Source organism: Pelecanus crispus, chromosome 2 (assembly GCF_030463565.1).
Source record: "Pelecanus crispus isolate bPelCri1 chromosome 2, bPelCri1.pri, whole genome shotgun sequence".
In the NCBI taxonomy this organism is placed as follows: Eukaryota; Metazoa; Chordata; class Aves; order Pelecaniformes; family Pelecanidae; genus Pelecanus; species Pelecanus crispus.
In genome coordinates this window covers 155,456,683-155,600,861 of record NC_134644.1, presented here as the reverse complement: position 1 = coordinate 155,600,861, position 144,179 = coordinate 155,456,683, and the positions used below count along the sequence as shown (strand labels likewise).

Sequence of the window (144,179 nt, the reverse complement as noted above, 5' to 3'; positions counted from 1 at the left end):
TAGTGAAACAAGCACTTGCCATTTTAGTCTGCCATAAGGTATTCAAGACTTCTTCACAAAATGGGAGAAATTAATAGCTTTTCACCAGGTTTCAGAGCCAAGGTTGTGCATATCAGGTGACTGACTGTAAACAGTTGTAGTCCAAACACTTTTTTTTTTTTTTAAATTCTGCTAACATTCATGTACTTACTAGTTAGAAATTTTGATGTTTTCCCTTTTTTCTTCAGATGACACTGGCTGTCCTAGTAGCCAGTCAGTATCTCCAGTTAAGACTCCTTCTGATGCTGGAAACAGTCCAATCAGTTTTTGCACTGGTAGTGATGGAGACTTCTCCAGGAAAAAATTCAGTCCAGGGACAATGAGCGAAGGGAACTCGCAGCTGGCTCGATATAAGAAGGAGACAAAGACAAGCCTTGTAAAGCCCGGTGAGTACAGTATAGTTCCTTTCATTTCTTTAATTACACTCTTTAATTGACTAGTACATGTACAGGTGTCTAGATACATTGTGTTGTGCTGCCTGTGATACTGCTAATGCTAACAGTAAATAAAGAGTTGGGTTCTTTCTATATAGCCACCTGCAAGATTTGAAAACACTATTGGTATTAGCTTTTTCATGCAAATATAATTAATTGACATCTTCACTTTCTTTTATGAGGTTGGATGGTGATGTCAAATAACAACTGAAATGGATTTTATCCTATTTCATGGTAATTGCACACATATTTCACTGGCCAAAAATAAATAACTCTTACTATTGAAGCAAAGAATTACAGTCTTCTAATGTTGTTAGATTTATTGTTGGATCCTGCCTAAAGTTTATGCTGCCAGGCTGTGATAGCTCTGGGGATACCACATGTCAAACCAAGGCTAGATAATGGGCAGCCCACGTGTGGGAGTTAGGCAGCTGTAGATCCATACTGCATTGGCTGAATCAAGAACGTGTCTCCCATTACCTCAGGCTAATGGGCCTCCTCAGACCACCAACTAAATCAGCACCTGCTTGTCGCACATCCAAGACTAAATATCCTGGTGCGTCCTTAGCTGCTGTAATTTTAATGAGTAGATATAAAATATTTTTGTGATTCATATACAGGCAGCTCTTGATTGCAAATGGTCAGGATATCTGTGCTGTTATTTAATTAATCATGGTGACAGAGAGGGTGTTTCGACCCTGTGCAGAGCAGCTGCAGAACTGACATGGTTTACAAGCTCAGGTGCCTCCTGGCTATAGTGGTTCCAGAATCGTTTTACATCTGGAAGCAATTTAGATAATTTCATGAGGCGTTAGCTCAGATTTACCAGCACCATGTTTAATCCAGAAACAATAAGAGAATTTCTTGCAAAAACTCTTCACTGGCTTGGTCATTGGAAGGGCTGATTAAATCTGATGTACCACTATCCCTGCAAAGTTCTTCAACTCATTTCATAGCGCCCATGTTACTTGAGGGTTCCCAGTCTCCCATTGCTCTGCAGAGTGGGAGATAATATTTTTTTCAGTGTTTGTTTTCTGTTTCATTAAAATCAAGGAATCTAACGCAGGTAGAAGGCAGTGAATATAGTATATGACAGTCAAATCTGCAGCCATGGCTATCGCAACCATTTTGTATGTGAACATGGATGTAGGTTAGTGTGCTTGTTTTGGCTAGGGTAGAGTTAATTTTCTTCACAGTAGCTAGCACGGGGCTATGTCTTGGATTTGTGCTGGAAACAGTGTTGATAATACAGGGATGTTCTTGTTACTGCTGAGCAGTGCTTACACAGAGTCAAGGCCCTTTCTGCTTCTCACACCACCCCACCAGCGGGCAGGCTGGGGGTGCATGAGAAGTTGGGAGGGGGACACAGCTGGGACAGCTGACACCCACTGACCAAAGGGGTATTCCACACCATATGATGTCATGCTCAGCCTATAAAGCAGGGGGAAGAAGAAGGAAGCGGGGGGATCATTTGGTGTTACGGTGTTTGTCTTCCAAAGTAACCATTATGCGTGATGGTGCCCTGCTTCCTGGAGATGGCTGAACACCTGCCTGCTAATGGGAAGTAATGAATTAATTCCTTGCTTTGCTTTGCTTGTGCGTGCAGCTTTTGCTTTACCTATTACACTGTCTTTATCTCAACCCACGAGTGTTCTCACTTTTCACCTTCTGATTCTCTCCCCCATCCCACTGTGAGGGGAGTGAGTGAGCAGCTGTGTGGTGCTTAGTTGCTGGCTGGGTTTAAACCATGACACTTAGCAAAATGTGGATAAAGAATTTTGAAAGACTTTTCTATGCTGAAGAGTCCTATACACATGGGAAAAGAGTTATGCGCTTTTTTTTTTCAATAAATTACTTCATTTGGTTTTGACCTGTAATACCAAGCTATTAGCCTTTTGCAGTAGTAGTCAGAAGGAATCTTCATTTGGTTGATGGTATTATTTCAAATCTTTGAACAGACTTAGTTTACGTATTTAAAAACTGTAATTTTTAAACTATATTTCTTTCAAATATTAGGCTTAAGTAATCATTTGACCTTTGTTTGCCTGTGTCACCTTTCTTATCTCCGACACCGCTAAATTCTTTTGAATTTCCTGAGCAATTTCAGCAAAATTTTAAAAAGAGTACAAGAATCAGTAAGGTTGCAGGAACGTAAGTTGAAAGGCGGGGGGGTGGGGAAGGCAATCTGAGTAGAATTTTAATATGCTTCAGGTGGGAAAAAAGTCAACACAGAGGAGTCAGAAGCAACCTGCTTTATTAGTTCACTGCTTATGGAGCTGCCTTTAATGCTATTCTTTGGGCAGACAGATGTACTGACTTCCTCGTCCATTCTTTTGAGGCTCTCATTTGTCATCTTTGCAGCTTCCTCTTAACATGGCTTTATTCTTGTAGGTGGGACATTTTCTGTAGCCGTTGGTACTTCTGCATTGTTTGATCTCCAAGGTTGGAAAAATTGTCTCTAGAGTTCAAGCATATTGCTCCTGGGATCCATCAAAACTCTCTGAGCAGGAACTGGTTCTGATTTACAGAGTACTTCTAAGTTCCTCCTGCCAAATATCTCACACCTTTTAGTGGAAAGTAGTCCAAAACCACATTGTGGTCAGTGTGAGAGCTGACACAGGTGAGGGACGTTCCTGAAATGGAGAGCATGCCAGGGGACAGCTCGGGTTCATTTTCCTGACTGTTGGCCCACAGGGGTTAATGTAATTCTTTCCCATTGCTGTCTCTTCTCTGCAGGTGGATCCAGTTCCTTCCCCATGACCTATTTGCTCCTGAATTTCTGGTGACTCAGGTGGGAAGATCTAGCCCTTGTGCAAAAAGGGGACATTGTTGTGTAGCAAAACACACAGGGAGTAACAGGAGCAGTAGAGGGGAAGTAGGACCTGGGAGGGGAGTAACAGCACTGAGTTCTTGTTGTACATAACCTAGTTCTGCGTACAGCTGGATACATCAAACTACAGCACAGAAAGGGTTGTGCATAGTGTCTTTCTCTCTACCAAAAGCCCTTACTGATTTATGGAGATAATATCTACTTTTTATTTATCTGAAAATTCTTGGGATAATGACTACATAGCAGGAGCCAGACACGGGAGACAAAAATCCAGCCTACCCCTATCCTTTACAGACTCTGTCCTGCACTACGTTTTTGTAGGCGAGTACATCAATCAGTGTGCACCTTCAAAATGCCTGTCATTTTGCCGAAAATTTATCTGTTTCCAGGATTGTTTTCTAGGAACATGCTGAATCTCAGAAGTAACACTCACACAAATATTTAGATAATTCAGGAAATGTCAGAGTGAGATCACACTGAGAATGAACCCTGGGACTTTTTTTGAGGCTGTTTCCAAGCTCCAATGCTTTTCTCCTACTCTAGCAACATCACTTCATCTTTCTTTTCTATACTTCAAAATATGAAATATGACATAGGGTTTTTTTTTTTCTCTAGCAGCCTAAGGCGTTGTTATGTGGATCTAAGTCATCTTCAGCTCCTGAAGTATTAACAAACTAGATTTGGATATCATTCATAATTTATGTTGTTTGCATAGTGAGCCATACTTAATGCTACAATGCATTATCACTGCATCTTGCTAAACCTCTGAAAGATTTACAATCATGAAGATGTTACTCATTTGAGATAGTTAGTAATGGTTTTTATTGTGCATAAAACCTGAATCACAGCAGCGTTATAGGTGAATTTGGCTTAAAATCAGTGACTGCATTCCCAGGAAAGGATGGAGAGGACAGGTACATTAAGGAAGATATAAAACATCCACACCAGGAGGAAGTTATGAGCCTTTTAATTCCAGGATTTTAGAAGTTTTTCCCTCTTTTGGATGCGATTCATTCATGCAATATTAAAAGAATAGAAAATGTATTGCAGAAAATGGCCTCACAAAAAGGCACAAAAAGCTTAATTAACACTAGTTGTAGTTTTGTATCAGGATGTTGTGCTGAATCCTACAGTTTCAGTAACAGAATAAACAGGAGCATAAGCACATCTACATACTCACATTCTTGGTGTACTCCTCTTGCAAAGACCCATCCTGAATTCCTGCAGCTCATGTCCACATCTTGTTAAGAATAGTGGAAACTGTTTTGCTTTTTTTGACAGTCTTTCTCATCTTGTTTTTTGGCTTGCATATGAATGCTTAGTGCAAGGATTCAAAATCTGGATCTACAAGCTGCAAAGTACTGATAAACTCACAAAGGCATGAATAAAGAAAGGAATCTTGGACAAGAGTTGTGTCAATAACTTTTAAAAGGATTGCATGTTGGAAATAACAAAAAGCTGTACTTTGATTTAAATGTCTGTGAGCATCATAATTCAAGAAGGGTACCTGATCAGCTGACTGTGTCAGCATTTCTGGCAAAAGATCTGGTCTTTACTTTCTTGCTTTAGGTGTCATGGGAATGCTTAGGGCAGTTTACTGAATGAGCTGAGGTTACTGTTGGAGCTGTCTCTTAGGGCCCATGGAATTGCTGAAGTTTCACATGAAATTATTAAGACTTAAGATAAAACATTGAGACATTAAGCACCGCTGCATGAAAGGACACCTAGGTGAGCCCCAGTTAGGGTCAGCTACCAGAACTTGTAAAGACTGGCTGTCTGTCCGTCACAGCTCAGTTCAGTATTAATCATTCCTGGTAGCAGCAAAATATACAAAAAAAATTACTCTTTTTTACTGCTGATAAAACATTTGGTCATCTATTACTGCATCTGGGTAAAATAGTAACATTTTGGATTATATGGCAGTTGAACTGCAACGGATTGTATTTCAAGAAGGGTGGTCATTGAGAACTCAGGCATTAAAACTTCAGTCTGTTCAAATTAATGGGCAAATCTCAGAGGCTTTCACCATACAGAGCACCTATGTTTGTTGGACAATAGGCAATGAGCAGAAATTAAGAGACATAATTCCATATGAACACATGAAAACCCTTTTGTTTTACTGTGACAGTGGTCAGACACTGGCACAGGTTGCCTAGAGAAGTTGTGGGTGGAGTCTCCATCCATAGAGGCGCTCAAAACTCAACTAGACACAGTCCTGGTCAGCTTGCTTCAGCTGGTCTTGCTTGAGCAGGGAGTTGGACTAGGTGGTCGCAAGAGGTCCCTTCCACCCCCAGCGATTCTGTGGTTCTGTATTGCCCGAACTTTTTTTTCCTTCAAAGAGTGCATCACCCAGATCTGTAGTTAAGTAGTTGCAAGGCACAATTTATGCGTTTCCTGCCTGATCTTTCATGTCTGTGTACCGCCATTTCACTTACAATGAGTTCATAGAAATGAAAGAAGAAAAAAAGGTAACTTTTAACGATCACTATTCAATTAAAAATGTCACTTAACTGAGCTGTAGTAAGTAATGTTGTCCTTGGCATGTGTTGCCGGATCTTCTCTACTTCTTGGTGGTGAATTTGTCAAGTTAGCAGATAAGTTTATCCATATTGCTACTCTTGTATGTGTCCGTATTCTGAAGTCAGTCACTTTGGTTATATTAAAAACAAAACATAAAAGCTCTGATTTAGGTTATATTATTAACGTCTGGCTGTATGATTTTACAGATGTTTTGTCAGCTCGCTCCCTCTCTTCAGTATGACAGTGTGGGAACAATAGTGTCTGACTGATATGTATGTATCTATGTGCTTCACTTGACAAACAGATGAGTTGGTGTGTAAATTCTGCAAGAGGATTGTCTTAGAGGTAATTTTGGAAATATACTTCACGCTCAAGAACTTCACATTTCTGATTGCAGAAGGATGCAATGATAGGACTTTGTTTTATCTTGGGAAGGCTGATAAAATATCAGAAATACACGTTTTATTGATGCATTTATCCAAGAACATTGTATCTTGTATTTGCATGGCTTTTGTTCTTTCTCTGTACCAAATTTCTGCAAGCAGGGGGAAAAATAATAGAACTGTTGTCCCCGTTGTTCAGGAACAATGGTACAGAATACAAAAGCCAAGTTACAGAATGTGCTAACTTGAATAGATCCTATGGCACGCAAATAGATTCATTGTTCTTTTTAACTACTAGTTGGTACTTCTACCTCTTATGTTGAAATACTTTTTGAAATGCTGCTGGTGTACTGCGTATTCTAATGCAAAGTCACACTGGTTGTTTAAAAAAAAACCCAGACAACAGAAAACCTGCGTTTGGAGATAGCAATCTGCCTTGACTGATGCCTAAAATAAATTGGTGTGCTTCATTTTAAAAGCAGAATCATGCAAAGGTGAGAGCAATGAGAAGACTGGTGGCCTCAATGTAATGTGTGTCTTTCTGCTGTGAGTTACTTAGCAGTACTTTATAACCCAAATTCCAAGCCTGCACCTTTTCTGAGGGAGGGATAATTAAGAACAAAGGTATGTCAAAGGACATTTAACGTGGTTACAAATGAGGGATTTAATCAGAGTACACCATGCTCCCATCCTGCAATCAGTCATAACCTTACTTGTGCAGTGAAGATGGGAAGATTCATGCTTCCATTCCTGGGAATATTCATATAGTTAAGTATGTGGCTGGTGTCAAGTGCATAAGAATGCTGAAATTTGGAAATGCGCTACACCTGATTCAGTGTAGTTTAAATAATTGGTTGTAGAAGAGAAAAGTATTCTGAAGATGGATTGAGTGAAGTAAGTTGATAACAAATAACAGAGCATCTTGCCTATGACTGTAAGTTGTCCATATATTTGTTTCTTTTGTACCTCCTTAAAGTATTTGAATTAATAATCAATCTCTTGATGTGGCTGTATTTATTGATAAGCGTAAAGCATAAATTCTCTGAGAGGTGCAGAGAAACTTGCAAGTGAAAAGCCCAGGTTCCCTGAGTAACTTAAACCGGATGAGGATGGCTTTAGCCTGAGCATTAGATTTTTAAGCAGCTCGGTATTTGGCAAAGAGCAGATACACAGTGGTCAATTACATGTGCTTCTGGAAGGCTTTCCATCTGCTTTTTAAAACATCACCTTGGCAATAAAAAAGGAGGAGGCACTTGAGCATGTGCCATCTTTCTCAGATGTAAGCACATGGTTCGAATGCTTCACTGTTGTCCCGCGCTGGATAGCAGCCAACATAACCATCCTGACGTTCAAATCCAACAGTATGCAACATTCATTTCCTGTACAGTTTTAATCTCACTCTTCTCCCTTTATTATCTGTGCACTTCATAATTTTATTTGGGACAATAAAGTTTCTGAGATCTTTTCTAACACAGACTCTAACAAATACAGTTGTGGCAGTTTTTGACCCTATTCCTTTTTCTCATTTACTTTTGCTCTTCTTCCTTCTCTTCACCATTCATTTTGGGCCCCTACAAAATAGCTACTGCTGACTTTTTTAAATAAAAGTGTTTCCAGATAGTAATTTTGCATGCACTGAGCCCTGCTGTATATTTTACTGATGGGATCCGCTTAAATTTTACGTCTGTTGCTATGGAGCTGTGTAGATTTGCTTACTTGACCTGCCAGCGCAGGGAGTTATTAAAGACTCGGTCGCCATGGGTACTGTCGGGCCAGGGTGTGCTTCACGGGGAGATGAACGTACACCTCTCGCCCTCCGGGAGCGAGGATGCCGCGCCCACGTTCGAGCCCGTGCTATCCTCAGGACTTGCGCCCTAGAGTTGAGCACGGAGGGGCATCACCCTGTGAAGGTTTGGTGTGTTGTAGCAGTCGGCGCTGTGAGGTTTGGAAGGCGACCGGCACTGTGAAGTCTGGTGGGCGGTGGTGGGATGGAAGTGGCTGTTGGGAGGTCCGCCATTTGCATCGCCCAGCCCCCCCAGCATGCTTCAGAGTGTCCGGGCCCCCATGGCGGTTTTGGAATGTTCCCTCCCAGTTGGGTCGACTGACCCAGCGCAGTCAGTAGATCCTGTTGGAGCTCCTCTGCTGACATAAATCCGTCGGTGTCTGCGGTCCAGAAGAGGTGAAGTTTGAATCTACAGGTCTCCTTAGACGATCTTCAGGAGCTGTGGGCTGCAGGCAGGGACTGGCTTGCTTGCTCTGGTCCAGTGACTGGTCTCATTGCTTACAGGAATTAGAACAGATTTAACACGTAAATCTGCCATTCCTCTCCTTCTGGGGGTTACAGGAGCTGTTTTGGAGGTGAGGGAGGTGTGACTTCATGGTCTTGAGCCAGGGTGGACAGAGCAGAGATGGCCTGTAATTTATCTGACCTCAGTTCCGTATCTGTAATGTAGCTGTAATCATCTCTGCCTGCACAAGCGCACTGAGGTCCTATTTTGTTTTAAAGGAGATATAACAAATAAAATCAGTGAATCTAGTGTGCAGTCTTTCTGACCAAATATGTAAACATTTACTTTAGGATAAGATAAATAGTACCTTGAACTCACTGGTTATACTGACTAACTCTCCAGTAACTAAAAATGGGACCAAAGTTGGCTTGGACATGGGTGTCTACATTAGAGACATCCAGGTTTAGTCAGACGAATGCCACCCCTGTCTCCGGTGTTCCTCATCAGGTCTCTGACTACTCTGCTGTTCGCCATTATTGAAGCCAAGTACAGTCTCTGTCTCCTTTATTTATCTTTTTTTTTTTTTTTAACAGAAAGAAAAGTCAGTCTTAGACATTCAGTTGCAGAAGAAAGTTTGTGTTTGAAGATCACACATGGATCTTCAAGTAGGTCTAATTAGATGCCTTTTCCTCTTCTATTCATCCCTGATAAGCTTAGGCACTCTCTGTCCTGTTTCTGAGGACCACTGCCCAAGGTGCCTAGCATTGCACAGGGAGATTCTGTATCTCATTTCGCACTATGAATTTGCAGGAATGAAGTATTTTTAGGGCATAAGCTAACTAAATTGCACTGAAATGAAAAAAGTGCTCTGTAACTTCTGAGAGCTAATACGGGAATATAATCTGAATATAAACATTCTGAGCAAAAGATGCTTAGGTAAAAATTATTAGCATAGCATGTTTGGATTTATATATAGTTTAGATTTAAACTTTGAATTTAAACAGATTTGCTTGAATTGATATGGAAAACATGTTCAAATAGCCAAGTATTTCTTTCAGACGAGAATAAGCAAAATAGCAGCTACAAAGAGTGTTTCAGCTTTAAAGTGTTTCATATTTTTGAACGCAAATCTACAAGTTCCAGTTAAATTAAAGTGGCCTAGAAAAACAATCTTTTAATTCTGTGTCACAAATTTTACGATCCACTCCCTTCTAAAAATTGTTTTAGATCTTGCTTAGTAGAGACGTAGGCAATTAGTGCGTGGGCTGTGGCCTCTCAAGACATGTATCTCTCTTTGTTCAGAAGACTCTCAGGCTGCAGCAAGTGCCCAGATGTCACGGCGAAAATGAAGGATCCAAAAAGAAGTCAGCGAGTTGCAAAAGAGGAATGGGCAAGTAAAAGGTGAAAGCTTGAGTCCCACCTGTCCTAGATAATGACCTGCCCAGCTGTGGGCTGGTGGCACAGGCCACCTGCAGTTCAGGGTCTTGGGCACAAATCTTCTGCAGTTAGGTTCTTATCTCCTTTCTCACAAAGAAAAAAAAAAAAAAAAAGGAGCTCCCTGTTACGTAGTTCAGTAAAGGGAAAAGAAACTTTTATTTAGATCTGTTTGTGCCTCTTTTGGAGGACGGACGTAAGCACAAAGGAGAAGAGTGCCCTAATAGCAGGCTGCTGGGCAGGCTGAGGGGATGCAGGGAGTCTGCTCCCAGGGAAGCTGTTCCACTTCGTATAATTTAGTAACTGTTCTGTTGGGGGTTTGAAGCCGTGTTCCCAGCAGGCACACCATAACTCCTTTCTCTCTCTCTCTCTGGCCCGTTAATTGTCCCGATACCGCTCCAGATGTACAGAAAGTGGGACACCCACCGTTAAAGGGAGATTCTCGCCTGAGGATGCCTGCAGCCTCGAGCTTAGCGTTGCGCTCGGTCCATGAGAGAGCCATGGCTCAAACTGCGAATCGGAGTGAGTAGGGGATGCGGATATGGGACTTTTGCAGGGAGCGCCTGGGCTACTGGACAGGGTGAGACCTGTGCCAGCCAGTTCGCCTTTTGGCTCCAGATGCCTTTTGATAGAGATGCAGGTCTCCTGGGGATTGTGGGGACGTGCTCCTGCACCTGGAAAAGATAGCTGAGTGCCTGGCATAAGAAGGCACTGGGGTTTAGAGGTCGGAGTTGAGGCAGGTATGGAAGATGGCAATAACTGTGATCTTTAGTCAAAAAAATGTCTTTTTGTATATTCAGGCAGCTTTTTTTTCTCTCCTCTGCTAATCCAGAGTGGAATATGAGCCAAAAAAGAGAAACCGATGCTGTACACACTGCATACTCTTAAGTATTTGTTTTAAAATGTGTATGAGGTCAAGCTAGAACATGCTTTGCAATTTGTGTATTTACTGCAGCGAATTTTCTGCTCCTTCTGGCTATTTTCTGTGGTTTTCAGCCTGTTTCACCTCCACAGAAAGAAATACTGTGCGTACGAAAGAGGCCATTATGAATCTTCCCTTAGGAGATTTTTTTTTTGTGCTCTGCTTTTAAATTACAATCTGTATTATTTATGCCAATGTTTAAAATCGCTTTCTGATTCCCTGCTTAAAGTATTCTGAACCTACTCCAGCTACATTTTACTATGCACAACTCCCACCAACCATCAGTTTTTATTTCAAGTCATGTTTCATGAAATAACATGCATAGCAGCCAGAATCCTGTGTTGCTGTTACATGGTTTTCTTTACAGTTTTCCAGCTGCATTCCTTCTCCCCATGATAAACAGTGTTGCCAGTATTTCTTTTTATCTTAGAGTACACAAATTGCATTCTCTTAATCTCCCTTCATAAATAGTGCCCTGTAATCATGTTATCATTATTGTTGACCTTTTTTGGAATTCCTCCAGGTTATTAATGCCTTTTTAATGAGAATCCTGGGATTTAAACTGTTTTCTGAGCAATGTTTACTCAAGAATTGATAGATTATTTCCTCTTCTATTTTCCTTTACATCCCCTATTTCTTTTTTGTCTGACATCTTACTATGTTCAAAGTGGAGCTATGCAAATAACTGATTTCGGGGTTTGCTGCCAAATCAAAACATTAAAGAAAACCTTTGTTTCAGACTGAACAAAGACAATATTCAATCTAAAATATTTAGAATGTTTGGGAAGATTTTTTGATGTTTTTACCCCCTTTTTAAAAGAAGAAAGAAATTTGTCAGTTTTCAAAATTAAAGCATCATTTAAAACAAAGTAGAAAAGTCTGGTTTTCCATTTTCTGGCCATGTTTGACTTCAAATCATAAACAGTTTCAGTGTTCTCTGAACTTTGTTTTTTGGTGACCAAATTACTACCTAAAAGTTTTTGTTTCCCTCAGCGTGATTACTTTAAATACTTTTTGAGCAGTATTGAGTGTGTATGTCTGTGTATTCCTTGTGTTTATATATCTGTATTTATACGTAGGCATGGAAAGGTAAAGGAATGTATTTTAGTCATGCAAATCTCACTTATTTGATTTCACTGTGGTTTTAAAGACATAGGGTAAGTTGGTGGTTACTGGGCTCAGAAGTGAAAGCTCAAGCATAAACAACTAAGAAGGTCTTTGCAGATAGTGGTGGCATTCTGTTTAAGCAGTGGTATGTTACTTGCTTTTATGTACCTAGGTACCTAAATCTTGGTGAAGCTGTTTTAGATACCTTCACTCTGTTTTGGTTCTCATTTGAAGTTGTGTTTCTGAGCTCCGGAAGAGCCTAGGAGAAAGGAGAAATTCACATGCAACCCCTGTTCCAATAAAGAAACCACAACTGAAACTCATAAAATAAAACCCAGCAGCCGGAAGATCAACTAGATAGAGGTTGCCCAACTTTGCCCAAAACTTTAGATTGTAGAGCTTAGTTTTCTCAGGTGCGTTGGGTGCAGGGGTTGGATAGGGTCTCCTGGTGGAGGTGGGAGCTGTGGGAAATTCAGGCCTGTTTGGATTTCACCCATGTAGCAGGGGAATGAAGACAGGCATCCCAAATAGGGTGGATTTACAGAGGAGCTGGCGAGGGGCATGATAAGCTGAGAGGACGGGAACCCTGTCTCCTCACCCAGTTCCTACTGCTGGATGCAGCGCGTGTTCCTGGTGATGTGATGGGGAGATGCTGTGCAGCCTCCTCCCAGTTCAAAGCTAAATCTGGCCCTGCAAATCCCAGGTGGATCCTTTCCCCAGTAAAGCAGACAGCAGAAGAGAGCTTTCCTTGGGCCGCTTTTGTGTGGACCCTGTGGTGTAGTGTGAAACACTTACCCCGGTCTTCAGACAGAAGCCAGGCACCGAGCTGTTCAGTGCTTTTAACGCCGACCTGCTTCTAGCCTGCCCAGAAACAAGAGTTTCGCACAGCTGAGAAGCTTTTCTTACCGAGACGGGCGGGAGGTATTTTCCGAGTGAGGTGGCGGATGGGGAGAGCGCCACTTCCAGAATTCCCCCTGGGAGCTGGGGACCTGGCATCGTTTCATAAATCCAGCCTCTGGCCACTGCAAGGTGGACATCGCTTCCCCAAGCGGCTTGAAATATATTGTCTTTAATGTGACATAACAAAATAGTAAACCTACTGTATAATAACGTATCTTATATATACTGTTATATAAAATGTATTTAAAGGAAATCAAAATTCTGCAGGGTTTGTTTCATATTTTATTAGTTTTGCGAGCCTTGTCCTGCTTCCACTCTGAGGCACTTCATTACAGGTCTCTCTTCCTCCTTTCTGAAGTACTGTAAGTAATAGGAAGCCATTCGCTTTCAAAATCCAGGCAGGCTGTGACTGTTTGCTAGAGTTGGCAGAATACAGTGTGACCACAAACCTGCAAGGATTAATAAGCTGAAAAAGCACAGGCTTCATGTCTGTCATTTGTGCTTCTTAACGATAAGAGTGCTATTAGGGAAGAAAAGATCAGCAAATGACAGCAGTCATAACTTGAAATATGTTGCCCTTGGACCTACCTTGGCTTTATTACTGTAAAAAATATAGTTTAGGCAGCCAATCCATATACTGGGTGGGGTTTTACTGTTCTTTTCAGTAGGCGACACTTGAGCTCTGTTAGTTTTTTTGTAGTCATTTCAACACGTGTGTTACAGTAAATATTTGATTAGCTTATGACAAATTTTGCTTTTCATCCTGGGACTACAGGGTTGTTTAGTTAGTTACCTCCCAGATATGTTTTTCCTTCCAGTGTTTTTCTCTTGCCTGTTGAAAACATGTCAAACTGATTTAAAATGTTTTATGCACGTTATAATGAAAACCATATGTCTTGTAGTAAGGGTGACTGTGCAAAAGCTTTCAGCTGAATCAGGTTTAGTATGTGATTTCATGCATTTGCATATATGCTGTGAACGCGTGCCTGCGCAGTTAATTGCTGTGCAGCAGCCAGCCTCTCTCCCCCTTGCGCATGGGAACCAGATTTGGGAGATGTGTTGAAGGGGCCTCTGAAAGCCCTTTGTTAAACTTCTGCCACCAACATGACAGGAGGGCTGGGATGTTTTCCCAGTCTGTGATGGAGTTCACTCCCTTTCTGTGTGCTGCTAAGTCATCCCTGCCAAAGACGACATTTTCCAGCTCCTAAAAATACTTCTGACCAGCCTATCCATTTCCCTTCAAACAGACCAAATAGCACTGCCAGGTACATAAAAAAATCTCCTGAGGTGACACTACATGCTTACTTATAAAAGATACTTGTCTGTAGGTGGATTTACACATACATCTTATAAAACTGTCAAACGCAAATTGAGTATCATGTTATACAACTCTCAGTGTAATTTTTGAACCTCCAGTCTCAATGTTTCTATTGAGGTTGGTATAGCAAAGCAGCATCCTTCCATCTCTGATCCAAAGAGTCTTAGTCTTTTTGTTTGAACACGAAGATAAGTTCCCCGGACTGTTCCCTTCTGCTCCGTGAACATATGTTCCCCCTGACAAAGGTCATTTCAGGCTGACAAGAGAAAATTTATGGGAGCCATTTTTAAGGTGGTGTTAGAACAGCTCAAACTGTGTATAGAAGCATGAAAAATAATTAGGTCAGGCTGATTTCTGTGTGAAGAATCTCCTTAAGATATATAAAGCAGAAAAAAACCCCGACTTGTAATACACTTTGTCTGTTCCAGCATCTGCTTGTGGCTGCTCTACAAATCCGTGAATTAAAAACAATTAAGAAAAACACAAGCCCAGATCATAGTGATATGCAGAATATACATGATGGCTCTCAGCCGATATCAGTAATTAGTTTGTAGTGACTGTGTTTTTAGAGAAGAGCTTGATTGATTGTGGTTTCACAGCATGCACAAGTCACATTCTGTATTCATGCTGAGGTCTGCAGTGCTTATAATTTGCATTAATGTAGTTCAGATTACTACCAAAACTATAGTACTTAGATGAGATCAGAAAACTGCTGAAGGAGATACATTTTAATTATTTGATAACAACGCTTCTTCCAAAATAAGAAGAGTAAGCAAGAAAAATGAGCAAAACTCGAGATAAATAATTAGTTTAGATCACACAACCAGCAGTCTGAATTGAGGGGATCATTTGTAAAATCAAGTTTAGATCCAAATGTAAGGAAGCAGGATCTGTGGTGCAGTTCTTCCCCAAAGCCTTCTCTCTGGTTCTGAGCTGGAAGCCTCCTCACCCAGCAGGTTTGCAATTTATGGAGAGTCACACTGGAAGTTTTGTGCTACATCCTGTCTGACTCATCTTTGCCAGCTGCCCAAGTTACCAGCTGTTACTGGGCCGTGCAACCAGCTGAAACGCAATTAACAGATCTGTCTGATGAGGGAGCACTGGCAAGCAGTCGGGTGGACGTCCACCAAAGAGCGGGGAGTGATGGCTTCACTGGCCAGCACAGCGGGATAGGGGAGGGGGTGCCTGTTGGTACCCTTAGGATTGACAATGCCAGGCATTGCTGTGCCCAGCTTCTTGCCATCGTTCTGGGAGCACAGTTCACAAATCTGAGCTCAATGACTAAACTGCATATAAAATCAGAGGGGATGGTTAGGTACTAAAATCCAGGATTCGCTGCAGAGAGCAGGAACACACCTCCACCAGTCCACAGGAGATGCCAGAGAGGACTTAGCCACCTACTTGTAGTCCTGAGTGTGCCCATATGTGTGCCTCTGATTCACTCTGAACCTCTGTACTGGAGCTAGACCATTTCTCTGCAGGCAACCAGCACATTTCATTCCTTTCAAATACAGCCAGCGCTAGTGCTACCGCCCTGGTTTGTGTCACGGCTGAGCAGTTAGAGCTTGAGGAAAAGATCAGAGTTCAGTGTCCTCCTTAGACCGAAGGAGTTCAGATCCACACCTCTCCTAAGAGCTCCTGAACCACTGCGACCTACAGGTCGTCCTCAGCTTCCTCCACTGACTGTAGACCTCACGGTAGTGGAGAGTGTGAGACGCGGGCAGAGGCAGAGAATGTGGGAGCAGCTTGTGTCAACCAAAGACTAGAGTAGTCCATGTGGAGGAGAGTCCTGCGTCCTGTTCCTTGCTCCCAGGATTATATCTGCATTTAACCAGTTACTGTTTGGTGTGAAACGTAATAGGAAGTCCAAGATAAGAGTCTCACATACAGTAATAGCAAGTCAAATAAGTAGTAAGTCAAAAGCCAGGGACTGGAACCAAAACCCACTGTGAGCTATGGGCTTGACACTGTGAATTGAGTACACTTCCCACTAGGAGACTTTGCCCTTGACATGGGTCATTTTTAAGACTGTTACCTGAAGAAAAGCCTGAAATGCTAAAGCAAGACTTTATCAGTTCTTTGCAGCTTCTTTTTCTTACATTTGTCAGTGCATGTGAGCAGTGTGGTTTTCTTCCCTAGATTGCTTGTGGTGTACAAAAACAATCTTGCAGGAACAACCCCATATTAAATGGAAAAGAAGCAGCCTTAGTTTTTCCTGGAAATAACACTGCTTATGCTGTTTAAGATTGGAACTAGGCATGTAGCTTTGAGTTAGTTTCAAGATAAATGAAAACAAATATCTTAAAAATACAGGTCCTTTCAATAGTGAGTATTACAAATTAATTCTCTCTAGTTTTCCAGCTGCTTCTCTCTGCTTTTCCAGCTTTGCTGGAGTTTTTTATGCAACCAGGCCCTGGCTCTTCCCCTGGGGTCTCTAAATAAAGCTATCTACAGAGACAGTGTGCCACTCCTCTAGTTGCTGCATGGGGCTGGTGAACATGTATGCATATTTTGGTGTCTTTGCCATATAACAGGATGCTTTTGAAGGCAAGAAAGCTCAGCAAATTTAAGGGCTTTACATTTTGAGGACAAGCTGTCTCTGTCAGCACTTTTATTTACAGCTCTTGTTTCACTGGGTAAATATGCAAAACCTAGCATCAAGGGTGATATGTATATAAAGAGATCATGTTTATGGAGTCAGAAGATAGGTAGGGTCTGTGGTTTATATACTTTGGCAGCTATGAAACGGTGGTGATGTTGCAAATAAGAAAGACTTATACAAAAAGACTAAATTTTAATAAGCTCATACCCATCCTGAGTTTTGGGAATCCAGTTCTGCTGCTCAGCTGTCAATGTTCCTGTCACAGATATTACCTAAATTTTTTCCTTTTTTCCATATTTTAATCTTACTGTTTAGATAGCAAATGAACAATAAAATGCACATAATAAAGTTTGAACTTTATTGTTATAGAAGGAAAAAGATTAAACGCTAAAGTGCAAGCAAGATTTTAATATCGAGGCCAGAAGACCATACAACAAGGTATCCAACCATCTGTAACAACTAGAAATAGAAGACTGGGATGCCATACTCCAGGCATGCACGTGGGGTTGTTGTGTGACAGTGTGTAAGAAATGTATATTTTGGTTCTATATACATATATACATATATGACATGGTGTTTCTGTGCTTGCATACTGTCCCGGTAGGCCTAATACACCTAATCTGTTCTACATAAAAGCTGTGAATGCAATCATAGAATCATAGAATCTTTTAGGTTGGAAAAGACCTTTAAGATCATCCAGTCCAACCATTAACCTAACATTACCAAACCATTAACCTAACATTACCAAGTCCACCACTAAACCAATTAAGGGTAGAGTAGCAATTTCAGTTGCTGTGTGACATGGTCATTGTGCCGTACCATTATCCTTGCACAGCGGCTGAGGCAGTGAAGAGAGCAGAGTTCAAGGTGGGGCTTTTCTATACCCAAAATGCGGGCGTGACAGCTGCACTGCACGAGTGGGATAAGCATGCACCCAGTGCCAGCTGGAGGCATACCTGCCCTTGCACAGGCAGGTCTTTCTGCTTCTCCCCAGTCCCACCCCAAAGTTTGTACTTGCATCACATACAGGATGGAAATTTTGCCCTTGAGTAATTAGTAGGAGGTTTCCCAGGCGATTGCAGTGCTGCAGTAGGATGGTGTTAGCCCCCTGAGCTGTGGTCCCCGACCCACGGCGCAGATGAGCACGCACGTTTGCTGGACCGTCACTGCCCTCTCTGCCTCTGCGTGGGTTGTGCCTGCCTGCACGCCTCATCACAGGCAGTGCAGCACGCAGTCGCGGGATTGCAGGCTCCTTTCTCCTCCCCTCCATGTCAGCTGGCGCTAGGTGACTGTCACGGTGCCATCGGGGCAGTAAGAAAGCTAGAAGGCAGCACAAAGCGTGATGCTGTCTGCAGCGTGCTCTTAGCTCAGTGCCATTGCCCATCGAGCGGTAAAGAAAGTGCAGGGACAGCGCTAGACACTGCACGATTCCACTCTTACTTCTCAGATACCCATTCCAGGCAAGGAGCAATCCTGGAAAGTGTTACAGTACTTTGTTGGCCATCTTTGTGCTGTTCTTCCCACTGCACAGGGCAGTGCGCAGCTCCACTGCTGTGGCGTGGGTGTGCTGCTGCTCGGAGCCCGCTGCAAGGCTGGAGCAATGGGCTTCCCAGCATCGGATGCCGTACGTGTGGCATGAGCATTTCCATCAGAGCATATTCCTGAGTTGGCTCACCTGCTGGCAGGCTGTTGGTGCCATGACACTGAGTGGCTGGAGCATAGAATAATACATATGAATGAATTTCAAATGAGATACCGCTGAAGCTGGTGGATCAACGTGTAGCCTTTTTTGCAGAAAAGGGCGGGTAAGACAGTCCTCTCAACAGGAAAGTCTCAGATCAGAGCTAAACAAGTGTTATGGCCAGTTAGGACAAAAGAATATGTTTTTGAGAAATGTCAACCTCTTTCATGGTTAACGCTGAATTGCTGGGCTGTTCTGGATCTTAACATGTGTGAGCTTTTGCAATCACATTGTCACAGCAACAAAAATAGTCAACAGGCGTCCTTAAGGAGCTGTCAGCCTGGAGAATGGCGTTAGGAGAGATGAGAGGCCGTGTTCGGCTCCTGCAGGCGTTGCTGCTAGACAAGGAGTTTCACCTCTTTGTTAAGACGTTTGTAAGATAGAAGTCACACTTACCCAGGAGAATATGTTGTAATTGATATTTTATGGATAGATGCCATGTTATTTTGCTTAGAGTTGTCTACCAAATGGGAGAAAATATTTTTTAAAGTCTGCTAGTAACATTGGTGTTGAGCTCTGCTACATGCAAAGCTGTCTTGAACATCATTAACACACTTGGAACCATTGCTAGCAGTGACCCCTTTAATTTATAAAATGTTCTCGAAGATCCTATAAATAGCCGCATGCCTAATTTTAAACATTAGTCTCTTGTGCTCAGTGTTAAGCTTGTGTGTAGCTGTTACCAGAATTGGGGCCAGAAAGTTTTAATTTGTGTTTCACAGACACAGTTCCTGATCTCAGATGCAGTTCAGTCTTTCAGAAAGCTCAACCTTTGAGGTGGTTGCATTTTCAGGCTCTGCTGACTCTTAGCAGCAGTGGCTAGCTTGGCTGCCCTTCCCAGCGCTGCGCTCCAAGCCAAGCAGGTCAGGGAGAGGTGATTGTTAAGCCTTGCTTCCTTGAAATGCTTTTGATAGCGAGATCCGATTATGATGTGGTCTACTTAACCAGAGATGAGCCTCAGCTAGGGCTCCTGCTCGCTGTGCCGCAGCCAGGACTTGGCTTGGGAAAGCTGCTGGCATCTTGCAAGGGCAGAAATGTTTTGGGGGCCCAGACACCAGAGGTATGACATCTGCGCGACGTGTTTCCCTGTTCGGGACTTGTTTGGAAAAGTAGATTTGGGAGTAGCGTGGTACCAAGACAGTATTCGGAGTGTACTTCAGTGTTGTAGATGGGAATGTTTTGTTTATTAGGAAAACTCTGTTGCAGCTTTGGACATCATGTCCCACGGTCATTTTGCTTCCCCAAGGAGAGGGTCACTGACATCTGCATCTGTAGACATGATATAAATACTCTGTGAAACGAAGTGGCTTTGCTGCTCTCCCTCTCTGCCCTTGCAAACTTGCATGTGGTTCTGATCTGGTTACAGCTGTGGTGACTTGGACCTGGTTGTGAGGGGTGTTGTACTGCGTATGGAGTTGGTTAGAGGTGATAAAGCTGGGTCCCTGGGATACCCTTTTGAAGAGCTAAGCTTTGCATTTGAGCACTTTGAAATTGGGCTGAAGGATATTCTGGGCTGGGCTGAACGAGAGGCACAGAGAAATGGGGGCTGGTCTCAGACCTGGTGAGGTTGGGAAAGTATTGAGTTAAATCCGAACACATCTGATCCTAAGACCAGTTGCTAAGAGTTGCTGGATGGTAAGGATGGTTGCTGGATCCTCTTTAAGGCTGTGAAGACAGGCTCTGACAAGGCCTTTTCCCAGTCCCAGATATTCAGGGGTGCAAGATGTGCCCATCACCATCAGCTCTGTGACCGATTTAAGAGAGATTGTGTACTTGAAGGTTTATCTGCTGCAGCGGGGATGATGGTAGCTGCAGCTGCATCTCCCCCTCGTGGAAAAGATAGCAAAAATGGGATTTGTGGTAAGTCTGCAGCTGCTGGCTGGGGGTGTCTGTGCATGGGACGGCACCCAGAAGTTCTCAGGTGAGAGCTGCTCCCCCTGACCAGCTGCTTAGAGGTTGTTGAAAGTTATTTCCATCCCCTCAGATAAAGTCACCATCCATTGCTGTGGCTCTGCATCATGAGACCTGGATATGGCTTGGGACATTTGCCATTTATTTGAGTGACAGACTGAAAAAAATCCTAACTTCAGGGTGGGGTTTTTTCCAGATGATAAGACTTTATTTTGACATCTACCTACTGCTGACCTTAGCAAAATGAAAGCAGTTTTCCTTGTATATGCCAGAGCTTGGGAAATAAAAGCTGTGCTACGTAGGAGGTCAGTAATCGGATAGATGACTTAGCACCCGAGAAGCACTTGAGAGCCACACGTGATTATTGGATTATTTTAAGGCTATTAGAACTGCCTTACTATGCTTCTGTGCCACATGAAGACCTGCATACATGTGTACATATATGTATGCATATACCCTGTTAGCCTATACACATTTATACATATATACATGCATGTGTACATCATCTCAGAAACCAAAATAGAAGCAGCTTTCCTCCCCGCAAGTAGTATTTTAGTATGGTTTAGAGCAAGAGAAATCTCCAGTTACAACTGTGTGCTCCTAATCACTGTTGTCCTGAAGGAGCCACTGAGCAGCCTCATTCATGTATTGATGGCTGTGAGAAAGCAAACAGGTTGTCACAACAAATGTTCCTAGCGAGTCCTAAAATGGCTTCTGTAGCCTGAGGGTTTTGTGTCCAAATGTTTTTCTTCTGCTCTTGTTGAAGTGCCAGTTCTGAAGAAATGTTGAAAATCTGGAACAAATCCAGCGCTTTTCCTCAGGGATATTTGAAAATTCATGTGACTTCTAAAATTCACACAGGACAGACAAAGGAAGGATGCTTGTGATTCATTGTTATTCTGAAAACAGTCTTTGAGTTATAATTTCCATCATGTTTTCACTCTTCCCTTTTCCTTTCCAGGGAGCGAAGCTGATTTTAGCTCTTCAAGCAGCACGGGCAGTATTTCAGCGCCTGAAGTCCATATGTCTGCTGCTGGAAGCAAAAGATCTTCTTTTTCTCGCAAGTAAGCAAAGCAGTTTTTCTTGAATATTGCAAGTGTTGCTCGTGCAAAGATAGGCTACTGTGTAAGGTCTTGCAGCTAACACCTATAATACCAGTATTGTGAGTTTTAAAACATTTTGGGTAACACTGTGCTCTTGGGCAGCACTTACACTGATGAGAACTGTGATATGAGAAAGAAAAAAAAAATTGCTGTATTTGGAGGACAGAAATTGTCAATGTGCCAGATCAGCTGACTGGTATTTTTTTGTTGTTTATTCATAACAAGTATGGGAGATACAATCAGGTAAGGCAGAAAAGGCAGCAGCTGGAGTGGAGGAGGAAACAACTGGGTGTATGTTAGTTAAAAGCAGTACTTCTAACCAGTTAACTATAACCTTTTGGTCTTATCACTTTGTTTTCTGTCTGTAATAAATTGTCAGCTCAGCATGTACCTTTCCTGATCATGACCTTATTTTTTGTAGGAAGAAGTAGACAATATTGCCTTTGACACTTTTTTTCTTAAAGACCCTTGCCCAACCTTTATATAACTAACACTATATGCAAATAAAACAAATTACCATAGGCATCTATCTAAATGAACCTTTCATGAAAGATTTCTGTAAGTTTTCTCTCTATCATGTGTGAAGTGCTAATCCAGACAGCTTGTGAATATGGGGGCGTGTGGATGGAGCAGCTCACGTTGTGCTCTGCCCACGCAATCCCTGCTGGTTACATTTTTTGGAGTAGGAGGAAGGAATTCAAATTGACAGGACTGGTTTCCTGCTCTTTGTGGAAGAGCTGGCAGGCAGGCTGGGACCGGCAGCGGGATACCCGTATGCTTAAGTCACACAGACGTCTCCAAGGTCGCAGTGCGCCCCAGCGTACAGAGATTGGCAGAATGATGCGTACTGAGCAGTTTCCTATCTGTATCGTGCAACTGTTAGAAAAATAAACATTACTTAAGCACTCTCTAGATTAAATCTGACAAGTAAAGGTACTGGCTGTGGGAAAAAGTAGTACTAAGTATAATATGAAGCCCTAAAATCACCTTACTTTCAGTAAGATTATGTATCATTTCATATATTACTGTGAACTTTAAATTAGAGCATACTGACCTACTGCATTAGACAGAAGTCCTTTATAGTAGTGCTCCTTCAAATGCATTGCTGTGTTATGCACGGTCTGTGCAAGTTCTGCCTCACACCAGAGTTGATGCTGTACTGCAAAGTGGAAGGAGATGTCTCCTTTGCAATATGTTCTTTTTTAACTGTTTCACTTAACTCACTATGAAACATTTCAGTGTTGTCACAAACCACAGTCCTGCACTTCTTTGTAAAATAGTTATAAAATCACCCAAACCGCAGCAGTGTGATGAAGGTTTGCAGCAGCCGCTCAACCATCTGTTCCTTATAAACTGTTCCATTTTCAGAGAAGGGAGGAAACCAAATCAGACAATTTTAAGAAAAGATTTTGCTTCATAATTCTGTAGTACTTAAATTTTTATGTTCAAGCTTTCTCTTTTGCTGGCTGGATTTGCCTTTTTCTGTATTTTTTGAAACCTGCCCTTTCATCACAGTGTAGAAGAGCAACTCCCATGGGAGAATGTAAGTAGCAGTGTAGTAGTGCAGGAAGGCAAACCAACTGAGCAGGCGAGGAGCGCACCTCGAGAAGCTGACCTCAGGGCTCCCCAGCCCTTTGGCGGCTGTCGGGCAGCGCGAATACCAACTGCTTTCAAGCACACACAACTGACAGGCGGATGATTTAATGAAGAGTGGGAAAAGAAAGGTAGATATGTATGAGGGAAACTGGAAGGAAGAAAGAAGAGGCAGTGCTTTCTTCTGTCTATTTTAATACCATTTCAGCCTGCTCTCAGTGGGGTTCAAACTGTATCTAAGCAAATGAATAGCTGACAGTGACAGCTGAAGCACCCAGTATGCCAAAGGCAGAAAAGAACAGTGGCTCAAACAAAATCTGTTTTCACTGCACGCTGTGATCCCTCGGGCTGCTTGCTGAGGAGCATGAAAGCAGTCTTACAGCAGACCTCCAGGGTTGGGCATCTCTCCACAGGCCTGGCCAGGGAAAGCCGAAATGTGGTTCTTTTGGCACTAGTCCAGGCTCCAATCCTCTCATTACTTAATGGAGTCAGAGGTTCAGGGAACATGGATGATCTGATGGAGTCATTGCGAACTGCACTGTCCACAGAGAAATGTGAAACTGGCCAAGGTTTCCCTAGATCATGTAATTCAGACTGAGCGCCCCACAGTCAGTGAAAGAATGTGCAGTGGCTGATGACTTCAGGATGTTCTTTCTTCCCAGCTACTCCCAGTTATCTGTCTAGTTTAGAGTTGAGACAACTTTGTGTGTAGAATAAGACACATAATGGGTTGCATGACGAGGGTAATCCAATATGCTTTAACCATTTTGGTTCCCCTCCAGTCGTGGCCCTTATGGTCGGAATAATGGATCTTTATCCTGCAAGTCTGGAGCCAGCCCACCTGCTTCACGTGAGAAGGATCCTTTGTCAACACTGGGCAAAAACCAGCTGAGTCCTGCTAACATCCATCAGAGTTACAGGGTTTCTTCAGCCAGCAGCAGCAACTCAGGCTCATACAAAGGAAGCGACAGCAGCCCAGTGATGAGGCAAGTCTTTATTTCAGCATCCCGGTGTTCAGCGCACTGACTGACCTTCTCTGCACCGTAACCTGCAATCGGCTGTCTGGGTTGCCGAGCAGGTCATCTCGCTCCTCAGGATAGGTGTGACTCCTCATGTTGGTGGCTCAACAGTCAACAGGGTGCTCCATCCCATGTAAAAGCTTTATTGTTTCAGCACTGTAAAGTTCAAGGTTACTTTTAGTCAAAGCCCTTTGTAGTTGGTTTTCACTCCGAGGCAGGCTCTTTCACGTGGTTTCATGCCACCAGTTCTCAGGGGGATTTACTGGTTCTTTTGTATAAAGGTCCTTTCGCTTTGGAAAGAGTTGGGTGGGGTAGTATAGAAAACGTTATACACTCAGGCGAAAATTCACCCTACCCAGCCTTAGGCACCTTCCTGTGCAGTTTCCTGCACAGCGAAGAAAACAGATACCCGCCAGAACATGGGAGATATTGCAGAGAAGAAATTGCCACCATGCTGCTGCTGCTTCCCTCTCTCTCTCTCTCAGGCAACTCAACAGCCGAGCATGTCAGATACACACCTAAAGCTAGATGGGATGAATCTAGATTTCAGCGTGCTCACCTTCGTAACTCAAATGTGGAGCTGAACTCAGTCTGTACAGTACCTCACCTGGCTGTGCCCTTGCCAGTGGCCCAGCTGCCTGCTCTGGGGCACACCACCCATTTCGGGTGAGGGGATGGCTAGGTATTTTAAAGTTAAATGTCTCATTTGATGTAATGGCACTGAAACCAAGTACAATAAGTAGTAAATTTTGCACTATAGCCACAAACCAGCCATTTCCTCAAGTACTTTGATTTGCCAGAGGGAGTCACTTGTGCGGACACTGAGGAGCCACAAACGAGTCAAGCTTTGTATCAGTCAATAGGATGTTTTTCTTTTTGCCAGGACTGAAGAACTGTAGCAGTGATGTTATGTGACCGTTTGGGTTTTTTTTTTCTTATTTTCAGGCGATCAGGGAGATACAATTCTTGTGGTGACAATCACAGCAGTAAGCCACAAAATCCAGAGCAGTATTTAACTCCTCTGCAGCAGAAAGAAGTTACGGTGCGGCATTTGAAAACAAAGCTGAAGGAATCGGAGAGCAAACTTAAAGAAAGGTATATTTCACTTCAGAAATCGAGAGTTAAAAAGATTTATTCAGGAGCATTTAGGGGTGGGAATCCTGAACTTTTCTACTCATTTCTTGACCACAGAAATTGTTCAGTAAGAAATCTGAAATATGATTAGTCTGATTAGGTTGTTTTCAGGTATTTCAGATTTCATAGCATGCTCAGTGAATACGTACCATGCAGTTTATTTATGAATATGGCTGTCTCTTTTCCCTTTTTTCAACTTTCCCAAAAGAATATTTTTAAAAGATAATTTTTTACCAGTCTGATTTAGCATTGAGACCTTTTATATATAAAACAGTTTCTACCTGCCAGCATGTATTACCGTAGTCTCCTGTTCTACCACACTCAGTGAAATACAACTATAAATGTCCCCCTTCTCCCCTAATGAAAAAGCTCTTACACAAACCAGTGTGCCCCCTTGTGTTTTTGTCAGTTAGATATTGAATTTTTCACAATAGCCCTTTTTGTGGACGCTGAGCAAAGTGACAGTGTGCATTACACAGCAACAGATGTCATTTTTTTTACTAAAAACTGCCCTGAGAGCTGGCTCTCCACACACACAGCCCAAGCGGGCACAAAGGGCTGTTCGAATGGCGCCCCAAGGCAGAGTCCCAGGGACCCCTTGGTCTGGCTCGGGATAGCCTGACCTCTGCATCTGCAAGGGCTGGATCTCACGTAGGGGCCCCCTCGCCCCACTTGCTTGCAAGTCAAGGCAGCGGCCTCTGGCCCCACGCTGGGCAAAGCAAGCCAGGTGCCTGCAGCCCCGAGCCGTCCTGCTGTCTGGGGCCAGCGTTGGCTCTGGCTGTACGTGAGGAGCTGCTGGCAGGCATGGGGGACGCAGCCAGGCACCCGCTTCTCATTTCCTCCAGGGCAAGGCAGTAGGTGAGGTATTAAGTGCTGTGCTGGTTGGACCTAATCTAGAGGTCACCACTTGCGCCTTAAAATGTTTGGGATCGTGGCGTAGCCCAGGAGGCTGCTGGCTGTGTGGCAGGGTCAGTGACTCCAGTAGCAGTCAGCCAGCGTGTCTTGGCAGCCGGCTTACACCTCTGCCAGCTCTCTCAGAGGCGGCAGCAAATGGAGCATGGAGGAGTTTGCTTCCTTCTTGGAGCATCTCTGCAGCATAGCCATCCCGGTGCGGTGGAGCCTCACGTTGACTCTTAAACTGACCAGTCAGCAGAATTGTTACAACATGTGTATTTTGCTACAGGGAAACAGAAATAGAAGAGCTCAAAGCTCAGCTGGGACGGATGAGGGAAGACTGGATTGAAGAAGAATGTAATCGTGTGGAGGCAGAGCTGGCCTTAAAGGAAGCAAGAAGCAAAATTAAACAACTCAAGCAGGTTATTGAAACCATGAAAAACAGCTTGGCTGAGAAAGACAAAAAAATACAAAAATACTTCATAGACATAAACATTCAAAACAAGAAACTGGAGTCGTTGCTGCAGAGCATGGAGATGGCTCAGAATGGCTCTGGGAGGGATGAGCAGTGCCTGGAGTACACATGTGACTCAGAGGGGAAGCCATTAGCATTGCGTGCCACGATGCCAGATGGCCCCGTCGCAGAGGACCAAGCTCTGGAGGAGGTGGCAGATAGTGGGCTGCTTCTTAATGAGGACACAGCTAATGGGACTGATGCATCTGAAGAGAGTTTGACCACCACAGCCTCAGAGTTGAGTGATCCAGCTCCCTCCAGCTCTGCCGTGAATAAAGAGATACTTGAAAATGTTCCGGATGAAAAACTAACTTCTTCCCAGGAGGAGCAGAAAAGCAGCAACGTGATGGTGGAACAGGCCATCCAGACTGACGTGGTGCCATATAGTCTAGATGTGGAGCAGCTGATTCAAAACATCTTCAGAGCTCAAGATGCCTCTCCTCAAAGCCCACCTTCTTCACTGAAGGAACTGGGTGAATTTTCTCTTGGAAGCATCAGTGATTCGGGTATCATAGTGGACTTAACTCCAAGTGACCCAAATTCTGCCATACTTTTGTCTCCTGTGGAGTCTCCATGCAGGAAGGTGGAGCACGGAGTTAATGAAAAACATTTCATGAAAGAACTTGATTTTACAGAGCCTTATGATGATGAAGCCTTTGGATATGTTAATACTTTCTCTCCGACAGGAATAAAGAGGAGATACTGGAGCAGCAGTCTCCTCAGAGATGTTCTGGCTGTAGCAGCCCCAGTAGTACCAACTATCATGTGGGCTTTCAGTACTCAGAGAGGAGGAACAGATCCAATTTACAATATCGGAGCATTGCTTCGTGGTTGCTGCCTGGTGGCCCTGCACTCTTTACGCCGTACACCCTTCAATATAAAAACCTAAAGTCCACTCTGTCCCTGGGCACCAACTGGCTGAGGCAGAGAGGAAGAGGGATGAGATAGATCATAAAAAGTTATTGTATATTCTGGCAGAGTCGATCATTTTGCTTTTGACTATTTGATTTGCACTATAAATTGGTTCAAAGACATGTTCCTTGTTTCAAAATGAAAAAGCTTAACCCTGTAGTTCTACAAGGTGTTTTTAAAAATAGTGCTGCCTACAGAAATAGTCCTCCTGCTCCCAGGCACTGTGTCCCTCCCCTGTGCTGGTCTCTTTCTGGTGCCACCACATCTGCACAGTGAACATGACCAGGGAAATAAATGAGAATTACAGTTAGCACTCTTTCATGTTTGCTTGCTGAGTTAGCGTTAAGCTTAGTTTCCCTGCCCAGTTCACTGAGCAAATGTACAAGAGCTTTGCACTGGCTCAAGGGTAGCGCGAGATGTGCATGGGAGCAAATGGCCAGAGAAAGGTGGGGTATTATTTCTTTAGGCAGCACTAACCTAAAACATTTGTGGAACTACAGTGTTTAGTGACATGGAGAGTTGTTCCCACATGTACTCCAGAAAGCATGCTAGCGCTTTCCATTTGTTGTCTGAAGTGTCAGTTCAATTTAAAGGTAAAACCCATATTCCCCAGGCAGCTTCCAGCACATTGTTCATGCCTGTCTCGTGTAGTGCTCTTCTCAGTTGTACAATTGCTCGAGCATTTCACTGGTCTTGTGCGTATATGGGGACCGTAACCAAAAATGTACGTTGTTGGGAGTCTTGAAACATGCTACAATGATAAGTATAGGTGTGGATACACTTAGAATATTAATGTTGTTGAATATTAATGTTGTTTTAAAATCTTAATGACCCTGATAGTCATTCGAGCCCTTTGAAATACTATGTATAAATGTATTGTGTTTTAACTTATTGTTTATTTAATTGCTTTATTGTAAATTACCTTTATAATCACAAGTTTAGTAAAGCATGTTAGAAATGTTAAACATGTGCAAGTGTTTTATTGTAGCAAAGCAATAAAAACCACCCCGTCTCAGCTGGGCAGGATGAGGCACTGTATCAAGGCATAAGGAACCATCAGGACCCACAGAACAGAGTTAGACTGAGAAAACCTTAAGTACAGCTCCAAGCATAAGCACTCGGCCAGAGGAAAAGGCTCCAGTTGGTCTGCGGATGCGCATGCCACCCGCTCTGCTGCACCCATGCTGCATTAACAGATGCAAGCAACCTAATCTTTAACCCAATGCAATCTTCTAGAAGCTTGTAACTTCTCATTTCTGCACTGCCAGGAGAGTATCAGTCTTCCTGGCATTTAACAGAAGTCCAGAAGACTTTGTTTAACCCAGCCGAGAGTCATGCAGTCTCGGTGTGCACACTGAGATGCCACTGTGACCATCAAACCATGAATTCTCCATGTCCAAAACTTGAGATCGGTGTGTAGCTCAGAGGAGGGCAACACTACCCAACAGATGGAACAGTGGGGTTTGTCTGGCTCCACCCAACCTTTCAACACCACCTCTGGCCATTTAAACCTCACTGGCCTCCTGTTTTCCCCTCCAGCAAAGCAAATGTAGTATTTCCCTGTGCGACCCAGAGCAGAAGAGGTCTAGTGAAGCCAGACAATGCCATGCATTGCTCTGCAGCTTTTGGGAAGAAGGGAGTTACTAGTAAGCCACAAGGGAGGAGGAACAATTGGCCGGCATGCAGGGAGCATTTGCAACACTCAGCGATACACACCGATGCTTACAGATGCAACTCGGAGACCTTTCACATCCCTGTGATGCCTGGATTATGAATTACTTCTGTTTGCAATAAAGATTCAAGAGAGTTAATTAAGCATTATATTAAGGAAGAGAAATCTAACAGACAAGTTGATGTAACATAATCCCCAAGAGTTCACAAAGATGGCCACGAGACCATCTTGCTTTCTCTGCCGGTAACTTCCTCTTCCATGCTCTTCCTGCCTTCTTGGGTTCCTGCAGGCCAGCAGGTTTGCCTTGTGACACTACTGCGATACTTATAGCCCAAAGGTCACTTTCAAAAGCTTTTTCTTTTAATTACATGGACACAAGGGCCAAAATTAATAGTTTGGGATGGGTACTAATCTAAATTTTACACAACCATGGAATTTCATCATTCCTAGATATATCCTCTCGGGACTGGAACACATTACAGAAAATGCCTTACTCCTACTTAAAAGCATGTTTGTTCAAGGCCAAGAGAGCGATATTTTATACCTGATGTTACCAACTTTACAACAATTTTGGATTTCTCTTTTACACCCGCTGTTGTTTAAGCGATCCTCATTTTGAGTGGTGGTGAAATGCAGCATAATTGAGAGGAAAAAGTGATCTTCAGTTCTAAGAGAGACATTCACCTGCGACTACATGGGTTTCTTTTGCAGCAAGCAGGCAACAAAGCAGCACAAACCTACACTTAATCTTTAAAATTTCAATAGGGTGAATTAATTTCAAACCATGTTTTGGGCAGGCTCTGTTTAGCAGCAGTGTTTTTAAATGGTCTGTTTAAGATCATAGAATCATAGAATTGTTTAGGTTGGAAAAGACCTTTCAGATCATCCAGTCCAACCATTAACCTACATTACCAAGTCCACACTAAACCAATCAAGGGTAGACTAGACTAAACCATGTCCCAGAGTGCCACGTCTACCCGTTTTTTGAACGCTTCCAGGAATGGTGACTCCACCACCTCTCTGGGCAGCCTGTTCCAATGCTTGACTACTCTTTCCGTGAAGAAATTTTTCCTAACATCCAACCTAAACCTCCCCTGGCGCAGCTTGAGCCCATTTCCTCTCGTCCTATCGCTAACTACATGGGAGAAGAGACCAACACCCACCTCGCTACAACCTCCTTTCAGGTAGTTGTAGAGAGAGATAAGGTCTCCCCTCAGCCTCCTCTTCTCCACACTAAACAATCCCAGTTCCCTCAGCTGCTCCTCATAAGGCCTGTGCTCCAGACCCTTCACCAGCTTTGTTGCCCTTCTCTGGACACGCTCCAGCACCTCAATGTCTTTCTTGTATTGAGGGGCCCAAAACTGGATACAGTATTCCAGGTGCGGCCCCACCAGCACTGAGTACAGGGGCACAATCACCTCCCTGCTCCTGCTGGACACACTATTCCTGATACAAGCCAGGATGCTGTTGGCCTTCTTGGCCACCTGGGCACACTGCTGGCTCATGTTCAGCCGGCTGTCTACCAACACCCCCAGGTCCTTTTCCGCCAGGCAGCTTTCCAGCCACTCTTCCCCAAGCCTGTAGCGTTGCATGGGGTTGTTGTGACACAAGTGTAGGACCCGACACTTGGCCTTGTTAAACCTCATACAGTTGGCCTCGGCCCATCGATCCAGCCTGTCCAGGTCCCTCTGCAGGGCCATCCTACCTTCCAGCAGATCGACACTCCCACTCATCTTGGTGTCATCTGCAAACTTACTGAGGGTGCACTCAATCCCCTCATCCAGATCATTGATAAAGATATTAAACAAGACTGGCCCCAAAACTGAGCCCTGGGGAATACCGCTCATGACCAGCCGCCAACTGGACTTAACTCCATTCACCACTACTCTCTGGGCTTGGCCACCCAACCAGTGTTTTAACCAGCGAAGACTACACCTGTCCAAGCCATGAGCTGCCAGCTTCCCATGGAGAATATTATGGGAGACAGTGTCAAAGGCTTTGCTAAAGTCCAGGTGAATGATGTCCACAGCCTTTCCTCCATCCACCAGGCGGGTCACTAGGTCATAGAAGCAGATCAGGTTGGTCAAGCAGGACCTGCCTTTCATGAACCCATGCTGGCTGGGCCTGATCCCCTGGTTGACCTGCACTTGCCTGTTGAGTTCACTCAAGATGAACCTCTCCATAATCTTTCCCGGCACTGAGGTCAGGCTGACAGGCCTGTAGTTCCCCGGGTCCTCCTTCCAGCTCTTCTTGTAGATGGGCGTCACATTGGCAAGCCTGCAGTCATCAGGGACCTCCCCTGTTAACTAGGACTGCTGATAGATGATGGCAAGTGGCTTGGAAAGCTCCTCTGCCAGCTCCCACAATACTCTCAGGTGGATCCCATCTGGCCCCATAGACTTGTGAGCATCCAGGTGGCATAACAGGTCGTTAACTGCTTCCTCCTGGACAATGAGGGCTCCATTCTGCTCCCCTTCCCTGTCTTGCAGCTCAGGGGCCTGCGTACCCTGGGGATGACTGGTCTGGCTGTTAAACACAGAGGCAAAAAAGGCATTAAGTACCTCAGCCTTTTCCTTGTCCTCGGTGACAATGTTCCGCCCGCTACATCCAGCAAAGGATGCAGATCCTCCTTGGCTCTCCTTTTATTGCTGATGTACTTATAAAAACATTTTTTATTATCTTTTACAACAGTGGCCAGATTGAGTTCTAGCTGGGCTTTTGCTTTTCTAATTTCCTCCCTGCATGACCTAACAAGATCCCTGTACTCCTCCTGAGTTGCCCGCCCCAAAGGCAGCAGACTCTCCTTTTTTGCCCTGAGTCCCCGCAAAAGCTCCCTATTCAGCCAGGCCGGTTGTTTTCCCCGCTGGTTGGTCTTACGGCACATGGGGACAGCCCTCTCCTGCGCCCTTAGGACTTCCTTCTTGAAGAAGGCCCAGCCTTCCTGGACCCCTTTGCCTTTCAGGACTGCCTCCCAAGGGACTTTCCCAACCAGGGTCCTGAAGAGGCCAAAGTCTGCCCTCCGGAAGTCCATGGTAACAGTTTTGCTGCCCCTCCGCTTGGCATCACCCAGAATCGAGAACTTTATCATATCGTGGTCGCTAAGCCCAAGATGGCCTCCGACCACGACATCTCCCACAAGCCCTTCTCTATTAGTAAACAGCAGGTCAAGCGAGGCACCTCCCCTGGTAGGCTCACTTACCAGCTGCGTCAGAAAGTTATCCTCCACACACTCTAGGAACTTTTGAGACTGTTGCCTCTCTGCTGTGTTGTATTTCCAGCAGATGTCCAGCAAGTTGAAGTCCCCCACAAGAACAAGGGCTGGCGATTGTGAGACTTCTACCAGCCGCTTGTAGAACACTTCATCTACCTCTACATCCTGGTTGGGTGGTCTATAGCAGACTCCCAACAGGACATCCACCTTGCTGGCTTTCCCCCTCATCCTTACCCATAAGCACTCTACCTTGTCATCACCACTGTCGAGCTCTATACAGTCAAAACACTCCCTAACATACAGAGACACCCCACCACCTCTCCTTCCCTGCCTATCCCTTCTGAAGAGCTTATAGCCCTCCAGTGCAGCACTCCAGTCATGAGAGTCGTCCCACCACGTTTCTGTGATGGCGACTATGTCATAGCCATCCTGCTGCACAAGGGCTTCCAGCTCCTCCTGTTTGTTGCCCATGCTACATACATTGGTGTAGATGCACTTGAGCCGGGCTATTGATTTCACCCCCAACATTGCCATGCCACCTCTGGGCTCCTTACTAGCGGGCCTGTTTATATCCCCTTCCCCTTCAAACCTAGTTTAAAGCCCTCTCAATGAGTCCCGCCAACTCATGGGCGAGAATCCTTTTCCCCTTTGCAGACAGCTGATCTCCATCAGCCGCCAGCAGGCCCGGTGCCGTGTAAACCTCCCCATGATCGAAAAACCCAAAGTTCCACCGATGGCACCAGCCTCTGAGCCACCTGTTAGTCAGGTGAGTTTTCCCATTCCTTTCAGCACTCTTAGCTACAACTGACAGGATTGAGGAAAACACTACCTGCGCTCCGATCCTGCGACCAATCGCCCCAGTGCCCTGAAGTCCCTCTGCATTGCTTTAGGACTTCTCTCTGTAATCTCATCACTGCCCACCTGTACAGCCAGCAACAGGTAATAATTGGAGGGCCTCATGAGATCAGGGAGTTTCTTAGTAACGTCGCTAACCCAGGTCCCAGGGAGGCAGCAGACTTCCCTGTGGGATGGCTCCAGGCAGCAGATCGGGCCCTCAGTTCACCGGAGGAGGGAATCACCCACCACAATTACCCTCCTTTTCTTCTTAACAGGGGCAGTCATAATGCGTGGGGCTGACTGACTGGCCCTCGGCAACCCCCTGGCTGGACCTTCACCTGCATCCCCACTTGCCTGGCCCTCAGCTCCCAGAGCCCCATATCTGTTGTGTGAGGGCAGCTGGGAAGGTGAGGGAGGCTGGAAGGGGATTCGCCTGCCTCCCCGGGCAGGGACCTGTTTCCATCCCCCCAGTCTCTTGGATCCCCTCCTTCTGCTTGCCGGCAAGAGGGCAGGGGATCCTCCGCTCCTTGTGGGGCCTCCGCCTGCTGCCCTGGCCCCAGGGAGGGCAGGGTGCGGCTCCACCAGTCTATTCCCTCTCGCACTCCCTGATACTCCTCAGCCTTTCCACCTCCTCCTTCAGCTCTGCCCCCGGGCTGAGCAGATCATCTCCCTGCTCACTGCGAAGACATTTGCCGTCTCCGCTGCCCTGCGGCACAAGCGACAGGCTCAGGCACTCCCTGCAGCCGGCAACCTGGACGGCCGCATGTTTGTGCGGGAGCTCCAGCTGGGTCCCTGCATTCCTTCTGGCAGCGGCTTTCGGGCAGGTGGTGACCATCGCTGCCAGGTGTTCTCCTGGGAGGGCGATGGCCACTGCCTGAGTGTCCCTCTTGATCTAGGAGGGGCACTCGGCCTTCCCCGCATGCCCTGACCACGTCAACTGACCGCACAAACTGACACCCCACGCCCTCCTGACGCCCCACGCTCTGCTTGCCCGGCCTGGTCGCCGCCCTCCCTGGGGGCTGCTTTTATAGGTGGGGAGGTTTGGCCGCCGTCACTCCTGTCCCCCCCACGCTGCGTCAGAGCTGCCGCACGTCAGCAGCTCGCCCTTTCCCGCCCTTCCCCGCTCAAGGTGGGGGGCTGGGCTGCCCGCTCTCGCCCTGCGCTTTTGACGCCTCAGCAAGGGTGCCTGGCACGAGCGGCCGCTCCACAGCCCCTCGCCTCGGGGACTGCGCCCAAGTGGCAGTCACACTGGGTTTTGAACTGCCGCCGTCGCTCCTGTCCCCGCCCACGCTGCGTCAGAGCGCTAACAGCAGAATAACGTCAAAGTTGTTGCCTGCCCTTCAAAAACCTTTCTGTCCACTCAGCTGTCGTAAGGCATTTAACCATGCTTAGTGAGAGGTGACAGAGTTCCCATCACATTCACAGTAAAAGCCCTTGCTCTGATCTCGACCCAAAATTCAGCTTGCTTCCAAGTCTCCGCCTTTCCTCCTTGTGCTGGTTTTCGCTGGGGTAGAGTTAATTTTCTTCACAGTAGTTAGCGTGGGGCTGTGTTTTGGATTTGCGCTGCAAACAGTGTTGGTAATTCAGGGATGTTTTAATTACTGCTGAGCAGCACTTACACAGAGTCAAGGCCTTTTCTGCTTCTCACCCCACCCCACCAGCGAGCAGGCTGGGGGTGCACAGGAAGTTGGGAGGGGACACAGCTGGGACAGCTGATCCCACTGACCAAAGGGATATTCCGTCATACCCTATGACATCACGCTCAGCTTATAAAGCTAGGGGAAGAAGAAGGAATGGTGGTGACGTTCAGAGCGATGGCGCTTGTCTTCCCAAGCAACCATTACGCGTGACGGAGCCCTGCTGTCCTGGAGATGGCTGAACCCCCGCCTGCCGATGGGAAGTAGTGAATGAATTCCTTGTTTTGCTTTGCTTGCGTGCACGGCTTTTGCTTTACCTTTTAAACTGTCTTTATCTCAACCCACGAGTTTTCTGATTTTTACTCCTCTGATTCTCTCTCCCATCCCACCAGGGGGGAGCGAGCGAGTGGCTGTGTGGTGCTTAGTTGCCAGCTGGGGTTAAACCACACCAGTCCTCCATCCTGCAAGGGTGCAGGTAGATCAAGGTGCCCTTTGGAAGAGGCCTGCAGTGCCACGATAAATGCTCCAGTCCCAGACTTTGGGGGACTGGCCTTTGTTCCCCGATCCACAGAGGATATGCCGGCTGTCGCTGCAAACGTACCATCTTAATTTTTTTCCCCTCTAATATTTGGCTTTAGTCTTAGTCATGTCTCACCTGGATCCCACTGGTGCTGTACGGAGTAGCTAGGGGAGGACCATCAGCTTCCAAACAGTTCAGTAAAAATTCCTATCCTTTTTTTCTGAGTTTATAAAATGTTCATACCCACACACGTACCACACTGGAAAGTCTTGTCTCAAAGCATGCAGGTGAGGACACGCAGCTCATAGGCTAAGGGTGAAATAGCAGATGTCTGCTCGAGTTCAGGCTTACAGGATAACACAGGAACCAGGTCAGCTCCTCCCTAGGCTGAAGAAACACCTGTTGATAATCCTCTAAGCATTTTCCTTTCTAACCCAGGAACAAAAAAGCCTTTCTTTAATATTCAGCTGAAGACGTACCCAACATGTCCCTAAGGTGCTCAAAACGTTGAGGCACAGCCACTGGCCACCAGAGATTCATCTGCACCCTCACTTATGTCCACCCTCTCACAAGGCTGTTCTTACCTTCCGATTACTTACTCATTTCTCCTTCCTTTCCTCCCAAATCAAGTACCTCTCCTAAATCCCAACCTCTAGAAACATACTAATATGAAAGCACTGTTTTATATAAGCCCTACACGAGAAGAACAAATGACCACTTTGCTCCAAAACCCTTCAGACAAATGAACACAGGACATTGCAAATATGAACAACTATAGTGCAGTCAAGGAAAGGATGATTTGTCAGTCCTCCTGGCAGGTCAATCCTCCATAGCCAAGAATAACAGCAAAGGCAATCACTAGCTTTCAGTAAAGGAAAAAGGAAAAAGAGGGGGGGGGAAAAAAAAAAAAAAAAAAAAGGAACATGGCCAACAGGCAGTGTATGGAGAGGGAAAAGGAGGCGCCTATGGCAGCAGGAGGGAAACAAGCAAACCCAGTGGGTGTACAAGATCCCTCAGGGAACTCAAACTGATGGAAAAGATAATGACAGAGCAGCAGCTAAACAAAAGGTTTAGGAAGAATGTTTTCACATTTGTTGAGGATAAGAATCAAGATATAGGAAGGAGAAAAGAAGATATAGCAGAGGAAGAAGATGAAACTCATATCAATGCATGGGTTTTTAGCATGCAAGATACTACATACAAGAGCACCGTATCCTTACTGGCATTATGTCAGCACATGGTAGAGGAGATGGGAGTGATTCCTAGAGCTGTTGTGCTCAAGTTCAGGCAGGCAGATGGAGGGAAGCACAGCAAAACAGCATGAGTACACAGCAGGAGAGGGAAAAGCAATGCAGGTGAAGAACCAAGACTCCCCTCCTCCCACCCACCTTGCCTTCCAGCAGACATTAACTTTTCTTCTTCATTAAAACACTGTTGTCCTCTACTGTGTATTTACCTTGCACACTTTTCCCACAGGAATTCCACTGTAAACAGATACAGTAAGTGTGCTGTTAACTGAACTGAGAATTTTCACACTAGCTTTATTAACAGGACACAATCTTTTTTCCAATTATACTGCCTATGCAACAAGTATAAGGTGTGAGGATTTTTTTTCCCTAACTGTAGAGAGCAGAAGAATTTCTGCTAGAAATACAAATTCACCAATACAAGTGATTAAATCACTCCCCTACGTTCGCAGCATCAGCCTTCATAAGAAAGGAGCAGCATACACCACTGTTGTGTCGTGATGCCACTGCTGGTAGCCATTGCAGAGTTGCAAATGGACACAGTAGCACAAGAAGCTGCAAGTGACAAAGCAACAAGAAATCCACTTTAGTGTTCAGCTGTAATTTGTGCTCTACCACAGCGTACTCTACCAGGAGTACATTTAGAGTTGCAGGTCATCTGTAACAAGTCATTTTCTTCTGCACAGGTCAGTATGATCTCCCATGGAAAACTGTGAAGTATTTATAAACACTTTTATAAAAAAGGCAAAAGCAGACATTCTTTATCAGACAGGAAGCAAAGGGTTCTTTAAAACTGTTTAATTACATGTTTCAGGTAAGCACAGACAATACAGTAGATTTCCCACCACTGAATATTTACATTCTTTTCTCTAGGCTTGAGCTGTTCATTAAGAGTGTCTTTCAATCAGCATCCTTGCTCAATCACTTTTGCTGCAAAGAAGGGTGCTGGAATAGAACTATTGCAGGAAACATCATTCCATCAAGGCATGATTTTCTGTGGTTTTTTTCCTCCTTTAAGAACCACCTACTAGTAGTTCAAGATCTTTTGGAAGAATCCTGGCTTCCAAGATGACCTGAAGAATGCATTGAAACCAAGCAGTGTGTTGAAGTCCTAGAAATACTTAAATCAATACCAATATGTATGTTGTAGAGCTGGAATTCTCTTTTTCACTGGCACTGCCACTGATGCCTGGTTTCTGTTAGGACAGTTTTACACCAATTTTGTTTTGTTCCTTTTTCATTAGCCTTTGGGCCTCTTTCTCCATTTTCTTTCGTTGTTGTTCTGCTGCTCTTTTTTCCCTTTCTGCTATCTTCTGTTGTCTGTAATTAACAAAAATACAAATTGCTAAATAACAGGAATTCAATTTTCCGCACAGTTGTACCTTAAGTTCCTGTCAGTAAATAAGTTATTAAAACTAATAAAAACAGAGCTTCAGTCCACTGTAGTTAGGCTCAGAACAGTTATTCTTTTATTGTGCTGAAGTCCTTTTTTCAGATTAATTTAGTATTAAGCAGTAATATTTGTTCAAATATTTTACAATCTAAAAGCCACTCAGTTCTCAAAGATTCAGAGGAAGTGAATCAGTAAGAGTGTATGACAGCTATAAGGCCTAGAGATGGGGGGGGTGGGGGGGGAGAAATCTATCTAATGCTTTGAGTAGCAAGATCACCCATCCTTTCAATTCAGTCCAAAACAGTTCAATTTGTCTAGAACACTGACTTGTGTTTCCCCTTTCCCTCAGCAGAGGCATCAGTAGCTATCCTCTTTGTAATGCAAGTACTACAAACATTTTCCTCACGATCAGATAACTTCTAATATTCCCTTTCACATGTTCAGGATCTGTGCTGTACTCCATTGTTCAGTACAGATATAAACAATTTCCTTTAAGGAAATACAAAAATAATTAAGAAGTCTTCAGTTGTGTATCCTTATAGCATTATTTCTTATCACTGCTATAAAACCCCAGACATCACTATCTGCTAGTTCAAAGAATCTATCTAAAGAAATAGGTTTCCAATTTCAAACACATACACAGCTGACTAGAGCAAAGGAAAAAAAACAAACACAAAAATCTACTCATTTTATTCCCCCACTACAGCTAGAACACATCACTGACTGGCACGGGGGTGACAAAGACCCACACTCCAAGTGGCACACTGCAGTTCTCTCCTGTATTGCATAGGCAGTAATAGAATGGCGTAAGGAGGTCACTCCTGCTTTGGATTGAGTTTATTAGATATGAAAAATTTGCTAAGTTGCTTGCAAGACTTTAAAAATAAAAATGAAGCTTCATTAACTTGAAAAGGTGAAAATTAACACAGATTCAGTAGGAATAAGAGAATAAAGAATTCTAATTCACAAGGCAGTAAGCAGTTAACTTTCAATGTATCTAAATTACCTGTGCACATCCACTTAGATGTGTGAAACATACAGAATTAAGAACTATCATCACCTGAAGCAACCTTCTCTGGTAGATTCCAACTATGGACAAACAGGGCACACAAAACCTAGAAATATTTGAGGTACAAAGACTATGTATTATCTCTGTATTGGACAGGAGAGGGACTGCACTTATTTAATACCTTCATGGTTTTCCTTGATTGATTTTTAATGGCTAGTTTTCCTATACTCTATTAAGCTGCTCTTCTGTCTGTCACGGAAGAATTAAATTAGTCACTCACATCAGGATCTACCTCCCAAGTTAATGGAAGCCCAAACTTTTTTTTTTTTTTTTTTGAGATCATGACCTGCTATTCTACATTCCACCTGAAAGCCGGACAGTTGACAGTGCTGTCAGTCTAGCATATGCAGAGCAGTAATATTTGCCACTTTACAGTAGCAGATTTTCTTATATTCCTCACACCTCTGAACTGAAGGGAAGAAGCTATATGTACATCAGCCAGCACAAAGAGACTGTAGAGTTCCAAAAAGCCACATGAGGTGTTAAGCAATGCTGCAATTCATCTGCAATTCTGAAGTGAGGAAAGTCAGAGCAGATCATGTTTCTTTTCCCGCTTATAAACCGCAGGACACAGAACTCCTCTGCACAGAGAAGTGGCTTCCATGGCCTCTACTGGCTGAGTAATTTTACTGGACTTCAGTTACGCCCAAATGAGAAGAGACCTTCACATCACCTCAGATAGAGGAACTGAAGACACAAAAAAATATAAACAAGTAGCTTACCACAAAGTAACTATCTTTCCACTGCTCTTTTACTTGGTCATTATTCAAAGCATTGATCTCTATTCCAAACTTCCTGCATGTTTTCAACATAAAGTTACTACCTTTCAGGCTCAGAAAGGTTTCATTTCTCAATAAAGGAAGAACCTACGAGGAACTACAGCCGTATCTGACTCACTTTTTCTGTGTTCCAAAGCAAGGAGTTAGCAGAGTTTGGATGGAATGATGTAAGCTGTTTAAACTAGGAAAGTACTCATTCCTGAGGTCAACCTTGCTTTGCATTCCTAACACAAGTTAGGTCCAAAAAAAACCTAAGCCTCTCTCATTGGTTAGCAGAATACTAATTATAATCAGAACACTGTTAGAAGACATTCTTATTCCAGCATGTTGTTATTTATTGTATACATACTGGAATAACTGTAATAAAAATGATTTCATACCGTTTAGTCTTTTACTTTAACACAATTAAAAATGCACCAGCATTTAGCTTAACTGTTCCCACTGGAAAAAAAACTTCATTGGTATTAGAAAGTCTAAAGGTGCAAATAGGTATCTACAATATGCAGAAGAAACCAAGTTCTAACTAACTTCAATTAACTGAAAATCCAGTTTATCATCCACTACACTGATTCATCACTGTCTGGAAAATTTCAGTGCATCTCAGCCCAGAACCTGCTGGGGGGGGGTGGGGGGGGGCAGGCACGGAGGGAACAACCACCACAAAAAACAGACTACAGGAACTTCTCAGGCACTAGAAGCCTACTCCTCAGCACTGTCTTTCAGCATACTTTGATTCCAGGAAGCATTTGGCTTAATATACACACTTATTTCAACTGTTATGCTATGCATTAAGTCACCAGAGAGAAGGTCACGGGATACAGTCTCCTCTGCTATTTAGCAGGCCACAGCCCATTCTTGCATGATTGATCAGCACTCCATTACTACACAAAAATTATTCCAGTCTAAGACACTTCTGAATACTGACTGAGCACCAACAGGTACACAGACACAGCTAGATAAGGGAGATCCTTACTTTTTCGGTACACTTATTGCATTCTCAATAAGCACTGCTGGAGTACAGTCAGCATTAGCACTTGGGGAGGGTTATGGTGACTTTGCCCTCCATTTAGCAGTCTGAAATCTTCAGATCATTTTGTAGACCAAGATGCAGTCTTCTAGCATTAAGAGGAGACTCCAGATCACTTCCTTACTACAGTCTATTGAAAACAGAGCCAGGCCTGTCAAGCACTATACTTAAGTTTTATGTTAAAAATGTCAGATGTTAATTACACCACAGATGTCTACTGCAAGAGAAACTGTAAACCCAGAAGGTATTTCCTATCAATCTTGCTAAAAATCAGCCAGCACTTTCCTCAATTACAGAAAAACATTGTAATTTGATGTGTCATGAATAACACAAAGGTTTTACTTCACACAGCTGGGATACAGCTTACACAATGATCAGTTGTACTGAGGTGGCCATTCATAGCTGGCCAAGCAGCATGTAATACCGTCAGCTGCAGTTCTGATCATATTTGGACACATACACACCCCTTCTACAACAAGTAAAGTTTGATAATTTTTAGTGAGGCCAGGAAAGAATTCTATGAAAATTAACCACTTGAGCTGAAGCCTCTCAATAGTAAAGATTCCAGCTGAAATCTTTAGAACAGTTTCAATCAAATAAGGCGAGACACTGAAAAACAGTGAGTTTGTGGGGAAAACCCCACTCCTATTGCCACATAAGAGATCTCTCTTACTAAGTATTCTAGAGCATGAACCCAACAACTGCCAGACAATATACCTTTGACTATCCTGGGAATATCCACTACACAAATTTTACACTCCAGAAACAAGCTGGTATATGCACACACCGGATTATTTGTAGTAGCTAATTTGTGTAAGACAAGTCCCTGCTTCAGTAAGTCTGAGTACTTCTTTTCATAGTCCTAAAAACATCTGTAATGGAATGTGGTAAGGGTTAAGTAAACTACAATGCAGCCTCTGCGGTTAGCAAAAGTAGTTGTTTCATTTCTCAGTTCAAGAAAAGCAGTATTTTTCATTGTCTTGCATTTTCTTTGTCTGGTGCATCACAGTTTAAATGTCAGATTGCACTTTAGAGATTAAAGATTTTACTGAGCCTACTGATATTCTTTACAGGAAAAGGTATTGTCCTTGGAACAAAAGAGCCCAAAGGCACATCATTCATATTACAAAGCTTGCACTTCTGTCATACATCAGTGAAAGACAAGACCTGAAACAGTTTCAGTGCTGAAATTAAAGAAAAAACCCAAGATATTGACCAGAATGTACACACAGAAGTATCCGTTTAAGTTTACAAGAATATGTGCATTACAGCCCTATTCTCACATGTTAAGCTGCTGCAGAGCAAGACTGACAAAACTAGAATCAGCTGAATTTATTATCTAACATTAATGCATCAGAAGTGTGCTGGTGACTTCCCTCTTGTCTTATTCTACTGGTTGAAAAGAGTAAATTTTCCCAAATACTACAATAAATAGTTGACCAGAATCCTTTTTTTTTTTTTTTTTTGCAAAAATACCTTTTTTTTTTCCTTTAAAGATTCACAGTTATTATATTTTTGAATATATCATGTCCTTATTTTGTATTATCACTATTGTCCCACTGAAGCCGTGTATTTGTGATTCTGTGAGTACAATGAGAGCAGTATAGGAAGCTGGAGCCATCTGAGGCAGGTTATCTGATGATGTAGCAATGAATTAAAGTTTGATAAAACCTTGAAATGAAACAGGTTAACAAAAGTCACTGCCAATTTAAATCATTGCATGTGATTAGCTTAAACTCAATCTGCATCTCTTTACACTTTGTACTCCTTCCACATGTTCTTAAGAGGAAAAAGAACACAAATGGAACAGAGGAACTATTCACACTAATTTTGTGCAATACACTGATTTTACGTTCAAGCCTTATCAGCTAGTTAAGTTAGCTAGAAAAGCATGACTTCTACGGGGATTCCAAGAACATGCTTACCACTTCACCTTCTATCCTGAATTATTTTTTACAGCACATGATTATGATCTTTTTTATAAGGACATCCAGTGATATTTTACTTAATCAAGTTGAAACATGTTATTTGTACAAAATAAATTGTTGGGTTTGGAGGGGCATTGTTGGGTTTGGTTTTTTTTTGGGGGGGGGGGGGGGGGGGGGGGGGGGCAAGGGTGGTTGATGTGTTGTTCTAATGTTCCAGTGATTCTCAGATTTCTCCAACTATCTCATCTACTAAACTAATTAGATCCAAAATGTATTCTGCCAAGTACCAGTTACATAGAGATTAGATGCACAAAAATAATATGTCTTAAAAATTGTTTAACAATTCTTCGCACTTATCAGAAAGGTGTTACAACAAACAAACCTGTATTTGATTCTTTTACATGTAAAAGTTTACATGGTGTTACATCATTTTCAGTTACCTAAGAACTTCTTCTGCCTGCCAGGCAGCATCTTCCTCTTCTTCCCAGGCATTAGTATTTTCCTGCCAAGTATCCAAGTCTCCCAGTTCAGGCTGAAACAAAAGAAGAGAAGCTCTAAGCACATGAAAAAACTAGATAAAACACTTATTTTTAACCTTGATGCTTCAGACTTCCAGAAATATTTGCAATATGACAGTACTTCTCATCTTCTTGTCTATGTGTTTTCCCCTGTTCTAATACTGACTTTTTCCAGTTAATTGTTGGAGGTTTTTTTGGATTCTATTTGTGGGTAACAAAGGTAGGAAGGAAGTCCTGGAGTGCATTTTCAGGAAGGAGAAAAGTTGAACAGATGAATTGAGTAGACAGTGTAAAAGATTTCTGAAAGTTGCATGGACAAACCAACATGTATGTCCACATGTTTGTGTGTCCAACATCACTTGAGTGCTGCCGTTACTCACTAGAGGTCCTTTCCTGAATTATTTTCATTATGGACAGTTTAAGGAAGTGGTATGACCATTCTGTACTGCTTTCTGCCTAGACCCTTTTGTGCACTATGTTAATCAAAGCAGAAGCCCTATTAAAGAAGGCAGTAGAGAAGAGGGAGCGAGCATCTTCCTCTAAAAAGACAGCTGTTGGGTAACTCCACCATGGTGGAGTCACCATCCCTGGAAGTGTTCAAAAAACAGGTAGATGTGGCACTTCGGGATATGGTTTAGTCTAGTCTACCCTTGATTGGTTTAGGTGGGCTTGGTAGTGTAGGTTAATGGTTGGACTGGATGATCTTAAAGGTCTTTTCCAACCTAGACGATTCTATGATTCTATGATTTTTTCAAAGGCTAAAGAGCAAAAATTAGCAGACTGTTAGAATACAATCCCGACAGAAAGGAAGGGAGAAGCAGAAAGGTAAAAATGGGTCGAAGATAATAAAGCAAAGGTAACCCGGAGGCTTTCCAAGAAGAAAAAAAAAAAAAACCAAAAGAAAGAAAAAAAAGCACCTTCTACGCTTTTGCTAGGAACTTACTGTACAGAATCGAAAAAAACGTATAATGTGTTGCTTTAGAAGATTTGCAAGTATACAAGTGTTTGGAAGCTTCTTACCTTTTTATCACTGACCTGTTAAGTTTCTCAGTAGAATAAATTAGTTAAAATCAGATTAACTACTTCATTGCTTTGAACCAAATACTCAATTTTAAACCATTTTACATTATTCCACAACTATTCCTCTTGCTCCCCACAGTGCAGACCTTAGGCAGACTATTCCTTCTCCTACAGAACAGTCATTTAACTGTCAAATACAAGATCAATACTTAGAGCATACTTACAGACTGGTGAATAAAAGGAATATCTTGTGTAGCTGCTAATCTGCTAGAGAATCCTGTGCTTCCCTCTGGAATCCCAAAATTTAAAGGTTCTCTTTTTTTAATTACTATCTGAAAATATTAAAAAAAAAAAAAAAAAAAGGAAAAAAAAGTGGTAAGTCAAAGCACTGCACAGATTCCCTGGTGATCATATAATTCTGTGCCTGTGAAGGTACAGCTACACAACACTGCATTGTGTCTCAAACTTGCTCAGGTTCTGGAAGCTGTACAGCCAAATGAAATGATAAGTGAAAGAAGCTAAATGCAAAAGACACAATAACTGCCTCCTCCCCCCACTAGATTCTTCTTAAGTCACATGGAAACCTGTAACTGTATCAAGACAGAGAAAGCGCACAAAGAATTACAGATCAAATAGCCACATCTCCCAGTACTCATATAAGCTACCAATTACATGACATATTCCTTGGAGAAATCCTGCTTCCATCATCGGTCACTGTAAGACACTGCCCTTGAGGACAGTGCTGTCTGCACAGCCATACTGCTTTGGAACACAAGCTCTCTTAGCTACTTTAATAGCTACTTCTGTGCAGACAATTTAATTTCAGTTGTTGAAATGTAATTCACTGTTACATCAACTGGTAAAGCTCTGTACTGATCTGGCCGAAAAACATGCAGTAATGCTTCTCCTAAAAGGCTTATTAGCAAATTTAACGTGGTGGCTAAGATCATGTATCCCTTACTTGTCTCGACCTCAAGATAGGAACTTCACTCACTCACTTCGCTTAGCCTACTTTAAGTCTCTGCTGCTTCCAAAAGGTAGATTTGCAGTTCCACTGACTGTACAAATGCCAGTACCAATGCAAGAAAGGAATCGGGACTAGACAGTCTTACTTAGCAATGACAGACTCTGTTATTTGACTGAAGTTCCATTTCCAGACATTGTAGATATGAGTGGTAACACAAGTAGATTCAACCTCACATCTTGGGGTTCATATTGAGCCCAGATTCGGTGAAAATACAAACGCAAATTCATATTTAAGGGGGGTAACAACACCAAGTTAGCAGGAATGTTCTTTACAGTGCCTGCAGTCATCCCTAGAGATAAGTTTAAACTAAATCCAGTATACAGTATTCAAACAGCATGGATTTTTCTCAAGTTTTGTTCTGCAACCTGAAGCTCAATCTATTAGGTGAAAAATGTCATTAGATACAAAGGAGAAATCTACCTCTCTCCTAGCCCTTCTCTGCCACCCAGACTTTGGGAGATCAAAATCCTTAGAAGAATTTAGTCCACAGAATACTGCAGATGCTGAATGTATGGAAAACTGACCCCAGTATCATCTTCAGTTCATAGCACCACAGGAAGATTCAAGCTGGAAGGGGCCTCAGGAGGTCTGTAATCCAACATTCTCCTCAAAGCACTGCCAGCCCTGAGGCTGATGAAGATGCTCAGGGCTTATCCACTTGGGTCTTAAACTTCCAGAGACAGAGCCTGCACAAACCCTCTGGTAACCTGTTCCAGTGCTTGACTGCCTTCATTGTGAAAAAGGTTTTCCAATTGACTCAAAGCCCTGTAAGTACGCAGCTGGAAGACTGTCACCATAGAAACAAAACTGGCAATTACCAGAAGTTTAATCAGCATTTATTTACGGTGTTGATGCTCTTCTGGATATGCCCTTCTGTCTTGTCTCGATAATAAAAATAGATATTTGAACAGCAAGCTATTTTGAAATATCAGCTCCCTAATTCCAGCCTCCCCAATATAACTTGGTGAAACAAGTAACCATTGTTTTCTGAAACACCAGTGCTGCTACCTCAAGCTTCAGTAAAGCAGGACATGGAACGTCTCTGTTCAAATAATGGAAAAGTATGAGCACAAATATCTTAGTGCACTGGTTCCATTTTCAAAATTAAAGTGACTTGAGGGTTCTCACATTATACTTCCCAGAGCCTTCAGAATGAATATGAAATTCTTCCTAAGTTTCCAACACCATTAAGACTAAAGATGTAAACATGAACTAGCATCACATTTGGTAAGATCTCAAAGAGTCAGTATTTTTAATTGGACATCTTAGACTAGACATCAGCACTTATTCTCATTTCAATAGGACAGCTTAATTTCACCAGAAGCATGTTCTGTAAGTTGCCAATTTACTTATAGCCTATTTCAAAGCAAGGAAAACCCTCTGTAACTATAGTGCAATACCTACTTTTTGAGTTTTTCTTATAGTTGGTGTCATATCTTTGAAATAGTCAGGTTCCATTTGTTCCAAAGGATTTTGCTGAGCAGCCACATTACCATTGCCACCTTCAATCTTCACACTGGTAGGTGCATCTTCATCCCATGAAGACCAGTCTTCTACTTCTGGCTGAACAGAAGTATATGGTACAAATTAATATTATCTGCAAGGTTTTACTTGTCATCTTATACCTTGCTAAGATATATACTTAATATTATATAGCATATATAATAATATTATACCTTTCTAAGATTTATACCGATCCTGTTGTAGAACTGGTACAATAGATAATCACTTAGAGTGGTTAAGTCACCTACCACTTAAGCAATTACCTGTTTAGGAACAGATGAATAATCCACTGTGGTTGGCAAAGTTATTTCATCTCCACTTAACTTTCGCCCTCTTCCAGACCTGAAAGAAAAATGTAGGATTCCTCCAAGTTCTGAAAACATGAGCACTAAGTTTAAAAAAGACAAAAAGGAAGTCTGAGAACAGCACTACTGAAAATAGTCATGGCTAAAACATTAAGTGCTTAAACTGCCCTAATATTAATTACTGCCAGTAAAAGTCTGCTAAACAAAGGAATTTCATCATGAATTTAAAGTGGTGTTCACAAAGTGCAATTTACTTTTCAAACTGCAGTGGAAATAGAGGAGAAGCAACTCTAAGAAGTATGAAAATGGACACATGAACGCAGTTATTTGCATACAGTCAGTTACAATTTTTAGATTGTCAGTCCTTATGAAGCAAACACTATCGATCTACATTTGTTCAAAGATAACCACTTCTACTGTAAGCTGAGAAATCCTTCTACTTGTCTTAGATGTTAAGCTGTGTCTAACAAATAGCTTTCTGAGATGGCTGATTTGAAAGCCCCTCTAAAGCACTTTTTCCTTCAAAGTCTAAACAGAGGTGGTACAAGATTATGCAAGTCAACAGCTTCTGTTCAATACATGCTTCTACTTAAAGAATACTGTTTCAATGAAAGCATTTCAGCAACTATATCAAATAATTTTAATTGAAGACAAGCCTAATGCATTGCAAATAAACCACCTAGATATTTACTTAATGACAGTGTTCAAAGATCACAATAATAATTAAAATAGTCTTAGCTGACATTCGCTATATTTTAAAACCTTTCAACACAAGATAATGAAATTCAGGCTCACACTCATGTTTTCCCCAAGGAGTGTAAGCTCCTATAGCAAGACAGTCATGTAATTGACCTTATGCAGCTTGGAAAAGTAAAGTTTGGTTTCTTACTACTGATGAAAATACATCAGGGAAACTACAATTTGGAGTTCATATCCATTAGTTTTACTATTCTAGAACGTTCTACCATCAACTCAGAAGAGCTGAATTGCTTGCAACACCAGTGAGTGATTACATATATTTTTCCTACTTTAAGCCCAATAGATTCTTCCTTGGAAAAGATCAGGTGCTATCATCAATTTTTCAAGCTTTATATAATTAACTCCAGCCCATGTTCCTTTAAGCTGAAAAGCAACATAGTTTAGGGGTAAAGGAAGGTGAAAACACTGTTCCCTCAAACACATTAGAAACTTCTGGTTCTGGCTGACTAGATTTAGTTGACGTCTCTAAAGAAAACCCAAGCTTGTAAACATCATCCTTCAGACCTGTACAACATACATGTATTTAATACTATTCTAAGCCATCACTTCTGCAATTATATATATAGCCCTGTTTATATGATCTAGAAGACTCCAGCAAGTGGCTTATAACAAACATTCATCTAGCCAAAATGATTACACTGACAAGGGTGAAGGTGGGAGGAAACAGCTTCTGTCATACAACATGGGAAAGAATACGCTACACTGGGCAGCACTGAGGAAGGGTACATGTCTCCACTTCTTTTTCAACATAGGGAACAAGATGCTTATAGGAACAGTTGCTTCACAACCATCATTAGACAGATATTGATCACTGCTCCGAATGCCAAATGCCTCAAGAATTCTTGGTTTTGTTTCTCCTTGCTAATTAGCAGCATCCAGACTTCTCAGCTGGAGAAGATAACTAGATATTTTAAACAGAATGAAGTTTCACCTCTTTTCATGCTTACACCTTTTATTTCCTGGAAACAGTGAATTCAGGCAGACTGTTTATCAAAAAAAGTTTTAACTAAAGAGATGACTAGTACTATATGTAGGCTTTATGCTGACTGGAAAGATGCATGATCCCTACAGACACTTGTTTAAATTAAAAACTAATAGCAACTATATAATCTAAAGTACTAGCTCATATCCATTGAATTAAAATGCATATTTAATTAAATCACATTTGCTGGTTATCAGGCATACTCATATGCAGGGGTGCATTACAAGAAAATGAAATTTATCAAGCTATGCTTTGCAGCTGACATTAAACAGGCGAAACATCTGTAGTTAATGGACTGAACTAATTTGAACCACTGACTTGTTTATGCAAAAGATTTAAAATTTCATTCTTTCAACTAATTGCTATTCACAGAAGAAAAGTTCCTCTACTTTTTACTGCCAAGCAGTTCCTCAGCTGTTCAAGGATTTAGTTCATTCAAAAGTTGAAAAACAGAAGAAAATACCATCATTACACCTACTAAACAACTATCTGCTTATAAAAGCTATCTTAACACTTAGGGAGATGAAGGGTCCACGTAATATAGAAGCTATCATGAACTGAGTGTTTAGACTTCTTCTAGAACTTGAACAGCAAGCATTCTTAATTTGAAATTCAAATCACAGAACTGAGGTTGACATACGTACAGTTGTATGCAACATTAAAATACATCTTTTTAAAGCTTCACTAGATCCGTAGTGAATTTACCAACCAGTTGAGAGCTTCCTCTTATTCTTGGAATAAGTAAAGGTGAACAGGAAATAAGCAGTTATTTTTTGTCTACCACATATTTAGCATATGCTTTAACCTCACTGGCAAAGTAGTAGTCATCATACACAAAAGGAGAATACATTTCTCTAGATTGCCACTTGTTTATGTAAAACAACATTCCGCAAGAGTGGCAAGAAGCAACAGTAGTTCAGATGACAGCACAGTGCTGAGATCTACCTCAGGTACTCTACTACTGTACTACTCTACTATTACATAACTATAACTCTTGAGGGTTTTTTTGAATGCTTCTGGGCACTACACTTCTGCGTTCATGAATCTACAACTCAAAAGAACACTAAGTATGACTTACAAAAGTAAGCAAAAATAAGTCATGTCAATTAGAAAAAAAAAAAAGCAGTTCCCTTGACATTTAATCACTGTCTCCAAATGTCTGAAAGAATCTTCAATAGACAGAACAATCTGAAGTTTCAGGCAACTGTTTCTTGACAAAGCAGGATAAGAATCACTTACATTTATAATGAAATCTTACTGACTGATGACTGGGACATTTATAATGAAATCTTTCTGACTGATGACTGGGTGGTTGCTGCCATTAACCAAACCTCTTAAAACACAAAATGTCACTTGCCAAGTACTTCTAGAAAATGCAGAGAACAATTTTTCTTCAAGTTTGACACATGATAGCTTTAAAAGGCAATTTTAAAACCCTGTCATAGCTGTTTAGAAAACACTCCTCATTAAAGCTACCATACCACAAAATACACTCACAACTGCACTACACGGACTTTTGAACTCTGAAGGAATATGGAGATTAGAGAATGAATTTGACTTAGTTTTTATCTGTCTTGATTGTTTTGCAATTAGTAAAATCAGAACCGGGAAAAGTGGTGGGTGGGTGTTGGGAGAAGGAAAAAAGCGCAAGAACCTGTAATAAAAAAAGAAAAGGTAACCAAATTGAATGAGACATGTTTACCTGCATATTAACTTTTTAATGAAAGAAAGCACTGCTGCCAGGCAAGTACAGATTTTAAAGAGTCGAAACTGTGTTATGGCCATGGTGAGAAACCCTTCCTGCAAAAGAAAAAAAGTTAGATGTAGAGGATTACACATCTTTACATAGTTCTTAAAGCCAATTTCCTTAGTTGGTCATAAGCAAGGAGCATTCTGTGAAACTATATTAATGCAAGAAAAGAGAAGAGGTACCTGGAGCAAAGATACTACCTGCCTACTATCAGGATATTTCACTGTACCTAATGTAGATGGCCTTTACAGAAATAGCACATGATCATAGATAAAGTCACAGTTAAAGATATTTTTAAAGCGGAAGTATGGGCAATCAATTGCAGTGACTGTACAGCTGATCTGTTTTAGACACTAACAATGGCACTGAACACCAGCAATGCAAGGAGAACAGAATAATCATCAGTAACAAGCTCAATGCTTGCTTGAGCAAGTTTTGCATATACAAATTATAAATTTAGTCATTAAGTCAGAACCCCAAATTGGCCACTTAAATATAGTTTCCATTTCGATGGAGATGTATGATGAGAACAAACATTGTTTATTTTAGAACCAGTGCCACTGAAAAATCATCAGCAAAGGAAGACTCTGTTCATCCTGTGTGCACCAGTTAACCCCTAGATCTATCAATATTCCTATGCCAGACTGGATCATGTTAGCAAACCCAGCCAAGAAAAAAATTGATCTTTGGCTGAAGCCACTTATGTGGGCAAGCTATTTTTCAGTGTCAATTTATAATCTAGAGAATTTATACTCAGTATGCCACATTATTTCAACAGAGCCCCTCAAACAGGTACAGACTGAGTCAAAATAATCTGCTGTAATTCAAGGATCCCTGTTCCCTCTTCTACATGTGAACATTTCAGCGTAAATAAGAAGAGGTTAGGCTTCACAAATAGCTTTTCATTATATACATCTACACTTGTAACAACATTTTCTGTTGTAAGTTTAACATACCTCCTGATGAGAAGAGAAGGCAGCCCTGTGACATTTTCCTCAGGCCATGAGTATTCCATGGAAGGACAGCTTGATTTCAAATATGCTATGGCATTTAAATCACTTTTTATATTCCAGGCTTTAAGTTAGGAAGAGTCAGGAAGGTGGATCATTAGGTAGGCTGCTCCAATACTGCCCTGAGGATTTTATTAAAAAGTACATAATGGGATTTGTGAGCTTCATGGAGCTTAGATTTATTTTTTTATTGGTGTTCATTTGCTAGATAATGTAACTAGTATTAAACACTGTAATAATATAGTACTGGAAATACTGCTTCACATACAGTCCAGATAAGGAATTTCTGCTACTGAAAAATCGTACAGGGTGGCTATTAAACAAACAGGCCCTTTTACTGTAAAATGGAAGGCTTAAGTCAGTAAGTAACCGCCAAATTACAGACCGCACTACCAAGCTGTAGCTCAGGAGAGAGGCCTCATAAGACACATTTCACCTCTACTTCAACACTAGCGTTGTCTTAATCTCTTTTCATGGGAGACTTAAAAATGTAGAGAACCTTATACAAGAGCAGGTATTAAATAAGCTTTTCACCTAACAGGAATAGGGAACAGTCAGACTTCCCACAGAGAAGCAAGAACAGCAGACACCGTCCAACACATTTACCTTTTAAAGACAGGACTATCATTTCATATTGTGCTCAAGCACTTCCTTACCTTCTAGAACAAGCGATTTTGACAATATCTAGGTGACAGGAGAATGCATCAGTCAAGAATTTGAAAGATTCAGAAATAGTGGAAGTTAGTGAAAAGACAGTAGATAACAACTAGATGGACAGGTCTCGATTCTAAAGGTAGAAATTACTGCAAACTAATGCTGAACTGGTAAAAGAAATTTTTACTTTTAAAAGAGGCAGCTAGAAGCCATCTAGCTGGGATTTGTGGTACGAAAAGCAGGTGAACTGCTGAAATGAGACTAAAGGCACATCTTTTCTGAAAGGAAGCTTGTTTAGAAGCTCACTCCACTCTATCAGAATTCACCCTTCTATGAGCTTGGGGGGGGGGGGGCAGGGGGCAGGAGGGAAGGAGTAGAAAAGTACTCAATGTTAGAAACAGTAAAGCCATTTTCCCCACTGTTTAGCCTACCTAACTGCCACACTGGACAGCCAAGACAGATCCTAAATTAAAAACCAAACTATTGATTGAAAAGGTTGTTTTAGGAAGCAACTGTTATTCAAAAATTTCTGCAGATTTGATATTATTTGTGTCCGAGTTTAAAGGACTGGGAAGTTTATTAGCTAAGTGTAAAACTAAAACCAAAAAAATGTTCAAGTGTTTCACATATATATACACACACATATGTATGTGTACATGTATATGTATATATATAACCCCAGTTTTTCAACTAATCTCCATTTTTTTAATATATCAAATTGTATACTGTATTGACTTCCCAGTATAAACTAAAAAAACCCCACAATCCACAAGAAGTCTGGCTTGCAAGCTTGTGAAGTCCACTGCTGACCCGAGCTAGCCACCAGAAGTTAATCCATTTTTCCCAGGTCATTCCTACACATGAGTGACTACACTTCCAATATCACCAGCATGCCTGTTTGACAAGGTTCAATAGCTATCATCGTTCCCCATAGCAAGCAGATAACTTGTCCGTCTCCACTTTCTATGTGTCATTCAAAAATTTCAGAGTTATGATGAGAGACAAACACACGCAATCACATATTTGTGTCAGAGCTGCATTTCACTTCCACTGTAGCAGCAATAGGCCCTTCAAGACAGTAAGTACTGTTTTGCCTGCCTCTTCTCTGAACTTTGATTGTAGTCTTCCAAATTAAGTTAAGCTCTGTACACCACAAATTGTCAGATGCACAACCAGAGTTTTAGCAACAATATGCTATCACCTAGCCATAGTAATATTAGCAATCCTCCACCTTTAGAAAGTACTTTCATCGGTGTATCTAGTTTTTCCACTGCTAATTAAGATATGAAGCAGTATAGATGCATAATTTTAGCAATACGCTAAAAGCTGTTTAAAACAGAATCTTGAACCAATTATTGGCTCAAGATTAGGACGAGTCAAGTGTTCTCCCCAGTGTCTGAAACAGCACTTGAAGCGTCTGCATTGTTGCTCTAAGGACAGCACTACCCAAAAAGAAAACTTAAAGGTAAGCTAAAGGTTTTGAGTTTTGTTTGGTGCCTTTTGGGGTTTTTATTTTTGTGTTTAGGTTTTTTGGTTGTTTTGGTCGGGTTTTTTCAAGTTAATTAATTTTGTCAAAGGGAAATAATTTTATACTCTGAAGCAGTTGTATGAATACAAATGTACATGGAACCTTAGTATTTCTAGAGTTCACTGCAAACTTAATTCACCTGATACCATTACACTAAACTTGTTAAGTGAAACAAAGTGTTCATTCTTTTCTTGTTGTCTGTCTTTCTCCAACACTGGAAAGAAGCACAGCCGTGTATCTTCCTTATCTCATGAATGGGAACAAATACTGAACGGTGTAATGCTGAATGGCAGGGCCACAACCTTCTTTCTTCTCCTTCTTCTCTTAAGCCTTTCCCTGATAATCAATCCCAAAAGGAACTACAATTGTATCAGAAGCCAACTATGATACAGGACAGCACAGAGACATAATACAAAGTGGCAGTGCTCCAGCAAGAATCCTAGAACATTTCTTAACAAATAGGCAAAGGTGAAACACTGGACTAGAATTCAGAAAATCCGATAGAGTTGTCCATCAGCCTGATACACCCTTGTGCATATTACGATTCATGCCTCAGCTTCCCATTTGTAAAATGGGATAGAGCTTTCCTTCTCCCATTATTGAGATGGCTTCTAATGTATCACATTTATCAGAGTTTCTGTCAACCGAACTTTTAAGTTCGGTTACAACAGATATTAACAAATAAATAAATCAGGACCTGAATCCTTATTAATTTAATTCTAGCAGTCAATGCAACAATTTTGTAACAGACGCCAAATTTAGCTAGAGTTTGACTTGCACAGCTCATACTGCCTTCTATTGGTAAAAAGTCACAGCAGTTGCTCACATGGAAGATGAGCCCAGAAAAAATTAAAGCACACAGCAGCAAGATGTTAGACATGTTAGAGCCAAGTCAGAAGAATGAGGCAACTTATCCCCAAAAACATTTTATGGATCCATAAAGGAAATACAGTGAAGGGAGAGGAAGTTCAGGAAATCTACTGAACTGAAACATTTTTACATTGTTTTCAGCTTGCAGCAGTGGCCTCGTTAGAACTCCTGGCACCTCTGACTTCACCGACACTAGCCAGCAAATCATCCACAGCACGCATAGTACAACTGAGTTAGTCAAATAAGGAAGACTCTCACTGGCTATCACTGTACAATGAGCACGTTGTCATCTGGAGAAGCACTTCCTCTTTCATACCTAATTGCACACACAAACAACACTTAATATTTCAAGAGACAGAGCTGATTCTAAAATAATGCAATTTTAGTGCCACAAAGTGACTTCAGAAACTTGTTTTCTCCTAGTGAACTCATCTCCTACTGAAATTGAAAAAGATGTCAAAACACTCATAGAGCACCTGTCCTGCTCTCCTCTGTTCCCCTACAATGCTGACCAATTTGTACTGTGTAGTTTTCTTTAGATATCACCAACTTCGGAATGGAATTTCTGCCTTGAATTACTGGTGCTTTGTGAACTGATTACATTTTCTTTCACATCAGCTCATTCATGAGTCTGGAACAAATACATGAAGACATCTTGGAAACAGTGACTTTAACATAAGTTAAACACAGCTAGCTAAATAGCCAAAGGATGGCATCTAAATCAAGACTAAAAATAAATTGTCTGAAACTGAAAGGTTCGCCGCCAACTACTTATTTACATGAGTAGCCACAAAAAAAGCCTCACTCTCCTAAAGCAAAATGAGGTCCATTTCCTAGTACAAAAAACTAACATGGTCTTGAGTGCTTACGTGTGTCACCACCAGAACTCCGCAAAAGCGCCACTGAATCAGTATGTTTTCACTAGAACAGCTGATAAAAACCTAGCAAGTACCATACGGTTAGTCCAAAGTTTCAGTGGCAAGGATAGAATTTCTTAAAAGTTCATTTTGTGTGAAATTTTACAAAAGCAGAATGGCCACATCAATCTGAAGATGCCCAAGTAAGTTTATAGAGAGATGGAATCTTATGAAGATTAGTAGACAGAGTTAAAAAACCTGTTTATTTTCAAGCACACAAACCCTCCTCCAAATCATGTACATTACAAGATGTACAAAGACATTCTGTATTTTAAAAAAGGCAACATAATGATTCAGGAACAGCATTCAGTCGGTTATTGAAAGACAACCAGCATCTCCTGCATTTCAAAGAGAGTAACCATGATTCTGTAGCCTAATGAGGAGGTTCCACTCCCCTCTTCCTGGTTGATTTCTGTGTTTGTTTTTTTTGTTTGATTGGGTTTTTTTTAAATCACTTTATATAGAAAAATAATTTTGGGAATACTGAAAGAGGAGGGAAAAAAAACTTAACAGGTCAATGTCTTTACCACTGAGTTTGGTAAATGGATAGATTAAATGGCAGCATGATTGAACCATGAAGCCATGCTACTATGGCATTAGAGAGAGGAGCGGAATCCAAAGGGAAGATTCAGAGGCATCTCCTCTATCTAACTATGGGTAGGCAGTCAGGGGATGTCTGTAATAGGCACTGCAGTCTCAACACTAATGCTCCAACTTTCAGTGCAAGCACCCTAACTAGGCCGTTGTGAGGTGGCTGGGAGAGAAGACTACTCTGCCTATGATTTATGGGAGTGAGCTAAGTCACCCAAGGTGCTCAAACCCAGGAAAAGATTTCACAGCTATCAGGAGCTGCAGAAGATATCAAAATTCAAGAAGGAATGTTTGTCTCTCTAACTAAAGACAGTAAAAACTGGTGCATGCTGGTGATTCCCAAGTCACTCCTAGACACCCAACACTGTTTCAACTTTTTTCCAAACGTGCTACTCGTGGAGCCATAAAACTCCTATAGTAATACCACCTCAACTCACCCCTTCCTCTCCAAGAAAATTAATATAGTTCCAATCTTGTTAATGTGAACTCTTGAAGCTTTCTGTTCTGAATTAGAATAAGCTCTATTTTTCAAGGCAACGTTACTTAATATAGAAGTTTACATCCACTGACTAATCACAGTCATTCTTTGACAGTTCCTTGTCTATATATGCTACTGCCTTCTGCAAACCAGCACGCAGAACAAAGATTGAAGTCATGCAATCCCATGATACTACACTACAACTTAGTTCACATTTGCAAGGAGTCTTTTGACATAATGCACTAATTCACATAACTGACTTCACAACACTGGAGAAGTTCTCAGACACAGAACCAGGGTTTAAGACTTCTGTTCCGGTCCTTATTAGTCATCCTGGACTTAAGTTATCTGTATCTACATGGAAAACCAGAGATGACAAATTAACACACTCTCACTGTTACTACCACAAAATCATCTTGCAACATCTACTGTCTCAACAAGCACCAGCTATTCAAAATCGAAATACACTACAAGACATGCTGGGCAAGGTGGCTTAAAGAAATCTCTACAGGGCATATCTGTATTTCTAGAGTATTCAGAAGGACTATAAAGCAGCAAGCTATACTATTTTTCATTAGGTGTGCAACTGAGGCACTTACATTGTGAGTTCATGGCCATTAAATAGCGCCCCACCGTTCTACATAACAGCCCAGGCTCAAGTGTTATTAGAGACAGCACGGAAGCCAGATGGTAGCACTTCAAGTTTTCTGTGACCTGTTAGAGATTCTTAAGTCTTTAAGGGTGAAGTAAGCAACTTTCACATTAACTTTTACGGAATTTGTCACTCAGCACGGACAAAGAAAGATTTCAGACTAGGTAACCCCACGCAGTGCTGCCCCACAGAGTCCCTACGAACACCAAGAAAAAGCTTAACCCCCCCCAGCTCTGACAGGACGCTGTCCCCGCCCCTCGCCCCTCCTTTCCCACAGGGTGCCAAACCTTCCAGTCCCCAAACGCTGCCTACCTACCCGGCAGTCACTCCATGTGTTTCCCCAGCCCGTGAGATTTCCCACCCCCCCGCCCCAGAAGGGGCCCGGCCCAGCCGGGCAGGAACACGGGGCGGCCGCGGGCCTCTCGCCCCCCGGGGACGGCCGGGCAGGCCCGCGGCTGGGCGAGGGCCGGCGGGGCGCAGGTGCGGCGGCGGCCACACCGCCCCGGGGCCGGGGCGTCCCGAGCAGGAAGGGGAACGGGGCGGGGGCGTTACTGAGGGAGAACCGCGAGGCCCGGCCCCGCGGCGGGAAGGCGCCGAGACCGGGCCCCCTGCCCAGCCGCGCCGAGGCGGAAGCGGGCACCCGGCGGCGAAGGAAGCGGCCCCCCCCCGCTCACCTGCCCCGAGGGGGAGGGCCCTCCGGGGGCCGCGGGGCGCCAGGGGCCGAGCCGGCCGCTCCCGCTGCCGCCGGCCGCCCCTCATTCAAAGCCGGGCGCGCGCCGCTGCGCCGCCGCCTCCCGCGCCGCCGCCTCGGCCTCCTGTCACCCGGGAGACGGGCCCGCCCCTTCCGGCCGCGCCCCTTCCCCTCGCGCCGCCAACCGGCGCTCGCGCCTCCCGCCCTGGGCCGTTGGGCCAACGGCTGCTGCGGCGGCGGCGGGCTGGGCCGGGGCGACGTGGCCTCTCCGTGGGGACAGCGCTCGGCACCCAGCGGGGGCGCGGCGGGCGGCCCGCCCCCGCCAGCCTCCTGCCCTCCCGCCCGCCCGCCCGCGGCCCGCCCCGCACCTGGCGAAGGCCGCCTGGCCTCGGGAGGGTGTTGAGCCAGGTCGTTGTCGCTTCAGGGAGCTGTGATAAAAAAGTGTTGGTCTTTCATGTTAGCGGGGTGGTGCATATGTGGTTGTAAAGGCATTCCTGTGTGGCTGGCTGGGTGCTGAGCTGTAAATTTGGAAGCTAAAAAAGTGGGCTGAAGTAGCTTCTGACAGGGTGTAGCCTCAGCTGGCAGCAAGTCTTGCCAGTGCTCACCCAGATGCTTCAAAAAGTGCTTATGCATGGTAACTGGCTGGCCTCGGGGTACAGTGTATTCCTGCACTGCTGATGTGCTGAAAAGGGCAGGAGGAGGATGTTCAGTCATCTAATGTAAGATTTTCCAGAGCTCTGTATGTTCTTCCAGTTGCATTACATTTGACAGGCTCAGTAGATGAGGTAAAGGGAGGCTTTGTCCCCTTCTCACTGGGAGGCCTAGTCAGCTTCTAAGGTTCTCATCTAAAATCCCTTCAACTCCAAACCATACTACCCAGTTCTTCCTGCTCTTTTTAAATATCCTCCCTTAGAGACTTCCTGTTCTGCCAGTGGAGCTAACCTGCCAGCTGCTGTTTTCTGTACCGTTGGTTCAGGCAGCGAGGAGATGGATGCTAGGAGGATGGCTCTTGTGGGGAGGCACTAGTATGATACAGGCTTCCTTTGTTTCCCTTTTCCCATGTCCTGACAGACACCATAACTGCATTTCCCCAACACTTCATCAGGAAGCAGGCCCCAAAGGGACAAGGAGCCGAGCATGATATGGCTGGTGGCAGGGCAGGGGCCTCACCAGCCAGGACCCCAGCAGGGCAGGCTGGGGGCAGGTCAGAGTCCAGACTGTCAGGCAGGTGTCTGGTGATGAGGCAGATCCGAGGACAAGCCAGGGAGTCAGTCCACTGGTCCAGGATCAATAGAGTCCATGCGAGTCAGGGCACAGCTGTGGCCAAGCTGAAGGGCAGCACTCCTATGGTGTTGCTCAGGTGGGGACTGATGCCCTTATGCCTGCAGAACCTGCATTCAGTAAGAGAAATTCAATATATGCAATGCTGGTTGTAATTTTAAGCACCATTTCAAACCCATCTGTGTAGCAAAGAGTTACACCTGTCAGTGTAGCTTTCTGTCTAAAACAGAAACCGGAAAATAATCTTCATTTGCATTCACACATAAAAGCAAAACTGCGAGCATGGCACGCTGGGAGAGGTCAGGTTATGAAGACAGCCGGTGAGTGACATTGCCTTTGAGAACACATTTGGGTTTTGGCATTACAGTCTATACGCTCAATAGGGAGTATGCCACAGAGAAAATGAAACATTTTAAAATATGTATGTAAACACCCACACTTAATATAAAAACTGTCAGAGTGGCTCACCCACACTATCCCCCTAAATACACAACAGACCTGTGTGTGGCTGTTGCATTAATGGGAAAAAATCCTGGAAATTGGCAGACCGCTAATGAAGAATAACTGTCTTCATAAAAACATAATTACGGAACTTCAAATTTAGGAATAATATAAACATAACTTAATTTCTAAAAGAAATATTTGCAGGGATAAATACTTCTCTGTTCACAAATGTCATTAACCCTTAGCTCTTAATTTTTTAAATTGGATTCCTTGGATCAGTTAGTTTTCCCAAAGAGATCTTCTTAAATCTTAGATATTTCATTGACACAGGAAATGTACTACTGCTACAGTAAAATAATAAAGTTTGTTAGGGAGCTACTTTTTTTAAATTAATGCTTTTCTTTTACAGATATTAAGGATTAAACATACCAATCGCATCACGTGACAATTTGCAAGTTTGCTAGTGTCACTTCTTTACATCTAAAGCAATTTCCATCACTTCGTAGTTGATTGTTCCATAGCCACTGGGTAGATGCCATCCTGATACATGCATGTTTCTATTAAGTAACTTCATTCTGTCTATAGAAGGGATACAGTCTCTTTTTCAATGTGCATTCTCCTTGCTATGGTATATGTGCTTCATTTACTGGTGTGCTCTCTCACTGTTCAGTCACTCGTTAAAGCTACAAATAGCTTTTTTATCTAAGGGTACCTTTCCTCAGTTACAGTCCTATTGAATCGTGCAGTTACTCGAGTTTTACTTTTGCAGAAGAGATTTTACCCTCGACAAGTGTTTGGTTCTGGTCAAAGTAGAGTTTTTACAGTTTCAACCACAAAAGAATTGCAGGGTTTTACTACAAAATTTGGAAGTAAATTTCTATACTGCTGCTACAAATTCATATTCTGCTCTTTGAAATTTCATCATTAACTGTCTTGAAACTCTAGGTGAGAGTTCCATCATTAGATACATTTTCCATTCCTATGGAGTATTCCTGAGCACCTATTTTTGGTAAAATCTAAGTATTGTCCAAAGAGTTTGCCTAAGTTTAGGCAAGTGTGTATCCTAGCGTGTATGAAAATCTGTCCCCTTTCCCAAGCAAGTAGGCAAGCAGTCATGAAAGCCTCTTTTCTCTCTAAAGGTCTTCCAGGCTGAAGCTCTACTCTTGGCTGCCTCTGTCAGCATACCTTAAATTCCTTCCCTCATGCACATTAAGGCTTGATATGCCTTGTAGAGGAAATTTCCAGACTGGTGATCCTGGTCAGAGGCCTTTGTAGGAAAAGTCAACAAACTGACATTTAACAAGCATATAATATATAAAAAATCATATTTGAAACCGTGAAAAGGCACACACCCAAAGTAATTTTTTTGGAAGCAGTGGCCAAGAGAGGCCAGAGAGCAGCAGTGACTGCCTAGGTCTTCCTGAGCTCAGAGCAGACTGTGGAGCTGTGACCTGCTGCCGGACTGGGCAGTTTTCATTGCTCCCCTGAGGGCGATCCAGGGGTTCTGCCTCCTTTAGCATCTCTCTGCGAGGCACTGACCTTCACACAGGAGCCTGCCCAGCTGACGGGACCTTCTGGGGGGCAGAACCCCCAGTCAGCCCAGAGGAATACCCACCTCGGGTTGAAAGAGGCTGGTTGGTTTGTTCAGTGCTGTAAAGAACTTAGAGGTGATAAAGAGCATGTGACTTCAGCCTGATGCTGAGAAATTTCCTGGAGAGACGATCCCGGGTTCTTCTCTCTGCTGACGGCATCAGCTCCTCCTTCCTAGGGTGTTTCTGTATTTAATGGTGATGGGTTAATATACAGAGGTGATGCTGGGAGTAGGTACCAGAATCCAATTCTCTGTCCCTGCCAGGCGAGTGAGCTAACCTAGAGGCTACAGAGCCAGGCTTCCTTTTGCTCTTTCAATTATTATTTTTTTCACAGTAGCACAAGTGAACAGAAGTACTTCTGCTTCCCCCCACCACTCGTGCCAGAAAAGACTAGCTTGTCCACAAGGCCATTCTCCCAGGAGGGAGCAGATTTAAAGGGAGGGATTACTTACATTTCGGAAGGTTGGGAAGGAGGTAACCAACCCATCTCTTCTCTCTCCCAAATAAAGAATCTACCAGCTATTTAGATCTTGACTGTGTGATTTAACTATTAGGCTCTATATACAAGTTATCCCAATTATTTCCTCATCGTTCAGCCACACCCTAAAGCAAGCAGTGCCTGCTGCTGCACTTTGGCAGGAAGTAAATCCCCTCAATAAGCGCATGGTGTGCTTGGGGTTCGGATCTCAGGGGGATTACAGTATTCTGTTCCAGACCCTAGATCCCAGTTCCCTTTAGGTGCCAGCTGGATGCCTCTGCATACTTTTAGCTGCAGACAACACAACAACTCCAGCATGTACAGAGGCAGGACTGTGAATAGACTTAACTTTGCATCAATAAATGTATCTGCAGTTACAATACTTAAGAACTTCTGTAACTGCCATTTGGTTGCAGTTGAGCAGCTTTTAGACAGCAAATGTGGCTATTGGTGCTTAAACTCAGTCATTACTGATTTTAAAGAGATAAAACAGGCGCATGAACTAAACTAGAACATAGTATTAGAATGGCCAGAAAGAAAATGAATTCCCTAGCTTTTTCATATGGGAAGAAAGCTTATGCTTTGTATTCTGTATAATCCTCATATTCCTCAACTGCAAATTAGGGAGAGGATAATGGGACCTATTCTTTATACAACTAATTTATTACTTCATTATTAAATAGAAAGTCGTCTTCTGTCCTGCAGTATGCAGCCATTAAGTAATCTTGCTTGACTTATGTGCAAAGCCTTTCTTGTGTTTCTTATTAAGGAAAAAATAATTATATGCACTAAGTTCAAGTTATTAGAAGATGGATCCTAGGCACAGTATTAGCATTTGAATTCAAATTCTCTAAATACTTGAGTATCTAGCATGTTGCTTTATAAAAAGTTATCTACATGGATATGCTTGTGTGTGCATGTCTGCATGTATATGATTTGCATTTAGGGAACAGGAGAGAGAGTGCATAGCATGGAAAGGCCATGAAGTTTTGTTGGGGAAAGCATTTAGGAAAGCAAAGGATTTTCTTTATAGTTTTTTTTTTTTTTCTGAGGGGGGAGAATCATGAAACTGTTCTTTGTTTATTCATACTTCACCATGTGTTATAAGAATTTCTACCTATTGGTAAAATGTTTCTTTTCTTTTTTCCATGGCCTCTGCCAGATCTAATTGTCTCATTTCAAGAAGAATTATTTTAAAGTTGGGAAAATAATAGAAAAAAGCCCTTAAATTAATCATGAATCCTCCCTTTTCCCATTTTAAAACAAATCAATTCAGCAAAAAGACCTATGTTATAGCTCAAAAACTTCAAAACTCAAGTTCGTATCTGATCGCCTATGTGCCAAGCCCAAGTGGCTGTTGGAAGTGTTGAGCCAGCTTCAGACAAACTTTACTGTCTCAGTAAAATTTGGATTGGGACATCTAGATCCCAGTTTTGATGGGGGAAAAAACCCAGCAGCTGGTTTTGAATATAACTGCGTAACCTCATATATATAGCCTAGAGGAGACAGCAATCAAAGAAGGGCAATGAGGAAGTGAAATAAATACCTTTTTTCATTCTTTATCAAGTTTTCCTGTTTACCTCGTGATAGTGAGGAAGCATTTTAAGTCATCTTTATCATTGCAGCAGTCAGTAGGCAGAAAATAGGCATACATAATACTCTTTCTGATCTTCATTCAACCAAGGAGGAACAGTCCTCTTCCATCCATTAATTATTTGATGAAACACCTCCTTACAAAAAAAATGTCAACAGATTTTGAAATGTAATCTGAACTACTCAAATATTAGCAAACTGATCCAGGATTTGGGCAGAAACTTGCCTTGGAATTAAATGTGCATGAAAAACTTAACAAACAGATTAGCTATATAGGAGCATTTTTCAATCTGAGTTACAAAAAAAGATTTTGTAATGCTTAACTGTTACTGCCACTTCCATCGGAGAGTCCAAGGGCATTGCATTCCACCCAGTTACACCTGTACTGGGACAACTTCTGCTTGTGTTCAACTAAAGCAGCATTTCTCTTTATGGAAACATCATTGAAAGGTTCACCTTGGAAAGTGTTAGAAAACAGCATTTAAGATGCTGCTCAGCTTTTCCAGAACAGAGGAGTTAAAAAGCAGAGGACATTTATACAAGTCAGTGAACTGCTCCGGACCTTACATTTTTGGGGATACCTCTGTTTCTTTTGCGAGGGAGCAGAAGTATAAACACAGAGTATTTATTCTGGTTTTCTTTTCTCAGCTGGAAGAAACTGAGCTGCTGCTGCCAGCTCTGGGGAACACTCATCGGCGAGTACTGCATTTCCAGAAAGTGTGAGTAACTCTGAACTAAAGCAGCTCTTCCAGAAAAGCATCTTGTACTCAGCAAAGCATTGAAAAATGAGGGATCCGCTATATTTCTTCATAGTTTGTTCCAGTGATTAAACAGCTGTACTTTTACAAATGCCATCTTGTTTTAAATTTGAATTTGTCTGACTTCTCTTTCCATCTACTGTTTATGCCTTTCTCTATTAGATTAAAGTGCCCTTTGTTTCCTGTTTTCTCCCTGAGGAGGTTCTGACACGACAACCGCATTTTCTATCAGCCTTCTTTTCAATAAACTAACACTGGGAGATTTTTAAAGCTTAACTAGCAGTGCTAGCCCTCAATAATTCCTTTTTCTCTTTCAGTACTCCATTTTTTCCTTCTTCCTTTCAGAATTGCAAGTCATACATCATGAGTGTCAGTCTCACCAATGCAGCGTACAAAGCTAAGATCAGTGTTATGCTCATCTCTGTTTGTATGTATTCAAAGATCCCATGAAAGCAGATGATGAGTTTTTCACTATGATTTCCAGTGTCATTGCTTTCCGGGAAATTAAGCGTTGCTTTTGCCCTCTGCACTCGATGTAAAAACTCAGTGCTGCACTGACTGCGTACACAGACAGTTGAAGGGAGCGGGCCAGCAGAAGAGGCCAGGTTGCTCTGCCCTTGTCAGTATTCACCCACAGGCTGCCAGCCACAGATTTTATCAGCAGCAACTTGATACTTTACCCCAGGATCAATGACTGAAAGAATGGATAACCTCCTAGTAACACCAACAAACAGAAATCAGCAGGGGTTTCTTAGAGGGGTATTTTTTGTGATCTACCACTAAATCACTTCACTAGTTACAAGGTAAGCATAAAGAACATTTTTAAGAATAACATTGTTCAGATGGAAAGCACCATGGTAAATGTGAAATACACTAAAGCGAGATTAGGCTTTTTCTCATTCCAAGCAGAATGCTGATTAACCTATTCATTACACTAAAGTGGTGAAGTATAAATTATTTATGAGGAAAGGAATTTATTTTTCCTCATTCTGGGCTCCAGTCATTACAAATTTGGCTCTGCAGCCACAGCTGTTTCTTTTAGAAACTGAATAGCTGAGAAAAACAGGCCAAGTAGAACACAATTCTGATTTCAATTGCAAATATTTAGAAATTTAAAGAAAGCCAGCAAGTAAAAGCATTGGATATTTTTCATTGCTCCAGTGAAAACTCAGTCACTAAGTAAGTTAAAGCCAAGCTATCAAGGTGCCACAATCACTACAATTAAACATTCCTTTATGTGAAAGAAAAGATGAGGACATGGGCTAGGTAGTGCAGAGCTGTCACCCCAAACGACCCTCCAGAGAGAACTGAGAAGCAGCAGTAATTTTTTAATAGCACTGATGGACTCTTACTGGATTTAAACAGACTTCAGACATACTTGTTCTCCAAATGATAAAGGTCCGTATGGAAACATTATGGCAGTAAACAAGAATGAAGGAGAATGGGAAAAAAAGAATAGGAAAAAAACAATTGAAAAACCAAAATTATAAGGTTCTGTCTAAGATGTAAGTTTGACATCTCAGCAGAATTTTTTGATGCTGTTACTGTTTTATAACATTTTTTGACTGGAATATGTCAATGTGGAGAAGTATTCATGGGGAAATAATTATCAAAGAAATTAGAATCTAACCAGTTTCAGTTCATTGTGTATTTCAGACCCCTCAGGGCCTGACTAAGGGAGAGGCTAAGCTAATTTTTTTCTATTGGTCTTTCATTGACAGCGGTAGGACTATTCAATTCACTGTCACATAGAATTTGGATTAGTGCACATCCAGAGCTATACCAATTTACTCTAGCTGTTATCTGACCCATTACTTCAATGTCATTTTACAAACTGATTTGATTTTTTACAGGCTCGTCTACAAAAAGACCAAGCTGAATCAGCTACTAGAGTGTATATATTGGGCTGCCATCTAAAAGAGGTGTACACCCACAGCTGAGCTAATTGACATCAATCCTAAATTGTCACTTCTTGGCTATCTAGTTCTGGGTGCTGTCTGCCTTTATAAGGAACAGATGCATTTCATGACATTGAAAATGCTGAAAATTTGAGGAAAAAGTAGTTAATGCAGCTGTCTGTATATGCTATAGGTATGGAACCTTTAGCAGCACAGATCATCTTATTTTTCAGTGTGCGGAAAAAACCTCAACAGGACAATAATGTTCTGGCTGAATCCTGAATGTTACTGATTGTTTGCAGTACTCAACCAAATGAGTAGAAACTGAGATTGCGCAGAGAACAGTTTGCAAAACAAAGCCACCCTGTGCATCTGAGAATAAAACCTGCAGTTAAAGCAAAAATGTGAGGCCACTAAGGGGACCTATTTATTCCTCAAGAAACCATCTCCCATTGCTGATATCACCCCACATCTAACTTCTTTCTTAGAAGATCCATCAAGATACCTCTGACCTTAGAATCATAGAATGCTTTGGGTTGGAAGGGACCTTGAGAAATCATCGAGCCCAACCCCCCTGCAGTAACAGTCCGCTCCAGTGTAATTTGGATCCGCACGTGTTGTCAAACATGCTTTTTGCCTAGCTACGGAATGGAGGCGGCACTGGTGTGATTAACAGAACTCACTGCGGCAACATGTGGCATTGGGCTGTTTACATCAGAGAGCAGCTTGTGTTACGCTGAGACGGGAGCTGCTGGTGTGTGGCTGGAGGGCAGACGCTCTCTCCTTTTCCTTCTGGGTCTCTGAACGCTCTTGCATTTTAAGCCAGTCTGGGCAGAACTTTACAACTTACTTTTGGAAGCATGTGAAAAAGCTATTTGTTAGCTTCAGATTGGTCAGCACAACTTTCTCAAAATTCATACGGCATTCAGTCTTTATTCTGTGCCAAGCATGAGCTGCCTACAGAGGAAAACTACACCACACTTACAGCAACTGCACTTCAACTGTCATGTTCTAGATGGAGTCTCAAATGTTTACTAATCAGACAACAAGCCTTCCACAGTTTGGTGTATGAATATGTTAAGTCTGGCCTTTCCCACCTCAGTGAAGGAAATCAAGTGGAAGCTCTGGAGCAAGTTATTGTGTGCCCATGACACACTGCAGCCGTTCATCAAGAAAAGACTTTTAAAGTGATGTGCAAAATATTGAACATCAGCAAAGACTTCTAAGAACAAAAGAGTAAAAATACAGAGGATATTTTACAGGCTTGCCGTATATTAAAAATAAACTCAGCTAGGGTATGTTTTGCTAGATTGTGTGAAGAAACATTCTGTACTCCATCAGTTACTAGCGTTGGGTAAATCAAGTCTAGAATGAGGAGCTCAGAATAAATCTACATATATGCAATTCAAACAGAACATGCTCATTGCAAATGAAGTTGCAATTAAACATTGAATTAACATACTCAACGCAAATAAACTTTTTAAAAAAGAAGATGGACTTCTAAGCAGAAGAAAGAATTTTCTTCTTTCTGACATCCACCATTATTTGGTGTAGAGACAATGACATACAGCAAGTATGCTCAAACTGGTATGAAGGTAGATTTAAAACAGTGCGGCACAGGCCCTCGGAAGGGGTATCTGTGTACTGCAGCAGATCCTGATCCCGGCTCCTGCGATGTTCCAGTCGTAGCAGGAACTCGGTCTTGTGTAGACAAAAGGCGTTTGTGACCGGTTACATCTCATCCCATGGAGCGTCGGTATCGCCCAGTTTACGCTGACTTTTGTCTAGTGTCAGACTTCGCCTTTGAGTATTGCTAGACTTTTCTCTCCCCTCTGTCCCCCAGCGCGCAGTCTGAGTGGAGAGGTTGACACAACGCTCGCAGCCTGGCACCGACAGCCCTGCTGCTGCCACTTCGCCCCAGCCCTGTGCAGGTGACCAGCTCGGCCGCGCCGCAGCCCAGCGGCCTGGCTCCGCCGTGGGGCCGGGGGCAGCGGCAGGGTCGGGGGCAGCGGCGGGGCTGGGGGCAGCGGCGGGGCTGCCAGCGCCCGCCCCAGGCATGGGGCACGGGTGCCCCCGAGCAGCTCCTCGGGAAGGGCTCACACCGAGGGCTAGGGGGAGACACAAATCCACGGGCGTAGGCACCGCTTTCTAAGCGGCTGGCGAAGAATAGCTCCACGCTAAGTGACAGGTTTTAGAGTATTCTTCTAATTAGGAGGATTAAGACTTATGTTGAGTCAAGTCATTTTTCACAGTAGCCAAGTCACAACAGTATCTAATTGCTCATTCAGTTCCTGCTTATGCTTCTCCTCCACGTCACCATCTACTAGACACCTCCAATCAAAGCTGGCAATTAAATGTTCTCTTTCCTGATCCTCTCTATTCATCAACTGTATTTTCACAGCTATTTATAGACCTGGCTGATGTTGCAGTTACAGATATGAGAATTTAAAATAGGTCATCTTAAAAGACGTTTGCAAATTATTGTATCACACTTAAATTTCAAAAGGCCCCAAAGATCCACATAATTAAAAATTACCAGTAATATAGGCAAAGCTAGAAAATAGTAGTAGTTGCAGATCAGAATAGTGACTCCTTTTAATTAAAGTCAACAGGAAGAGAGAATTATTGATAAAAGATACAACTGCCTTTGAAGAATTCATCCTCCCATGAACTACTGAGTATTCGCAACACAAGTCAGAGACTTCAAAACCACTCACTCTCTAGTAAAGAGGCACCAAGAGGAATGCCACCCACAGCGTCATGTAGCCTTAACTCCATGCTGTTCAGCTATTTAGGAAAAATTCGAAAGGATATGCTCAGTAGCATGTCATATCCCATTTCCCACAGACTTTTTTCCCCCTTTCTGCATTTCTAGTTAAAATACTTGTTAATCATGCTTCTTTTTTGAAATACTGAGCAAGTTTGCACAACCGTATAAAATTATGCATTAAAAACTGGAATAGGTGACACCATATTACAGTGCGCTGACAGAGAGAAGAGCCTTAGAACCGCAAGTCCACAAAATTTTTTATTAAAATAACACCAAGTTTAAGAAATCGATGCAGTGCAAAGAAACTTCAACTCATCATACAAAAAAAAAAAAAATTTCCATCCTTAAGTATGGAAACTGCATTCCAATCCTGACATGATTGACATAATACAGAAACACTGTATCCCAGATAAACGTCAAAGTTAAAGACTGGCATGCTGGGCAAGGAAGGTTCTTATTCTTTGCAGGAGTTCTTTCTTTACACTGTCTGGTACCAAGGCTGAAACACAAATAAGAAAGCAGGAAGTAAGAGAGACAAAATGGAAAATATGCTAATACCAGCCTTTTACAACAGCTACTTCTATTCTTTCTTTGTTCTTGCAATTCTGTTAATACCTAAAGTAACTGAAGCTACTTGATTTCCATAGAGCATATCTATATTTCTCCCATTTAAAATAAGATAAAATTGAGGTCCATTGAGAATGCTGTTGGTGGTGGTGGTTTTTTGCCTAGCCATAGTCAAGAAAATTGGAGTTTGAGGGAAAAGATTATTCAACAGTAAAGAGGATATAATCATCAGAAACTATTTTGATTATCCTACTTTTTTTCTTCACAAATTTAAGACAAAAAAAATCTCTCAGCTGTGACCTCAGAGTAAGGGTCTTCAGCAAGTTATTTTGAAGGCCTGTTTTTATTTAAGACTTAATTAAGTTTTCTCCCACTAACACTAAAGCCTATTAGAGAATCCAAGAAAAACTATATAAAGACGACTGCAGTATTTCCTTAAGAGATTCCATTTTTCTCTATCTGTACGCTATGTTCTTTCCTTTTCCCACTTCCCCTTACACTAGTACTTTTAGTTCAGATTTTCCATCTTAAAAAGAATTGGAATTTTAAAACATCCCTGCCTTACACACCAAGTTTCCTTGGGACCATGAAGTCAATTATAAAGATGAATACAGACCCATGACTAAATGATATAACCTGCAAAAGCAGTCTACACACACAGCTCATTACAGGTTTTGAATGGCTGTTACACAATACAAATCCACATTTAATTTGTAGTTGATATCAAGCTATTAACATTTTTCCTTGAAGCTATTAACATTTTTCCTTGAATCCAACACAAGCAAGTTCATAGTGCTGCTTTCAAAATATTAATGAAATACAGGTAGGTATGTTTACTGATGTACTGCCACATCCATGTTTGCATTTTCTTACCTCTGCCTTTGGGAGTGATTTCTGCCACCAAATCATCAACAGTAACATGCTCTAATCCTTTTTCTTTAATGACATCTGGGGAAGACCAAGACAGGTATTTTAAGTCTTAGACAAAACTTGTGCCAATGATTAAGAGACGAAACCTGCATGCATAGGTCAGAGAAGATGAAGTAGCTTGTGACCTGAATGCATGTTATTAACTCAGTACCTACACTGCATATTTAGTCTCTCATTCATACTGTAAGTTTAAGGATGGGAACTTGTCACTACTGATGTATCTTGATCGGTTTGTATTTTAAAACATTATGAAGTTTAGCTTATCTGAGCATTACCAGAGGTGCATACTACCAGAGTGTTGTAGCAGTTCACAAGTTGGTCCGCTTATCTCTTCAAACACATTATTTACATAATAGTGAGAAAGAGGTGCCATTGGAAAAAGACTTTGGAACATACAACAAGGGAGAGACAGTAAATACTTACTACTCTTCCTAACTGGTTTAAACAGCATCTCTCTATGTATTTCAGAAAAGTAAAAAAGCATATCTGAAAGAAAGGTATAAATCTATAGCAAAATAAAAGCTATGATTAAGATATACTGTATGATTAATACATACCAGCATTTAAACAAATTGTCTACTTACAGTGCCTTGAAGACTACTGAAAAATACAGAAGTCACTGTTGAGAAGAAACCTCAATTCAGTAGCATAAACCTAAAATATTTTGTCCAAACGCGAATGTTTTTAACTATATATCAGTATATAGGGCTGATTGTCCCCAAGACACTAAATATGTTTTCTGAACTGACATCACATGGACTATTTGTAAACTGTTTTTCTTGGCTGAATTCCCTGTAGAAATTAATCCTGGATTGCTCACCTATTGGCCCTAATCCACAATGGCAAGAGGCTCTAGAACAAGCTACCAAAAAAACCCACACAACCTAATAAAACAACAAGAACCACCCCCAAATCCTTCTCTGTCCTTTCTGTCGGAGGTTATTAGGCCCTTAGCAGGGACAACTGGACTTATTTTTGCATTCTCAGCAGCTGCAGTTACAGTTCAAAATACTAACGTAAACCTAACATTTTTGCATAACTGTACTATAGCAGTTTATAAAGTGTATACTTGAGAAGGCAGATAAACATCCCTTTTGCTATCTGTACTACGGAAACGGGTAATCTCTGCAGTGGCATCAGGCAGACAACTGCAATCATGAATCATTTCAGCCTTCTCTGCAAATCCACCTATGAAAAGAATTTAACACACTCAGCCCTACAAAAAGAACAACTCTGTAATGGAATGTTGAGTTGCTGGGCACAGAACACCAAATCAGAATTAAAGCAAAAGCTCAAGGGATTTATTGTTTGCTTTAAGGAAACTTCATCATGCAGTAATATTCCTGGAGACTAAAATACTATTTATAACAGTTTCATACAATTTACAAGTCAGTAAATTGTAGTAATACTAAATACTTAACTCAAAACTACAGATTTGGGTATTTAGAGACTCATCTGCTTGTTTTCTCTCATTTGGAGTTGATGATCCTATTTTTAAGAATTGTATTCAGAAAGGGTACAAATGCACCTCTTTCTCTCCCATATGCACACAACAAAGTTCTCTAAAGTTTCTAAGTTGCGTACCGCTGTATTTGCTCTATTTTCCTTTACCTTGGTTTTTATTGTCCTGTGGTAAGGAAGTGACCTCTCAAAACAAAAAGCTGTATCATCATGAATATTTAGGGAACCAATTCCAGTACTTTTCTCAGAAGCTTAAAAACTTTCACATCAGAGAGGAAATTTCAAGATGATTTTTTTTTTTATTTTTTTGGCCAAGATGGCAAGATGCTTTCTTGCATGCAAAACCAACTGCCAGGGATACTTTCCTCTTGCCCAAGTCTCATTTAAATTGAGTGTTAGGCAGTAAAGCTTTCATCTGGGACTTCTATTTGGCCAGAACCTCAGTTGATTACAAAGGGTATTAGTTATTTGACCACCGTTACCTTTGCAGTGTGCCTTCAACTGATCCTTCCAGCCGCATTCAATTAATTTGGCTCTCAGCAACTCTTTAAGGCTGTTAAGACAATATACAAACTTCTTAGGAACAGCAAAAATTCTTGACAGCTTAAATATGATTCAGTGTGAAAATTAAGCTTACAACTACTACCCATAGCAGAACTCCCAGACCAGCAGCAGAAATGGCTGAACAGCATGTGAATCCTAACCTGAATGAATACCCATTTCAGTTTACCATGTTGGACTAAGAGGAGTCGGTAGCTCAGGAGCTAATTCACAGCGCTTCTTCAGGCAGCATTGATGCTGCAGCCACAGAAATGAGGAAGAAGCCCTTGAATCACTTGAACTGCCCGAGACTACTCTGTTAGCAAACATATGCTAACTTTCAAAGTTAGAAAATTTCACCTTAAACCAGGCCTTCAAAATAAATAAAACCTTCCCTCTCCTTTTTGAAAGGAGAATTATGTACTACTGTCTTCAACTGGGGGTTTCTCTCCCCAGTTACACTTTACCTCATGTCAGGTGAAGATGCAGTGATCATGTATCTTACCCTCCTAAGCGTGGTTAGCGATTATAAGCATAAGCAACAAGGATTCAGGCATTAAACAGAGAAGACACACAACAATCTGCCGCAATGATCCACCTACTCCGTATATCAAAAGAGAACATTGAAAGCTAGCTAAAAAAAGTGAAAATTAGCACTGAAAAACAGAAGAAGGGAAAATGAAAGTAAGACATGATAATAAGCTTTAATATCTTCATCCTTTATTCCATCAGCTAGCAAGCCTACTTATTTTGTACCATCCTAAATAATTCTAGCAAAATTCTGGTTTTATGAATGAAGGGATTGCAGCAAGAGGCTGAACTGCGTAGGTCTAATCCTTTTTATTTAGTGAATTGTGTAGAGGGCAGATGAATGGATGACGAAAAGCAGAGTAACAATACAGGTGAAATTCACTGCTGCTGGATATTTCTTAATTCAAGAAATCCGAGTGCTCTGTCTCTGATCATAGTACAGCTCTGATAAAGCTTGTTTATAATACAACTTTTGACATCCAGTCAAAACTCTTCTTACTCTTACAGTAAAATAGGTCCCAATACCATTTCAAAAAATTGCTTGCTTTGCTGAAGCTCTGTCCAATCTCCAAGGGGATGGTCACAATGAGGAAAAAGCAGAGCACAGACACCATGTCAGCCTACAGAAGGTTACCCTAGGGTGCAGGGCTATGCGATGACCTAGGAAGAAGACTCCTTCTCATACAGGCTTTGAAAAACGAAGGAAATGGAGCTTTTGGTGCATGGTGTTGCAAATATAGTGAAATGATGAGGATGGAAATGTCCTAAGCATGCCAGTCATATGTAAATACAATGCAAATAGAACAGACTGAAGAGACAACAAAAGGCCAAAAACTAGCAGCCACATTACATTGCGTAATTTACTTGTTTGCATTTATTGGGATCTCTACAATGACTTGCACAAGTGCTGTTTTATGCGTTCCACTGTATATTTCTTTCCCTAACAAGAGAAGAGATAGGAACACAAGAAAAACTTAAGAGCAAAAAAGGAAAGTTTTGTCTCATTCTCTTTATCAGGAAATAACAAGACTTAACTACAACAAATTGCATTTAATGCTGATTTTCATATGAACAAAGAGCTTTCCAACACAATAGACCAGAACAAGCAAAAGCTTTAGAGTTCATAAGCCAAACACCCCATCCTTTATTTTCCCAACTTCTCTTTTGAAGTGTAAAACTAAAATGAAACTGTTCAAAAGGCAAAAATGTATTTTTTTTATATAGTTTTATATAATGCACAAGACTTCCACATGCAGGTATTTGAAGAATTTAAAGTTTACTTAATCTCTGCTTCCAGGTATAGTTCATGCTTGCTAATATCTAAAGCCTCTTGCTGGCATGGGGGAGGAAGCCTACTTACCGTTCTCGCTCTCCCGTTTCTATTAGCTTTTGGTTAATGGTTGCTCTCATCTGGGCATCTTTATTCATTTTGGAAATCTAGGTTTTTCCACAAACCTACACAGAGCAAAAGAGAGTTTTGACAAACACTGGCGTCACTCACGCGGCGAGCAAGAAGAGTCACTTGCACAGAACGGCACGCAGCGCCGCGCCCGCTCACGCATCCCGGCAGTCAACGCTCGGAACGCCAGGACGTGACCGGCTCCGGCGAGGAGCGCGCACGCAGCAGCACCGCAACACCATTCACCGGCGGCCCCAGCGCCGGCGGCACCGGCAGGGCGCCCTCGCCCGGCCCGCCCGGCGCCCCAGCGGCTCCCTCGCCGCGGCCGGAGCGAGAAGGCGGGCGCAGGGAAAGGCGCCGGCAGGCCCCGGCCCCGGCCCCGGCCCCGGCCCCGGCTCACCCGCCGCGGCGGCGGCAGTCCGGGCGCAGGAGGCGGGCTGTGCGTCCGGGAGGCGGCTCCGCCCGCTGCCCCGCCCACCCCCCGCGCGCGGGCGCCGCCGGAAGCGCGGTCTGCGCAGGCGACCACAGCTCCCGGCCTGCCCCGGGGCCCGCGCCCGCGCCCGGGCCTGGACTACCGCTCCCGGCAGCCCCCGCCGCTGCCGCCCGCCGGCGCCGCCCTTCCCGTGGAGCTGCGCGGCGGCTGCGGCGCGTCGCCCGAGGGGCCGCCGAGTTGCAGCCTCTTGCCGAAGTTTTTCCCGGAGCCGCGGCATGGCGGGGGCCGCGCACTGCTCCCTGCGGGCCAAGCGCCTGCTCTTGGACCCCAAGTTCGAGGGCTACAAGCTGTCCCTGGAGCCGCTGGCCTGCTACCAGCTGGGGCTGGACGCGGGTGAGGAGCGGGGATGGGCCCGGCGGCGTGCGCGGCGCGGGGGGGTGCGCCCGCCGGGCCGCCTCTTCGCCCTGCGGCCCGGCCGGCCCCTCGGGCGGCGGGGGAGGGGGCCGGCCCGTCCGCCTTCCCCTCCGTCCTCCTGCGGTGCCCCACGGCCCGACCTGGCCCGGCGGCCCTCGGCGCAAGCGTGCCCTGCGGCGGGGAGAGCCCGGCCCGCCTTACCGGGAGGCCTGCGCGCCTGTCCTCCGTCGGGAACGGCGGGCCTTTAAGAGACCCAGCGTTCCGTCTCGATTTTTCGCGTTATAATTGGATGCACTATTGTCATTGCCCGCCCCCCCCCATGTGGCTTCATGGTGGACCAAGGTCTGTGACTTGTCAGATCGTTGTCTTGGAACTCTCTGCCGCTGTGAGTTTGAACTTAGTTTCTAAATGGGTAAGAGAGCCTGTGTGCTAAATCTGGGCTTGGCTCGTGCATACGTGGTAAGGCCAGAGGACCAGCTGAGGTAGTTCAAAGTGATGGTGTCTGAAATGAATGCATGTGATCTAGTGAACTATATATGAAATTAGTATCTTCTACAAACTGTAGCGAATTAACCACTTTTCCTTCTTCCTCTGCCCACAGTTCAGAGGTGGATCTTCACGCTATTCATTCCATGCTCTGCTTTTTCTGTTAAGCATTATTAGCATTTGAGGTACCGGTCCATTAATGGATGATTTCAGCGACTTCTTAATTCACTGAGAAGAACATTCACACAAAGTCATGTTGGGTGTGTGCCTACAACCTTAGCCATGCCCCCTCAAATCTCTCAGCATTCTAGATTTATTGATTTGTGAAATTTAGGTCTTTTGTAAGGTGGGTGAATTAGTTTACTTTTTTCATAAAGCTAGGACAGTAATATACAATTTGGGTGGACTGATCTCTGCCTCTATATCTGAACAGTATACATGTCTACAGAGTTATCTGTTATGTGTTACTTTAGTTTTCTATTGAATACATTGTATTAATAGCAGGACAGAAAGGTGGTTTTGCCATGGTGAATTGTCAGCAGTAAGGTGGAAGTGGTATGTGAATTCTGTGTTGAAGGATGAGTGAATGAGTTAGGTGATACTGTATATTTATCTATGATAGAACTGGAAAATTTAACGACTAACATTTTTGTTTATATAGTTTGACATTTTTACTGTAAGATTGGTGTAGGAGTTGCCTTTTAAAAGACAGTCTAAATGTAAGTGAGTGTATGTGTGTTAGGAACATACTACAGCCGTGTCAAAGATGGCAACAGTTAGCATAGCAAAGGTACAGTCTCTTAGTTTCTCCTTTATTTGATGTTCTGCTTATGGTCAAAAAAGCTGTGTGGTCCTTCGATAGTCAGTGGTGTACCTATTCGAAATAGATGAGGATTACAGATTTTCATTAAAATATGTGAATGGTGGAGTTGCTAATGGCGAGATGGATCTAGTCAGTTCTTGTCTGTTCAGATACTTTACATAACACTTACAGTAACTTGTGTGATACAAGATGGGTATGTGTGCCCGTGTTGTTTTCTTTCGCCACTTCCCACAGCACAAAGACCCTGACTCATTTCAGTCCAGTTTATTTTGCTGTCCTACTAAATCATTAATACCAAGTCATTTACTCTGTGCTGCATGTGTGTGTGTATATATATATGTATAGATAACTTGGTAGTTTGTGGATTATTACATTAGTATTTGTCACTGAGTGAAGAGTTTGATTTTATTTCTTCAGTGTGGGAGTGAGTAAAGTACAATAGTAAAAAAAAAAGTAAAATGTTTAGGAACGCTGTCAGCATGACTAATTTGTTATTTTATTCACAACTGTGTGCAAAAGTGTGGTATTAGAATCTGGAAGATTAATGTACAAAGGCTGTTGAATTTTTTGTTTGTTTTCCAGGAAACTAGTTCAGGAGTGCTTGTCAAATGACCTAGGATTTGGAGTTCTGCCTGTGTGGCATCCCAGATTTTATGGCAGTAAGGTGAACATGTAGGGTTTATAGTACTTGGAATATTTGACAATAAATAGAAATAGGTACTCATTCTTAAGTAGAACTGAGTTATCTCAGCTGTAGTTGAAGTGTTTATGCAGTGTTATACAAACTTCTGTATTAAGCATTAGAGTATTAATCTTCTTTGTCAATATTTTCATCTATGTTTTTATATTTATCAGTTTTTATGAATTTCACTGCTAGCTATAAAGTAAAATGACCAAAAAAAATGACACACGGAATTGATGCAGGCTTCTACTACTGGAGCAGGTGGACAGCAGCACATGGTATTGCGGGACAACTTGTGGTGGTTGTCACACTCATGTGGACTACAATGAGCTTAATTTTCTTACCATCATGTAAAACTTAGTATTCAGTTCTAAATTGCCTTTAACTGTCAAACTGTGGTTGCCAGGAATTTGCTGTGGTCAGATGTGCAGCTGAAGCAGAAAGAAATTTAAACCAGTTATTTATTTACTAGGTCTGTGGTAGAGGGGAATTTTCTAGTGAATTTCTTAAATATATGGTCACAGTGAGGAAGAATGGCGAAATTCTGATATGTTATGTTCCCTTTTAAATGCTCTGATTTGCATGTTCTTTTTATTTCTTCCTTACTCCTACCCATTCTGTTCTAGTTAATCTAAACTCTCACAGTCATTTCTCTTTTCTCATCTCTTATCCTGGTAACACATTTCAACTAGTAATGAGTCCCACACTATAATGCCTTTAATTCCCAACTCTTCATCCTAAATTTTGTCTATTTTTGTCCTTATTTTCCTTAGTTTATTTCCATAACTTATTTTCAGATGCTTCCTTTGCATTGAGCTTTGTAATGCATTTCTTTTAGATCACTGAACTTTTGGGAGGGAGGAAGGAGTGTCTCGTTCACTGTTACCTCTCCTGCCCTGCCCTAATCTGCTCTCAGCAGAGCCCAAAGCAGTGATTGGAGGCAAATCCTTGTCTCCAACGAGGAGCATGTCTAAGATATGTGACATTTTTAAAGGAATGAGAACCTTGCTCTTGACTTCCACTGGTCAGATGTAACTTGATTCCTTCTTCTTTCCAGAGGCCTGGAATTTGTTCAAATGTGGGTATCCCTCGTGGCTTTCGTCTCTATCTTGTCTATTTGGCAGAACTATTGCACATGTGATGTAGTGTATGCTTTTAGATATAATAATATCTGTAAGGCATGGTAAACATTCACTCCAACATGGTGCTCCTGTTGCAAGCCAGGAGAATACGGAGAGTGCATTCTTTTGATCATGTGCATTTATGGTTTTTTATCACTTTTCTTGAAAAACGATGTTAATGAATGACTGCCCTATTTCTAGCCTGTTTAGATGAGAAGGTCTGTACTTCAGTGAAAAGTAGTTGCCCATTCACTGTACTTCAGTGACAAGCAGTTGCCCATTAGTACTGCCACATGGAAAACATGCATTTGTGTCTTTTTATGGAACCAAAGGCACTGATATGTTTCAAACATTTACAGGGATTTCCATTTGCTATTTCCATTTGAAAAATTAAATACGAATTAAAGTAATGCTTGGGAAATAACTTAAGAAACTGTGAACCATGGCTTTTTCAGACGTTTACAGCTGTAGTTCATAAATCTCAGTTTAGGTCTCAGGCACACGTGTATCTGTTCTTGGGTTGTACTTTTAATTCCTCGAGAAAGAAAAAGGTAACATAGAGGCGAGTTCTGCCTTGTAACTGTTGTTAAAGAAAATGGTTCTTGCAGCTGGCACAAGTCAGCTTATAAATCAAGGCATTGCTATAGTGATACTTTCACAAATCCCGTGCTAGTTTTTGGATCTTGTTCAATTTATTTGTTCAATTTAGCGCATGATAGATCCCATTTAATTTTCATACCTGTGTAAGTAATTTGATCAGGCAAAAATACTTCATTACATGCTATCTGTCAGCCTGTGCTTGTTTTCAGCAAGGTATGTGTTTATTAAACAGTACATTTTTGTGTTTAGTCTATTAACATACTGCAGTAGAATAAACAAGCCTTGTACTTTTGCTCAACAACAGCAATGAAATGATGCTGCCATTAACAATAAAAACATATTTCTTAACGTTAGAAGAATTAATGCAGGGTTAGAAAGATCTTTGAATGCTGATACTAGAAAATAAATAATGTAATCTGTTCCACTAGTAGGTAAGTGTATATGAAATACTAAATTGCTTCCACTGGGTGGCATTGCAAAACAAAGTATGACATACAAGCATATAACATTCGATGCCCTAAAATAATATGTTGATATAATTATTTTACATATTTTCCAGTATTGTAAAGTTGGTTTGATGTATTCAGTAAAACATCTAAAAATGTGTGTGTGGGAGGTGGGGGGTTCTCACCCTTTTTTCTCTACTTTTTTTTCCCAGTTCTGCTTAGTGTTTGATGGTAGACGTAAGACTTCACTATTCATTTAAAGTATAAGACCCTTGATAGTGCTCTTTATTCAGAGATTTTTTTTTTTCGGTGCAGAGTAATAATTATAATAAGATCCAGTGAAGTTAGGGGCATCTTACTCCTGTTGATTCTTATGAGTTGCTTTGTATTTAGTGCCTTTGCTTCTAAGTAAAGGTGGTGTGAGTGAAAATCTTTGCTTAATTATCTTTGAAATATTTGGGGTCAAATTACTTCTTTTAAGCATAGAGCTGGAGATAAATACAGTTCTAGAAAAGCAGCATAATTTTCTTTGTGCTAGTCTGAAATATCACACCTAACTAGGGTTGGTGGGAAATAATATTGAAAGCTGAGACTTAATTTATATATTCTGCGTATTTGCTCTCTTTTGTGGTGTGACAGAGTATGAATCAATGTTCCTGGGTTTTAGTAGTGCAGATTTATTTATCAGAAACTTGAAGGAGACAATGTATCATTCTGTTGAATATAGCTGTCATTAACTGCTGCTTGTTAATTGAACCCGTAAAGTTGAAGCTAGTGAATTAGTTCGTGACTCTTAAAAAAAAAAAAAAGCAGCACCAACACCCTCCCCCAACAACAAAAAATCAGCAAAAAATCCAAACCAAACAACGCCCCCCCCAAACTATGTGACTGAATAAGGTGGTGATCTGATTGAAGTATCTCTTCTTTTCCCTTTATATCAACTTCTCTTTTTCTGAATTTACTTTTTTAAAAGTCTTAATTTCTTCTCTCTTTTGTCCTTAATTTTTTTTGCACTCAGCTCTGTTGGTTTTCTCCTCAATTTTCCAAGGACCATCGAGAAAACTTGAACCTGGAAGGCTGTAGAAAGGAGGGAATGAACTTCATCCTAGTATAAAATCTCCTATAAGCTATCTGAGCACAGGGTATGTGACAGCAGATGGCATTTGTGCACAGGTTTCACTTGATCACAGAATGGGTTTCAATTAATTGAAGACGGAATAGTTTCTCTAATTACTTCTTAGCAGAGAGCTGTATGTGCAGGATACATTCTGCAAGCAGTTGATAACCTTATCTGAAGTGTTTCATGACAGTACAGTACACATTTGTTTAATTTTGTGGTTTAAAATCACCTACAAATTGTATAGTTTCTGACTTGTGTTTATGAAGAATTAATTGCATATTGCAGTTATGCAAGGGATTTGAATCTCCTATTCCTGACCCCTTATTTATTATTCAGGGCTTGTCAGGACTACAGGTGAAAAACTCAAGGACAGAGAATTTATTAATGTTCTTCCAGCTTTTGTAACGCTTATCACCTTACAATTAGCTAATCAATAGTATATTGTTCCAAGAATTTTCTTGAAAGGTTATATATTTGCTTTAGGAAGCATCTAGTTTGGACTATTTTCGCTATTTGTGTGTGTTTTAGTTACAATTCTAACAGTAGCAATGTGTCTAGGGGGCCGGAGGCAGGGAGAAGTGGAGAAATGAAGCTATACAAAATAAGACAATTTTAGGTTTTCTGTGCTGAAAAAGCTTTACATGCTTCTCCATGTGTATTCTAATTTCAGAAAATCAGTTAATATAGCTATCCAGGAAGTAGATGACATGTACATGGTTTCACTGAAAATAATTATCCTAGATTATATTTCATTTGTCTTTAATTGTTTACAGAATATTCACATCATCTCCGGTTGTGTTGGGAAAAATATCTCTGTGATAAAGCTTGATTGTACAAACAGCTTTAACGCACATTTTCACAACACATCCTTCTAGTATCTTTTACAGTGTAATTTACTGTAAAATATTCTAATTAGTTAAAGTAGAAATTGGAATGGGTAGCAGTCTTTCCCATTATGACAGGTGTATTTTCTTCTCACTCCTTTGTTGATATTCTAGCTTTTTTTTGAAAGTCCATGGCTTGGGGAACAGTAATTTATTAATTGCAGAGGTACGGAAATCCCTCCTGTGTGGTGAATATGAATAATGATTTGAGCTGAGTGGAATTAATGCTGTTGGTTTGCAAATATCAACAGTGATTAGGAGACTAATTGCTACTTAGATTGTCATTTTGCAAGCGTTTTGTATAGTATGACTGGATTTTTTTAATTAATCAGACAGTATAACCTTGCACAGTTTCCTATAGCCACTTTTATGTTAATACCCAGTATCTCTAATGGGGTCAGTTCTGAGCCATCTAGTGACTGTCTGATTGATGGTATTGTGGTAGCTATGCAGTGGCACTGATTGCGCTGTCAAATTACTGTTTGGAATAACTGGTGTTCTGACAGAGTAGAATAAACTACTGCTTCAGTAGGTTTTAAGTAGATGCTAAAGAAGAGTGTAAGAAATCTAAGATGAGGACTGCTGCACAGTTGTGAATGGTCCGTTATGGGGGTGGATGGAAGTGAAATACTGGAAACAGCTTTGCTCTGTTTCTGAGCAGAAAAGAGAAGGAAGTGGAAGCTGAAAAAGTAGGAACTAAAATAACTGTTGCTATGAGTAGAATTAGCCTTGGGGTGCTTTCTCCATATGCTGGGTTTGAAGGCTAATCATCATGGGCTGACAGAGTTTACTTATAACTTTCTAAGGATTTTGCTTGTTGTGTGAAGTTCGACATAAACTTCCTGCAGGCAAGCTAAGTGAACTGGAGTTCCCATCTGTCTGAGACTATTTGCAGAAGGCTGGACGAGACCTCTGCTGATGTCTTTGCTAAAACTTGAGGATTTTTTGTATTTTGAGATGTTGGGACTACAGCTGCTTCATCTCTGTGTAGACGTGGAATAGGAAGAAAGAACTGCAGCTAGTTTAAATAAAAACTTGGTTAGTCTTAGAAAGATAACCCCAGTTGTGATTACTGGTAGCTGGGTGGAGGTTTTCTATTTGGAAATACCTTGCTCAAGTAGATTACTGTAAATAGTATGCTTCTTGACTTGAAGAAGGTACCATTGTAGTGAACAACCTTTTTTTGCAGCCTCTTTCAGTTAGAAAAAGCTTGGTCTGAAATTTTGATGCTGTCTTGGACATTTCTCAAGATTTCGACATCAGTGGGAATGCTAGGAACATAGGGGTTTTTTACCAATGACCATGTAATAATTCTGCTTTGTATTGTTATAATCTTTTGCCTCGCAAGCGTTGATAGCTTGGTTCAGAATTTAAGACTTGAAATCCATGTAGTTAGGCGGGATATTTCTTTTGGCTGTTGTTGGAGTTACCGTAGAGCAGAATTTTTTTTTCCCTTACTATAGTACCATGTACATATCAGGAATGATTTGTGCTCTTCCCAAGGAGACTTAAAAGTAGGTTTTACTTAGTTGTTGCATGTGTCGTTTGTCTTGTGAGGGTTATGGACAAATTGGATCTCAACACATGTTGGGAAGAGATGGTATGGGCCACTATGAATGGTAATGGTTATTACATGATCACGGTGAATGACTGCAGTGGCCTTCAGTGTGGATGACCTGCTTTCCAAGTTTATGGTAAAATTTTAAACTATCTGCATAAAGTAGTTTTCTTCAAATAAACCACACCTATGGACTAAGCATGGAAAAATTATTTTTAAATTATTAGTTTGAACTTTTAAATTATAAATAAATAATTGTTAAAATAGTCTTTTTTTTCCCCCCCAGCTGTAGCAGAAGTGAAACTTCGTGATGATCAATATACCCTTGACCACATGTGTGCTTTTGGCATGTATAATTATCTTCACCTTGATTCCTGGTACCAGGATAGTGTCTACTACGTTGATCAGTTTGGAAGGGTTATGAATCTGTCAGTGACTCTGGTAAGAATAAACTTTTTTTAAAAATTACTGAATTTGAAAAGGTACGGGGTAGATAAGACAGAAAATATGGCAAGGAGGATTCAGATGCAAAAACCGGGGGAAGCTATTTCCAGGAAGACAGGTAGATTAACACCAATACAGTTCAGCAGGAAGTGTGAAAGATTTTAAGTGAGGTTTCTGACATCTTTTAATTAATAGTATTGCATTAGTATTGAAATAATATTGCATCTGCTTTGATTCTGGGGAAGATAGAGATAAGGTGACAAGCTGAAGAAAAAAGTAGACACTTGTTTTCTAGTTGCTGGCTGTTTCTCCCCTACATTACTTGACGTTTGTCTGTTTGCTAGTTTGAAAATCCAGTCATTGTAGATATAAGGAGAGAAAGAAGCTGTATGCATTAGAATTAGAAATGAAAGCCTTTATATACTGATAGGTTAATCTGGGCATCACTCATTGGAGGCAAAAAGATGCTGGTGGTCCCGTGCAAACTTGAAATAGAGTGTAAGCAAGCTAGACCAAGTGTGAAAAATGTGACAATTCTCTGCTTTTATACTGATATTCTTAAGCAGTCAAACTTTCTGTTTCTTTTGAGCCATTTTAATGCATGGATGCACTAGTTTCCACAACGTCATTCATCATTCTGGAGGGGAAAGGGCATGGCTTTATGGACACCGGGTTTCTGGTACATGCAGTTGTAGTGCTTGGTCATTAAGGAATAGAAGACTGCGTTACTGGTGGTGATTTTGCAGCTATCACAATGTCTTCTTAGCTTTGAATGTATAATTTAGAGTAAGATTATATCTCTGACAGTTTTGACTTGTATCCTGTTGAGCAATAAATATATGCTTACGGTTTTTCACCACAAAGTAGAATTTTTTGTTTTCATGACTAACTCAATCTTTTTGACTCATCAAGTATAGCTTCTTAAATGTTCATCTATGTAGAAGGAAAAAATAAAGTCCATAATTGTATCCAGCTGTTAGCTAATTTAAATAGCAATGCTTCATTCATAACCAGTTATTTGGTTAACATTTTATGTTGAGAGAGGTAATAACATGTAGATACTCCGTTCTCATAATAAGATTTGCTCTTGCAGTAAATAAATCAGGGCTGCTGTTTGATTCTAACATAAAACAAAACAATGTTAATTTTATATAACAAGTCGGTTGAATTTTGCTATGAGATTAGTATAATTCTGGAAAATACAAAACGTGTCACATATTAATACCTTCCTCCTTCCTATAGCTGTTCCTGTTTCAGTCATAGATTTTGGTGTGACAGCTTCTTCCAGTTACTGTAATCTGACTTTTGGTATCATGTCAGTTGACATAAGATTAATTAGACTGTGCGCGTGTTAAATAGAAGGAATCTTTAAGTGAGTTGGGTGGAGGAGAAAGTCTTTAACCTTTTGTTAATCAAATGATTCAAAGTGAGTGTATACTGCTGAGGTGTTTAAAGTTTATGGAGTCTCTTCACACTGTTCTCTCTAGACTCCACAGAACATTTTGCTCTGCAGTCCACAGAGTACTGGCCTAAACTTATTTCATTGCTATAACTGACTACATGTAATTTTCAGGTTTGGAAAGGAAAATATCCATTGCCATGCTACCAAGGAATTTGACTTGTAACCCTGTGGGACAAAAGAAAACACAGGATAATGTGTGATTTTCGAGAGAGAGTGTGGCTTATTCTGTGCAAGGTTCTGGGAGTGGAAATTACTAGTCTGGGGCTAAGGTGAGAGAAATCCTGAAATGGGAGTTCTGGATTTTCCGGGAAATACAGATTGCCAGAGGATGGTAGGCTGAGAACTGGAGCTGCAAAATAGTTCCTTTACTTTTCATAGAACATACAGGCAGTTGGAGCCTTTGGCAGACTCTTGCTGAGACAGAATAATCTTCTGGGACTTCTTCCAAATCTTTTGAGATCATCTGGATTCCCAGTAGGAATGTCTAAAAGAAAGAAGTTTCTCAGAGAAAGCCTTCTGTGAACAGTGGTTTGTCACAATCTCATTTTTTGTGTTTTTTCCCTGTGGATGGTTAACCTTGACTGGCTGCCAGACACCCACCCGGATGCTCTCTCACTCCCCCTCCTCAAGAGGATGGGGAGAAAATAAGATAGAAAAGCTCATGGGTTGAGATGAAAACAGGAGGATCACTTAACAATTACCATCACAGGCAAAACAGGCTCGACTTGGGGGAAATTAATGTAATTTATTGCCAATTAAAAATAGAGTAAGATGGTGGGAAACAAAGCCACACAAAGCTCCTGCCAGGAGCTTGCTCGGGCGTGGGCTTTCCCTGGGCTGCAGTGCAGCTATCTGCCCCACTGTGGTCCTCCGTGGGCTGCAGGGGGGCAACCTGTTTCCCTGTGGTCTTCTCCAAGGGCTGCAGCACCACCGGCCTGGCTGGGGGGCTCAGCAGTGCCCTGTGGCGAGTCCCTTGGAAGCGGCTGTGCGCGGCGTGGGACAGACCTGGCCTCTGCTCACAGAGGCTGCCCCTGCAGCAGCTGCCCACTGCCAGCACAGCACAGATACCCAATACATTCCTTTATTAGGAGGGCACTAAAGTGTGGAAAGTTCTTTTTTAGCAGATAAACTAGATAAAGGATTTTACAACAGGCAGTAATTTGCATTTTTATATGCAATAAATTGAAATAATAAATATTCTTCCCTAGGACTGGTGGGTCCATTGGAATCTTCAAGAAAATGGCTTTTGGTTAATATCTTGTCACGAGTTTTAGATCCACCGAACTGTGAAATAAGTAGGCGTCATCTGTGTCCTAATACGCAATACAGTGCTGTTTTGCAAGGGAAACATGTTTGCGTATGTATAAAAAGGAATGTGTATTCAGAAACATCAACAAGGTGTCTCATTACAAATGTTTCTGGCCATATATTAGTCAAATGTACATTACAAATAATATTGTTTTCAGCCAAGTATAACTTACAAGTTAGCAACAGTCACAATTAAAATTAATGTCAGTCTTCTTTATAACAGAAGATGAAATAGGTTAACATGCTTATCCTAAATCCAAAGTGGAAAAACACATAGGCTTTTTAACATGTAATTATTTCTAGTTCTGCTTCCTATTTCTGTTGAAACTTTGATTCTAGGATGGCAGTGTGTTAGTTGTCCATAAATCACAAATTACTTAGGTGTTTAAAAAGTTGTTATCTGTGAAGGCAAAAAGTATAGATAATACCTTGCCACTTGCTCAAAATCAAACATAATTTAAAAAGAAAAGTGATCAACATGAGCAGTTTTTTAAGTTGATGGATGGGTATTCAAGTGGGTTCTGTTACACCAGGTTGAGAAAGTTGTTGACTGGAAATACTGTATAAAAGCTTTAACATTCTTCTATTACAGCTATTGTATTTCTTTCATTTAATAAGCCAGCATCGATATTTTGTTTTAAAGACCCAGTGGGTAGTGTAGTGGCAGGATTACAGAGTTGGGTTTTTTGGGGTTGTGGGGCTTTTTGCATCTGACTTGACTTTTTTGATCGCTTGATGTTTGTAATACCAGGATATAGCTGTAAAATAATTCAAAACTTTCTCCTCCAGCAGTTAAATACTTGGACTTGGTTTCTCAACCTTCAGCTCTTCTTGCAAAGTCATCTTTGCATCTTTTTATATTCAAATAATGGAATTGAGAAATTGCGGCAACTGTAAATCTTCTTACACTTAATTAAAATCCTTATTGGTATCTATATATTTTCATCTTTCTGAATTCCAGTAAGAATTAGCTGTGGAATGCTGTTTCTGTAACTTTCAGTTAACTTAAGTTCAGAACAACTGTTAGTGGCACCAGAAACAATGTGAGAATTCTGTTTGAAACAAGTCAGGAAGCAGAGAAAGTGAAGAACAACAAAATCTTGTAGACTTCTGTATCAGGGTTTTAAATACATGGCTCTTCATTATTCAGAATGCTGGGTGTGGACATTTTTGCTCAGTTAGAGAGACAAGTCTAATGCCTAGATATTTTGATTTTTCATAAAAACAAAGTTTTGTATTTGTTACGGCTACTTTGTGGAAATTGCCATATAACTTACAGCTTTTAGTTTTTCCTTTCTCTTTTGGTATGTTTTTTCTTGTTCCCTCTCTTTTCCTGGGAAAATTCATTCTTTTTTTAAATCTCTTATGAAATATCGCTTGTTTCTACAGTATGACAAACAGTTTGTGACTTTGGAACAATAGAGTTTCTTAATACAACTTAAAAAATTTAAATCTTACAGGCATGCCACTTTAAATCTTACAAGCATGCCAAAGAACCTAAGTAGAATTTCACTACTTAACTATGTAAGCTAAGACACGCTTACTTAAATGGAGCCTGGCATGGGGGAGTCAGGAACAGAGGGAATTTTTAAGCTTGCATTTTACATTTTACCTCTTGTACCTGCACACTGGCTCCTTATCCTGAGTACACCCTGGCTCGGTCTGCCTGGCTTTGCCTGTGGAAGAACCGTTTGCTCAGAATTTCTATACAGATTTGAAACCTGAGCTGCTTAAAAGGCTCAAAATCAGGGTTAGTGCCATAGCCAGGTGAGGCAAAGAAGCTGCTGAAAGGAAAGGGGTTGTTGTAATAGTGAAGGCACGCAGATGAAATCTGGAATAGACAAACGGAATCACAGAGGCCGAAAGGAAGCAGAGTACGCTGTCAAAAGGTATAGAAGTGGGCAGAGCTAGAATTGAAGGCCAGTGGAAGAGATAAGAGAGAGACTTGGGAGTGAAAAATAGTTAAACAAAGGAAGAATCTGTGTAAAGAAGTGAAGGGAGATGAAGAACCAGGTCTGACGAGAAGCTGCATCTGTTTTTTTCTTAAAGAAACTGTGTTGCTGTCATTTAAACCTAATTACAGCAAGTAAATATGACTTCTATTAAAATGACTATAGTTGTTTTAGCCAGTTCTTACTAGTATAAAACGTGACTATAGTATCTCAGCATGCCCACATACTTCTGAAGCAGAGGGTTACTTTTAACCTGTTAACCAGCTGGTGAACAGAGAAACAGTAAGTCGGAAAGGAAATCTGACACAGAAGGGTTTTGAGGACAGGTTTTGTTTCAGCTTCAAGTAAGTCCATCCTTTTCATTATTGGACTGAGATTAGAGACTGTTCTAATAAATGCCTAAAGTTAAATTAGTGAACAGAAAGGTTGTGAATAAGAGCATTACCTTTCTTGTCTGTTGAGAGGGAGGCTTTGTAATGTGTAATGAAGATTATTTTTCACTTTTTTCAGGAGATGTTTTTGAGTACTGACATTCCTGCTCAGTGCTGATAAATCTGATGTGTGTTTTAGAAGATTAAATGGTTGATAGTTGATAATTTTTTTTTTAAATGACATCCGAAAGTATTTGAAGCTTACTGTTAAGATTCTTTTGAAGGCTGACAAAAATGTGGTCTTCTGTAATGTTACATAGTATAGCCCTGTAAATCATTGTTAACAGGGCTGATGTTTCATCTTTCCATGATACGATGCATGGGATTTTTTTTTTTTTTCCCTAGGCACGGTAGTCATACAACTTGCTAGTTACAATGGAACACTTTTATTGTCGAAAATACTGCCCTTCAGTGAAACCTTAAAATTAAGTAAAAGATGAGGAAGCCAAAATTCTTTGTGTCTAGTGTTTGTGAGACTTTTGTTTTGTTTGGGTTGTGGGTTTGTTTGGGGTTTTGTTTGGGTGGGTTGGTTTTTTTTATTCTTTCATTCTCCCTTTCTGAATGTGTTATAAAATAGTGAAATAGTTAAAGGGGCATAGTGATGCAACTGAATCTACAAAGTGACCCTGAATGCTTCCGATAATTAAAAATCAAATTTGCATCTTTTCCATTGCAGGTTTCATAATAGCCCCTGTGCCTTTTTGTAGTACACAGTAATCTCTAATACAAATTTAAGTAGGCCCAAAAGGCAAACAGGCTAGCTGTTTGTCATCTGGTCTTTTTTGCTGTTGCTTATTAGGATGGTACTTACCCAAATCCAATGTATCTTGCTTACCTTTGAACATGTTTTAAATGCACATCTGATTTAATAACATCTGGAAAATATGAAGGATTTGAAATCCCCTCAAATACAGGAATCTCAACAAATGAGGCCATGGCATGCTTTGCATGCACAAGTGTCGTCTTTCTGTATTGGATACCCATGCACAAGTGCAAAGAACTCTTTTAAAGATGGTGCTTTGTATGTATATTTTTGACTGCCTTATTTCATAGATCAGAATGAAAGAGTTTCTTTTGCTAGAAGTTGATATGTGTATAGATTATTTCCCCTCCACCCCCCAAAGCTATCCATTGCTTGAGTGAAGATAGAGGGACAGGAGGTGCTTACAAAATAGTACAATAATTTGTGGCTGAAATTCCAGGGCCTGTAATGAGACACTGTTTTAATCTGATACTTTTTCACTGCTGTTTCTTAGTCTCATGCCCATCCTTACTGTAGTAAGAGAGTGCATTTTGTGTGGCATAGAATAGATAAATACTTGTTGTTTCCCCACCCCACCCCCCATTTTCAGTACAAAAATGTGCTTCTGTTTGTGCTTCTTTTTACATACTTGTAAATATCTTCAAAACTGTTCCTGTAATGTTTTTCTTTCAAATCTGTTTTTCTATTTTTAAAAATGTGTTGCTACTTAAATATCTTTTCATTTTAGTGACACTAATGCTAATTTTTAGTAACGAGGGAAGAATTTCCTTATTGTGAAGCAGAGTTTTCTGATTTGTGGAGCTTCTAAAATAATTATAGATCAACTGACTGGAAATGAGCCTAGTAAAATAAAACTAATTTAATTGGCTCTATGACCATTAGTTATGTTCTCACCATAGTCTATTTGTTGTTGAATTAAGAAGATAGATTGGGTTTAAAAAGGGAAATGTTGATCTGTAGGATCAAAAGGCCAGTCAGGCACCTTTTTTTCCAGAGATGATTGTTTATTTGTTCAAATATATGTACGTACACTAGCCTGCAAAATATCTATGAAACCTGTTGTATTTAGTTTGGTTTATTTATGGTATATATAAAACTGTCTGAGGGATGAGGGGAAAGGACCATAACTTCATGAGAAATGTTTCTTTAAGATAGAGAACAGAAACAACAGGAATTGGTTTTGTTTGTTATTACTGGAAGACCTTTTTGGGGACCTCCTCAGATCCTGAAGTCTATCAATCAATATGAGGGGCAAGGGGGTGAATTTTTTTTTTTTTTAATTATATTGTTAGTGTCCACCATTTGTTTTAGAATCGTAGAACAGTCCAGGTTGGAAGGGACGTCAAAAGATCGTATGGTCCAACCTTCCATGGGAAAAGGAACCTAGATGAGATTATCTAGTACCCTGTCCATCTTGAAAACCTCCAGTGGTGGGGACTCTGCCATGTCTCCGAGGAGATTGTTCCAGTCATTGATGGTTCTCACTGTAAAAAAAATTCTTATGTCGAGATAAAACCTCTCCTGGTGCAACTTTTACCTGTTGCCCCTTGTCTTCTCTATGTGACTCCTTGTGAAGAGAGAGCCTCCATCCTCTTTGTAGCTGTCCTTTAAGTACTGGAATACTGTGATGAGGTCCCCCCGAATCTTGTCCAGGGAGACAAGACCTAACTCCTTCAGTCTTCCCCCATAGGGCAGGTTCTCCAGCCCTTTGATCGTCTTCATGGCCTTCCTTTGGACCCTCCCCAGCCTGACCATGCCTTTTTCAGTTGTGGGGACCAGAACTGGACGCAGTACTCCAGATGTGGCCTGACAAGCGCTGAGTAGAGTGGGATGATCACATCTCTCTCTCTGCTAGTAATGCCCCTGCAGATGCAGCTCACGATCTGACTTGCCTTTGTTCCTGCAGCAGCGCACTGCTGGCTCATGGTCAGCTTTTTGTCCACCAGGACCTCCAGGTCCCTTTCAGCAAAGCTGCTTCCCAGCCACACAGATCCCAGGCGGTACTGGGCTCTTTGGTTATTCTGTCCCAGGTACAGGACCTTGCACTTGTCTTTGTTTAACTTCACAGTGTTCTTGCTACCTCACTCTTTCAGGCTAACTGGGTCTCTGTGCAAGATGGCTCTGCCTTGTGACATGTCTACCTCATCACCTAGTTTAGTGTCATCAGCAAATGTGGTGAGGGTGCTTTCGGTCCCATCATTCAGGTAATTTATGAAGGTATTGAACAGTGTGGGGCCTGGTATCAATCCCTGGGGGACCCCACTTGTGGCAGGCTGCCAGCCTGTTTTATTTAGCAACTACTTAGTTCAGTTGAAAAGCTTCAAGCAATTAACTTCTGTTTTGGTTATTTGAAAGATTATAGAGATGTGACTGTAATGTTGCTGAATCTCCAGTCTACGTCTTATGTTTTTCTGTAAGAATATTTTGTTTGTGCTCATAATGCTGCAGCCTGATCTGCTTAGTAAGTAGCTGATCAAACTGTATTGCTGATAAAGTATGTCCGGACAGTTTTTTAAACTGCGATGCCAAGTTCTTTTCAAATCATAAAGATTTGGTCAGGTTTTTTTTTTTTTTTTCTAACAAGCCCCTTGGATATTCAGAGATTTCTTCAACTCACAGAAGGGAGGTAAATCATAGTCCTAAGAAGGCAGCGGGTGTTGCTGGCATTCTGCAAGCCAAATAATGAGCAGAGATTTACAAAGCCTTATTCAGCAAAGAAAGGTCTGTATGTAAGAGTGAAGGCACAAGATAAAGAATAATCCCTAAAAGATACCCTGGAAGACTTGCCTTTGTTGTACTTAATGACAGCAGTTGGAAATCCAGTTTACAGCAGGAAAGCAGTTTCTTCTGTTGGAATTAGCAGGAAATGAAAGCAACACTGAACTAAAGCAGGAGTTCTGAGAACAATTACTAGAACGATAGATGAAATTGGTAATCTAACATTCATTTTGCAATATTATTCAGTCATGCCGATTTGTGTAAAGTTTATACAGCAGGAAATACTGGATTTTTCCTTTTTGGAATTTTTTTTTTTTTTGTAAAATCTAGTAATATGTATCATTTTTTAAAAATCCATATATCTGTTATCAGTGGAGAATTGTATCATGTGTGCACTTTGTTCACTATAGTGTCTCTGTTTATTCATGCTCAAAAACTATCTATGCTTGTAGTTTGGCTTAAAAACAAAAAATAAGATTGCAGTGTGCCACTGTTACAATATGCTAACTAAATTTATCCTGATGCGTAGTATAATCATAATGTGATGGAAAAGTTATTTGCAAATACGATATGAATTAGTACGGCTTTTCTTTGCCAGCTAATCACAATTGTTACTTCTCTAACTTATTGAATAAAATTATCACTCTGGGAAAGCTGAGAAATTGTATATCAGCTTGAATATGCCAGTTGTGTAAGAATAGGCTAAAATTCTTTTTAATTTAGACGTGAGTTTTTATGAACTAGTACAATTCTGTGGCTTTCATTTCTTTTAAAATCTCCACATTTTTACTGGCACTACAATTATCTGAGGTAAGTGATTAATTATATGGGAATGCTAGGGGAAAAGAAGTGAAAAGCCCTTTTTTTTAATGCAAAATGTAATTAGTGCTCTGAAATGGAAGGAAAAAAAAATGGTGCTGAAATATCAATTATAGAACACTCATGTTTTCAGTAAATAGAAACCAACTGAATGATGAAATTCCACCACCTTTTCCACGTATGTGGGAATGATGCTTGCTACCCACCTTTCTCCAAATACGCTCAACTGCACAAAGAAACTGCTGAATTGCTGCTGAGATTTGTTTTTCTTAATTTGTCTGTAAAACTGAAATTGAGAAATACTTCATAAAGTCTTAGTGTATGACTGTTTACTTTAGGACACTGCTCTCCAAAAACCAAGAGAAGTTTTCAGGCTGCCTACCGACTTGACAGCTTATGATAATCGCCTTTGTGCCTCAATACACTTCTCATCTGCCACATGGGTTACCCTTTCTGATGGTACAGGAAGACTGTATTTAATTAAATCAGGCAAGCGTGGAAACAGTGCATCTGAAAAGTGGGAGGTAAGTCATTCAATAACATAATTAAGGACTGTACGTCTACCAAATAATTCTTATTCTTGCATGTCGTGTGAGAATTGCAGGTATGTAATGTTGTGAAGAATTAAGCTTTAAATCATAACTCTGTGTCACTGATACAGGATTGTGGTCAAGTATAAAGATCATTGATATTTATACTAATAACTAAATTAATTATCTTGATGCAAAAAATATCTCAAATTCAAGTGTTTGAAAGGGAACAGCCTTTTGACCGAAGAAGAATTTGTCTAAGTAAAAGTGAGTGTTCTAAATAGGTGGCTAAGTGTCTAGCATAACTTTTTTAAAAAACATTTCCCCTTTCCCTTCCCTATTCATATGTGTCTGTCTAGGATTTCCATCCTCCCCCATGTTTTATTGTTCACTATTTCAGTTGGCCTGTGGAATAATATATTTTTTTTTTTTTAAAAAGTCTGAAATTAATGTCAACCAAGCTAAAAGGTTACTTTCATTTTTAAGTTAGGATGTTTCTGGTTTGTGTGATGCTTGTCTGTGCAGATGTAATTGTGCTTGAAATATCCACCATTTAATTTGCCCTATCTTAAAAATGCATCCACAGAGACTAGAATAAAACTTAAACAAAACCTGCTGATTAAAAAGCTTTGATAAGTAACCCTGAGGGTTACCGGCAGAGCAGGTATAATGTAAGCAATATTATTTCCACCTCTCTGGTAGGGAAAATCTTCATACTGTGCACTTAGCTCTGGAAAATGATTGGTGCTTAATATTTTTACTTAAAATTGTTGATTGTAACTGAAGTATGTCTTCATGTTTCTCATGAACGATTAACAGTGATTAAAGTGTTACCTAATTAATTATTTTAAAGAGTATTGATAAGGAACATTTTTTGTATCCACATCGAGGTGATCTTACTACACTAGTAATGGTATTGGCTATCCTGCTTGGACACAACAAATATAATTAAGCTACATTTCTACCTGAGCTATTCAGTCTCCTGGTTGGTGGTTAGTTCCTCTTTACTCATGAAAGACGATTCTGGTATGAAGCTTCCACATTTTGCATCTGTTTTGTTTATTAGAAGGCAGTTTCCTAAGTGATCAAGGAGGTTTTAGTATTGGCAGGAACTTAGGTTATGTCCTGAAGTGGAAGATTTCAGCATGATTGATTAGCTCCTTCCCCTGTATCTTTTGAGAATTGAGTAACTAGGAAATTAGTCATCCTGTTCTTTAGGTGGTTGGTAATAAATACCAACTGGGTTTTATTCTGTTCTTTGTGACAGTATTGGTACATAGATGGACATTGGAGTTGTCAGTGTAACAAAACCATAACATTTATATGTTGAGGTTCTGTCACCATTTAAATTCACTTTTTGAGTATTTAGAGCATGCAGTGGTTTACAGTGATGTTAACATCTCAACCCCATAAATCCTCAAACCTTATCAGGTTTCCGTAACAACAGCTGGATTGAGCCTAGACTCATTCAGCCACTGCAGCTTGAATTCCTTATCATTTATTCTTTCATTTTTATGTGGTAATGTTCTAGCAAATAAAGAATGTTTTGTTTCTTCTTCTCTGCTGCTTGGATTAGTTTTGTTTTTATCTTCTTGGGATTTTTACTGAATGAGTACTTTTTTGAGAAAAGCTGAAATGCGTAGTTTCTAGAATTAAAACTTTCAGCTATAGGTACCAGCTGCTAAATATCTCAAGCTACAAGAAGTGCAGTCCTTCTGCATGAAATTATTTCATGTTTACAGTGGTGCTTATTAGCTTTTGTGCTGGTATTGGCTGGGATAGAGTTAATTTTCTTCACAGTAGCTAGTATGGGGCTATGTTTTGGATTTGTGCTGAAAACAGTGTTGAAAATACAAGCGTGTTTTTGTTATTGCTGAGCAGTGCTTACACAAAGTCAAGGCCTTTTCTTCTCACACCACCCCACCAGCGAGCAGGCTGGGGGTACACAAGAAGTTGGGAGGGGACACAGCTGGGACAGCTGACCCCAACTGATCAAAGGGATATCCCATACCATATGACATCATGCTCAGCATATAAAGCAGGGGGAAGAAGAAGGAAGGGGGAGGACATTTGGAGTGATGGCGTTCATCAGTTGTTGTACCTCTACTTATTGTAGTAGTAAACAGCCATAATGCAGACAGTTTTGTGGATCTTTGTGCTTTCTATAATGGCCCCTTATAATGATTTTATAATACGAGCAATAATAATTAAAAGCATTTCAGAACAGTGGGTTGATAGCTAAGGAGGGAGGAACCAGAAATGTATGACATTCATGGATTCATATTGGCAGAGGGGTTTGTAGGAAGCAAACTTCAACTGATTGGACATTCACTGAAGCCTTTCAGTGCTTTCTGAGAAAGAGCAAGACTTCCAGTTTTAACTGACTGACTTTTTACTACAATTTTGTCTTCTAGATTGTGTTTAATGAAGAACTAGGAAGTGCATTTATTATAGCACACAGTGTTTCATTTGTAAAATCTGATACGCATTCAGTAGCTGTGCTGCTGCTTAGGGTAGAAAAAGATGAATTGGACACAAAAGGAAGTGGATTTCATATTACCTTGGAATGGGTTACAATTACAGAGATAAGCAAAGAGGGTAAGTGTTTTACATTTATATTGATGGTGAGTAGTGTTTTTTTAAAAAAAAATCATGCTTTTATGCTTTTGTCGTAGAAGTTGATTGTTCCTCAGGTTCTGATGCTTCCTAGGTAATCTTTTCTTATATTTTGAGATCAAGTTATTGGTTGTAGACTTAAATTCTGACAAACATTTGGAATACAGGAAGAAGTAAAGTTTTATACATTTGCAGTTAATGTAATTAGAAAACAAGATAGAACTTTACTTTGTGATGTTATGAAATGCAATTCCTATTTAGCTTGATCTTGTAAAATCAAAATCATACAGAACTATTTCTAAGTAGTCTGTTACATTTTTAAAAATGTACTTTTTGTATTGTTACTGTTTCAAAATGTTATACTTTTCAAAATGGATATGGGTTTTTGTTTGGTTATGTTTCGGGGGTTTTTGTTGGTTTTTTTAGCCTCCAATTAACGGTGTCGTGGGACTGGAATTAATATGAGAGAAATATAAGAACTGTAGCATAAAAAGTAAATACTGCATATTCTAGGTTTTCCTACAATAAAAGACTATTAAGTTATACAGTGAGTTTTACACCAACACATTAAAAACATATTAGTTAGTGTATTAATACCTACTAATTAATGTATTATCCTAATAAAATTTGGCAAAGGGTAATTTACCTGTTCAATATGACTATATATACTTACGTTAAATATCATGATTTCCATAAGGGATACAAGACCCCATGCTAAGCGTCTGGTTTAAAGATGTGTGGATTAAATTACCTTACCTTTTTGGGAAGACTATGGTATGGTCTTGTTCATTATCTTCCAAAAAGTATAATTTTGATACTGATAGAAACGAGATCTTTAACTACTTGAACTAAAGCAGTGGATGCATGCTGCGATGTTACTATCCAAATGTTCTTTGGTCTCCTACATATATAGTAAGAATAGGAGAATGAGTGCCTTTATTCACATTGTCTGCTGTTGAAACCTTGGTGATGGAAGTATTTCTAAGAAAGCCAGAAAGCCACGTGAAATTGTCTTATGCTTTTGTAGCCACCTAAACAAGAGAAAGATGTTCACTTCTGAACGTTACTGGTTATATGTTGTAAGAAAAATTAAATCAGTAATACTGCCAGTTTAGAACTGAAGAGAGTACTAAAGAGAGTACTAACACAAACTTTTATTAAATTTTATAATACTGTATATTTTCATAAACAAATCCTTTTTTACAGTGTGTTTTTTATAACTTAAGACAAATGTTCATGGAATGAAACCTTTTCCATAAAAGTGTATTTAAAAATCTTTCCAAAAATCTTGCCAGTTCTCCACCACTTCCAAGGAATAGACAAAATTTTTGTAATTACAGTCAGCAGAGATGTAAATAACAAGATTCAAATAACAAGATTGTAAACAACAAGATTCTTGTAAATAACAAGTTTCAAAGAAAACTTTAATTATGAAGAGAGAAATAAGTATTGATTTCTTTTAAATAAACATCTTGCAAATCAGAGTGCTGTATGAACCAGTGTCGAAGATAAAAGCTGTTTTGAGGAATTACAATACTTTACATCCTCTTTCATCAGTAGGCAGTTGCTGCGCTTAACATTTCTTGAAACTCTGCCTATGGGTACAGTTCATCAAATCAGACTGCAGTAAAAGTAAGTAGTTAATCAACAAGCCATTTCTGAAATTACCAAAATCTATGCTTCATCAAAGCAAAGCCTTAAAACATAGTTATGTCTCTTGACACCAACAACTGTGAGAGTGTCTGCCATGTCTGGTTGGCTAGACAAAGTGATCACACCTACCACTGTTGTATTATCAAAGAAAAAAAAAAAAAAAGGGAAACATGAATATAAATCTGAATGGAAGCAGGGGTTAGATCTGTTCACATCTTGTGTGGTACTTCAAGGGGTTGTGCAAAGGTATATGCTTTCAAAGTTTGTTGTTTTCTTCAGTTAACTAATGTTTTAGGAAACCTTACTCACTGTAAAAGCTTGAAATGAAGAACCACCATGCTGCTTTATTAGACTCAGAAAATGTTAACGTGCTTAGCTTTCTTCTGACCTTATTTACAAGAAAAATCATGTAGTATAAACTGACTGAAAACATCATAAAGACTTACTTAAAAAATGTAAAAGTGTTGATGATTTGTTGAAAATACTGTACAATAGGTTTGGTCACACAATGACAAGTTGTGAGGTTGTAAAGCCTTTTACTAAGTAAGTGAATGCTGTAAGAGAGAAGTGCAGACAAATTTGATATGTTTCAGTGCACAGTTAAATAACAGCTCGTTCAATGAGTGGCTAACTTCCCACTACAACAAAGACAGGGTCTTTTTGGTCATGTACCTAAGCCGAGGTAATTTGTTAATTTTCAAGGAGGTTAACCTGTTGCCTGGAGTCTTCTGATTGTGTAGGTCTCTTACTCTGTCTCTAATTAGAATGGTTGAATCTCATCAATTAATAGTACCCCCTGCCCTGACCAAACTTTTTAGGAAAAAGGAGGGGACTTAATTAACACCACTAATACCAGAATTACATTATAGTCTGGTTATTACTCTTTACTCCACTTCTTGCTTGGCAAACAATATAAGCAATTGAGAGGACCTAAATTATACCTGGCTTACCCATTACTATCTGTATTCTCCTATGATTTCGATGTTTCTCTAAGCTTAACGTTGAGGTCAAACAGGAGCACATTTGGAGTACTAGAGCAGTACAGATAATTTTCACCATCATAATCTGGTCTTGTCTGATGTCTCTGCTAATGAGTTCCCAGTTTCTTTCAAGTAAAGTTGTAGTTACAAGTACAGTGATTTCTTTTAATGAAGAGATGAAGCATAAATGTAAAAAATAAAACAATTCCTGTGGATAATTTTATCACCCCTGAGAATTTTATCAAATTGTTAGTTTTTTGCTAAAAATCCATTTGTACAATCTGTTATTATTCAGACGTTGATCAACTACTTGAGGACTCTCCAGGCAGTAAGATTCTAATGGAAAAAGAACAAATGTTGTCCTAGAACCTGTCACCTTACTGGTGTTTTGAGTCGTCAGTTCTCATGTATTTGGGAGCACAGTAGGGAATGGCATGGTCCTTGACACCAGTAGCTAACCTCTGGGACCTCCCTTTTTAAAGGGCAGTGTTTTACAAAAGTTGAGGAAGATGGGCATTTTCCATTATGAATAAAGTGTTACCACTAGCTATTTCATTGCTTCTCAAGTTTTTACAGCAGCTCAAAAAGTATTTGAAAAACTCGTTTGTACAGAGGCTGTGAGTGGTTTTGTGAATTGTTGGGCTAGCTGTGATCAACAAAGCCATCATAAGATAAAAGAGCAACGTTAGATTAATTTTGGGGTCTACATATTTAACAAACTCATTGGAAAACAGAAGTCTGAGAAAATTATTTTTAAACTCTGATACTGTGATTTAACTGGTAGGATTGCTTAGTATTTTTAAGTGTAATGAGATTCCCATATAATAATTTGTCTTCTAGGAAAGTATTACCACTAAGATTTTATTTGTTTTAATTTTATAGGTGATCATAGATATGAAATCTTTAAAAGGAGAGTTTTACAAGGAAAATCAGTCCCCCATTATGCAGCAATAGAGCCGAGTGGGGATGGTCTAATGATTGTTTCCTACAAACCATTCAAATTTATGCAAGATGAAGACAACAAATTAGAAGAAAATGACAATGCCAAAGCAACAGATGAAAAGAAAGGTAAGATTTATCTGGCAGATTATGATAGGCTATTCTCTTTTGGCTTAGAAAATAGCTTGCCAGTTTACCATCTGTTTGGAAATTCTAGCAGTAAATGTTTGTGTTAATATCTATCTTCCAGGTTTCGGTTTTTTTTAAGGACAGATTGGCTTTGTTTGTTTTCACCCTGGGAAATTGTATTGTGCATAAACCTATATGAGAAACTTTTTTGGTCAGGAGACACTTAAAGAATTTTGCCCTATGGAAAAGGATATTTTGCAAACAGAACTATAGTAAGTATTTGCTAGCAGTTGAATTGCTAAGGTAGCACCTAAATTTAGGCATCTGGCTGAAGTATTCAAATTAAGAAGCCAGTCTTCCTAGGTGAGAGAGGGCGTTGTGGCACCCATTGACGCCCCAAATAGTTGTCCATCAGAAAGCTCTCTGATATATAGTTTACTCCTGCCTTTCTAAATTAAAAAAAAAAAAACAAAAAAAAAAACCAAACCAAAAACCAAAACGTTTTTCTTTTTAAAGAATGAGAATCCTGTAAAAGATTGTCTTTTCTCCAGTGGGAAGGCAGTTCAGAAAAAATAGTAAACTGCAACAAAAGGCATCCATACATTTTTTTTCTTTGAGATCAAAACAAAACTAGGTATGTAAAAAGTTGTCTTATCTTAAATATCACTGAACTCTGTAATATGTATGTTTATGTAGTTATATTTTTTTTATTTCAGATTTGATTTTTGCTTCTGAATATAGGATTGGTTTGTTAACCAATGTCTTAACTGGATGATAGTAGCACAATCTTTGTCAATGCTGCAAAAATCTGTTTGGGAAACAATACAAAAAGATCAATTTTCTGGAATGTATTAATGTTAATACACTGTGATAACATGTAATTGTATTAAGAATAGTCTATACATATAAATCTTGAGGCAAAGGAGTTCTTCCATGCATTGAACACCATAGTGCCAATGCCTATGCAGTTGTTACCTGAATTAGCTAGTTCAATGTTTTAATGATTTTAAGATCTTCTTGAGTTGTGTGCTAGGTGTGATTAAAGAAGCACAGTAAAGAGCACTATATTGTTCTTAGGATAGCTCATTTCATGTGCGTATGCGCACATAAGGTGTTGCCAAAGCCCGAAATCTGTAATGTGTGGAGTACTGTTTGCAGCAATACCTTTAGAAAACTTCTCATGGCACAAAAATCTGATCACAGAGAAAGTACTGACACCTGAACTCCTAGTTTAGGGGAAAGTCTAATACCTCTTTAAGAGAGAATTTGTCTTTTGCTAAACCCAATGTAGGCTATGATTTTAGTGGCATGGTTATATAAAATTGCAGGCAGAAGAGCTATCAGATAATGAAAGAAGACCTGCTGGAGCGGGTCCAGAGGAGGGCCACCAAAATGATCCAAGGCCTGGAGCACCTCTCCTACGAAAAAAGGCTGAGAGAGTTGGGGTTGTTCAGCCTGGAGAAGAGAAGGCTGCGAGGAGACCTTATTGCGACCTTCCAGTACTTAAAGGGGGCCTACATGGGGAGAATCTTTTTAGCAAGGCCTGTTGTGACAGGACAAGGAATAATGGATTTAAACTAAAGAAGAATAGATTTAGACTAGACATTAGAAAGAGGCTTTTTACAGTGGGGGTGGTGAAGCGCTGGCACAGGTTGCCCAGAGAGGCGGTGGAGGCCCCATCCCTGGCAACATTCAAGGTCAGGTTGGACGGGGCTCTGAGCACCCTGATCTGGTTAAAGCTGTCCCTGCTCACTGCAGGGGGTTGGGCTAGATGATCTCTAAAGGTCCCTTCCAACCCAAAGCATTCTATGATTCTATGAAGATATGCCAGCAACAGAGCTCTCATTTTTATAGGATTTTAAAAAATAGATAAATATTATTAAGGCAGTTATGTTGCACATTGGTATTTTGGGTTTTAATTTGTTCTTTCATAGTCCCCTCTGCACATTTCTGACAGCTTGTGTGAAGGCTGTGTTGAAGACTGGGGAGAGAGGAAGTCTTAAGCTACTTTTTTGGTGTCATTCAGTTTTCTTATAAATTAAGACTTTTACTATCAGATACAATCTATGTCGAAGTTTAGAATTTTGAAGGCGATCATATGTCAGATGTTAAAAGTTTCTGGGAAGTATATTTGTAGCACCTGTGACTGATCCATTGCAAACAGGAAACTCGTGGTAATGGTAATGGACAGCAGCGTAAGAGTCCTTCCAGAGTCACAGTTGTTGACATGAAGCTTAGATCAACTAAATTGTGTATTGTGTTGTGACAGCTTTAGAGTTTCCAAAGGGTCTATCCATACTTTACTTTTCCTCTAAATAGGAAGGTAACATGTACAAGAGAGCTCTTTAGAAAATGAATGCACCTGTATTTGTGTTTTCTGTGACCAGCTGTGCACTACCCAATCATACTGTCATAGCCTTCCTTTTGTATAAACATTTCTCTTGAAAGGCCACTTCTTATAGCAGTTTAATAATCAAGATAGACATCAGGCAGATTCTAGACCCAGGAGCAAAAGTCAAGCATTACCTCTGGGCAGGCAGTTTATTTCATCTCCGTCAGCTGAGACAGATGAAGACTACTTGGTCTTCTGAAATAATTTCTATTGAATAGTCAGCGTAGCTTCTGGCAAAATAGGTAAGGAAAAAAATGTTCACATCTCTGAATGGCATATACTTCTGAGCATGCAGTACCTTGTCAGTACCACTGCACCTGATGTCTCTTCAACCAAATTATTAATCATTAATGTTTCAGTGTATTTAAGTACATTTTGGTTATCAATTTTGTATGCTCCAGTAAACTTGGAGTAATACTTAATGCCCATTGTATAACTCTGTCAGCGTATTTGACTATAGACATGAATATAAATTGCTTTCCAGACGAGGGACATAAATGAACTTGACTGCTAAAAAAAGTTTCTCTATTCTATAAACAGAATATATTTTATGTAAATTGTTCAGAGTGAAAGTTAGTTTCCACTCTTCCTCAAACTTCTATTCCATATCTCCCAGCATTGCATGCTGTGGAATCCAGGACAGCATTTGTAATCTAGCTTGTATTTTTCTGAATGTTTCCAATTGTAGACCCTCTGTATTACTGGCAGCAGACTGAAGACGATGTGACAATAACAGTTCACATTCCTCAAGACATCACTAAGGATGACATAAAAGTACGCTTTTCCCCTGATAACATATGTGTTACACTGAAAGACCAGCCTCCTTTGATGGAAGGAAAACTCTATTCATCTGTGGACCATGAAAGCTGCACGTGGATAATTAAAGAGAACAAAAGGTGTTGTATGTGGTTTTTAGTGTTCCTATTGATAAGAAATTATTTCAAAGTGTATACCGTATCTGACTTCTGACCCCTCTGGGAGTCATTTAACTCATTTAATGCTACACCCTGCATGCCTCCTTACAAGAATCTGTCTCTGCTGAAAATAGTTCACTGGCTTTTGCAATGCTGTCTCACAATACTTCTTTAGCTAATTGTGATAGTAATCCATTCCTCTTACAGTTACTTGCTTATAAGCTACATGACCGGCTGTTTTCTACAACAACATAGAACAGCCTTTCCAAAACAAGAAATTATTTTGTTTCAGAGAAAAAGGCACTATGTGTAACTGTCTGTTCCGACAGCTATACCTGTATCAGTCTGGGAAATTAAGAGTTTCTACTACTGAGCTGTGAAGCAGAGTTCTTTGCAACATTAGGCTCATTGATGCTCATAATGTTAACCTCCTCACATTATCTTCACATGCTTTGCCTGTGTTTATTGGCAGCCAGAGTTCACCTCCAGTTCTAATGTTGTCAGTTGCCTTTCTACAACAATATTTGGTGATAAGAGCTACTGGAGATTAACCTATGCATGTCTGTATGACTACCTGGGTTTTTTTAATTCTCTTTGAGAATTAATGTTTCCATTCACTTCTAGTTGATCACAGTGGAAAAGTGAATAGGTAAACTGTTAAATGATTTTCATAAAGACAGCGTATCATATAATTATGAAACTTTCGTGGTAAATTCAGTAAGTAAATTCAGTAATAGTTTGAAGTACTAAATAAAAGCTTTAATTTTCCAAATAGCCAGAAAAAACCCAGCTATCAAAATGTTAAAAATAGCTTTGTAAGCAAAGTAAACTTAATTGGTTCAACATGGTTAACGTCCTGTAGACCTGAAATAGAAATATTTATGGTTTTATTTGAGAAGTAAATTTTAGTTGTCTCTTTCTTCCTGAAGTAAAAACACCAAAGAATGGAGAGGGGGAAAAAAAGAATTCAGAGCTCCCTAAACAATAGTCATTTTTTTTTTTTTTATTTCAAAACCTGTTAGTTCTAGAATTTTAGTTCTCTGGTAGAGAATTGCAACCTAATTCTGGACATCTAATTTTGCTTTCTACTTAGACTCTATATCATTAGTGGAGCATCCAGAGGGCCCTTCAGAGCCCTAAACTGATCTCAGTGACAAGATATGTTCAGCCATTGGTTTAGGGCTTTTTGTGGGTGCAAATTGTCTACAACATTTGCATCATTAAAAATGCTCCGTATCTGGAAGGTGACATAAGTATTCAGATTTATTTCCACATGTGTTTCTGCACATGTGAAAGGGAGTGTGAAATCCCTATATATTTGGAAAGGTACCCTTCTGAGTTTTCCGTTTGAGACCTGGAGCTAAAAGCTTGTGTTTTAAGCCACTTTCTTTGTTGCAGTTAGCAGGTGCAGTGAACGCTTATGTGCACCATTTTGTCCTACTTTGTAGGATGTGAACTGAGAGCGCTGTTGAATGCTTAAATACTGCTAAACATACTCCTCTTGATCCTTCCACTTACAAGAGGGATTGAAAGTCTCTGTTCATCTTTGGCAGTTGTACTTCCCCTTGTGCTACCTGGTGAGAACAGCTAGAACTGAAGAACCATCTAAATGGTTCAGACTTAAGTCATGATGAATGAAATGCAGTATGTGCATTATGAAAAACAAATAGTTGAGCCATACTTTAATGATCTTGTTCTTCTTCGTACTCTAAGCCCATATTACCCGTAAAAGTACCTTGAAATTTTTACAGCTTCTCTTGTCAATTGCATGGGTGGGTTTCTGTTTGTCTGCCTGAGGGAGGGAGGTTTGAAAGTCTGGAACACACTAAACATTTTCTGCTCCAAGAGCTCTGTGATCATACTTCTGAACTTTGAAAAGTTCATACGTTTTCATACATCTGTAACTAGCACGTTGTTTATTTAACCTAGGGGTGTGTTTCATTATTTAGAAGTCTCATATTAGTCTCTTAAATGTTCAAGTAGGGATTTGTGCATAAGTCCACAGCTATCAGACACTGATACATATAGTCTTATTGCAAGATAGAGTTCTCCAGGTTCTTCAGGTATTCTCTTTGTAATATCTGTGAATCTATGCATCCAAATATTTCTTCACTACAGGTAAAGTATTCTATCCAGTGCTAGCTATCTATACGTTTGGTAGTTATTGTAGCCTTAGTTAATATCATAGCTTTGGGGGGAAAGCTGCCTGGCTGAAAAGGACCTGGGGGTGCTGGTTGACGGCTGGCTGAACATGAGCCAGCAGTGTGCCCTGGTGGCCAAGAAGGCCAACAGCATCCTGGCTTATATCAGGAATAGTGTGGCCAGCAGGAGCAGGGAGGTGATTGTCCCCCTGTACTCAGCGCTGGTGAGACCACACCTGGAATACTGTGTCCAGTTTTGGGCCCCTCACTACAAGAAGGACATTGAGGTGCTGGAGTGTGTCCAGAGAAGGGCAACAAAGCTGGTGAAGGGTCTGGAGCACAGGCCTTATGAGGAGCGGCTGAGGGAACTGGGGTTGTTTAGCCTGGAGAAGAGGAGGCTGAGGGGAGACCTTATTGCTCTCTACAACTACCTGAAAGGAGGTTGTAGTGAGGTGGGTGTTGGTCTCTTCTCCCCAGTAACTAGCAATAGGACGAGAGGAAATGGGCTCAAGCTGCACCAGGGGAGGTTTAGGTTGGATATTAGGAAAAATTTCTTCACGGAAAGGGTAGTCAGTCATTGGAACAGGCTGCCCAGAGAGGTGGTGGAGTCTCCATCCCTGGAAGTGTTCAAAAAATGGGTAGATGTGGCATTCTGGGACATGGTTTAGTGGGCATATTCACACTCTTCTAATGAACTCAAGGAGAAATATTTACACCACCAGTTGATCCACTCAACTGTTGATAGCCGTTTATCTAAAACAAAGGCTACCCTTTGTGTTGAGATAAGGTCAGCTTCTTTGCATTATTCCCTGAGCTTTGCGGGCACATCCCCTTGCCCATTTCCACCAGTGCTCTTCCACTGTAAGGGTGTTCAGTGAGTCACATTCCAGCCCTTGGGGTTTAGTCTGTCACAAGCTCTGTGACATGTAACACTCTTTGCAGACTGGAAGCACCTTGTGTTGATCTTTCTGTAAATGCAGAACCATAGGCTAAGTCCTGAACCAAAGAAATTATTTAAACATAAGATAAAGGGTGGAGAAGAAGGGTACAGGCTGATGGGGGAGAGGGAATGCAAGGACATGAGTCAATAAGTAAAACTGTTTCCGGTTTCATTGTTCAGAAGTGGTTCGTGGTGGAATTTGTCTTGGATCTTCCAAGTATAAGAAAAGCAACAAGGTCTGTCAGTATATTATACATATTTGGACAGTTACTGCTTTTGCTCTCTCCTAGGATAAAGTAATGAGCCACTATTTCTTGAAACAAGCAGGTTTGGTTAAATGGTTGCTTAAAGAGTAGTTTCTGTATATGGTGTCGTCATGTGAAAAAAATATAAGGAGTTGTTTCTATGGAAATAGAGGTATTTCCTTTAAATAAGATAAAAATTAATTTTTCTTACTGGGAAAGCTTTGCAAATGCTCTGTGATAAAGGACGTAAATTTAGCAAAATACAGATTTGCTTATATCACTAAGCATATTTGTCGTTTATCCGAATTAAAACCAAATCCAAACCATAGCATCACACCAACTATTATGAAGAAAATTAACTCTATCCCAGCCAAAGCTAGTGCACGAGCACAACAAAAATGCTTAAATCTATTTACTATATTTAATGATCAAGAATTTCTTTAGTTAAGAGAGACTCTGTGTTAAAGTTCCTAGTGTATTAATGGCCACAGTATACCTCCTGGGCATGGGACAGGGCTGGGGGAAATGCATTAGTGGTGTCCATTTCCAAGGCATTTTGAAATGTCTTCTGTTGTTCTCTGGCCTTTTGTTTTCTAATACCAATCATTAATATCCAATATAATTTTACTTTGAAGCACTATGGGTTCTGAAAAATATAGAGATAAATAGCAGATAACAGTATTTTCTACTTGCATTACAGTCCCTTTTGCATTTCCATAAACTAAACTTACTAATTAAAAACTGAGTTTGTAGTTACTGATTTTACTTTTTGAGCTTCCTTTGATTAACAGTCACCAAGTACTTGCTTGGAGCAAAAATGTACAGGTGTTGAAAGAAATTTCCAATAATCTAGTAGTGTAGAAGTGGTTCTTGCTGTGCATCTGGCAATAAAATATGATTGTGCTGTAGTTAGTGATTTCTTCTGAAGAAAAATTATCCCTTTGACCATGCATATTTCTTGGAAATCTTGTTTTTGACTCCAGCAATTCAAGACTCGAATTTCAATGTTATAACTTTGTAAAAGAATCTTTCAGTCTGTCTTACCTTTGATTTATAATCAGTGCTCCTTTGTTTTTTTTTTTCCTTTTTGCTGTAGATTTATTACTTTTTACAGTTCAGTTATTCTGAATGCAATATATTGTAATAAAGGGAATCATACAATAGGAAAATTGCACTTTACTTTTTACCAGTTAGAGCCTTAGAGCAGGGCACGTGGTTTTATTGATCCCCTTCACTTTCAATATCTAATACCTGTTTTATGAGAGTGTATGCACTTCGGTTTTATGAGAGTGTATGCACTTCAGTTTTCTGTCTCTGGGTCCCAGTTCAAGAAGTTATTTCTGCGTTTGTGAAGCTTGTTGATATGAAAAAAACCCTGTAACTTTTTGTCTTATTAGGATCTGACCTTGGGTTTCCATTAGGTATTTTTGGTCCACAGAGTTTCCGATTTACTTTCCTCTGAGAGGTTTTGAGATACACAAACTTTAATCCTATAAACCCGAATGAGTATGCGGTAGGTAGGGAGAATACAGATTTATTTCAATGGCACAGTAATGTTTGCAACCATAATGTTATGGAAAATATGGCCATTTAAGGAGGGTGTTTGAGAAGACTCAGTGAAAAACAGACTTTATATTAACTGGCTTTCTGACACCATGAAGTCTGATTTTCAAGTAGAAAAAGGAAAAAAAAGTCATTACAGTTTCAAATTACAACTTCTAAACACATACATTTTCACTACCATTCCCCAAGTGTGGAAATTGGGGAGCAGAGTGTTACACATTTGAGATAGTGTCTTATGATAGTTTTAGATATTGCTTTGTATGTAATATATATGGCAGTAGTTATTCTTGCCATTATAATAGTTTAAAATACAAAGTGGAAAAAGGTATGGTAGAGATAAAACTGACTTCTGGGTGCTTGGACAAGCTTGATGTCACTATTTTGCAGTAATGCATTGTTTGCACTTCTATGTGAAGTATATTGGTGCATATACCTTGTGAGATTTGATTCTAATAAAAAAAACCTAGCATGACATTTTCTGCAAGACATTCCCAGTTAAATTTTTTTTCAATTCCTTTTGACAGTCATATGGCTTAGTTTTAGGTAGTCTGGAGGGGAGCAGGGGGTTGGACTTGATGATCTTTATCGGTCCCTTCCAACTTGAGATGTTCTGTGATTCTGTGATTTTCCTGTGGTTTTCCTCATCAAAAATCTTGGCTTTTTCACAAAAGGTTAACTGTAAAAGATAGTTATTCTCCAAAAGAATTAAATAAAGGGACCAGTATTTTTATCTAGATTATACTAATACTATATAATAAAATGTGATTTTTTTCAGTTGTTGATTATTAGATATCATAGTGAATTACTTAGTTATTACTCAGTTGAGTAACTCAATTTTTTTATTACTCAATCAAGTGAGCAATATCGCATGAATCTCCAGCTTCTACTTTAATGGGAAATAGTAATTACGCATTTCAGTGTAGTAAGTTACACTCAGTTTTTAATGTTGGTACTGCAGTACCACTTTAAATCTGTTGATTAAAAGTCTAAAACTTACTCCAAATATCTTCTGTAAAAGTATGCTATTTCTCATACCAGTGTAATTGCTTCAGAAACTGATTCAGAGTTCACCAAGTAGTTATTGCTATGATGTAGTAGGTAGTAACTCAGAAGGTTTTCCTGTTTTGTCAGGTAAAAGACTGTCATTGTAGACCCTATAAGTGTATCTAAAAAGAGAATATAATAAAAATAACTCTTGTTTTATCTTTATATTCATGTTGGTCTAATGCAGTAATTAAATGGAATTGCTGTGTTGGTGCATCAGGCTAAGTCTCTTGTTGTCTGTTTATTTAGTTAGTTATTCCTAATGTTTATACCAGGTTCTCATAGTTTGGGGGTTTTTTTACATGTTACAGAAGTTGTATCTCTTCTGAGATGTGATTTTAGATACACAATGTAGATAATTAACTGGTTTAGTATTTCTGAGGTCTATAAAATACAAGTATTTTTGTCCTAGATGTTTTATTAAAGGTAGGGCACACTTAAGTAGCCCTATTAAGTACTTAGGTTTCAGATAAACCTCTGTAGTAAAACTCTGTCACTCCTTGAATAGATTTCTTTACAGGTGATCTCCTACAGTATTTAAAGTATTATAATAAGACTGCTTCAGTGGAAACTGCTTTTACATTGGAAACTCTGAGGACACTTACATGAATGCATTCTCTTTGTTCTCAGGCTTTTAGAAATCACATGTCCTTGGTCTGTTTTTCTTTAGAATATTTTCTGTTAGAATAGTTTATTTTATAATTTGAATGGTAATGGTTTCTGTTATGTGATTTTCATTATTAATTCAGTTTGGAGAGGAGAAGTGCTCAAATCTACATTTAGAGCTTTTTGACTAATCTGAGAAATGGATGCAGTGTTTTCATGTACTACTCTTTGTCTTCTATTTGCATTTTAGTTTGGAAATTTCTCTAATTAAGAAAAATGAGGGACCCCGGTGGCCAGAGCTAATAGTTGGTGACACAAGAGGAGAATTCATTATGGACTCTTCCCAATGCTCTGAAATAACTGAAAGCTTGATGCATCTTACCTCTGAAGTAATGGTAAGGAGTTGAAAGTAAAACATTTAAAATTCTTGTAGATTTGCGTGTTGTCTTTTCTTGATACCCTAATTTGCACTTCATTGACATAGCTTATCATTTCATTTACTGTTCAGAATCCTAACTCTGCATTCATTTTTAACTGAAACTGTTAACAAACTAATGGCACAAGAGTTCTGAATATACTTCGAACACTGATATCATCTTCATGGAGGACTAAATTTAGCTTGCATGATAGCATCTGTGCACCAAAACAGAAGTCTGATTTAACATTGAACGTAAATTTTGTTCCCACCAGTTACGATGTGGCAGTTTGTTTTAAAGCAGTTGATTTAAGTAATTTTGAAGGATGTCTGTTTCTTGTTTATCAATAGGTTAGCAACACTTTTATACTGTCTTCCCAGGGATACCATATTTGACTTATAGACTGTGAGTGTAAATGACATTTTTAAAAGGAAAATTTAGGAAAGCATAAGCATGAGTCATGAACTTCCTGGCATTATTGTTTTACAAGGAGTCTACTTAAAATAAAATGTAATTTTTAACTGCTGTTTGCTTGATACTTCCCCTTTTGGTTTAATTAGAAAATGGCATCTCATCTAAAACTTGTAAAGTGTGACTCCCTGTGGGTCTTGATATATTAGTTTTGGATTATTACTTTTTTTAATAAAGCTGAAAAGCGTTATTAAAATAAATTCTGTTTAGTGCTTAAATTGATTTCCCTCCCCTCTTTCCCACTATTTGTGGGCAAGATATTGTAGTACATCTTTTGACCATAGATCTATTGGGAACTTCAAATTTCTTTTCTTTTGTAACTCATACTGAGCTTAAAGTGATGATTTTTTTTCTTTTTGTCACAACTTTTCAGCTTGTGTGCAATAATGATCATGTAAAAAAAAAAATCTTTCCTTAGGTAACTGTTCATTTAAATAAATTTTACGTACTTTGTTATACTGCAACATTAGTTACTAATGTATAATAAGGCATGGATTCTTTTTGGTCATCTCAATTGCTTATGGTAATGATATTTACCTGGAAGGTTTTTTTAAAAGTCACCCAAAGAAACAATAAACCCTAGGCCATCAAGAATGCTTGGTAGAGGAGAGATGAACCCCAAAGTCTAGCCTCTAAAAGAGACAGATACCCTGCTTTAAGTCTTGTGCATTAGCCTGCAGTATATGACACTTAACTTTCCTTGTTCCTGTCATTTAAGGACGTTTCTTTGTTACCTCTTCATGTTTGTTTTCTTTGAACTTAAATTGTCTTAGCAATTAAAAAAAAAAAAATCTGATCTCCTTCACTTTGTGGACTGAACCAAAATAAAAGTTCTTAATAAATAGCTGAAATGGATGAAGAAATGAGCAGAGGAACTCAAGAAGTCCTCCCTGTCAGATGAATTGAGTCAGTGCCCTGTCTAATCTTTCCTTACATATTCTGTTTGGCCTCAGCTTTGAGCTTACATTAGTTGTCAAGATGGTGTCTTTTTTGTGCAAGGAACAACATGACTTCATGCTTAATTCATACTTCATTGCCTTCTGTTAGATAAAGGTCACTTTCTGTTATCATGAAATTAGTTCTTTAAATATATCACAAAGGTAACATAGCTTGGTTGTTTTGAAAGTGATCCCAGGAAGATGTCATTAGCATAAGTAAGCTGTTCCTGTTTGCAGTAGTGTTGATTCTTGCTCTCGAATTACTGGTAAAAGTGATGGGTTTTCCTTTCTTTGACTTGTGGGATGTGAAAAAATACATGTGCTTTTTCTTGTTTTGAGTGCATTGACAAATATGCATAACAATATTATTAATTTTAAATATTTTTTAGCAAAGCTAAAAGGAGGCATGTATTTAGAGCTACTTACAAAATGAATTAATCCATTTTTAATAGCATTTCTGATGGCAATCTGAAAGAAGGTTACACTGGTGTAAATTTACTAAACCAGCATAGGTTTTCAGAAATGTATGCTTTTGCTACTTACAGAAGGGAGTTTATGGTCCATGTTTTAGCAGCTTACGTACCTTTCCTTAAACTGAAATGGATTTTGTTGTACCTACCACTCATGCTGTCTTCCACAGTGGAAATGGTTCTATTCATTTTCAGTAAGTACATAATAGCTTGATCTTTAAGTATGTAAGGATATGCAAATGATTCTTCCTGTTCTGTTGAACTTTTTTTGTTATGAAAAGGGATTTTTTTTTTTATATGTGTGTAGATATATGTATGTTTTCAGTAGCTTGGATTTTTAGTGTAGTTCATTGTCTCTTTATTTCAGAATCCAAACCCTGAAAAGGAAAACCCACCTTGTAATGCTCAAGAATTAGAAGAATGTGATGCCTTTCTTGAAGACAGCGCAAGCCTGTGCAGATTTGATGGTGATACCTTGAAAGTCACTCATGTAGTAAGTGCTGCAAATTATTATGCAGAAATATTTTTAAATGTTTTTTAAGATATGGAAGTTGAATTCTATTATCAGAACAAAAATGTGTGCAAACTCTTGAAACCACATAAATTTCTTCCATAATATAAAATTGTAGTAGCAACAGAAATTATCAAAAAATATGTATTCTTCAATGTCATTTTAATGTAAAAACAAGGCTCCTTTTATTCTGATTCAAAAATATATATAATTTCACAAGTGAGCCATTTGAAAAAGCAAAGTTATGTCAGAATAATGATAAGAAAGGGGTCTTTTTCAGTGGCATAAAAATTTTCTAGATTCCTTAGCTTGCATTTTTCTCCATAACTTTTCAGGTAGCCTGGTGGAAAGTTGACCCTTTTTACTAAGGAGCTAGAGCAGAGATCACTTTATGATACTTGTTCGTCAATCACACTGGAAATAACAGATTGTAAGCAAAATGCTTTAGTAGGAGACTTGATCTGGGTTGTAAGCAACCTTGACCAACAGTAAGTTAGGACTTGATCTGGTCCATTGGCTAAAGCAGGAAACAAAATAGTCGTATGAAGGCATCACATATTAAGTTGTTGTCTTGGGTTTTTTGGGGTTTTTTTCAAGATGTCTCTACTAAGTTTGTAATAAGCATTGGTATTGTACCTTATCACTACCTTGTATCATGCAAAGTACATATAGCATAACCTGTTTTGTACAGAAAACATCATAGTTGCAGGATAAGATTTTGAATTAGTTCATAATTTCCCATTTCCTCAGAAAAGCTCTAGAGGAAGGCTTAAGTCTGTGTTTTACAGATCTTGGTTTGTTCTTAATTTAAAAAAAAAGATATCTTTTTTCCTTTGTCAGTACAGATACATATGTATATGTCTATAAGTGTGTGTATATATATGCATATATATGCCTGTACATGCATCTGTGCTGCCAAAGAAAAAAAAGATTAATTTTAAAGGCTAGCATGCTCCACCAAGAAAGTAGTCTGTTTTGTGGATACAGTGTGATAGGTAACATTTGTCAGAAGATAAAATCAGTAATTGGTAGGAGGACATTTTATAGAAACTCAGTTCAAATGGATTTTAGCTGTTCAGTGATGCATGGTAAGAGAACAAGAGACAGCAGGCATAAGTAGAAACAAGAGTGGAAGGAAAAACTTTTACACCATGATTGTAACATGGATCAGATTGCCTAGTAAGGTTGTGCAGCCTCTGTCCTTGAGGTTTTCAAGACCAGACTGGATAAAGTTCTGAATAACTTAGCCTAAACTACTGCTTCTTACCCTGAAGGATAAGAAGTTAGTGCCCCAGAAACATTTCACAGACAGGAGGAACATGATATCATGGGATCAAGAAAGGCAGATCTGACATATACTGCTTTCTAGCAGGCAGCAAGATGTGGGGCAAGCTTGAACTCCAGGGTATTTGTAAAGAGCTCTTAAAATTGGGTGGCATAAAAGTAATCCAAAGGCTAATGTGTTTAAAGCATTATGGTCAAAGGACAATTACTATGGGTAGGAAATTTTCATGTGTGTATAACCTGCTCTAGCTGACCCCACTTTGAGCAGGGAGCATTGCGCCAGAATATCTCCAGAAGTCCCTTCCAACCTCAACTATGAGATCTTGTGTTTTTTGTCCTTGTTGGAGGACAGAGGAGCATATTTCAGTAGATTTTTCACCATACAGGAGTATGTTTTCACTTTGATTTACATCTTCTTTCAAACTGGTTTGGTTTTTTGTTTGGTTTTTTTTGTTAGCAATTCAGGGACCTATTTCTTCAGAAGCATGGCTGATACAACTTTTCACCTTTGTACTAAGCCATCATCAGTAGTATACAGTTGTATATGTCTTTTTGCTCTTAAGTTAGAGAAAACTTTGTGAAACATGTCTAGAATCTTAGAAAATTTAAGACCATAAAATATTTTTATAGGAACATTTCCCATTGTCATGGTTTAACCCCAGTCAGCAACTAAACACCACACAGCTGCTTGCTCACCCTCCCCCCTGCCCAGTGGTATGGGGGTGAGAAGGGGGGGGGGGGTGTGTGTAAAACCTGTGGGTTGAGATAAAGGCAGTTTAATAGGACAGCAGAGGAAGAGAAAGTAATAATAACAATAATAATGATGAAAGAATATACAAACCAAGTGATGCGTGATGCAATTGCTCACCACCTACTGACCAATGCCCAGCCAGCTCCCGAGCAGCGATCGCTGCGCCCTGGCCAACTCCCCCCAATTTATATACTGAGCATGACATCATATGGTATGGAATAGCCCTTTGGTCAGGTTGGGTCAGCTGTCCTGGCTGTGACCCCTCCCAGTTTCTTGTGCACCTGGCAGAGCATGGGAAGCTGAAAAGTCCTTGACTGCTATAAACACTACTTAGCAACAACTAAACCATCAGTGTGTTATCAACATTCTTCTCCTATTAAATCCAAAACACAGCACTATGTCAGCTGCTAGGAAGAAAATGAGTTAATTTATCCCAGCTGAAGCCAGGACACCCACCTGGAGTTATAATTTGAGGATATAAAACATTGATGATATAATGATATGTATTCTGTAAAGAGACTTGATTCTATTTTTCTTGACATTTTCTAGTACATTTCAATGGCAATGATGCAGCTGAAATAAATCGGATTGACAGACAGCAATCTCTGTCAAATATATTGCTATACTGGCCTGTTCTTGTGTGGCAAAACAACATTTGTCTCCTCTAGCTCAAATGCGGTTATTCGGCTTCTCCTATAGAGAACTAATTTGCTTTATTAATATCAGTTCTTTAAGTCTGATTAATGGTGGCCTAAACTCCAGTGTGTTGTATTTCCAAGCCATCAGAAAATAGCAATGCCTGATGGACAACCTTTTTTGCTGTGGAGGGGAGAGGCTTTGTCAGGTATGGGCTACCTAAAAACTTGGAACTGCTTGCAGTAGCATTTACAACATAAAGTTTTCCTTCTGTGTTATGTAGATTAATATGTATACTACCATATGCTTGAGTTCTGTATTATGCATCCTGTTAAAACCAGTTGCAGGCATGTGTGACAAAATACACACAAAAAAAACCTAGTAGTTGAAAAAATGCTGAAAGATGCTTGAAGTACAGAGTGGTGCTGTGTGCTTGCAGTGGGGAACCCAGGCATCCCAATGCTTAGCAAAATTGGGATGGCCTAAGGGAAGAGATGCTGCTTGCTTTTAGATACAAAAGAAGTGATTTGTGGAGCAAGGAGAAAATAGGAAATGGACTACGTAAACCTAGGTCTTTGAATAGCTAATTGCAGTAGGTAATTTCAGAGAGTAGTTGATTTGTGGCAGGAGACTTCTCTGGTTGATAGGTAGATTATGGAAATACAGCAGAAGAACTTCCGTTCATTTTCTACTAGCTGACATGTAAGATCACTTTCCTTGCTTGTATGCCTATATAGAAGCACGAGTCTGCCTTCTCAGTAGGTGCCAGAATGACCTCTGTTAACTAACACTGCATGTCATTCTGTGAAACACATCAGCTTACTTCTAAGCTATGGGATTGTGGGAGGCATGTCATGTATTTGTGCAAGTTCGCTGGAGTGGAGATGCTGTAGTGGTGATAAGACAAGAGAAGAGGCAAGGTCTTCCTCAAGAGCTTTTCTGGTTCTGGATGCTTTGCCTGAATAACTGCTTCATGTTTGAATGGTTCTTTATTGCAGTTGAGTTTCTCGTGTTCTGACAACACTCACAAAACTTTTTTTTGCTTTTGGGTTGTCTGTCCAACTGATCTATATCTCTGTTGCATATAAAATAGGCAACTAACCTGCCTTAAATAACATTTATTGGGTTTTTCAAAACACTGTAAATTACTTCTGGGGGAAAAAAGTAATCAAAGTTCAGACTTACTTTGCTGAGGTGCTGTACATTTAAAATACTTCTCTACATATTCCACAAACTTTCTGAAACCTGGGAAAAAAACTTAATTCCTTTAGTCTGTTCAAAACTGTGATGTAAAACTTAACAATAGCTAAGTAACATGGCACTTGTACTTATCATATATGTAATAACATTGTTAGGACACATGTAGATTTAGATTGCATATGGGGTGTTTTGGGTTTTTTTTCCTTAACTACAGATGTTTATTAAACCCAAAATCTTGATGTTCATAAAACTCACATTTCTGATATGGTACTTGTAAAAGAATATATTTTTAAAAATTTGATGTGTACTTTGCTAGATAAGGGATTTACAACATACTAAGTGCTTGACCCTTAAAAATATATGTAGCTACTGTTGAAAGACATCTACAAATTACTCAGTGCTGTAAGGCTTCCTTCTTGTGATACGTAAATAATTTGCTTTATTTACTGTTGTACCTTTGGCTGAAAATGGTGATTGCTGGTGACTTCAAAGCTACTTTTGTGCTAATGTTGGGATTTTACTGTGGTGTCGTAAACATCTGTGCAGGTTTTTCTGTTCTCTGTGAAACTACTTCCTCAGTTCAAAGAAGTTTCACAGGAGTTGATTCCTCAGATCCAACCGTCTCCCTTAGCTAAAGGACTGATGCATAATGAAGTGAGCTGTGGATGAGAAGAGTGCTCTGTTACCCATCTCAAAGATGCTTAACTTCTGTCAGTTGAGATACAACAATAAGAAAGGGGAGACACCTATACATGGTGCCTCAGCTTGTAGAGCTGTATTGGGTGTTCATACTCAGGTGTTGGCAGCTGGGGGGCTGCAGGGGTGGCCTCTGCAAGAAGAGGCTGGGGCTGCCCTGTGCCAGACACAGCTGGTTCCAAACAGCTCCAGTGGACCCGCTGTAGGACACAGCTGAACCCATCAGGGATGCTGGTGGCCCCTCAGGGAAAACATATTTAAGAAAAGGTAAAAAATGCTGTGCAGCCGCAGTGAGAGGGAGGAGTGAGAAAAATGTGAGAGAAACAGCACTGCAAACACCAAGGTCAGAGAAGGAAGGAGGGGGAGGAGGTGCTCCAGGTGCTGGAGCAGAGATTCCTGAGAAGACCATGGTGAGGCAGGTTGTCCCCCTGCAGTCCATGGAGGACCATGGTGGAGCAGATATCCATGCAGCATCCTGTGGAGGACCTCACACCACAGCAGGTGGATGTGCCCTCAAGGAAGCTGCAGCCAGTGGAGAGCCCACACAGGAGCAAGCTCCTGGCAGGAGGTGTAGCTCGTGGAGAGGAGTACACACAGGAGCAGGTTTCCTGGTAGGAACTGTGGCCTGTGGAGGACCCATGCTGGAGCAGTCCATTCCCGAAGGACTGTGTCTCATGAAAGGACCCACGCTGGAGCAGTTCTTGAAGAACTGTAGCCCATGGAAAGGACCCAGGTTGGAGCAGTTCATGAAGGACTCTATCCTGTGGAGCAGGGAGCAGGAGCAGGGGAACAGCATGAGGAAGAAGGAGCAGCAGAGAGGAAGCGTTATGGACTGACCCCAGCCCCCATTCCCCGTCTTCCCGCACCACTGGTAGCAGGGGAGGTAGAGCAGTCAGGAATGAAGGAGTGAAGCTGAGCTGGGGAAGGGTGTGGGGAAGGGTTATTTTTAATCTTTGCTTCTCATCATCCTACTTTATTTTTAATTGGCAATAAATTAAATTAATTTTCCCCAAGTAAAGTCTGTTTTGCCCTTGATGGTAGAATTGTTAAGTGATCTCTCTGTCTATCTCAACCCACAAGCTTTTTCATCTTAATCTTTCCCCCTGTCCTGTTGAGGAGGGGGAGTGAGAGAGTGGCTGGGTGGATGTCTGGCAGTCAGCCAAAGTCAAACCCATCACAGCAGCTCAGTCCATATCCAGTTTAAAAGGCAGCAGCTGTTTGGCCTGTAAGTACAGCCAAAGCTCAGGATTAGTCATAGACTACGCTACCTCATATTCAACAAAGCAGGTAGGGATTATGGGAGGAAAGAGCTTAAAAACGAGAACAGGTACAAGGAGTTTTGGGGAAAAGAAGCTTAGGGAAATGAAATTCCAGTCTGTAGGAAGCCAAGCTCTGTTTCCTTCTGGTGCTACAGGAACAACTTGCTTTCCTTACCTGGGAGATGGGGGAATGAAGTAGAAGTAGTAACGATGACTTCTGGGGAGGTTAGCTGTCCAGCAGCAAAACAGATGAAAAACAGCTGAGGAGGCTGGGCCTTCTAGCAGGTTCTTCTGGTCAAGTCATGCTGTAATTGACTGTCCATGACCCTGTGGAGTGTCATCACACCAATGGGTCTGATGCACAATCCCCATGATTCGCTTTTTCCCAGATCTGAGAAGCAGGTGCCACCGTGAGCATGCAATGATGAGTCTTGAGCTGAACGTACAAGAAGTCTCAGCTTGTTCCCTTTCTCAAGTTGTTTCTCATTCATTCTGCCTATTTTTCCTGTGCTCCTTAAAGGTCTGTTCCACTCACTTCTGTCAGTGTCATTTGCCTGACCTCTGCTGACTTTTTACATTTCTCAGATGTTAAGAAGTTTGAAGGACTAGGACTTCATACTTTCTGTTTTGCTCAGCACAATGCACCAATACAACACCTGCCTCCTGTTTTCGTCTTTGTTCTCCTTAAGGCACCTTATTAGTGGAGCTCTTGAAATTATCTTTATTAGTGTTTCTTTGCCTTCTAGGTGCTTAGAAAATTAGTAACTCTCATTTCACAATTGCATCTGGCCCTAATGGAGACTGAGGATTATTTCACCTTTTTTGTAATTTTAATACAACTGGAGAATTTGTATGCCTGTTGAATGGCATAGTAATAGAAGGCTGTTTTGAAGTTGAGCCATTAGACTTGAACTTAATCAGCTGAAATAATTATATTAGTTCTGTCATAGACTGTATAACCTCAAGTAAACAAATTTCTGGTTCTCAATAGCTGTCGTTTCTGTCCACTGGATCTTATGTTAAGATTAAAGTAAGGTCTTCAAGACAGAGACCCCATCCTGTGACATTTATACAATGATAGCATAAAACGCTTGCAGTTCATAGTTATTGCCACAATACGTGTAATAAAAAGTGCTGTGACAACTGTTTGAGAATGATTAGTCAACAAATGTCAGCATCTGAAATGCTCATTGAGGAGTAATATACCATGTATTAGGGTGTAATCCTGCATGTTGCTGTTGCAGACAGCTTCTGGATGTAAAAAATAGTTCAAATGTATTTGTTCATCTTGTAACATGAACGATGTAGATCAGCTCTGAGTATGAAGAGGAATTCCAGAGCATTCTTTGACAGACCGTAAGGGAATATAGCTTGTTCTTTCCTCTTTGAGCATTTGCTAGCCATAGTGCTACATTAAAAGTATTGCTATTAAGTTCCTTGAGAAGGTTTTACATAGAAAACTCAAAATATTTGTTGGTTTATTTTTTTATTCTTACTATTGTTTATTTAGGTAGCAGGATATGCCTGTCTTGTCTTTCTTACGTAACAGGTCATTCCTGGTGAATAGAAGTGGTTATTGAAAGTTTTTGGTGATCTAGACATATTTGATGAAGAATGTACTAATCTGAAATTTAGTAATCATTTGATTGTGAGTAAATAAAAAATTGTTGATGTTTCATAATTTTAGTATTATAACTAATCCTTGTTCCAGTGCTTACCAACTTTTACTGCAGAGGGACAGTATTTCCCTCCCCGTTGGCACTGCAGAAAATCAGGCATGATTGCTTAGAGACAGTCTTTTCCTAACACCAGAAGTTGTAGGTAGGGTTCCTGTACCCTGGAAAACCATTTCTACACAAAACACATTCCCATTTGCTTGTGTACTGGACATAATGTTTCCCTAAATACTGTCCCAAGAAACTTAATTGCATCTGCTTGAAATGTATTAGCTACCTGTAGTGTATTGAGCTGTTGATCAGTGAGATGCAGCATAATGTATTCAAACATTTTGTCAACTAACAAACATGAAGCTGTTGATATCTAACTTTGGTAGTGTGTGTGATAGAATCTGCTATTTATGCTTTCAATCAATATGTATTTCTTTGTTTTGTTTTCAGATTAATCTTGGAAGCAACCAGTATCTTTTCTCAGTTGTTGTGGATCCCAGAGAAATGCCATGCTTCTGCCTGAGGCATGATGTTGATGCTCTTCTCTGGCAGCCCCACTCTGACCAACCAGAGAACATGTGGGAACACATTGCAACTTTTAATGCTTTAGGTAGGAAATTAACTTCTGTGCCACCCTCCTCTATCTGAGACTTTGCTACCTGTATACTCTTAGTATGGCTTCTGTTAATATTTCACGTAATTGAATTTGAATTTAAAGGTACTATAATCCTGTTGATAGCAGCATGCTAGCTTAATTTTAGAAATAGTAGAGCATAAGAAATAAAATATTTATGATTTGGGAGGAAAATAAGCCTTTTCAGACCATATACAGGAGGCAAGCGCAGTACTGCACAGTAAAAAGGGGAGTTCCTTGGATAAGTGAACTCGAGTTAAAGACTTAAAAGCAAAATCAGCACCTTAACACTCGCACAGAAATCATGAGAGGAACAGCTGCAGTTCATTGATTACATGTCTAGGTGTATATATGCTTATGGTAAGATGTTTTAGTAAGTGACCTTTAGATTTTTCCTATCTTGTTGTCCCAGGTGATAAATCTGAAGAATCAGACGTGATTGTTCACTGTTCCTTCTGTTAAAAGAGCTAGGAGCATCAAATGATGCTGGTACATAGTAGGTTCAAAAGAAGCTGAAAGAAATACTTCACATATGTGCATTTAAGCTATGGAACCCTCTGCTGCAAAACTTTGTGACCGTGGAAAGTTTTCATGAATTTGGGGGGGAAAAAAAAAAATCATGACAGGAAAAAATCAATGAAGAGTATAATTGTGCCAGCTCTGGCTCAAGAAGCCCCTGACTGTTCTGAAATTACACACAGCCAGAAAAGTAGAAAAAGTGGTTGTGAAGAATTGTTAGTTGTTGCTGTATTCTTGCAATCAGGACTAAGAATTTGTTTTTACCCACTGTTGGAAGCAGAATCCTAAAGCTCAGAAGCAGAAAGTACTTTGAAAAAAAATGGAGGCAAGAGTAAGAACGGCCATATCAGATGAAATAGGATGGTTCACATAGCCCAGTATTGTACCTAGCAAGTAAGAAACAGATAAATCGGTTTTCATGAAAATTAATCTGGTCCAGAATTTACTGCTGGTGTGACAACTATGGTTTTCATGTTCTCTAAGTGTTCTCTAGACCCATTCCTTCAATAATGCCATGACAATTTATTCCCTCCTTCCCCCAGATACATTTGTTTGACCACACCACTCTCAGTCTGGGTCCAAAATGAAAGGGAAGATAGGAGCTGTTTGTAGAGCTCACATAGGTTACCATAACACATACTTGGTTTTGTTCTGAGCTTTTGCAATTTATTTAGTTTTGTAATATGAATGATTTTTTTAATGGCATGTTATTTTAAGATCCAATTAAGCTGTAAGTATCTTAACAAATCCTCCAACAAAAGAGATTAATTTCACAGTTTGTTCTTTGTTTACTGACTTCAAATTTCATTATGCTGGGAAAAAAGCGGATGATAAGGATTAAGATGTTTTTTCAAAATACTATTGTTTTCAAGTTTCTATGCTGATTTGTAGTACTGTTTTAACAATGTGTTTCTATTGTTTTGAAAATAACAGGAAGGAAATTATAATATCTTTGAGCTTTTTGTACCTAAGGTTATAAAAACCAACATTGTTCCTCTACTTCTTTCTCCATATTGTACTATCATTTTACAATATTATATTGAAATTTACACTTCCGTACTAATCTAGTTCACCTATTATCTGCCAGAGTTGATGTAAGTCATCAGCTTGTTTATCTACAACCAAATTGAGAACTACTTTGCAAGAGCTGGTAGTAAAAATTAGTATTTTCTGGATTAAAAGACTAGTTTTCCAAAACCTACAGTATTCATTATATTGACCAAAGCAATGGTAGTAGCCCTATTTCCTTCTTCCTCTGCTCAAAATTTTGGAATTTGTTTTTGACAAGCTATACAAAGATGATGATTGAAAAATTAGTATTTTTCAGTTCAAGTCTTGGACTGAAATCTAAGGAAGGAACCAAAGGGAAACCAGAGGGACCAAGTTTCTTCTTTTATATATCTGTCCTAAAAAAAGCAATTGGTCTTGAATAGTTTAATGATTTGCCGCTGGTTGAAGGAGTTGCATGATCTTGCCCATTCTTACTACAGTTTACTGAAGAAGCCTGTATCTTTCACTGACTACTCGTAAATCTTGCTATGTAAATCCCCTGCTCCTAACAGGGCTGTATATATAAACCAGAAAAGTAGAGGACAGTGACGTTTTTTACATTTGATTTTTAAAAAAATAAAAGAGCCTACAATTTTCTTTCTCGGGAATCCATTTAAATACAAGTCCCCTGGCTCAAGAGCTTCTTTCACCTGCAAGCCTGTACTTAAATCCTGCTTGTATTGTTAGTGTTTAAATATATGAATTAAATTAATGAACTTACACTTGGGAAGTTTTTCTGGCTGTCCTAATATTTCCCAGTACAGCAATCATGTCAATTGATAGTCTAGCTATATATTTACTAATTGTTTTGTGGTAAAAGCTGTCAAGCTGGATTTGAACAAGAGATCATGTTTTGAGGACGGTAGCAAGTATTTGTAAATTTAGAAGTCTTAGGGTTAACATTTTGTCGTGGTTTAGCCCCAGCCAACAACTAAGCACCATGCAGCCGCTCACTCTCTCCCCCTACCCCGATGGGATGGGGGAGAGTATCAGAGGAGTGGAAAAAACCACTCCTGGGTTGAGATAAGAACAGTTTAATAATTGAAATAAGGTAAAAAATAATAATAATAACAATATACAAAGCAAGTGATGCACAATGCAATTGCTCACCACCTGCCGACTGATACCCAGACAGTTCCCGAGCAGCTATCACTGCTCCCCAGCCAACCCCCCCCCAGTTTATATACTGAGCATGATGTCACATGGTATGGAATAGCCCTTTGGTCAGTTTGGATCAACTCTTCTGGCTGTGCCCCCTCCCAGTTTCTTGTGCACGTGGCAGAGCATGGGAAGCTGAAAAGTCCTTGACTAGCATGAGCAGTACTTAGCAACAACTAAAAACATCAGCGTGTTATCAACATTCTTCTCCTACTAAATCCAAACCACAGCACTATGCCAGCTACTATGAAGAAAATTAACTCTATCCCAGCTGAAACCAGGACACATTTAAAAAAAAAACCAAAACAACAAAAACGCCCTCAAGGTATGAAAATGCACTGTTAAAGTGTGGCGATACTGTTGTGGGTTAGCCTTGCGGGACACCTAAGCACCGCACAGCTGCTTGCTCTCTTCCCATTCCCCCTGCCTGCCCCGAGAGGGACAGGGGAGAGAACAGGAAGAGCAAAACCCAGAACCTCTCATGGGTTAAGCTGCTCCGTCAGTTGGGGTCAGCTGTCCTGGTTGTGTCCCCTCCCAACTTCTTGTCCATCCCCAACCTACTGGGGGTGGGCAGAGTTGGAAGAATGGAAAGCCTTGACAGTGTGCAAGCACTGCTCAGCAATAGCCAAAAAATCATGTGGTATCAACGCTGGTTTAATCACATATTCAAAACACAGCACCTTACAGTCTGCTGTGAAGAAAATTAACCCCATCCCAGCCAGCCCCAGTACGAGTACTTTGAATTCTATCCTACAATTATAAGGAAAAAGGAGAGCCAAAAAAAGTAAACTCTAGCATGCTTGCTCTTCTCAGAGGTGCTGTCTTTCAGTGATAACCATTGCCATGGATTGTTTAATGGAAATGAAGCAAACAACTTTTCAGAAACATGGTAGATCACTTTGCAAAGATTGTGTCTCAGGTCTCTTTACAAAAGTGTGAAAGGAAATCAGTTTGAAATAAGTTTGTTTACTAATCGAGTTCTGTAATGGAAGAGGAAAAGGAAGATCTTTCCTTCTAAGTGAATATTAGCAAAGTTTACAGTGTGTTGAAAAGTAACTAGTGGTTTTTTCAGTCAGTTCTAAATAAAAGACAAATTTTAAGTGTCTCTTCAAGATTAGGTAGACTCAGAAATCTTAAATTATAAATGTAACTATGAACTGGGGGATGAGGGGAGAGAAGAGGGTTATTCTGCTTAGACTACTAATCTTGGGCCAAGATGTGTATCCATGCCTTATGATCCTGCTGAGAAAATGGAAGACCTTGTGAGGCAGAGAGGGGCTAGATGTGGGGACAGTATCTAGCTATACATACGTGCACATCAAAAATGGCAGTTAGGAACATGTACAGAAGAACTGTATGTTGGTATTAAATTGGTTAATGCGTACCTCCAGAAACTATCGGCTCATTTAGTAACAACATATATCTCTTTCTTTTTTGTTACTAATTGCATATTATGTTTTAAGCTAAGGTTGATTTTGTCTTAGCCAGTTAGAGTGCTGTTGAAACCGATATATTACTTCTCTCTTCTACTTCTTTTTGGCTATGCAGGTTATGTCCAGGCATCAAAGCAAGACAAGAAGTTCATGGCTTGTGCTCCAGATTACTCCTACGCTGCTCTTTGCGAGTGCTTGCGGAGAGTTTTCATCTATCGTCAGCCAACTCCCCTGTCCACAGTTCTCTACAACAGGAAGGAAGGAAGACAAGTAGGACAGGTTGCTAAGCAGCTAGTAGCAACCCTGGAAGCCAACGATCCTATCTTAGGCTTTCAAGCTACAAGTGAGAGATTATTTGTTCTCACAACAAAAACCTTGTTTTTAATAAAGGTCAACTCTGGAAATTAATTATTCAGTATAGTCTGCTGTAGTTTGTGTTAACAATTTGTTGAAGAACTGGCTAGGTAAATGATCTAAGAAGTTCAGTACAATTTGCTGAAGTTTAAAAAGGAGATATTTTACAGGGGAATCAAAATTTTTCATTAGAATTTGTCTGTAAGATGGTGAGACAGTTTTTCAGCTTTGCTGTCACTGAAGTAAGCTTTTTCAGAGCTATGGGAAAATGTCTTCTGCGCTAACAGCTTTCTCAAAGTAATTGTCAGAGACTGCTATTGCATAGGTGAATAGATTTATGCATTGTTTTTTCAAAATGACTGTGTTTGCCATACTTAGGAGTTTTGAGAATTCACTTCTGTTTTTAAATGCTGCTGTTTACCTATGAAAGAAGTAGTCAGGTAAAGAAAATAAAGCCTTGAGTTACAAGCATATGATGTGCAAAGTAGAGAAGTGTGTAATATAAAGGAAAAAAAAATCCCAAATTCAAATACTACTGGCCAAAAGAAATTATTTAATACTTCAATATTCAGTAGTATTGAGTGAAATGTGAATGGAATGAATGGAGTATTATGTTTCTTATACAGTGGAATAATTTCATTGCATATGCAGATTTTAGATTATTGATTTGGGACTTACTCATGATTGCAGTGAAATCTGTTCACATTTTAAGAGACACTAGAATAGCTTTTAGTAGCTTATTCTTAAAGTAAGGGTGAATGTATAGCTGATGATTACATATTGAATGGTATTAGTCAAGGTCTAGTTGTACTCTTAGTTGTGTCATTTTCTTTTGACATCGTACTTCAGCTTGAATGACTAATTTACAGTTAGAAAATTGCTAACAGAAAAAGCACCTGTATTTGTACCCTGAGGTGGGAAACTCAGAAGTGCTGCTTCTGCCTCAGATAATCGCTGTAAATACTGCGGTTTTAGTTAACCATTCTGTCCATGATGCGCATGTCCAAATGTGGTATATGCAATGTAAGAGTACACAGGGCATGAGAATGCTTCTGTTTAACAAACTGGCATGGTTAATTTTATTGAAAAATTGTATCTGAACATCTTTGTTTCCTATTTTAAATTGACATTGTCAGTACAATGAAAACCAAAATACAAAGTTAAACCAAAAAGGGTCAACTGTGGCAGTTCCACCCTGGGTTGGTTTTTTCATAGTTTGCCTACAACTCCATAGCAAAGAATGCCTAATCAATACATTGTATGCTGACAGGGAAGCTGCTGTGATCTGTGGTACCAAAGTACTGAGACAGACACAAATTACTGAGACAGACACAAATACAAGTGGCCTAATAGTCTGCATCTCTTCCAGTATTATTTCAGACCTCTGTAAGAATCTATTGAGAGGGAAATAAGTGTTCCGTTTTTATGGATTAACAGTTTCTTAGTTGTGATTGTTTTGACTCTCCTGTAAATTCTCCAGACTTGTATCAATGAAATGATTAAATAATATGCCAAGAATTTAAGAGGGAGACAAGCAGTTTTGGCTTGCAAAAACCCTCCAAATTCAGTAGCTTTTCAAGGAACCTGATTTTTCTCCTCCTTACAGCCATATTATATTGTATATCCAATACTGAAAAGTTTTTCCTTACTCTTACTTGGGTAAGTTAAAATAGACTTGATTTGCAAACCTTCCCTTCTCATTCTGTTTTTTTAAAACTGTCCTGAAAATGCTTTTTAAAAAGGCTCAGTGAATGTATTACTGTTTCATGACTGTTTTGCATCTACATTTTCGTGGTTGGGCAATAATGTCAAACAACGTGGTAGAATTCATGCAGAGGTCCTTCAGAAAAGATTTTATGCAATTGATTACTTTGCAGCGTGAAGTAAGTGCTTTGAGATTTATATGAATATTACTTAGTAACCTGAGATTTAATCACTAGGAACACAGATTTAAGAACACGTTGTGGTGTTTGGGGAATGGAGGAATGAAGAGGAAGTGAAGGATTCATAGGCAACACGCTTTTGTCACCTCAGGTTTATTGCAGGAAGCTTCAGTATAGATGAGAATTTCAGCTGCTTTTTGTCTAATTCTCCGTGCTGTGGGTTAGATGTCCAGAAACACACTTCTGCTGTCTCCTGCAACAGAGGAAACAAAGTCAAGTAAAATGGTCTTCAGAGGCTGTATTATAATATGTAATGACTAGAACTCACATTCTGCCCAAATCTGTGTCTGTTTCAAGGGAGTTCTGGTTTGCTCCTGGGAACAATTGAACATGGGTAAGAGGCTCATCCCTTTTTCCATGTTACTCATGTATTTGCAGTCATGGTGTTCTCAGAAAGGATATGTCAGATAGGAAGCACAATAAGAGCGAGACTATGAGAGTTAAGGACATTCTATTATTTAAAAGATTTGTTGCCTTGAGGAACCTTTCATGCTGTTGTACAGCAAGCTTCTATAATTAAATGGCTGCAAGCCACAGGGAGGCACTTACTATCAGCATTTCAATTTCTGTGTTCACTTAATTTTAAGGCCTATTTGTTTAGTGTGTTAATGTAGGCTTATGCAAAGGTAGAATGTGGATGTTTAAAAGAGGTGGTTTTCTGAGAACCATACTTCCATTTTTCTAGGATTTTAGTTCTTGAAATTTTACTTTTTAAGAGACAGTACTTCCTCAGAGGTCCCATCACAATCTGTTTACAGAATTTCTGAGAAAATATTTGGCTATTACAGTCTTGCATTATTTATTTCTAATATTCTTTTTCAGTGTTTTCCTTGGCTGCATATTTGGAATGTATCATGGTTTTTTTCTACAAGTTTAAATAAAGGGAAAAATTTTAAATTTATTAATAAAGGGGTTTAAAAATTATTTTAAAGCATTTCTGTTAATTTCAAATGTGCATCCTTCCTATGCTACTGAAACAAAATACAAGAACAGAAACAAGAATCATAGAATGCTTTGGGATGGGAGGGACTTTTAGAGGTCATCTAGCCCAATCCCACTGCAGTGAGCAGGGACAGCTTTAACTAGATCAGGTTGCTCAGAGCCCCGTCCAACCTGACCTTGAATGTTGCCAGGGATGGGGCCTCCACCACCTCTGGGCAACCTGTTCCAGTGCTTCACCACCCCCACTGTAAAAAACTTCTTTCTAATGTCTAGTCTAAATCTATTCTTCTTTAGTTTAAATCCATTATTCCTTGTCCTGTCACAACAGGCCTTGCTAAAAAGATTCTCCCCATCTTTCCTGTAGGCCCCCTTTAAGTACTGGAAGGTCGCAATAAGGTCTCCCTGCAGCCTTCTCTTCTCCAGGCTGAACAATCCCAGCTCTCTCAGCCTGGCCTCATATCCGAGGGCTGGAGCGCCTCTCCTCATTTTGGTGGCCCTCCTCTGGACCCGCTCCAACAGGTCCATGTCCTTCTTGTGCTGAGGGCCCCAGAGCTGGACGCATTGCTCCAGGTGAGGTCTCACCAGAGCAGAGGAGAGGGGCAGAATCACCTCCCTCGACCTGCTGGCCACGCTGCTTTTGATGCAGCCCAGGATTCGGTTGGCTTTCTGGGCTGCAAGTGCACATTGTCGGCTCATGTCCAGCTTTTCATCCACCAGTACCCCCAAGTCCTTCTCTGCAGGGCTGCTCTCAATCCCTTCATCCCCCAACCTGTACTGATACCGGGGGTTGCCCCGTCCCAGGTGCGGGACCTTGCACTTGGCCTTGTTGAACCTCATGAGGGTCACACAGGCCCACCTCTCCAGCTTGTCCAGGTCCCTTTGGATGACATCTCATCCTCCTGGTGTGTCAACGGCACCACTCAGCTTGGTGTCATCTGCAAACTTGCTGAGGGTGCACTCGATGCCACTGTCTATGTCATTGATGAAGATATTAAACAGCACTGGTGCCAGTACGGACCCCTGAGGGACTCCACTTGTCACCGGTCTCCATGTGGACATTGAGGCATTGGCCATGACTCTCCGGATGCGACCATCCAGCCAATTCCTTATCCACCGAACAGTCCATCCATCAAAGCCATATCTCTCCAATTTAGAGAGAAGGATGTTGTGGGGGACTGTGTCAAGGGCTTTACAGAAGTCCAGATAGATGACATCTGTTGCTTTTCCCTTGTCCACTGATGCAGTCATTCCTTCATAGAAAGCCACTAGGTTGGTCAGGCAGGACTTGCCCTTGGTGAAGCCTTGCTGGCTGTCTCAAATCACCTCCCTGTCCTCCATGTGCTTGAGCATAGCTTCTAGGAGGATCTGTTCCATGATCTTCCCAGGCACAGAGGTGAGGCTGACAGGTTGGTAGTTCCCAGGGTCCTCCTTTCTTCCCTTTTTAAAAATGGGCACAATGTTTCCCTTCTTCCAGTCACCCGGGGCTTCACCTGACTGCCATGACTTTTCAAATATCATGGAGAGTGGCTTGGCAACTACATCAGCCAATTCCCTCAGGACTCTGGGACACATCTCATCAGGTCCCACAGACTTGTGTATATTGAGGTTTCTCAGGCGGTCATGAACCTGATCTTCCCTTACAGTGGGAGGGGCTTTACCCCCCTGCTCCCCATCTTTTGGTCCATAGACTCAGAAGGAGTGAGGAGACAGGTTGCCAGTGAAGACTGAGGCAAAAAAGTTGTTGAGTACCTCAGCCATCTCCTTGTCTGTTGATACAAGGTCGCCATTCTTGTTCATCAGTGGGGTATGCTTTCTTTAACCTTCCTTTTCTGGTTGACATACCTGTAGAAGCCCTTCTTGTTATTCTTTACACCCCTTGCCAAATTCAGTTCCATCCTCGCCTTGGCCTTCCTGACCCCATCCCTACACAACCGGGCAGTGTCCCTGTACTCTTCCTAGGACACCTGTCCCTGCTTCCACTGCCTGTGCAGTTCCCTCTTGCTCCTGTTTGACCACAGGTCTCAACTCAGCCATGTTGGTCTCTTCACTTCTTTGCCTGATTTCTTACACCTGGGGATTGAGAGGTCCTGCACTCTATGGAAGGTGTCCTTAAAGATCTGCCAACTCTGTTCTGTTCCTCTGTCCCTGAGGGCAGTTTCCGAGGGGGTCCTTCTGACTAACTCCTTGAAGAGCTGGAAGTTTGCTTTTCTAAAATTTAGAGTCTTGACGGTAGTCCTCGCTTTTCCCATGTCCCTCAGGAGTGTGAACTCCACCAATGCGTGATCCCTGCAGCCCAGGCTTTTGGTGAAGACTTGCAATAATTTCAAAATCAAGGTTTAGTACTATTTTTCTTGGAGAAGTATCTGCTGGTGTAATTTTTTTTCTTTAAAGAAAGTTCAAGCTACTTCTGAAAAATTACTTTCTTTTAACAAAGATGTTTACCATGATGTGGTAGCTGGGTATTGATTAAAATCTGATGATAGATATAATTAACAAGTTCAGATGTAGACCTGGAAAATATTTATCGTAATCTTTACTGATCTAATGCTCTAGGCAAAATATCCTTTATAAACCATTCCAGTGTGTTTTTACAACTTGCAAGGAGTTGTCAAGGACAATGCAAGAAACTCAAATTTTAAAAATGACTCATTTTAGAGCGTCACTTTTATTATGCTATGATGAATATACATTATCCACTAGCTTTTGCTAATGCATTACTTGCATTCTGAATGTGCACGAGGTGTGTGTGTGTGTATACATTTGTATTTTCAGCTACACCTATATACGCACACACATGTATCTATTCATACTGCTTTCAAGTATGGGGGAAGATGCGGTGGATTCCGGAGAGGAGAATCTTTCAGCATTACTGACAGCAAAGCATAGATTCTTCATTAACCTGAAGCTTTTCCAAAAATGCAGTGGCTGTTCATGAGTCTGTCTGTTGTGAAGCCAGCAGTCTGACCTTAAGAAATATTTTGCTGTATGCTAAACCAGGGACTTACCTTTGGCAGTAAGTTCTTGCATGTGAAGAAATCTTGATTATTAATTCAGAGGTCCTTTGGAATGTGTATTATATTTTTAGTTTCCCTTTTCTACTGGTTTTGTGACAAGTTTTCCTGCCGATGTTGTCCCACATCAAAATGCAAATGCCTGTAAGTCTGGCATAAATGTGTTGTAATGTCATGATAACTGCTTTATGTGAAGACATCACTTATGAATCCTGTGGAGTTTTTCCTCTGCTGAGGATTAAGTATATGGTATCTCAGTATTGCATTATATCCAAATTTAAACAGCTCAGAGGACAAGTATTGAGCAGATGCCTCAAGTTGGAAGAAATGATGCAGGAGCAATAAGCATTTATTTTTATCGAAGCAAGTAGGGTTTAGTGGGAAAAGAAATAAGATCCATTGAATACTAATTCAGTCACTTTATCACTGAAATTTCTGCTGATTGGCCTGTAACGATTTTTCTCTTTGAAACTCTTCATTCTCCTTGTTCCATGTGTCCCCTCTAATAAATATAGAGCACCTTATGGTAATTTAAGGTTGAACAGTTTATTGGAATTCCATGAATAACTGAATTAGACTTGCACATGGGGTATCTAAAATATAGACATGAGGTACAAGATGGATATGTCTAGTCGTAAAGAGACCAGGAACACTGGCTCTTGATTTGATCAAGAGCTGATGACCATCTAAACAGAAAGAAAAACTGGTGCTGTGAAGGCATATTCTTGAGTTGCAATGTCAGGTTCTAAAAAGAGTAAAAACATGGGAACCTTTGCAGAATTAGCTTGCTTAGGCAAGCTTATGCAGGCTACCTTTTAAAATCTCCTATAAATATATGCAATACTCCAAAGCAGTTGGATTGATCAGAAAGAGAACATGTGTGTGATCAAGACTTCCTCTGTTCCCATTTTATATGCATTTGGCAAGGGTAAGTCATCAGCAAAACTGCCTGGATGCTGGTGTGATCGGCGTTACTCCTTTTGTGCCATTTCTTGCCTGATGTAGCTCCAGGTGCTCGCTGCTGTCTGAAAAATTCACAAGTATAAGAGCTAACAAGATAAAAATATCTGCCTTTTCACATGAAACCAAAAAAACCCTAAAACTCAGGCTGCTTCATTGTTGTTTCACTGTTTTTTCTGGGAAGTACATCAATAATCTTTTTCTCTCTGTTCTTAGAAATCTTTGTCTTGCGCTTTAAAAAAACAAATGCAATATCTTTGACGTTTGAGCCTGGTGTGTCTTAATTCCATGGGGACATCAATGTATCTGTCACTGACTCCATCTGTGTTTCAGAGAAAAATTAGCATGTGAGTTGCTCGAACTGCTCGCTATTCCTTCAGGAAGTAGGGAAAAAGTGAAGTTAGTTTATTTTTAATAGGTTCACTGTGTCTGTTTACATGACTACTGTCTCTGAGCTGCGTGTGATTCAACATACTGGAAGGTCTTGGGTGCCCAAACAAAGGGGCTGTGGGCTAGTTAGCACATTTCACTGTGGGAACACATCTGATGTGTCTATGCAGATTTTAGTGCTCTTACTGAGTCAGTGGCACTCAAGAGTTGCAAAGTGAGCTAGTTTTTATAGGTTTCAAGAAATTTAAATCACGTAATAAAGATTGAGTAACCAACTGAAAATGAAAACCTAATGAGAAGTGCTAATTATCTCCAGTTCTGAATTAATGTTCTCTTATGTTTACCTACAGGTCTGTGAATAATTCCACTAGAAAATTCATTATGGGAATTCATTAATTATAAACATTAATCAGCTCAAAGTCAAAAACACATAAAGAATTTGTCATGGTATAAATCACATTTGATATAGAAATGTTATCTCCAAGAGCCTACTTTGTGCTCTTTCCTTGCAAAGTAGATGCTGCAGTCGGTTAGCAAGTTAACTTATTTCTGCTATCATAGAAAACAGATTTATGACGTTAGATAACTACGAAAGTGGAGCTTTGCCTCCTAAGTACTGGCAGTGGTCAAAGTCAACAAGGCCAGAGAGGACTAGTGAGTACTTCATGGTGCTTTAAAAGCATCCTATTAAAAAGAACCTGCCAATGCAAAGGGAGCGCAGCTGCTTAAATCCTAACACTTCTGGATGTTTCTTGAGCTTAGCAGCCCCCGTTTTTCCTAAGTGAGATCATAGCCTAGGAAGAAGCAACTTGCAGTTTCCATGTGAATCATGTCCTCTTTTTTAATTAAAGCCAAGCTTATCTCAAGTAATGATCCCAATTCCTGAAGTTTCTTGTACCCAGGTCAGTAACCTGGCTAGTGAAGTCACAGTCCATAAGAAGCCAGCCCATGCTGCCCTAGAGCTCTGCAGAGATTCTGACTGTGTGCAATTAAAACAATAATGTATTTTGAGCTTCAGAATACCAAAGATGTTCAGCTGTGCCCATATAGAATCATAGAATCATTTAGGTTGGAAAAGAATTTTAAGATCATCAAGTCCAACCATTAACCTAACACAACCAAGTCCACCACTAAACCAATTAAGGGTAGATTAATAATTATTTTCATGTTTCCTGGCGTGGTGGCTGGATCATTTTTTAGTGAGTAAAACTAGGAATCATTAAGGTTGGTGTCATGGTTTAGCCCCAGCCAACAACTCAGCACCACGCAGCCGCTCGCTCACTCCCCCTACCCCGATGGGATGGGGGAGAGAATTGGAGGAGTAAGAGTGAGAAACACTCCTGGGTTGAGATAAGAACAGTTTAATAATTGAAATAAACTAAAATAGTAATGATAATAATAACAATATAATAATAATAGTAATAATAATATACAAAGCAAGTGATGCACAATGCAATTGCTCACCACCCGCCGACCGATACCCAGACAGTTCCCGAGCAGCGATCGCTGCTCCCCCACCAACCCCCCCCAGTTTATATACTGAGCATGACGTCATATGGTATGGAATAGCCCTTTGGGCAGTTTGGATCAACTCTTCTGGCTGTGCCCCCTCCCAGTTTCTTGTGCACGTGGCAGAGCATGGGAAGCTGAAAAGTCCTTGACTAGCATAAGCAGTACTCAGCAACAACTAAAACATCAGTGTGTTCTCAACATTCTTCTCCTACTAAATCCAAAACACAGCACTATGCCTGCTACTAGGAAGAAAATTAACTCTATCCCAGCCGAAACCAGGACAGTTGGAAAGGACAGGATGTGCACAGGACTTTCCTCTGAAATGCAAGGTATGTGTGTGGTTAGGTTTGAAATAAAAAATATGTAATAAAGTGGTCAGGCCAAAGCTTAATCTGTCCATCTCTCCTGTCCCTTACGTGTCTGCTTTTAGCTGCGTGATTGCTTTATTCTGAGCAAACGGGCAGCAGTGCTCTGCACGTACCCTCTCTGCTGTCTGCAGCCCCAGGCCCCTCAGCTTTGGGGTGCTGGCTTTGTAATCAGTACACGGATGAAACGGCACAGCTCCAGCTTTCCTTCTCCTCTGCCAGGTCACGCTCAGATCATGGTGTCTCTGCCATTCAGTTGGAGGCAACTCTCATGTGCTGGGTTAAAACCACGCTCCTCGAACACCAGTCCCCTGTGTTGCAGTACTTGCTGTAGTCCTCTGCCTTGTGTGGTTTAGGGCAAACCCGAGCCCTCCTGGGCTTCAGGAAATGCACGTGTGTCTCCAAGCTTGCACCGCCGGGAGAGGGCTGGGGCGCTGCTCGCTGGAGGATTTCCCCATCTATGTACGCAGGTAAACTCTAAACGTGTTTCCGGGAGCAGAGGGGAGCAGACTAAATTATAACGAGGATGCGATTGAGGAGTTATTAGAAGATCAGTTTAAGGGATGCATGAGAGGTAATGAGCAGGTCTGGTCCGAAGGGCTCCAGGGAGGCAGTACATGTTTCTGAACCATGGCTACACAGTGCTGCTTTCATGTCCTTTCTGGGACAGTTCTCTCTTCCTTCTCTGTTTTAATGGCAGCTTTTCTGCCTTTAGCTGTGGCGTGGGTTAGAGCTCCTGTGACAACAGCACAGAACCAAAATTCAGAGAGGCTCTTCAAAAGCCAGGTTAAGGAAGGTGTGCTGCTTTTTAAGATGTTTTGAATTTTTCCCATTAAGATACTGGAGAGGAAACAGGATATTTGATTGCTGCCAACTGAGAAAAACATTCAGAGAAAGCTGAGGGTATATTTTAAATAAATTGAGTATCGTGTGTGTTTCTGTGTGTGAAAATGCACGTAGAAGATAAGAAGCGAGCCATATGGCAGTGGGTTTCAAATGGCTGTACTGGTTAGGGAAATTAATAACTAAGCATGTATATATATGAGCCTGCTGGGGTTCAGATGTTCACATGCTGGTGCTTCAAGAAACTAGCTGAATCAATAAACAAACATTTGAAAGACAAGAAACAAGCCAGCATCCAGCTTAAAAATTCAGAGAAGCGGCCCTTAAAAAGGACTTTAAAAAAAAAGAGGGAAAAAAGTCTGGACTTCTACTAAGACTGAAATACAAATAGAATTAAAAGGAACTTATTTATTTTTATATGTTGGTGCTGCCCTGTAGCTAGTTAAAAGCATCTGTTTCCTGATATTTACAGTTTTTTTCTTATACTCTAAAAATATTCTGTTAATATCAACATTGACTTCTTTAATTACCAAGGCAGAGTAATTAAAAAATTCCTTTAGAGCCGTCATTCTTACTCATGGATGTCAAAATACATGCTTTGTCCCTTTATAAATGAGATAAAGGTTTTTCTACAAGATTCCTTCCTTTCCTCTGTGTCTTTTCTTTGGCAGAAAACCCAAACTTTTATCAGAAAAGCAACACACTGGGAGCTATGCACAAAGGTAATTTCAAAGCATAGATGTTTGGAGCTGTCTCTTCAGGACACCTATCCGTAGCAACAGGGGCATGTCAAAAGATCATTTAGATGGGATTCTGGCATTCTTCTAGCATCTTTTTTTTTTTTTTTTTCCTCTTTGAGCCAGAAAAAAGTAGATTGAAAATTTGATTCTTCCATCTGCCTAACACACTCTGTGGTAGCCGCTTTCCCTGAAATCCCGTGGCCAGTTAGCCTCTCCAAACACCTTATGAGGGATGTGGTTAACCCTGCTGTTGGGGCTGATGTTCTCCCTGGGGGAAAATGTTGAAATTGTTTGTTACAGCACCAGGGTGCGAGCTGTGTGGAAAATATTCCAGCTATCTCTGCAACAGAACGTAAATGACCCAACAAAGCTGCGCGGTAGTGTGCTGTTTTCACTTCAACCAAGACTTTGTAAGGCCTGCGTGCCCTAACCTACATGAATTGGACTTCTTAATATTGTGCTTTCCTAGAAAGAAAAGAAGCATACATGGTAAGCAGTAATAGTGCATCACATGGTTTATTTAGAATAGAATAGAATAGAATAGAATAGAATAGAATAGAATAGAATAGAATAGAATAGAATAGAATAGAATAGAATAGAATAGAATAGAATAGAATTGTTTAGGTTGGAAAAGACCTTTAAGATCATCCAGTCCAACCATTAACCTAACACTGCCACGTCCACCACTAAACCAGTTAAGGGGCGAGTAGTAATTTCGTGTTTCCTGGCTTGGTGGCTGGATTATTTTTTAATGAAAGTAAAAACTAGGAATCACTAAGGTTGGAAAGGACCTCTAAGATCATCAGTCCAACCATCAACCCAACACCACCATGCCCACTAAACCATGCCCCAAAGTGCCACGTCTGCCCGTTTTTTGAACACCTCCAGCGATGGGGACCCCACCACCTCTCTGGGCAGCCTGCTCCAATACTTGACCACTCTTTCTGTGAAGAATTTTTTCCTAATACCCAATCATGTAGAAGGCATTAGTGGATGAACTGTGATAAAGAGTAATGGCAGGAGCACAGCCCACAGCTGGCCCTTCATTGCAAAGAGCAAACAGTGAAGGCAACTTCCTCAGGTCATGGGTCTCTATTCCCCTGGAAAACCAGGGCCTGGAGCAAGCCCTGCAGAAAGATCAACGCTGTGTGGTCTCTGGTACAGTGGTTGAGCACAAGGTCAGTGACAAAAGATAACTTTTAAACCCCTGAAATAGGTGACCCTGGCCCATGAAGTCTGAAGTTACAGGATCTTTATTTCTACAGGATTTCTGCTCACCAGAAATTTAGATTTACTCTGAAGGAATATTAAAAATCACATGATATTCATGTGAGAGTACTATCACTAAACTTATAAGGAAATATAATCAGATTTTAGTTAAATAAAATTAACTGACAACCAGCAGCATTCAGCGTCTCCAGTAACCCAAACAAACAGCTTCAGTAAACGTACTGATGAGATATCAGTGAAATTATTTTCCACAGGTAGCGTGGGAGAACCGATGTTGGTCTAGCTGAACGCGCGGCGGGACGCTGCGGAGGCTTGTCCTGGCCCCGCGCTGCCTCGCAGGGCTCTCTCAGGGCTGGCACCCAGCTTGGAAGCAAACACAGAGCCACCTCCTGCCAAGCAGCTCCCATCGTACCTCTGAAAACAAAACTCAGCCTGCCATTTATCAGCCCCATTTATCAGTCTCTATCAATATCCCTCATCAAGAAAGTAAACCTGAGTGAAGCAACTGAAAGTGTCCTGTCTGAGCATTCCTGTGTTTCTTTTCTAACAAAGGAATAACCCTGGCTGCTGGGAATTCATGGCAATAGGGTTCTTTGATCCCTCTGCAGAGAAAACTCTGTATTTCAACACAACAATATGCTGACAAGAAGTTTGTATTTTTAATTGCTTTACTATATAGCTTATATTTTATAATTCATAGCTGATTTAACTTAACGTGCAGGAGGATCTTAAAAAAGAAATGCATGTTTTATCCACATGTTCCTCCATTTTTTCTTTAACCTCTTTTCCCATTTTCGGTGAAGCTCTGGAATGGTTCTTCACCTTTTGTTACTACTTCTAAGTTTGCTCTGTGTTTGCATTAAAACCGGGCACCAGAACATTAAATTGGTGAGCATTTTTACACGGGTTTGTTGGATTGTTTTCCATAAGTCTTATTTTTATCTTCTAGGAGGAAATGTTTTCACTTGAAGAACTGTGGCCAGAATCTTGCCCCCAGTGAACAACCCCAACAGAGCTACTGATGCGACTGTACTCCCAAAATGCACGGGAAGGGAGCAAAAGGCCGAGGGTTTGTTGTGTTAAGCTGTAGGTCCATTGGGGCTGGTGTTCTGTGCAGTGGCAGGAATGAGTAAAGCTTTGCCGTAGGAATGCATGCTAACTTCTTAATGCGAAAAAGGTGCAGTTAAGCAGCTTTTGTTAAAGCTATTAATAGCAGTTAAGCTATATGTGTGTAATACCCCGTACCAGCTGGCGTTCTGCTGCCGTCAGTGGGAGGCTTTGTCTCACGTGCTTTGGGAGCTGCCAGTTGTTAGATTTTACATACATTGCTCTTCTAACCCAGATCACCCCTTTTCATTCTGTTACCTCGGCAGCCCAAACACACAATGTGTCCAGGAGCATGACTTGACAGATAATGAGTGGTCTTGCCCTGTTGGTATGACACTGGAGTCATCGGAATTTGTCTGGGCTCTTACCACAGGGACCCTATGTTAAAGGGTAATTTAGAGTTATCTTCTCTTTCAGTGCTCTTTCCTCTTTCTTTCCTTTCTCTATGATTCTCATCATAATTACCTATTTATTTTCTTTTCATTTCCTTGTGTATTGTTGTTGAAACATCATTCTCTGACGCAGAAATTGTCAAGACTTTTTTCAAGCTTACTCATTTTTATTGTACCACCTTTATGGAATCTGACTTCCCGTGTAAAATTTTGTTCTGCTTTTAGTATAAATTCAAATGTCTTGGCCTCCAGAAAATCTCCAATTGCAAGCCAGAACTCTGACCATGCTATAGCCTATTGCAAACTTAGAAGGTCTGTTGCCTAAATGAGATCATGGAGATGTCCATCTGGTTCGAAATCTAGATTAACTCATGTGTATCAGTAGCAGTCTGCTGGTTCTGCTTGCTGTTGTTATTGAACACACACTGACTGTATATTCTAATATGTTATTTCCTTTCCCCCTTCACTACAGGCCGAGAAAGAATAGCTTGATTTGGCCGATAAAGGCTATACAGTCAGGTACTTCAAGTGCCTAAGCATCTACTGCTTCAGATAATTGTGAAGCACCTTCTTTTGGTCATATTGCAGAGAATCTCCCTAAATGTCCCTACATCTCTGATGCTCAAGACCAGCATTAGTTTCAAGAAGTCTATGTTTACTAAGGCAAATCCTGTTGGTTGAGGCATTATCTAGTACCTCTAGTACCCTACAGACCTGAAAAAGCAGAAGACATCCATGTGAATAATGGGTTCTAGTCTGAACCCATTGCTCCAACCCATTGCTGATGTGATTGTCGATAACTTGTGTTCACAAGCACTTTTTTACACATGCACATCATCTGGAATTTTAATTTTTTCTTTTCTCTCTTGGGGAGTGGATATGGGATGCATTTATCTGCAGATGAAACAGCTGTGCTATCCATCATGACTTCCCTCTTTATCTGTATTCTTTTGCATTGAGTTCTTAGTTGTCCTGTCTGCAAAAACATACTCTGTGGCCACTCTGTCCAGATGCCATCTCCTGGTTAAGGGCTAGCCAGCAGACAGCTGCTTGTTTTTTGTTCGGTTTTTTTTTTTTTTTTTTTGGTGTCATTCCAGCTGCTTGGTAATGTGCATTGACAGCTGAGGAGTTACTAGTCAGGCTGAGAGTCACAGCATGGTTCTGTACTGAGTTCTGAATTTTACTGTAATCAAGAGAGAGGGATGAGTCTGGCTCCACCTCAAAGGCAGCCGCTTCTTGTAAATCATCAAACAGGGACTGCAGCAAGTCAGGGGAAAAAAAGACACAATTAAGATGTGATGTCCTCAAAATTCAAGGAGCTTTGGTCAGTCAACAAAAATTTAAATGGGAGTAAGGGTGCTGAAAGAGGTTCTTTGTTGCTGCTGTGAAGACCTCAACCTTAATTTTTCTGCCCATGGCATTACTAGCCAGCTTAATTTTTTGAACTACCTTGCTGACCTGGAAGCCCAGGAGCTTAATAACCCAGTGATCTCCACAGCAAATGGTAAAGACTCAAAGTCCATTAGAAATCTTCAGGTTAGCAGTGTGAAAACATAGGTCAAGATCCAATATGGGTAGAAAACAGTTTCTGGTAAGGATATGACATAAATCATCAACTACTTGCTTCAATTCATACTCTCCATGTGGATCTCATTTCTTTTTGCTGCTAGGGCTTTTTTCTGGTTTTTACTTGCATGCCAGAAAGTAAGTATTGGCAAGTTCAGGCCTTCACATCATGAGCTATTTGGGATCCATATCTTTCTAATGTACTCTGTACGCTTAGCTCTATATACAAATAGAAATGACTTAGCTACCACTTATTGAGGATTAATATGTAGGATGAATTACAGCTTTACACAACATTCTAGTTTTGCCAACTAGCTGTTTAAACTAGAGGATTTATTAGTTGCTGTTTATGCAGAGCCACTTATTTATGGTGCTTGCTGATAAATAAGAAATTGGTGTCTAACTTGGCAGAGTTTGCTTTTTTCTTCTCTTGTTTTTAGGTTTTAAACACAGGTATGTGGAACTGTGACAAGTTTTCTCTGGTGGCATGGGTGGAGAGGAGGGACCTGTTGGGCCACCTCTCATGCTAAATTGTATTGGGCTGGATTTTCTCTTGGGCTCAGACACTATTGACACAGAATTACGAACTGATCCCGAGGGGAAATGCTAAACTTTGCCGGGTTTCAGGTTGCTCTGGCATTGACTGAGCTGAGCAATGCCTAGGTACTAGTGAGTCAGCTGGGGAAATGGAGGTATGAGTTGCCTTTTCCCTGACATATGCTGGCTCAGACACACCTGGCACAGGGTTTTGTGCCAGATTATGGCACTTTGCAGCTGCTAAGATTTCTCTTTCCTGGAAAGGATTCAGACTTACTCATTTACAGTCAGAATTAGTCTTTCTAGGATAAGGCAAAAGGAGAGCTGAGGAACTGCCTATAGGCCAGTATCATTAACAGGTGAGCTCTGGAGTTCATCACTGTAGCCATATATGACAGAAAGAGGAAGGGCTGTTTGACAAATGCCATGAGAAGTAAATTAGTGGTTTGCTTTCTCAGTAAATTCCATTTTAAAAGGCATTTGATTTACAGTATTAAACATTTCCTAGTGAAGCAGTTGTTCTTGTGGAGAATACCCAACCCCACTGTAACTGAAGACATATTAAACTTCATGCCGTGAATGGGGGTTGAAGACCCTCCATCCCACCTGGCTCTCCTTTTGGGATTTGGATTTAGGTATTTCTTTATGATTGCTCCTCAGTTAAGCAGCTGAAAAGAGATGGTGGTGTTCACCTAGAAAGCCCTAAAAGCTCTCAGCTAAGGTCTGCTGTGAGATCAGTTGAATGGTGCTTTTAGAATTTTTTTTGCATTCAGTTTGAAAGCTTAAAATGCAGTTCTTCTGGAAAGCTCTTTTCTTCAGTGTGTTGGGCTCCATGTATGGATCTGACCCATCCCTGCTGCTGCTTGCTGTGGAGCCAGAGACTTCCCTCCCAGCTCCATCCTGCCCTCTGACACCCTCACCCAGAGACCAGCAGGTGTGGGTTCATTCAGAGGGGTAATCTCTGGTAGGAGAGAATTTGCCTTTTCTGCTGCCAGAGCAAAACAAAATACCGAAGGCAGTCAAAACTGAGATATAATTTTTTTGGTTTGCCTGTGCCTTTACTGGCAGCAAAACAACTCAGGAGAGCTTGCTTTCAGCTCAGTATTCATCCAAATAGCTTTGTCTGCCTGGGGAGCTTTGCACCTGCAGTGGGGTACTAGAAGGACCTGAGGGGAGAAGGGAAAAAAGATCAATCCAAGCCTGAGAAGAAGCACAAAAGAAAGATCTTGTATGTTGTAGAAGTATCACATCTGTAGGAATAAAATCTATTACTCCTCTTTCTGTGACTTTTGAAAAGGCTCAAGTTGGCAGTTTTTTGTATTGCCACATCAAAAAAGATGGATCTTAAAAACCTGGTTTATTCTCTCTCTCCTTTTTTCATCTTTTTATCCCCAAAAGAAAATTGACATGTTTTCTGTGGTGTGCTCAGTGACACAAAGACTATACCTAGCGTGTTGCACACTAGCCATTCATTGTCTATGAGAGAAATCTTTGATCCTTCGATATGACATGGCTTTCAAGTACCATTTGCTATTGTTGCTCATTGAATTTTTGGGAGATAAATATTCTTTAAGCATAGAAGATGCTCTCAGCTTGATTATGCTCTCAGCTAAATTTAAAAATGTACATTCTTGCTGAATGAAAAGTTAGTTTACTTTTTGCCTGGTTATCTGTGTTGACTGATTTGTACCCGGTTCAACAGAGACATGAAGAACTCCATAAAAGAAGATTTCTAGAAATTTCACTAAAATAAGCTGCTGGGAAGAGGAAAGAAATCCTAGGAATATGACATTGGAGGCAAAGGCATCAGTCAGAGCTATTTGTCTTTCACCCCAATATCAGGAATTTCCTGAAATACCTTTAATACCTGTGGAACAATTTGTTTCCAAGAGTGTTTCAAGTACTTAAAAACAAAGGGTCACAGTCTGTGCCCAGTCCTGAGTGTGACTGAATTACAGAGACAGCATGAAAGTTCATGACGATGGAAAGGATACCAGGATGTTGAACAATATGGATTTATAGTGGAGGAGAATTTTAAAAAGCATGAGGATGCATATTAGCTATAACTGGCCTTGAATATCAGCCTGTAATGTGGAAATCTTAGAAACTCAACATTTGATAAATTATCCTGAGGCCCAGTCTAGCCTGGGAGGTGGGTCTCCCTGTGTGAAACACACTTTTTGTGCCCATGTGTTGGAGCACATATGGGAGCCAGCGTAGCTGGGCAAGGACACCCATGCGCTCTGTAACACTGAGGATGAAAAGGGGAATAACTTACATGGACAGAAGCACCATCATATAGATGTAACTCTGTCCCCCCTCTGTATATGCTGACATATCTGAAATGCAAGAGAATTTTCAGACTAGATAAGGACTAGAAAACAAGAGTACCTCTGCTTTGATTAGTGCTGGGCTAAATATAATGAAGAGGAAAATGCACACTGAAGCACCCAAGCACTCCTTGTTCGTTTAGATAGCTTGCCTTTGTGTACTGAGTATGAGAGTGGTTTTGTTCAGGCTCGCTTTCAGCGATGATGACAGGAAGACATCACAAATTACACTCTAAATTATAATGGCTAAAAATCTAGCTAATTATCTAGGTCTGAAATGAATTAAACCTCTGCCTTTTCAGATCCTGACCCAGCTGCCTGTTGTTGATTTTTTTTTTTTTTTAACTTCCCGGCTGCTCATAAGTTCTGTTTTCTGTCACTTCCGTTCTGGATATTGTCTGCTTTCCCCTTAAGGTCTTGGATGATGCATCAAACTGCTTTAAATCTGGTCTTTTCTGGAGATCTCCTTCTCCATGCATCTCCACCCTGCCTGGCGAATGTGGTTTTGGCCTCGTGCATAGGAGTTGCTTGCAATTCACAAAGAATCAATTGCAAATCACAAAGCTGTCTTAACACATCCAGAGATGACAGGAAAATGTTCAGGACTATTTCTCCAGCATCCAGTACAAGGTCGGTCACCATGACAAACAAAACTTGCACTGTGGCTTGAAATCCTAATCTCACATCACTCCTGTGCATTTATTCCGACCTGTGAAGGAATGCAATAATGAAGCCGGTACCCACATGGTGCTAGTCCTGCTGTCTGTAAGCCTGTTCTCAGGGGCAGGTCTTGCCCCTCCTGCAGTGCCCTGCTGCTTGGGAGAAACCCAGGGAGCCCAGGCTGGCCACCTCAGCCCTCCACCTCCTGAGCCAGTGGTCCCCAGGGAGCCAGCACCCAGCTGCTGCCCGGGGATGTGCATCAGGGCTGCAGCTCCTGATGGCTACACAAAACATAGGGACCAGCACCCTGGGGACACTTGCAAGCATCAGTTTCATACTGTAACAGCAGGGCTGCAGATCATGGGATCAAGCTCTGTTGATCAGAGCTTGCTACTGTCAGAAAGTGCAGCTGCATGGTCCCAAACTCCTGCCACAGCCACCACCAAGGTACCTACACTTCAGTGGTGGGTGAAGTGACTGCTGTGCATGTCATGAATCCTGATTTAGGATCCTGTCTACTGCACCAATTTGTAACAAAGTTTGATGGCAAGGTTCGCTCTATTAATTACTGCATGGAAGAAACTTACAAAGGAAAATTGAGTTACACTTGAGTTACAATGATTCACAGAGAGACCATGGACAGAAAAGGGTAAGGAGGACCCTCGCATTGAGTCGCAAGGTTCAGAGTAGACT

At 40.7% G+C, this 144,179-nt stretch overlaps 4 protein-coding genes across 9 annotated transcripts in view; 2 read left to right on the top strand and 2 right to left on the bottom strand.

The window, feature by feature from the left end:
• The window catches only part of SYBU (syntabulin), a 43,295-nt gene extending 15,780 nt beyond the window's left edge, over positions 1–27,515 (top strand). For 2 of the 3 annotated variants that reach the window (XM_075705659.1, XM_075705658.1), the window contains exons 3-7: positions 228–425; positions 21,331–21,433; positions 23,848–24,051; positions 25,030–25,179; positions 26,402–27,515. In XM_075705659.1, coding sequence (XP_075561774.1) covers positions 228–425; positions 21,331–21,433; positions 23,848–24,051; positions 25,030–25,179; positions 26,402–27,515 — 1,769 coding nt within the window. Of the gene's footprint in view, positions 1–227; positions 426–10,270; positions 10,391–21,330; positions 21,434–23,847; positions 24,052–25,029; positions 25,180–26,401 lie in introns of all 3 variants that reach the window. The other variant, XM_075705657.1, reaches the window with a different exon arrangement.
• Positions 27,516–37,453: 9,938 nt separating this feature from the next.
• EBAG9 (estrogen receptor binding site associated antigen 9) lies at positions 37,454–51,834 on the bottom strand. The gene is made up of 7 exons (XM_075705519.1): positions 51,679–51,834; positions 50,675–50,772; positions 47,190–47,268; positions 46,828–46,986; positions 44,621–44,728; positions 43,299–43,390; positions 37,454–37,982 (listed from the first exon to the last, which is right to left on the bottom strand). The coding sequence occupies exons 2-7, from the start codon at positions 50,755–50,757 to the stop codon at positions 37,862–37,864; spliced, it is 642 nt and encodes a 213-aa protein (XP_075561634.1). The 5' UTR covers positions 50,758–50,772; positions 51,679–51,834; the 3' UTR covers positions 37,454–37,861.
• A 17,331-nt stretch (positions 51,835–69,165) lies between these two features.
• ENY2 (ENY2 transcription and export complex 2 subunit) lies at positions 69,166–74,547 on the bottom strand. Its single transcript, XM_009492906.2, has 4 exons — positions 74,317–74,547; positions 72,368–72,438; positions 70,368–70,442; positions 69,166–69,426 (listed from the first exon to the last, which is right to left on the bottom strand). Exons 1-4 carry the CDS (start codon positions 74,382–74,384, stop codon positions 69,350–69,352), a joined length of 291 nt encoding a protein of 96 aa, XP_009491181.1. The 5' UTR covers positions 74,385–74,547; the 3' UTR covers positions 69,166–69,349.
• A 493-nt stretch (positions 74,548–75,040) lies between these two features.
• On the top strand, positions 75,041–127,825 carry NUDCD1 (NudC domain containing 1). Of its 4 annotated transcripts, none has more exons than XM_075705460.1 (10): positions 75,041–75,181; positions 83,209–83,363; positions 93,158–93,343; positions 95,764–95,947; positions 99,481–99,666; positions 102,747–102,954; positions 109,762–109,906; positions 112,174–112,299; positions 120,261–120,420; positions 124,720–127,825. In XM_075705460.1, the coding sequence occupies exons 1-10, from the start codon at positions 75,064–75,066 to the stop codon at positions 125,010–125,012; spliced, it is 1,761 nt and encodes a 586-aa protein (XP_075561575.1). In that variant the 5' UTR covers positions 75,041–75,063; the 3' UTR covers positions 125,013–127,825. The 4 variants fall into 4 exon arrangements, with proteins under 4 accessions (XP_075561575.1, XP_075561576.1, XP_075561578.1 ...); XM_075705461.1 differs by having other exon boundaries at positions 95,764–95,953; XM_075705463.1 differs by lacking the exon at positions 75,041–75,181 and adding an exon at positions 91,867–92,003 and having other exon boundaries at positions 83,328–83,363.
• Positions 127,826–144,179: the final 16,354 nt, after the last annotated feature.

Coding starts and splice junctions, on each gene's coding strand:
- EBAG9 (XM_075705519.1), bottom strand. CDS start 50,757: ATGGCCATAACACAGTTTCGACTCTTTAAAATCTGTACTTGCCTGGCA. Junction 44,729..46,827: donor CTATAAGAAAAACTCAAAAA/GTAGGTATTGCA, acceptor TAATATTTTCAG/ATAGTAATTAAAAAAAGAGA. Junction 43,391..44,620: donor TTCCTTTTATTCACCAGTCT/GTAAGTATGCTC, acceptor CTTTTGTTTCAG/CCTGAACTGGGAGACTTGGA.
- ENY2 (XM_009492906.2), bottom strand. CDS start 74,384: ATGAATAAAGATGCCCAGATGAGAGCAACCATTAACCAAAAGCTAATA. Junction 72,439..74,316: donor GAAACGGGAGAGCGAGAACG/GTAAGTAGGCTT, acceptor TTGTCTTAACAG/CCTTAAAGAGTTGCTGAGAG. Junction 69,427..70,367: donor AATCACTCCCAAAGGCAGAG/GTAAGAAAATGC, acceptor TTTGTGTTTCAG/CCTTGGTACCAGACAGTGTA.
- NUDCD1 (XM_075705461.1), top strand. CDS start 75,064: ATGGCGGGGGCCGCGCACTGCTCCCTGCGGGCCAAGCGCCTGCTCTTG. Junction 75,182..83,208: donor CCAGCTGGGGCTGGACGCGG/GTGAGGAGCGGG, acceptor TTTCCCCCCCAG/CTGTAGCAGAAGTGAAACTT. Junction 120,421..124,719: donor TGCAACTTTTAATGCTTTAG/GTAGGAAATTAA, acceptor TTGGCTATGCAG/GTTATGTCCAGGCATCAAAG.